Source organism: Chionomys nivalis, chromosome 23 (assembly GCF_950005125.1).
Source record: "Chionomys nivalis chromosome 23, mChiNiv1.1, whole genome shotgun sequence".
Classification (NCBI taxonomy): Eukaryota; Metazoa; Chordata; class Mammalia; order Rodentia; family Cricetidae; genus Chionomys; species Chionomys nivalis.
Genome location: NC_080108.1, coordinates 2113466 through 2256393, shown reverse-complemented (window position 1 = coordinate 2256393; position 142928 = coordinate 2113466). Strand labels below are relative to the sequence as shown.

Here is a 142928-nt window from a genome sequence, read left to right as displayed (position 1 = left end):
TGAGGAGGTTCATCTCTGGTATTGTCTGTTTGGTGTTCCAAATTCTTCCTTTACACAAATATTTTCTGCCATGATTTTGATGAAGATGCTCCATCTGCTTTGAGCAGAGAAGTGCCCTTCTTTATGTCCACGTTCACAAATTTGATTTTCTCCTAATGTCCCATGCATGCTCTGTTGTAGTCTTTGTCTTTGTCACTGTCTGGACGCTCCAATTGGGCTTCATTGTCTTCAAGCTCTGATGTTCTACTTTCTGTTTTACCACTGTGGAGGCGGGCAGCCTCCAGCAGCACAAGGCTTTGAAAGGAATCCATGGCTAAGACTTTTTCTATCCCTTGATGGATACCTTCTTTATATTTGTATATTCTTTTAGGCCTCTCTGTCAGCAAAAAGGTCCAGCTTCTTCTGATGGACTAAACTGGACCCGCCTGGGCTTGCACTGGGCTGGACCCAGAACAGCTGTACAAAAGTGTATTTATTGATTGTTACACAAAGCATTTCCTCATTCCAAGGTTCCTAACCTTAATTTACATGCCTTACCGAAGGGGACCATCACATGCCTCCATACCCCGGTCCTTCATTATGTATTGTGTGCAATGCACAATCATACAGTGCACACACATGGGCCAGAGCGAGACCCCAGACACCTTCTACCCCTTTACTGCTTTAGAACGGGATCTCTTACTGAGCTCGGAGCTCACTCTTTTTGGTTAGGTCCCCGTCGATGCTGTCGTTACAAGCACACGCAGCCATGCCCAGCTTTTTACACAGTGCTGAAGCTTCACACTCGGGTCCCCAGGCTCTGTTTGCCGAGCCTGCTTTTCCTGACTGTGCCAATCCCCAGGCCCATATGGAGCTGTTGTTCAGCTAGTGGGTTTCTCACTCCCTTTACTGCAGCTTTGCTTCTCATCAGTGTTCCTATATCTCGGTTGGGTTCCATTTCCACGTCCTATGTTGAATTTCTTACTTCATTCACTTGTTCATGTTCTTTAGGAATTCATTCAGAAATCTGTGTCTTCTTTGTTTTCTTTAGATATACTTACAATCATTCTTTTGAATTATCTGGGATTTTGTCTAATTCACTCTCACTGGAGGCCATTGCTTTGTGAATTGTTCATTTTGGAGGAGTTGCACTTGTAGGGTGAAAAGCACCAAGGAAAAACACCCTGCCCCTGACTAGACCCCAGGACCAGGGTTTGAAAACCCACCAATCCCCGAGTTTGCTCCAGAGTCAGACCACAAAAGGCCAACCTAGAACGCTCCACTCCCAAGGAACCCTGTTCAGTTTGCTGCTGCTCCTCACCCTCCTGGATTCTTCCTTCCCAACAAATCCCTTGAGTAAGGTCTGCAGTGCAGCGTGACGTTTTGCCAGCGAGGAGCCCGGCTGTAACAGTTTTCCCTGGAGCCGAGCCGAGCAGAACTGTAGAACACTTTGGCTGGGGAAGTTTCCGCCAGCAGAGCGGAGCTGTAACAACTTGCCTGGGAAACCCTCCCCGCCTGGGCAGAGTTGTTACCTTGGGGAAACCTTTCCCGGCTAAGCCTACAGTGACTTTGTGGCATTCCTTGTCTTCCGACTGCCAGGACACCTTTGCATCTGAGCTGCAATGTTCACAGCATTGTTTTGGGGGTGTTGTATTTCTTTGTTTTTGCATTGGGACTGATGCATCTAGGGTCAGGTGGTTGGTTGGGTTGCTTTTAATCATCCTCATTCTTTCAGGGAAAGTTATCAGTATTCAGCTGTAGACTGGGGAGTTGAACACGTTCTTCTAAATCCTTTTTATCTGCGTAATTTTGGGAGGCTACCTAAATTCTCTTTCTTGGTGCTTTGACCTCATCACTCTATACATATTATAAATGAGTTATTAATAATACTTTCTTTGTTTTCCCTCTCTTGGGTATTCTTTATTATCACTGACTATTTTCCAATGTTTGAAAACTGTTATTTTAATTTTCCTTAGCTTTTAGTCAGTTAAGCTGGAAGGGTCACTGTAATTCTTGCTACTCTCTTTTGATCAAGTTAAAAGATCAGACTAGGGATTTTGCTTGTTTGTCTGTTTTGTTTATAAAGGTTTATTCGTGTGTGTGTGTGTGTTCCAGCACACATGCATGTGCGTAGGTACCCACAGAAACCGGAAGAGGATGTCAGGTCTCCTGGAGTTGTAGGTGTAGGTAGTTGTGAGCCTTCCCTGTGTGGATTCTTCCCCTGAAAGAGCTGCAAGCAGTCTTAATCACCAAGACATTGCCAGACCCCTAGATATTCTTCAGTACAGGCACAGAGCGATATTCATAAAACCAAACGGAACACGGCTGGAACTTTTCAGGAGTCGAGGGTGTTGCCTAGCAGCAGATCTTTTATGACTTTATAACATTTCTAATATTATTATATCATATTATCTGTTTTCCTCATGACTGTTCTTGTTTGTTTTTAAATATTTGTGTTGTTTCCTCCCACCCCAGTTGAATTTGGTGTTTCTTGAAAGTTCTTTGGTATGAGAACAACGTTCCTTAACTTTTAAAAATACATTTTATTTGTATTGTGTGTGTATGCAGTGTGCCACAGCACAGGAGTGGCAGGAGAAATGTGTGGAGTTGGCGTTCTCCTATCATGTGGACACTGGGGGTCAAACTCAGGTCGTTAGGCTTGGTGGCAGCTGCCTTTACCTGCTGAGCCACGATGCAGCCCAAGAACAGCACTCTAAATCTTACTACCCTGAGAAAATTTAGTAACTATTTCCTCAGTATCTGCCTGCTCCCCTTTTTACCGTCTCTAAGAATCTTTAAAGGAAGGCTGCATTCGCTCCTTTGTTCTTCTGTTTTCTGCTAGTTGGAATTTGAGGTGGAAGTTATAGCTTGAGTAGCCATTTTAGCAGAGAAGGCAGCTCCGTACTGAGAAAGGTGAACAGCAAAGTGGAAAGAGCCTAGCTTCTCAGTGCCATTGTGAAGCCACAGTGCCTCCCTCCCTCCCTTCTTCCCTCCCTCCCTCCCTCCCTCCCTCCCTCCCTCCCTCCCTCCCTCCCTCCCTCCCTCCCTCCCTTCCTTCCTCCCTCCCTCATTCTCTCCCGGTTTCTCTCTCTTCAAATTCATTTTTTGTGACATGATCTGAATATGCCGTCCACATCAACTTCAAACTTGCAACCAACCCTTCTTTCTGCTCAACCTAGAAGATGCTGGGTTACAGGTGTGCATCACCATGGTGTATAATCTGTTGTTGTTGGCAAAAAGAAAAAAAAATGTGTATTTTTGCCGGGCGATGGTGGCACACGCCTTTAATCCCAGCACTTGGGAGGCAGAGGCAGGCGGATCTCTGTGAGTTCGAGACCAGCCTGGTCTACAGAGCTAGTTCCAGGACAGGCTCCAAAGCCACAGAGAAACCCTGTCTCGAAAAACAAAAAAAAACAAAACAAAAAAATGTGTATTTTTCAGCTGGGCAGTGGTAGCATATGCCTTTAGTCCCAGACTCGGGAGGCAGAGGCAGGTAAATCTCTGAGTTTGAGGCCGGTCTGGTGTACAGAGTGAGTTCCAGAACAGCCACGGTTGCACAGAGAAACCATGTCTCAATAAAACAAGTCAGAAAACAAAGGTGTATTTTTTCAACTGTTGCTGATTTTCTACCATGCATAGCTGACTGTGACTGACCCACACAGAGAGTGTGCTGTATAGTTTTATGTCAAGTTAACACAAGCTAAAGTCATCTGGCTGTAGGCAAACCTGTAGGGCATTTTCTTAATTAATGGTTCATGGGGGAGGGCCCAGTCCATTGTGGGTGGTGCCATCCCAGTGCTGGTGGTCCTGGGTTCTATAAGAAAGCAGGCTGAGCAAGCCATGAAAGCAGAGCTTCTCCATGGCCTCTGCATCAGCTCCTGCCTCAGTCTCCTGTCTCCTGCCTCACTGCGGGAGCTACCACTTCCTCTCCAAGCTGCTTTTGGTCGTGGTGTCTGTCACAGCCCTAGTGACTCCACCGAAGACAGAGTAAGGAGGGAAGGGGCAGGGGCTGGGTCTGGATCACACACTGGTCGAGGATGGCATTTTTCATACATTCACCATGCCTTTGGCATCTGGGTTATCTCAGAGAATATTGCACCTTTGAGTTGACTAGAATAGAATGTGGTCCCGCTTCAGAAGCGAGAGAACTGTGTCTAGGAAGGCACAATGGCTGGGGGAAAGCACTCCAGCAGGCCAGTCAGAGAGCTTGGCTGCAGCTTCTGTTCCTCTGCCCCGAACCCACACTCTGCCCCTGGTTGTGAATGGCTTCTCTTCTCTGTTGCTGATAGACTGTCTGTAGAGGGCAGGCTAGTGTAAATGCACCGGAGCTGCACTAGGTTCTGATTGTTTCATTTGTCCTTCCAGCAAAGGGTGAATCATGAATAAGGACACCCTAACTGAGTCTAGGAGCAAGACGACAGGAAAGTCAGATGAGCACCCCAATCTGTGGATAGAGCGCTTCTTCAACCGGAGATGCTGCATCACCTTCCTGACTGGCTGCTACAGCTGCCACTGGCAATACAGAGAGTGGGAGAAAACTGAACTTGGATCCTGTTGCTGCGCCTGGGTATAGAGATGGGAAGGAGCTGGATTCACTTCCTTAGCTGTGGGTGTGGGGTCCCTAACCACTGCAGTGCTCACCGGGATCTCCAAGGTCTTCCTGTCAAAGTACTGCGGCAAGCCTAGAACCAGAGTTAAACATACATGCTGTCTTCCTCTTCCTCCCGTCCTCTTCCTCATCCTCCCTTTTCCTTCTTCCTTCAGACTTAGGATCTCCTGCATGCTAAGCAAGAGCTGTACTGCTGCGCTACACCCAAAGCCCCTTCGTTTGTTTGTTTCTTGTTGCTGTCTTCCCTGCTCCCCAGTGTTTTAAAGCAGGATCTCTTATTGCCCATACTGACCTTGAACTTGCTATATAAATGAGCCAAACCTTGAACTCCTGATCCTTCTGTCTCGACCTCTGAGTTCTGGGATTACAGCCATGTGTCATTCATTTGTTCATTTTTCATCCACTTTTATATTTATTCATTGAATTTGAAGACTTGGATGCAATTAGATGTTCATATGAGATTACAAGAATGCTCAAATCTTTTTTTCATGTATGTATCATATATATATATATATATATATATATATACATATATATATATATCTTTTTTTTAAACATACCAATCCCAGTTCCCCCTCCCTCCTCTCCTCTTGCTCCTCCCTTACCCCCACCCCACCGCCCATCCACTCCTCAGAAAGGATAAGGCCTCCCCTGGTAATTCAGCTGAGTCTGTCCCATCACCTGGTTGAGGCAGGACCAAGGCCTTTCCCACCCTCACCCCCACCCCCCAGTCCTGTGCCAAGGCTGAGCAAGTAGAGAATGGGCTCCACAGAGTCGGTTCATGCATTAGAGTTGGATTCTGGTCCCACTGCCATTGGCCCCGTGTACTGCCCATGCCCACCATTGTCCTCTGTACTCAGGGGCCTAGTTTGGTCCTATGCAGGTTCCCCAGCTGTCAGTCCAGAGTCAGTGATATGCCCAAGAGTGTTATTGTTGGGTCTTGAGGTAGGTTGATTCCCAATTTTCTTAGAAATCTCCATACTGATTCCCACAGTGACTGTATAAGTTTGCACTCCCACCAATAATGGAGGAGTGTTCCCCTTACTCCACATCCTCTCTAGCATAAGTTGTCATCAGTGTTTTTGATCTTGGCCATTCTTACAGGTATAAGATGGTATCTCAGAGTTGTTTTGATTTGCATTTCCCTGATGACTAAGGATGTTGAACATTTCCTTAAAGTGTCTTTCAGCCATTTTAGAGTCCTCTGTTGAGAGTTCTCTGTTTAGGTCTCTACTCCATTTTTTTTTAATTGGGTTATTTGTTCTTTTGGTGACCAATTTCTTGAGTTCTTTGTATATTTTGGAGAAGATCTTTTCCCATTCTGTAGGCTGTCGTTTTGTCTTGTTGACTGTGTACTTTGCTTTACAGAGGGTTTTCAGTTTCAGGAGGTCCCATTTATTAATCGTTTCTCACAGTGTCTGTGCTGCTGGGGTTATATTTAGAAATTATTCTCAAGGTATTTCCCACTTTCTCTTTTCAGGTCATCAGACACCCTTACCCACTAAGTCATCTTACCAGCTTCCTAAATCTTTATTTTTTCTATTCTCTGTCAGTTTCCAAGGAGAAAGCATGTTCCGTGGTGGTGGTAGCGGGAGGATGGGGAACCCGATAAGTGGAAAACACCATGTTCTTCACTCCTGGCTAAGCATGACCTAACGAAGGCCTCTTTGTTTCTCTGAGCAGTAAGAGGGAGCCCTCTGGTGCGTTATGCAGTGTGATAGGTCCATGGAAGAGGAACAAGTCTGCACCTTCACTCGACTGAGGTCTAAGCGTCTCACTAATTAGCTCTCTAACTTCCTGTTCTTGTAGCTTATTTTATATGTATGTATCTATCTGCCTAACTGTCTGTCTTTGGGATTTCGATGATTGTGAGTCTAAGGCCTTGCACACACTTGGCATTAGCCTACCTTCAAGCTCCATACATTTCCAGCCCTGGATCTCTCATTTCTTCTGTCTGGTTTGAGTAGCTATTCAGGAAAAAATGTAGCTAACCGGTGGCTTCCCTGGAGCAATCAAGAACGTTCTGTGCCTGTACTTTTCACGCCCAGACATTTAGCTTTCCTGCAGTCGCAGGTGCTGCTCTCCAAGAACTGTTGTACTGGGGGGAAGCGGCACACCCTCGCAGCCTAGCGCGGCAGCAGTGTGTGGTGCGCACCCTCGCAGCCTAGCCAGCAGCAGTGTGTGGTGCGCACCCTCGCAGCCTAGCCAGCAGCAGTGTGTGGTGCGCACCCTCGCAGCCTAGCGCAGCAGCAGTGTGTGGTGCGCACCCTCGCAGCCTAGCCAGCAGCAGTGTGTGGTGCGCACCCTCGCAGCCTAGCCAGCAGCAGTGTGTGGTGCGCACCCTCGCAGCCTAGCGCAGCAGCAGTGTGTGGTGCGCACCCTCGCAGCCTAGCGCAGCAGCAGTGTGTGGTGCGCACCCTCGCAGCCTAGCGCAGCAGCAGTGTGTGGTGCGCACCCTCGCAGCCTAGCGCAGCAGCAGTGTATGGTGCGCGCACACACACACTGTTTAGGAGGGTGGGAGGTGGTGGTATGAGAAATGGTATCACAGGAGTCAGAGCACAGGGAGTTGGGGTTGCTGGGGTAGGCGGCGCAGAAGGGAACAGAGGAGTCACTGAGAAACCAAGGCAAGAGGAACAGGTCAGGTAGCGTGGTTTTAAAGCTTACCCAGTATACAGGAGGTAAAGAGTACCTGAAGAGGGCTGGACTGTGACTCAGTGGTGGAGCACACGCTTAGCGCGTGTGCAGCCCTGGATTTGATCTCCATCACCAGAGGGGGAATACTTTGATTCTATGACCTGGGCTGTGTTTGGAATGGTTATTTGAGTGGTGGAGGACGCATCAGAAGGGCCAGTACAGGAAAGGGAAGACAATGCAGTGCTCCAAATAGGGGGTGTGGTGGCAGGGATGGGAGCAGGAGAGGCCGATATGGGGAGAGACGGGCAGGTTTGACAGATTCGTTACTACTCGGGGATGAGATATGCATTACTTGAGATCTGTGAAGGATCTGGAGTAAAAACACTGGACCAGAACTTTGGAGTATGTATGGGCTGAAATTATAGCTATAACTTGGGCTGGTTATGTGATATACCAGCATCTCTCTGTAGATAGAGAATCCAGTTAGATAAAGGCCCTGAATAATTTTCAAGTATCCTTTCTACTCAGATGGAGTAAAACACAAAGGGGAAGACCACCAGATTCAGTTAACGGCTTTGCTACTGACCAGCCCTGAGTTAGTGACCCATTGTTGTAAGGGTTTAGGCAAGGCTCTTAGCATCTCTGTGAGTCAGCACCCTTGTTAGAATAAGGCAGACATTAACAACAAAGCCCATGGCAGGAGCTGCTGTGGGAAAGAAGAGATCTCTGTAGGAAGCACTTTGCACAGAGCATAATAAAACTGATGTTATTACTGCAGGGTTCTTAGGGTCTCTGCTTTGGGAAGCGATGAAGGGAAATGCGTAGAGGAGGGTTCGGAGTGTATGTGTGTGAGTGTGTGTGCGTGAATGTGTGTGAGTGAATGTGTGTGAGTCAGTGTATGTGTGTGTGAGTGTGTGTGTGAGTGTGTGTGTGAGTGAATGTGCGTGTGAGTGAGTGTGCGTGTGAGTTGTTAGTGTGAGTGAATGTGTGTGTGAGTGAGTGAGTGTGCATGTGTGAGTGTGTGTATGTGTGTGGGGTGTGTGTGAGTGAGTGTGTGTGTATGTGTGTGTGTGTGTATGTGAAATTAACCAAAAAAATCCAAAGATAGAAAAGCGCAATGCTGTGGTTAAGGAGAGTTTGATTTCCAGTGCTGAATTTAAGGACATTTGAAGGAATAAATAATAAGTAGGATTAGAAAACAAAGTTTAGATAAAATTATAACATCTTTACATTAGGCTAAAAAAATGAGCTTTATTCTATCAACAGAGAGGAACCCTTGAAAATTTCAAGCAGTTAAAAGAATAGAAACAGATTTTTTTTTATCAGAAAGTTATTAAGCTTATCAGATATGAATGCCACAGTAGCCAAGACAGCTGAAGCCTTCCTCTGGCCTCTAGCAGCTTAAATTACTGTGGGATATGTTATGTAGTAAATAATAAAAGGAAAAGTGCTTTCAAATAGTAGTAAGGTCTTTGAAGATAAAGTAGAAGTGTATATTAGAAATTGGAGCGGGGGAGTGGTTAGAGACCTATGGAAACTCCTTTGGTCCATCTGCAAATGAAGAGATGGACTCAGCCTTGCGCTGGGGCAAATGCGTTCCAGGCAGACGTGCTGAGCACCTGGCTTCGGAGTAGGGATGGCATTTGATGTGTTACAGAAGCAGCTAGTGTGGGAGTCAATGGGGATGTGTGAGGCTAATCCTAGACAACCCTGTGGGCTTGAAAGGCTCTTTGGATGGCGATGGTGTTGTAGCACAGGGAGCTCTGGGAGGGTTGAGCAGTGCAGCGACATTATTTGGTAACATGCTTATTATTTGTTATTTTTTATAATTTTTATTTTATGAATGAGTGCTCTGCATGCACACCTGCTCGCCAGAAGAGGGCATCATTATGGATGCTTGTGAGCCACCATGTGGGTGCTGGAAATTGAACCCGGGACCTCTGGAAGAGTAGCCAGTGCTCTTAGCCGCTGAGCCACCCCTCCAGCCTGGTAATATGCTTTTCAAAGGTGTGTGTAAGACTGAGCCAACGCCTGTGCCCATCACCCAGCTACACTCCTGGTAGTGGTTTGCTGCCCCAGTGCCCATCAGTACTCCTCAGCTTGTCGGGATGCCCTTTCTGTGCACGTCTGCAATCTTTTAAACCTCAGATTATTCTGGCCTAGGGAGGGTAATGGCCAACACCAGAACTATCCTGACGTTTGTGCACAAGAATCACTGAGGTAACATAGACAATGGTGCTAAGTTAGGCTTCTTTGTCTTTTCAGAAAGAACAGTTTTTTTATATGTGCCTGGTAGTTGCATTTGTCCTGTCTGTGATTTTCCTGTTCGTGTGGGTTGAAACCTCTAACGAGTACAACGGCTTTGACTGGTGAGTTCATTTCTGTACTTTCCTTGGTATACGGGCTCCTTCACTGGACAGCCACTTGGGTTCTCCCAGGCCGAAAGATCTGGTGGTTTAGCAGGTGGACAAACGTGAGTTTTGCACAGCTGGGGCACTGAGCAAACGTTCAGCACCCAAACTTGCACCTCCCTTCCACACTGCAGACCACACGGTGCTCCCGACACCCCAGCCCTCAGGTAAGGATTCTGTTCTCTTTACTCTCAAGTCCCTTTGCTTGATGACTGATGCCCGTACTCTTGTTCCTCACGGTTTATGTCCCACACTCCTGCAGCCTTTGCATCTTTCCTTTGTCTTTAGGGTCCCTTGGAACTCTGGGCAGAGGGACACATGTTCCTTCTCAGCTCCCTTTCATGGCTAAGCGACTCCCTGACCACTCTCAGACATCTCAGCTTTTCTGGCCTGATACCTCTAGCATCGCTGTAAGCCTTACCTCCTACTTAGTGTTTACGGGAGAAGGCGTGTGTAGGTGTGAGGCTCCTTTCTTTTCCTTAATGAAATGCAGTTTATTTTTCTCTGTATAAAAGTTAAATCTAGTTGGTTATCTTAAATGTAGAAAAAAAGGAGAAATTAGGGCTGGAGCGATGCTCAGAGGGTAAAGGAGGTGCTGGAGGGATGCTCAGAGGGTAAAGGAGGTGCTGGAGCGATGCTCAGAGGGTAAAGGAGATGCTGGAGGGGTGCTCAGAGGGTAAAGGAGATGCTGGAGCGATGCTCAGAGGGTAAAGGAGATGCAGGAAGGATGCTCAGAGGGTAAAGGAGATGCTGGAGCGATGCTCAGAGGGTAAAGGAGGTGCTGGAGGGGTGCTCAGTGGGTAAAGGAGATGCTGGAGGGATGCTCAGAGGGTAAAGGAGATGCTGGAGGGATGCTCAGTGGGTAAAGGAGATGCTGGAGAGATGCTCAGAGGGTAAAGGCGTTTCTCATAGAGCCTGTCGATCTGAGTACAATCCCTGGGACTCACATGATGGAGGCAGAGGACTGACTCCTGCGAGCTGTCCTCTACCCTCATCCCCCGTGGGTACGTGTCTGTACAATGCACAGACAGAAATAATTTTTAAATGCAGAAAATTGGAAAATATATGGTCACCATTTCAAATGACAGTCACAACCCAGCTTTCTGCTGTGCTTATATTATTATGTTTATACTATTTTTTATTTTTATTTTTTGGTTGTTCAAGACAGGGTTTCTCTATAGCTTTGGAGCCTGTCCTGGAACTAGCTCTGTAGACCAGGCAGGCCTTGAACTCACAGAGATCTGCCTGCCTCAGCTTCCCGAGTGCTGAGATTAAAGATGTGCGCCACCACCACCCGGCTAAAATGGCTGTATTTCATCTTTATCCTTGAAGGGGATCTTAGACACGCTTAGCACTCTAATTTGCAGTTTTTCTTTGAGCCCCGTAATTCACTTGCTCTGCTGTCTCCTCGCTTGGTTTATGTCGAGAAGCGTGCTGTGTGCCCATGACCTTCTTGGTTTATGTCGAGAAGCGTGCTGTGTGCCCATGACTTTCTTGGTTTATGTCGAGAAGCGTGCTTTGTTCTTGGTTTATGTCGAGAAGCGTGCTTTGTGCCCATGACTTTCTTGGTTTATGTCGAGAAGCGTGCTGTGTGCCCATGACCTTCTTGGTTTATGTCGAGAAGCGTGCTGTGTGCCCATGATTTTCTGAACCTAATCTGCCCTTGAAAAATCTGCCTACTTTTAGGAGTTTCCCCTTTCTTTGGTTTCCATAGTTTTCCGATGGCGTGCATGTATGGTTTTCTTTCTGCTTTAAGCTTGTTTTGCTTCTTTCCTTTGCAGTTTGATATCGGTAGAGACTTTCTTTTGTCAACTTGTTTAAGCTGAACCTTAGTTTCTTCACTGTACAGTTTCAGTTTCAAGAGAAATTGATACATGGTTTGGAAGGCAGAGGTGAGGCAACACCTGTTTCTCTACTTGGAAGGTTGAAGTCTCTAATATGCACTGACCTGCATACCTTGTTGACGTGCGCAACACTGAGATCTGCAACTCCCTTCCCTTTGACCATACTTTCTGCAGCTTGTCTGAGTAGTGTATGAGGTTTTCTACAACTTGTGGTGAAGATTCTTTGGGTTGCTCATGCTATCAAAGCTCGAGGTTGTAAATCAGCCATGGCTTTGAGTTTGTTCTTATGGGTTCCAGTACATCTGTGGAAGTTCAGTTTGTTCTAAGTTCTAGTTTCTTCCTGACTGCCCATCTGACTAACAGTGACTTAAGTGAGGCCTGACACAAAATACAGGGGCAGAGACCCCTCATGCAGATGCTCCATGTTCCCAGAAGTATGAAGTACGACCCCTATGATAAATTTTACTCTGTACCACTCATTGTGGTTCTGTTTCTTTAAAGAAAACTTTACACAGAACATATCCACAGCAGTTCTAGAAGATACAATCTTTTACTTTAAAAAGATGTATTTTTTAAAACTCTATGTATGTGTTTGTATATGTATGTGGGGTATGTGTTCTTGAGGACAAGATTTAAGATGAAAGGCTGGCATTTGATGAGGCTGCATATAAAATGCTGTTCAGGTTAATTAAGAAGACTCGTACTGGGGCAGGCAAGATGGCTCAACAGGGCTGACAACATAGATTTGATCCCTGAATCCTACACAACATAAGGAGAGGAGCGACTCACAAGGTTACCTTCTGACTGCCACAGACATGCTGTGCCCCCCCACTCTCACAAAATGAAGGAAGACAAAGAATATTTTAGAAAGACTAGGACCTCTGCGGGACCAGGCCCGAGCCAGCGACCTCCCCTGGAGCAGGTAGACTGAGCAACTTCTGAGAGAGCAGACCCAAGTGAGCAACCTCCTTGGGAGCGTGCCCGAATGACCTCTGGGATTGCAGGTCAACTTCCGGGAGCACCAAACTACCTCCGGGAATGCTGAGGATGCAGAGCGATCTCCTGGGTGATTGGAACCCTTGCCCTGACCCCACTAGGAGAACATCCGTCTGAGCCTTGGATCCACTGGCACCAGAGACACTGCCCCAACTACACCAGTCAGAGGAAAGGACAGGTGGACAACAAGGTAAGAGCACACTCGGCACCACAAAGAGCACACATCACCACCAAAAACTAGTGGCTCTGTGACAGCAACACCCCAATACAGACGAAGCAGAAGAGAACGATCTAAAAAATAACTTTAGGAGAGTGTTTGAGGCCATTAAAGAGGAAATGAAAAGTCCCCTCAAAGAAATGGAGAAAAAGACAAACAAAAAATTGGAAGAAATCAACAAATCCCTTAAAGAAAACCAAGAAAAAACAAACAGGTGAAAGAAACGGTTCAAGATTGAAAACTAAAACAGATACATTAAAAAAAAACTTTCCTGATTGTTCTACTAATTGTGTTTTGTTGGGCACAATTTCATCTATTTTGGAAGCTTAATTGGGTCCCCTTTTGACTTCCACCCAACCTCTGAGGGTGTCTATCAGACCTGGGGCTCATATGCTAGACAGTGTTAGCACTGCGCTCCACCCCACCCTCCTTCCAGGGCTCCCTTTCCCAGAGTGCCCTTCCCTCGCAGGCTCTTCACTGAGGACTGCCTGCCCGGTCCTTCGTGGTGTGTCATATAAACCATACAAAAGTGTCATTTTCTTTATTATTTTGAAGTCCTCTTTTAAGATTTATGTATTTTATTCATCAGATCCCACTATAGATGGTTGTGAGCCACCACCTGGTTGCTTGGAGTTGAACTCAGGACCTATAGAAAGAACAATTAGTACTCTTAGCCCAATAAGCCATCTCTCCAGCCCCTCCTTTATTATTTTTAATGTGGTTATAGTCTTTGTCTCCCCTCACAAGTCTTTAGTAGTTTTCCCACAGATGGTACTTTCAGAGCGGACTGATTGGGACGTAGCTCTCATACAGATGAGAGCAATTTATATGGTGGTTATGAGTGCAGTTATGTAAGAATGTATACGTAGTGGCATTTCATTCGTATTTTAATAAATAAAGCTTGCCTGAAGATCAGAGAATAAAACAGCCGCACTGGCCAGCCTTACAGACCAGGCAGTGGTGGCCCACACCTTTAATCCCAGTAGCCATGCTAGTTTGCCATAGTGCATGCCTTTTAATCCCAGTGGTGCACGACTTTAATCCCAGCCCTAGAGAGGAAGATAAAATGGGAGGAGACAGCTCACAGTCACAATCTCATTCTGAGGTTTCCTGGAGGCAGCATCACCATTTTCAGACTGAGGCTGAGGTAAGAACCAGTGGCTGGCTGTTTTGCTTCTCTGGTCTTCAGGTTGAGCCCCAATATCTGTCTCTTGCGTTTTTGTTAATCATGCTACAGGTATACATGTACCTGGACAGGGAACTTGGAAGGGAGAAATGACTGGTCATGTTGATGTAATTAATTCAGGGGGTGATTTCCTTTCTTCAGATAGTGTAGAATTTCTACATCACATTGTTTATTGAAGATGATATAAATTTGGATATATGTTATATATAACTTTTTAACATCTCTCCACTTATAGAGGCTACATTAACACTGTTGGTTGCCTAGTGTACAAAATTAAAAAAAAAACAAAAAAAAAAAACAAAACCTATCCCCAAAGCACTCATAAGATCTGCTCACAGAGCGCTCCTCCTCTCGTCCCCCCATTTTTTATGCCCCATTTAGTCTACTCTTGTCTCTACCCTTAATGTAGATGCTATTACTGATCCCCGCTATATTTTAAGGATTGAAACGTATTTTTCAGGGTTGTTTATCTAGGGGCAAAACGCTGGTTCTTGTGGTCCATTTTTATGTTGAGTATAGCCGGTATCCTGACTGCCTACACGTCCTTGCTTTTGGTGAGTGATGCTTCTCGTTTTTCACTTTTGAGCAGTCTCATAGGTTGCTCCTTCCTGTGCTATTGTATCTATCTGGAGTCTTCAATATTAGTAGAGCTGGGAGTTTACATCGGCCGCTTCAGTTTTATGCACAAGGGATGGCTGAAAGATTTATGCTGTTTAGAGGATTTGTCTGATCAATTTGGTCCTTTGAGAGGGTGACAGAGCACCTCTTTTTATTCCATTTCGTACTCTATCCATGAGCTCACTAACATTATCATTTAAACACCTAGTGCTTTCCTCCACAGTCTGGGCCTTATGCTCTGCAAACGCTAGTCTCCTAGCTCAGCTGCAGGTTGTTCGCATATGACCCTGTCGCTATCGCGTGACCTGCTGGAGTCATGGTGCCTGAAGACAGATACCACGCAAGAGAATCCATGGGAATGGAGACTAACAGAAAGATAGCTCTAACTGGACACTGGCTGCTTACCTTGATTTCATAATCCCATATGCCCACTGACCTCTCTGGCATACAAGAGTCCAACCCTTGAGTATGTTGTCAATTGCAATATTTTTCTTCTAAAAATGTGATCATTATTGTGAAAATATTGTAATGAGTACTGATTATGTAGAAATCAATAAAATGAAAGTGTGTAGTTTCTGTCTTGATGTAGAGCTCTTGATAGAGATAACGTGCTCATTCCGTTTCTTATCACTGGGACAGATGCAACCTGAGAGGATGCAGTCTTCTGTGGTAGAGGAGGAACAGTGGGAAGAGGCGGGTGTATGAGGCCTCTGGTCACATCAAATCACAGTCAGGAAGCCAAGAGAGATGGCTTACCCTCTGCTCATTTTGTCCTTTTTATTCAGTCTGGGGCCTCAGCCCATGGGATGCTGTTGGCCACATTCAGAGAGTCTTCCCTCCTAAGTTAGACCTTTCTGTAGAAATTCTTATAAACGCATGCAGAAGTGTTTCCATGGAGATCTTAAATCAAATCAAAATGACCATGAAAAGTAGTCATCACAGACTGGTGTGAGATAGAGCTGCGATTGTTTCTTCATCCAGGGTTTGGAATCACAGACACAGTCACTACTGCACATGGAACTTGGTAATTATCATTATAGATGCCCGAATGCAGCTTGCCAGGGCCTCTAAGAGGGAAGAGCTCCCTGCCAGCAAAGATCATCAAATAAAACTTCTTAGAAGGAGCAGTGCTGGAGGGCTGGGGGACAGTTTAGTCAGGGCAGTGTCTGCCGTGTAAATATCAGTTTAGGTCTCCAGAGTCAAACCAGTGCTGCAGAGGTTCAGCACAGAGACAGGTACTACCTGAAGCTCCAGACCAGGTAGCTTAGCTGAAGCCATAAGCTTCTGGTTCAGTGAGAGACCTTTTATCCCAAGATAAAAGTGGTCCATGAACATGTGTGCGTACTTGGTGCAGATGTGTGCACATGTGGTCATTTGTGCTCATGTGTATGCACATACCCACACAGACACACACACACACACACAGTAGCAACACTGGAGTGGACTCTTGAATAGACAGTGGATTTGGATGTGGGGGCGGAAGTGTGAGGCACATTGTGGGCTGAGGGAACCCACTGTGAGAGAGGAGTGAGAGAGAAGCGTATTTGATGCTTTGTCAGGAAGGGAGCGATGTAGTGATGGGAGGCATACCTGTGACGGCTTTTGAAAGTGAAGTAAGATAACGTGGTAAACATGAGTTTCCATTTTAGGGAAAATGACCCCAGAAGCTGTGATGTGAAGGTAGAGAGACCAGCTGAGAATCTCCCCTTTCAGTGTGGAGGATGCAGGCGTAGTGTGTGCTCAGGGCTAAATTCTGGGCTACTGATTTGTACGGCGTTTGTGCACAATCAGTGAGAAACGGGATTGTTAGCTTCCAGTGTGAAAATGTTAGCGTCCAGCGGAGTCATGGCCTTAGCAGACTCTATAGCCTTCCTCTTTTGGACACCAGTGGAGACGGAGCGAGGCCTGGCGTCAGTTCTGGAGTGCTTACACGGTAATCTTGGTCAAGTCACATAGCTCTTCTAAGCCTTGACTGCTTTTTAATTTCCAAATGATAATGATAGTATTTAATAAAATGTACTTTTATATGGCTAAATAAAATATACACAAAATTATTGTAGTAAAAGGTAAGTGCTTTGTACATTAATATGTTAGCAGCTGAGGACGTGAGCTTTCTGTGTCTGTGCTCATACCGACTTGATGACTGGCTGGGTTTAGCCTTAGATTTGAAATGTATTGAGCACATACAATGTTAATGACAATCACAACATCAGCACCAGTTCTGGAAAGAGCTTTTAAGTGGCCCTTGGGAGAGTTGACTCTTAAACTCTTTTGTCTTATAAGTGACTCTAAGTAATGCCAGGCTTGAGGTCCGTCACAGGGAAGGATAGATGTGCCGGAAGGAAGCAGCAGTGGTAATGGCTGTGAGCTCCCAGAGGAGAGGCAATGAATTCCTCCTAGGGTGCTGGTGGACGCTACAGAGCGGAAATGACATTTAAACTGGCTTCAAGGGTCAGTGGCATGGGGAAAAAGAGCCTTAAAGAGATGAGAAATAGCATGGCAAGAGAAAATAAAAAGTAGCCTCAGCAGTGCAAGGGGTGCCCATCGTGAAGGCCCTGAGCTACAGACTGCTGGGGTAGGACCTAGTCAGTTAAAGATAACATAACCGCCTTGCCTTCTTTGCTTTGCAGTTACTCAGCTTTTTTTTACTCTGGGAAAGGATTGAACTATATCTGCATACGTGTCATAAGGTAAGCGTTCAGTCCTCACGGGAGGCCCTACACCCTGACTGCTCTTGGGGCTGGAGAGGGAGGAGAAGAGGAAGGGGGGAGGGGGAGAGGGGCGGGAGGAGGGGGAGGGAAATGGGAGGCGGGGAGGAGGCGGAAAATTTTTTTTTCAATAAAAAAAAAAACCAGAGCCGCAGGGGTTCCCACCTCTCAGTCCTCATGGGAGGCCCTACACAGAGTGGCAGGGGTTCCCACCGTTCAGTCCTCATGGGAGGCCCTACACAGAATGGCAGGGGTTCCCACCTCTCAGTCCTCATGGGAGGCCCTACACAGAGTGGCAGGGGTTCCCACCGCTCAGTCCTCATGGGAGGCCCTACACAGAGTGGCAGGGGTTCCCACCGCTCAGTCCTGATGGGAGGCCCTACACAGAATGGCAGGGGTTCCCACCGCTCAGTCCTGATGGGAGGCCCTACACAGAATGGCAGGGGTTCCCACCACTCAGTGCTATATGTGTAGCTGGCCCTCTTTCACTGCTCCCTGACAGACCTGCTTGTGCAGTTTTAACTGAGATAAGTAAATTCCTGCCTTCTCTCACCCCTTCCCTATTCTCCCTTTCCCTATGACATCTCCTGCAGATGTCTTACTCTGCCTTCCCTTCTCATCACAGCAGCGTTCCGGTTCAGCCATTGAACTGTGCTCTCTGCCCTCCATAGTAACCCCGCCTCCGATCTCACAGATCCAAGCGTTCTGCTTCCTCTATTTGGGCCTCGCTTGCCTATGCCTGCCATGGTGGAGAGGTAATGGCTCTTTCCTGATGACATGTTTCTTGGGTCAGTGCCTACTTTCTCATGATCCCGTGAAACTTCTCCTTTAAGATCTGATTGACCTTTCCTTGGTTTGAATCCATTTTCAAATGATACTACCAAGGCTTCTCTCAGAAAGCTCATTACTGGTTCCCTTATTCCACTCTGTGTGGACCAACAGCATCCTTGCACCATGGAGTCTCTGACTTTGTCCTGCCGTGGGCTGGACCAGGTCCAGTGGCACACTCCTCTTTATAGACTCCCTCGAGTATGGTGCCAACATCGTGCTAGTGTTTCTCCAGGACTGTGAGCATGGCAAGTCTTTCCAGTGGCCTCCTTAAGTCTCCTCTTACTCAAATGGAAGTGTAAACTTAAGTACTATTAAAATAAATGGGAATTGAAAATCATGAGCTCGTTCATGGAAAGAATGTATATAAAAAGGGGGAAAGGCCTATTGCTAGTGCTGTCCATTTTAGATGCTGGACACTCTCATAAATTAATCAGCAGAAGATGAAAATAACTTATTATTCCATCAGCCCCTTCTCACTAAATCTTTGACAAAGAAATTGTTGGCATCCCACTTTCATTAAGGACAACTGACATCTTTAGTCAGAAACAGAGGAGGCTTAAACTCTCAGCTAAATCCTAGCCACAGATTTATCCTAGCTGCCTTTCCATACGCAGTCAGCAGAACGTCATTTTGTTAGCCTCTAAGTAAGAATGCTCGTGTCCAGTTAAGTCCTAGGTTTCAGTGAGCTTTTTATTCTACCTACCTCTTTTGATTACATATAGTGACTGTTGAGCCAGTTTCAGACAACAAAACGTTGTTTAAAATTAGATTCTGGTATTCTGAAATTAAAATCTCTGATATATGTTTCATATCACTGGAGTAAGACTGGGCTTTTTGTTTGTTTGCTTGTTTCTGCTTTTTTTTTTTTTTGGTTTTTCGAGACAGGGTTTCTCTGTAGCTTTGGAGCCTGTCCTGGAACTCACTCTTGTAGACCAGGCTGGCCTCGAACTCACAGAGATCCGCCTGCCTTTGCCTCTGCCTCCTGAGTGCTGGGGTTAGAGGCGTGTACCACCGCCGCCCGGCTAAATTAGATTGGTTTAAAATTATGCTTCCTTCTTGTCTAGCATCATCCTTAAACTTAATTCCGAGACATCTTCAGTGGGACTTTTTTTGTTCATTCAAATAATAAACTCTTGCCATTTTTCTCAACTTTCTTGTTCTGAACTATTTTGGGATCTAATTGCAGTATGAATCTGTGGACAATGAAAAGAGATGAAGGGGATTATGACAGGAAGTGACCTTCCTTGGAAGGTAGTTACTTTGGTTAGGCCTTCAAATCAGCGCAAACAAGGCCTATGGAGTCTGTTTCTATTGGCAAGGGGGATTCTTGGGGGCTTGGAGGTTTACTCTTACCCTTTTTTCAGAATAAGCCAGAAGGGGTAGGATTGGCAGCAGGTCTAGAATCTCTTAATCACCCAGGGATACCCAGAGAGCACTTTATCTTGCAGTGATGAGTCAAAACTCCTCATATAAATGCTTATAACTTGACTTCCTTATTTAAAAAACAAACCCTAAGGTAACAGTGAGCTAACAATAATGGGATGTCTCTGTGAAATTTTCTAGCAAGCTAGACTTAATGTACCTTGGGTGTTTTTACTTTAAATCAGCCTGGAACACACAGGTCTCACGGCAGCAGAAGGACTCCCTGGAGTTGTACAGTGGGTGGAGTGACGGATAAGGACACGCCACGCACAACAGGGCTCCTTCTGTGAAGCAGCATTTCTATACACTCGTCTCAAAACACACCTCACAGCCTAAGCTCAAAATTAGAGGGCCTGGAAGAAAGACCTTTTATGAGTAGCTGTGTTTACGTGACTAGATTTTCCCAAGGGAAATAATTTATTTGTACCTTATGATTGCTTGTGCCCTTTTAAATCATTTGTAAAGTTTGGGTTTGGATAAGAAGTAAATTCAGCAGTCCAACTGTTGTGATTCATTTGGCTTTCTGATAGACCAGTAATTTTGCATTCGTGTATTTGAGATCTTGGCTTGTACTTCCTTTAAAAAAAAGTCAGAGGAGGTAAAGGTTGGTAATGACTGCTGCTGAAAATGGATGGCCAGCTAAGGATGAAAATAACTGAAAAGGCAGGGGTGGAGATGCTAGATTGGTGGTTGCATCAAGCCACACAATCGTGTGATTCCTTCCAGCCATGCTACACAGCAAACACTTGGGAACAATGAAGGCGACTTGATTGGAGCCACCCTCATTGAGGTGGCCTAAATAATGGCATGCAATGCCCAGGACAGTTGTGATCCACATTTGGCACCTTTGTTTCCCCAGGTCTTCATTTTCCTGGTGATCCTGCTGTGCTCCTTCTTACTGTATGTTCTGAACCATTACTGGACGGACAAGTGGCTGATAGCTGGGCTGTCACTGCAGGTGAGCACCAGCCTGGACTGCTCATCACGGTGTCCAGATGTGTCGAGTCTGACTCTTGGCTTTTCCCCAGATCTTTGCTCCCTTTCTGCACCTGAGCCTCATAACTGTGATGATTCTTCTTTCCTGGCCCCTAGCCATCTGTGTGGCCCACTTGGAATCGGAAGGTATGTCGTGTGAAGTGGAACCTTGCCTGATCTCCCCAGCTTGTATCCTCCACTCAGAGACAGAGCTGTGCCTCTTTGAAAGTTCTTTATTGTGTTATGTAGGCAGGCTCTTGATGGTCTCACTTTCCGACTCCTGTGGCCTACCATAGTATTTGTAGGCCTAAGCCATCCTTCTTCTGAGAAAGAGTCTCCCAGGAAAGCATCATTTCCCCTTTGTTGGTGCACGCCATTTATCTGGGACAGAGGGGACAGCAGAGGACATGTCGATTTTGCCTTGACCTAAGTGCTTCTGTAAGACTTAGCCTGTTCATACACAGACATCACGAATTTCAGTTAATACTATGCCCAGTGATCTTTGGTTACATCAGGTAACTCAGAGAGATCCCACGTGACCCCTGCCACACCTAGGAACTTAAAGAAGCAGGAGTGACTGCCTCTGAAGCTGGTGTGCTCCCTGTTCTTTTGCAGTGTTGTGGAAACAAGACAGTAAGCTCGGTGTGCTGAACTGCTTTGTGAGTGAAAGCTGTGGGGTCTGCTTTCCACATCTCTCTTCCACCACTGTCAAATGAAAGGCACTTGCTTCCTGGCTTGTATGCAGGCTAGTGAAGGGCTGGTTTCATAGTGGTGCTGGTGTGTGCGCGCGCATGTGTGTGTGTGTGTGTGTGTGTGCGCGCGCGTGTGTGTGCATGCATGTGTATATAGTAAATTTTAGAATATATTCCTCGGATAGGAGCTTAAAGGGAACATTAATAAACTACTTTCTTTGTTTTAGTTAGAATAAGAAGATACAGAATGGCAGGTTACGAGCACGAAGTCCTGGAGACATGTAATATATTCACAAGGTTAAAAGGTTAGACCTGGAGGTCTCAATTTGCTGATGCACATAGGTAGTACAAGTGGGTGGGATCCCCAGCGGTCTAAAACAGAAGGTGTTGGGACGGAATCAAGGATGGACTGTGGTGTGGGAGGTGGTTGTGGGCGAGGTCTGTAGGTGAAGACGAGAAAGAAGGGATAAAAACAAAGCTAGTGTTTGTCGGTGTGTATGAGTGAGCACTGTCGTCACAGCGCTGTGAGGTTAACTCAGCTGCCAGACAGACCTAATTTACAGAAAGAGGATGAAGACTCAGGGAGATTACATCACACGTCCTCGGTTACAATCAGAAGTGATGGAGCTCAGCCTTGAACTCACATTTCTGTCAGCACCTTTTCACCTGTACTGCTCTGCCCTGAGCTAGAGGGTCTCTCAGGATGGTCTTCAGTCTCAGAACCAGCCAAGCTCCTGCTCCCAGAGGCTCTTCTTGTATCTCTTTCCCTCCCTTCCTCCACCCACCTCTGTACAGTTTTTCCGTTTTTATTTCCAAGTTACAGCAATATCGCCCTAATAGTGTCTTGTTCTGAAGTGCAGGTTAGTGGTTGAGTACTTGTACACATGGGGTCTGAATTCCATACCCAGCGCTGAAAAAAATCGTGTATCTGAACAATTCTGGGTATTTATATCTAAGCCCCGAAAGGGAGGGCACGCCAGAAACAGAAGGTGAACCAGCTGCTGCTGTGGGGTAGCTAGCTGTCTGGAACGGGTCTCCACCCCTCCTTTCGTTTTTACCCATGTTTCTCCCCTCAACCTTTTCAGCTCTACAGATAGCTGCTGGACTTTCCTTCCTTATCATTCTTTTGTGTCTTTACTTGATGCCGCTGGGGATTTATTCTCCCTGCATTCTGAAGAAGGAGAATTTAGGGCCTAAGCCTACCTTCTTTGGACACAGAGGCGCACCCATGGTAGGTCTGAGCAAAGTGAGCACGAGTGGGTGCAGGTGTGGGGGGCATGGGATGAAGAAGGGAGCCTCGGAAGCATCAGAGACCCGGGGAGGAAGGAGGGTCTTGACATGACGAGAATGCGGGCTTAGTTGTGTCCATTTATCTCCTGTCACCTTCCCTTCACTGCGCCCAGTGTGTGACCGGGTATAGGGCAATGGTCAGGCCTCTTTGAAGAGACAGCTCCGGGAGCCAAGACCGGGTATAGGGGAACGGTCAGCCTCTTTGAAGAGACAGCTCCAGGAGCCAGTCTGCTTCTAAAGCCCTTCCATCCCCAAGCTCTATGTCTGCCATAAGAGAAATGTTGGGAGGAGAGACTCTAAGGCACAAGGCTTGATATTCATTTCCTCCATAGCTGGCACCAGAGAATACCATGATGTCCTTTGAGAAGGCCGTGGAACATGGTGCCTCCGGCCTAGAGACTGATGTATACTTAAGGTAGGAGAGTAGGGACTGGGATCGGGGGCAAGAGGGGACTTGTCCGGTGTTACGGGAAGGACGAGCTAGGCCCAAGGGGTAAAGAGAACAAGCCTTGAAGACTTTTTCTTCCATGTCTGCCACATATATGAGCCCCGTCTCCACTTACATCCCTGTTCTTCACCACAGGCTCACAAAGCACACGAGTCACATCTGTCTCCATTGCAAACCGTGCTTGTCCCTTGACCCCGTGCACTAGCTTAGGAACTTGCTTACTAGCGATCCCCAGACGTCTGCCTAGATACCTGGGATATTTTAGGCTACCTTCTGAGTGTTCAGCAGACACCACCGAGTGAGATAGTCGTGCTTCCTTCCCAGCCAGTATAGGAGGTGTGGCACAGTCGCAGGTGACAGAGTAAGGCCAGGAGTCTCCGTGCAGGGGCAGGATGCCTCCTATTCTGTGAAAGACAAAATCTGTGTGTACTCAATGTTACGTTTGGGCCAACCTTAAAGGAAAATATTTTACTGACCAGAGATGGGGGCACTCCAGGCAAAGGTATCTGAATGAGCAAACACAAACCACAGAGCTCCCTGAATGTGTCATGGACAGCCAGGATAGGTGTCAGAGGCTGGAGGGCCTGTGATTTTGTTGTTGTTGATTTGTTTCTTTGTATTTGTTTTCTAATTTTATTATAGTATTGCTTACTTGTACATGGGTGCCATGCTGTGTGTATAGAAATCAGAGAATGGAGTTGGTTCTTTCCTTCCGTCATGTGGGTCCCAGAGAGCAGACTTGGGCTATCACATTTGGTGACAGGTCCCACTGGCTACTGAGCCATCTCACCAGCTCGGTACTTGGTTTTTACTTTATTTTGTTTGCTTTTGTTTTGAGAAGTCAGATCTTGTGTAGATGGCTTTGTACTCACTGTGTAGCTGAGGATGATGTAAACTTCTGCCCCTTCTGCCCCTTCTGCCCCTACCTCCTTAGTGCTGCGCATACAGGTGTGTACCCTATGTCCGGCTTGGTTTGTAAAAAAAATAATTTATCTAACTTTATTTTATGTGTATTGGTATGACGGTATCTTGGAACTGAAGTAACACACAGTTGTGAGCTGGAAATTGAACGGGGCTTCTCTGGAAGAGCAGCCAGTGCTCTTAACTGCTGAGCCCTCTCTCCAGCCCCCAGCTTGGTTTATTTTTCTTTTTATAATAATGGGGATCAAACTCAGGGCTCATGCATGCCAGGAAAGCACTTTACCACTGAGCCACACCCCAGTCCATTGTTGCTTTTTTTCTTTTAATACGCTTTGGAAAGAATTATTAAGGTGTTGGGTAGCAGGGTGTAGTAATGGTTCAAAGAACAAAGGGATGCTTGGATCAGAGCGGGTCCAGGAACAGCGAGGTGTGTGTGTGGGGTGCATCACTGTAGAATTTATATATCTAGGCAACTTAGGAAGTAGGAAGGCTTCGTTTTTACTGTGAATGTATTCAGTGAGGCAAACAGAAAATTGAGCATTCAGTTTAACAGAGGAGTAGCCTGGGCTTAAAGAAGGGAAATGTAGCTCTGGTCATGAGGCTGAGAATGAGCATGGTGAGGTAGATATTAACACTGGCCTGCAAGACTCCCAAACTGGGATTTTTGGCATAATTCACTGAAACTGAGTGTTGTGATGGAGCTCTCTGTGTCATCTCTGGAAGCACCCAGCGGCCATGGGCTTCCTGTTAAAGGTTCTGGTTCAGCAAACCCTTCAAATCTGGTCTTTATTCTTCGCTGATTTTAACTCGGATCCGGGTCATCCTTCCAGCCTCTTACTGCTCGGCTTGCTGACATCTCTTCCTGAAGAGCATCTCTTCCAAATGCCTCCCCCACCTTAGCGTCACACCAAGCTTCATTACTGCCCCAGATTGCACGTCATCCGGGGCCCACATAGGGCATGAACCTGTCAGGAATTTTAACAGGGAAAATACAATGTAAAGAACTACTAGACACTAAAGAGGAGGACTCTAAGGATCATAAGATCAGAATGCTTTACAGCATAATTTTAGTGCTTATATAAAAAAAGCATAAAAATAGGTTTTATAGAAAAACCTAATGTTTCCTTATTAATATCTGATTTGAATAATTGTGACTCCTCTTTCTTTTGGTTACTTTGTCTAAGGGTCTATCAATCACATATATATTTAAAACACCCAGATCTTAGATTCATTGTTTTTCTTCTACTTTATTCCTTTCTTCCCTGGTTTTTATTATTTCTTTCTGTCTAGTGGATTTGGGTTTGGTTTGCTCTTGTTTTGCCAAACTCTTGAGTTGCATCAGTGAGTGGTTCGTTCATGCTCCTTTTGATTTTTTTTAATGTAGGCCCAGGAAAGATAATTTTTCCTCATAAATTTTGGTGTGTTGTGTTTTCATTTTCATTTATTTCAAGAAAACTTATTTTCATCTTGAATTTTTTACCCATTCATCATTCAGTAGTGTGTTGTTTAATTTCTATGAGTTTATATAATTCTAGAGATTCTTTTGCTGTTGATTTCAAGCTTTATTACACTGTGGTCAGATAGGATGCATGTAATTATTTCAAGTTTTCTATATTTGTTGAGATTTTTTGTGTCGCAGCATGTGGCCTGTTTTAGAGAAAGTTCTGTGGGCTCCTGAGTAGAAGGTATAGTCTTTGGTGGACTGTACTGTAGACATCTGTGAGGTCCGTTTGCTGTACGATGTCGCCCAGTTCCTGTGTTTCTCTGTTTGTCTCTTGTCCTGATGACCAGTATGTTGGAGGAAGTAAGTGTGCTGTTACTGACTGAGGGTTAATCTGTGTCTTGAGGTCCAATACTGTGCTTTTGAAGAGATGGAGTGCGTGAGGGTTTGGTGCATACGTGTTTAGGATTATAATATCTTCTTGGTTAATTGTTCCCCTGATCAGAATAAAGTGTTCTTCTTTAGTTCTTTGAATTTATTTTGGCTAAAAGTCTATTTTGTCACATATTAGGGTAGTGATGCTTGTTTCCTGGCTACCCCAACCCCAACCTTTCACTCTAATGTGATACCTATCCTTAAAGGCAAAAGGAGTTCTATAGATAACAGAAATATGGATTTTTGTTTCTCATTCTGTTCATCTAACGTTTATCTTTTGATTAGAGGATTAAGGCCATTAATATTCAAAGGTTATTATTGAAAAGTGTGTGCTGATAACTATTATTTTGTTGCCTTTTTGCTGTTTGTGTTGCTTGTCTTGTTTCATATTTCAATAATTATAACTTCATTTGTTTTCTTTCTGTAGTCTTTTGGTGCCACCCCTAGATGAAGCTCTACAGGCAATCAATGGTTACTGGAGCAGGAGAATCAGTTCTCTCCAGGGACAAGCCTCTTGATAGGTTATCCTATCCCAAGTGGTCCTTAAACACATGTACATATGAACAATGCCACAAAGACTCAGTATATTTATGTATATAAATATCAATAATAATTATGGAAGACAATGCCATGAGTTCAAGAGGAAGGGCATATAAAGAGAGTTGGAGCAGGGAGAAAAGCAGTGGAACTCATGTGAACATGGCACTCATGTGTGAAATCCTAAAGAAAATTAAATAAGAGTAAAAAGGAAAAACATTTCAAGAGTGCCAGGTATTATTAAAAAATAAAAGAACCAGTTAGAAAATGAGCAAAAGGCCTTTATAGGTGTTTCATAAGAAAATAATACAGGTAAAAATTCATATTGGAAAGATTTTCAACTTCATTAGACATTTGGAACACACAGGTGGTACTAACATTGGTCCTCTATTGGAATGTCACAGGAGCTAGAGCAAGATGACAGCTGAGTCAAATCCTCTAATGAGGATATTACCATAGACATACCCCCTTTGAATAGCTGTTCACTTACAGGAGCTAAGAAGGCCAGGTAAGAGACCATACACCTGGCTTTAGTAGCATGATCAGGAAGGATGCAGTGAAGAAGCGGAATAAAAGAGTTGCCCTCCTTCAACTCCAAGGAGCATGAAGAGAGTAAGGACTTAGACTTCAAATCTACTGCCAAGCCTGCCAGGGGGAATCCAGTGCCAAGCAGAATCCCATCAGCCCCGTCCCCAGGCCAGCATTCATGACCGAGTCACTGGAACTGGGTTAACTGGCTGAAGGAGTGCCTCTGCCATCGCTCTCCCAGTGTTGGGTAACAGAGAAGAAAGCAAGATTCTCCTGTCTGGGGCAGAGCACAAAAGCTGCCACGGGATGTCTCCTCCTCTGGAGAAGACCCGTGTCAGGCAGAAACTAAACCCCTTCAGCCCAGATCTTAAATGGAGTCTCTCGGCCTGCTTGAGCATCAGGAAGGAGACCCGAGAGTCAGTAGCACGGACTCAAGTACGTCAGCCTTGGCAACCACGAGATTTTCTTTAATACCTATTTGGGCAGCACAGGTATACCTGGCTAGTGCTCACAGATGGAGCCTTTAGAATTTCCCTACATCTGTACCCCAATGGGACAGGTTTGTCTTTTAGTTCGATTCCCCAGCAGCTATAATGCGGGCCTGTATACACCCCTGAAGCTTTGCGGGTCCTTATGGAAGACTCAGCCGTGACTTAGACAGCATCACGGGTGGCAGGCCGATGTCGAGGGTCCATCTCGAGTACTGGGACAGAGGTAGCTATACTGCCAGAGGTGAGCCACCAAGGCTGCGTCACAGTTGGGAATGAGTACATTAGCACTATCCCAGCCTTGGGTAGCAAGAGTATGCTGGCGGAGAGACTGGGGGAATAAGCATAGGACTTTGCCTTGGAGGTCAGTCCTGGGTGTATGGAACCTAACTTGGGCAGAGCCTAACAGCTCCTGTCCGCAGGCCTGCCTGAACAGCCCTGGTTTATGGTCTTCTGCCCAGTGTCACCGTGGATGGCTGCAGCAGTCTCCAGCCATGAGCTGGCTGTAGACAGTCGACAACAATGTGGCCTCAGTTCTTGGTGTCTTCCAGCAGCCAAGTGTGACAGTGTCGCAGCTTTGGTGACTCTACATAGGGACAGCATAGAAGCTGGGGTCTGGCCCATCTACGGTGCTTCTAGCCAGAGTGGGCAGAGCCCTGCAGTGTCTGAGTATCTGCTGGTGACCGTGGGTGAGGTCTGGGGACTGTTAGAGCTCGAGGCGGGGTTTGGGAGGACGGACTGGCCTTTATAGCTACTTCTCTAGTTCATGATTTGAACAGATGACCATTTGGGGATTTGAGGTGAGTAAGCTTGGGCGTGGATCGCCCTCTAGTGCTGGAGTAGTGGCAGTACTCTAGCGTGGTCCCAGCACACATGATTGCAGAAGTTAGTGTAGACTCAGATAGAATGCACAGCATCCTTAGAATTCTTAGAAAAAGAAGTACAAAGCCAGACGGCGAAAACTGAGGCAAATACATCATATGCTCATAGGCATCAAGAACAGTCATTGAACCGTAACCTCACCCGGAAGCTGAAACAAGGTACAGGAGATGAATACGTGTGTTAACTAGCGTGGTCGTTGATGGTGGATTTAAGACATTTTAAAGAAACTCAGTGAGCTTCAAAAGAAAACAGAATGATTTAGTACTCAGAGAAACTTGACAGAGATGGAAACTTTTTTTTTTTTAAATAAAGCTTAGTTGAGCTGGAAAAAAAAAACAACACAGTGAGTCATCATATTAAAATATAGAAGGTAGCAGAGACCAAATACAGGGAAGAAGTGGTGAACTCAGAAATAAGAGGCCAGGCTAGACCACCGGGAGGAGAAGCATGAGCAGCAGCGTGCCGACGTGACAACAACAGTGACCTCCAGATCACCTGACCACCGGAGCCTCAGCCTCAGGTCCGCCAACACCAGGAAGAATGGCCATCCGAGCCTTGGGCCTGTAGGCACCAGGAGGAACGATCATTGAAGGCTCTCCTCTGCCTACACCTGAGGGAGCAATCAATAGAGCCACAGCCCCCAGCTACACCAGTTGGAGGAAAAGCATGTGATGTTTGTATAAAATATATACACAGTGTAATATTTAAATCAAGGTAAGCATATCTGTAGCAAAATTCACTTTTTTTACAGTGGAAACATTCAGTGGTCTACAAAGCAAGTTCCAGGACAGCCAGGGCTACATAGAATGACCCTGTCTTGAGAAACAAAACAACAATAAAACCCCCCAAGAGCCAGGAAATATGCTAATATAGAGCCAGCTCTGAGTCCCAGTTACTGGAGCTGAAGAATCAACCACCCTCTTGGCTGGGCCAGAGCTCCTGGGCTCCATGCTTTGTTCTGTTGCTGCACCTTGGCATCCAGTGCTCTTCGGAGATCTGTCTTACACACGCGTGTGGTAGTGGCACAAGTGTCCACCCGTGTGCCATGCATGGAGAGCAGAAGGTGACACCGGCATGTCCTCCTCCTCCCTTTCTACATTCCTGCCTTGTACGGGCTTTCTTGCGGAACCTGAATTTCATTGTCTAGATCAGACTGGATGGCTAGGGAACCCCCAGGGTCTGCCTGTTTCCACCTCCTAGTGCGAGAGTTACGCATGTGTGCTGAGCCAGGGATTTATGTGGGTGCCAGGGACCTTAACTCAGATTCTCAGGCTCACACAGCAAGTGCTTCACCAACTGAGCCACTCCCTAGCCTCAGTTGTCAATTTCATCCAGCAGACTTTTCACTTGTTATTATAGTTTTAATCATCAGAACCTCCATTTCTTCCTTATATCCTACACACACATACTCACACACACATGCGTGCACGCACACATATGTGCACACATACATGTATATGCACACACACGCACACACACACACACACACACCAAACGCTGTTGTCTGTAGGCAAGGTTGGCCTTAAACTTGGCATCTCCTGCCTCAACCTCCTGATCTCCCTGATTGTCATGCCATCAGAGTTGGCTCTACGTTCATGTTTTATATTCGTGTTTCCTTTGCATGTTTTTCAGAATTTATAATGTTATTCTGTATTATTTAACACCTTTGTCTGATCCTGTCACCTTTCATTCTGTGTTTGCCTCTGTTACGGGATTTCACGTTTTCTTGCGTCTTTACATCTCCAGTGTGGTTTTAATGTATGCTAGACTCTGCATTTTCACATGGATGGGGGCTATGCTTTCCTGGATTCCTTTGAAGAATGTTGGACTTTTTCCTAGCAGGTCCATGAACTGTTTCTAACTAGTCTGATCCTTTGGAGGCAGTCATAAGCTCTCTTCTGGAGGCACTTTAGCGACTGTCCATTGTTCTAGCTCTAAGTCATCTTCATCTCTAAGGCATGACCTTCTGGAGTCTCTAAAGGATACCCATGCACTTGCTGAGGTCTCTCCTCTCTTGCTGGACGGAATTGACTAAGTCACACCTCACGTGAGTTCTGAAACTTGTGAGATTCTGATAATTTTCCTTTTCTTGAAAGTTTTTTCCTTAAATTTTTTATTGCATTTATTTACTTGCGTGTTTATATATGTATATGAATGGACACACACATGCCACAGCACATGTGTGGGGGTCAGAGGACAGCTAGTGGGAATTGGTTTTCTCCTTCCTCCAAGTAGGTTGTGGGGATTGAACTCAGACTGGGCAGTGAATGCCCTTACCACCGAGCCGCATCACCCGCTCAAAAGTTGTTTTTGTTCAGCTCCCTGGAGTGTCATGTGTGTAAATTGACACTTAGTTGTAGACTCCGAATGCAATGGAACTGTTTTGTTTGCCTTTGCATAGCTCCGTCCTCCATGGGACTCTATCCAATAACCTGAACGCTTCTTTACCTAATCTGATCTCTTTCTCCCCATTGCAGCAGATAGTTCGGTCCCTTTGGGTTCTCCCTTCTTGTATAAACTCTACTACTCACTCAGGGAAGGAAGCTCGTGTAATGGTATAGATGAATTAATTCTATGCCATTTTCTCAGAGCTATAGTACTGTGATCTCAACTGTCCTTTGACTAAATAGTTACTCCCCTTATTTTGTCCAGTTTTATAGTTATGACAAATTACCAGCCCTTATTACCTCGTGACCATTGTAGATATTCTCTCGATGGTTATTTTAATGAGAAAGGAGGAGAGAGTCATAAAGTTGGGGCTTCCACAAAGCAACTGGCAAGTAGGGGAATCAGGAATTGGCTTTATGATAATATCCGATGTAGAGTGTCTAGAGAGGCAGCTGCCATCCTGGAAAAAAACATCCAGAGAAACCCAGGAAGCGTATATGGAGGCGTGCTTCATGGCCCCAAGGACCCTGCCTTACCCCCACTCCTGTCCACCTTGTACCTTCTGCTTTCCTGGTATCAGGGATCTTATGGGTAAGGAAGCTGCTCTTTCAGTACCACCAATATGAACACATACACATGACAGAGTCATTCGGGGTGGGGAAATGCTGACATCTGCATAGATGCTGGCACTTAGACACCTGCTGATATCTGAGAGAGCTTTGGGGATCCATTCGTGCCATGGTGTCTGGGTTTATCTTCTGCACCTCTTCTCCTCTCCCCTTCTGTCCACAGCTATGACGAGGTACCTTTTCTCATGCACGACTATGACCTGAGCAGAACAACCAACATCAGAGAGGTCCTGCCCTCGGCCGCTTTCAACCACACTGCCACCTTCAACTGGACTTTCCTGTCGACTCTGAATGCCGGCCAGTGGTTTATAAAGGTAGGACTCGTATCCTCTGGCTCTGTGGACTTATGTGCAGCCTCCCCTGTTCAGGTTCCTCTGCTGCTCCTGGAGTATCCACTTTCCCTGCTAGTCCAGGAGCAGGGCTCACACTCTCTGGGGGGATGCAGTGGGTCAGACCATGCTGTCAGCCTTTACTAGGAAGGCTGATGATAAACTTGTAAACTCAGCCTTTACTGTTTAATCTTCCCCGGGCATTTCATAGTCTTTGATAGTGTGTTTGCAATGCACATAGCATTTCCCTAGCTATTTTGAATATCTCACAGTCTTCATGAAGCAGACTAGGAAACATTTACTCTTCAATTCTTGCTATTCAACAAAAATATGTGCTAAGTTTCTACTGGGTACATCTCCACTTTATCTGAGACAAGGTTTCTAATGAGAAACCTGGAAGTGGCCAGCGAGCTGCAGGGAGCCCCCTGTCAGCGCCTCCCAAGCACTAGGATTAGAGGCGGGCACGCTGCGCCCGGCCTCTACAGAGGCCTGGGATCTGAATTCAGACCCTCAGGCTTGTGCAGCAAGCTCTTCATTGGCAAAGCCAACCCCCCACCCCCACCCCCAGTTCCTGCGATGAAAACCTGCTAATGAAGTAGGGGTAGAAGATAACTTCAGAAAACCTTCAGCAAACACCACTTCCCCATTGTGAGCGTGAATGATGACCTCCAAATGGCAACAAGCAAAAGTACCCCCCTCCCCACTCCCAGCAGCTGCACCCTGGGAAGTCTGGGCAGTGCATTTGATTAATAAAGCAAACTATTTACATACAACCCCATTTCCTGTGTCAGGGTTCAAAATAATACATTTTAGAAAGTTCCCAGAACGAATCAGCTTACTAAGGCCATGGGATGTAAAAATCTATAGGCAAGCATCATTTGCGTTGCTATAATCCTGTAATGGAGAATTGGGATTTCAAGTTAATGAAATACTAGCAGTATACTGGCACTGAAAATCCATTGTTTGTGTGTAGATATAAAAAAGCCACGTGTGCATGTGTTCATTCATGGATAAATACAAAAGAAAGAATCCAAAGGTGTAGATCAGTGGGAGACACATTGTGTTCGTGTATCTAAAGACTCAGTATTGCTAAGGTGTTGTTTCCAGTTTGACTGATAGCCTCAGTATAATCCCAGTTTCAAATGCCAAGCAAACCTGTACTTGGCTTTTTCTTTTTCACCACCAACCAGCTCCCAAATCATGACGTGGAGACTTCTTATTATGAATGCTCGGCCTGGCTTGGGTTCGTTTCTGGCTAGCTCTCCTAAGTTAGATTAACCTGTTTCTCTTTATCTGCCTTTTGCGTCCAGGCCTTTTCTTTCCTTCTATTTGTCTTTCTTTCATTGCTTCTGATGTCTGACTGGTTTCTTGCCCCAGGTGTGTTCCTCTTTTTCTCCCTGGTTCTCTTCTCCTTCTTCCTTCTCTCTCCTGTTTATTCTCTCTGCCCACCAGCCCCACCTATCTTTTCTCTGCCTAGCTATTAGCCATTCAGCTCTTTATTAAACTAATCAGATGCCTTGGGCAGGCCAGATGAAACAAATGCACCACATCTTTTCATAATTAAAAATGCATCCTTACGTTGTTAAACAAATGCACCATAAACAAATGTAACACATCTTTGTCCTGTTAAAGCAATATTCCGCAACACAAACCTGTTGTTATTATTGACTTTTTAGCTGACAAAGAGCACATATTAAAAAATGAGCTGGGGAGATAGCTCAGTCTGTACAGTTCTAAGAGTGCAAGCATGGGGACCTGAATTTGTACATCCAGCATCAGGTAAAAAGCCAAGCATGGTGGCGAATGCCTGCAGTCCCAGTACTGGGGAGGCAGACATGAGAGGATCCCTGAGGCTTGTTGTCCAGGCAGTCTAGCCAAGTCAACACAATCCAGGTTCCGTGAGAGATCCTGCCTCAAAAACCAAGGTGGAAAGAGATTGGAGGAAGATGCCCAGCATCAATCAACCTCTGGTCTCCACATGCACACACACACACGCTCATCTACACCTGCACACTTGTCCACACAGCTAAAAATATCCACACATACACTAAAACTAAAAATGAATTGTGCATACTTATGATGTATATGTTTTTGTTTGCTTGCTTGTTTTGTTGAAGATTAACGCTAGGGCCTTATGTATGCTAGACATGTCCTCTACCACTGAGCTACGTGCCCAGTCCCAACAGGCTGCCTTGAAATATGTCTGCATATGTAGGGGATAGATCAAACTAATTAATCAGTGTCTTACTACACATGCTATTTTGCGTGTGATGAGAATGCTTAAATTATATTCTAGCATTATTATTTCAAGAATTAGTAAGTTTTTAAGCTATAGTCAGCACACAGAAAAGGTCTTGAAGTTATTCTGTCTAGATGGAACTGTGTGCGCTTTGACTAACATCTCCCCATCACTCCACTACCCACCACCAGTTCCGTAGCAGCTGCTACCTTATTTTCTGCCTTTATCAGTAAAGCCTTCTTAGATTCCATACATAAACGAAGCTAGCCTCTGTCACTCAGTACCAGGCTTATTTGACTGAGCACAATGTCCTGCAAGATGGTATCTCAGATGACGTAATTTCTTTACCTGTTCAGACCAAACAGTGTTCCAGCCATTGATGAATGTCAGTTGATTTCATGTTTTTCTACCCCATATAATACTCCTAATAACATGGGGATGTAGATACATTTACCTTTCTTGGTGATAGCCCCTCATCCTTGGATGTTATGTTTTGATAGGCTTCAGTCTTTGGTGCCTCTTGGTTGTGGAAGTTTATCTCATTCAACCCTCAAGTGCATAGATTCTTTTTCAGTATATCCAGTATGCTAGTAAGTCTATTAGATACATGCTTAACCTTCAAAATATCCTAAGGCCTGGTTGTGGTATCACAGAGCTATAATCTTAGCAGCCAGGGGACTGAGGCAGGAGTATTATATGTTTGAAGTCAGTCTAAACTACATAGCAAGATCTTGGCTCAAAAAAACAGTCCTAAGAAGCACATCAATTACTACATCACTTTCCTGTTTTACAGCAAACTGTAGCCCAAAGGCTACTAAAAGTCAAGAATATTGAACAAGGGTAGTATTGTTTGTTAACTGGACAAAATATATAATTACCTAAAATAAACTTCCTGGCCTGTCTATGAGGATCATCTGAAGTTAGCCTGTATTAAGTTAGCTTGGGCATACCTGTGAGGGATTATCTAGATTAGATTAATTGATTTGGAAATAACTACATTAACTGTGAGCAGCACCATTCCACGGGCTAGGGGATCCTGGACTGAATAAAAAGGAGGAAGCCAGCTAAGCACTGGCATTCATGCCCTCTGCTTCCTGACTGCAGACACAGTGTGACCAGCTGCCTCAAGGTTCTGCTGCCGTGACTTTCCTGCAGTGACGGACTGTGTTCCCTCAAACTGTGAGCCAAAATAAACCCTTCCTCATTCCCATGGCTTATTGCTAGATATTTTGTATAACAATGAGAAAAGTAATACAGAAGGTTGGTACTGAAAAGTGAGGTCCATTGCTGTGACTGGAACTGGCTTGCAGGATTGTGGGAAATTTTAGTTTAGCCTAGAAAAGCCTTTGAACGCTGCAAACAGAGCTTAATGGGTGATTCTGGTAGGAGCTTGGAAGACAAGAATGAGAAGAGAAAGATGGGCAGTGGAAGCCAACTCCTGAGGTTTCAGGGAGAAATGAGGACTTTATCCAGAGCTTGGCTAGAGCCCATTTATGTGCTACACTGGCAAAGAACTGACTACGTAATGCCAGCATCCTGAAAACTCAAGTAAGGTTGACTGCAAAGATAATGAGCAGCAAGAAGCATACCGAGTGAGGATTTAAACTGTGGTCTAAGTTGTGTGTGAATACATCAAGTCAGAACACGACATACATTGATAGACGCACAATAACGGGCCATCGGAACTTCCTGCTCTCAACGTCCCTTAGTTCAGGAATATTTTAGAAAAGCTTCATGAAGGTGGAAACTTTTGGACAGGCAGAGAGCAGGATTTTAGCAGGTTGACATGGTAAACAAATGAGGGGTATAGCTAGGATTAAATCCCTTGAACCCTGAAACCAAAGCACATGTTGTTTCCCTTACACATAGCTGTGACAGCAAGAGCCAATGTGGAAAGGCGGTATGGTCAGAAGGGGTGGATACTGAGAGTTACGGAAGACTAGAAAGGAAAGCTAAGAACATGGAGAATATCAGTACATGTGTAAGAAGACTAGAGTATCAAAGAAATCATTCCAAACCCTACGATCACCAATGGAGATGTCCTATTTCCCTTATATCTCAGAGTTTGTGTGTCAGAGGACATAGTGGGTGAGGTGGTAGTGGAGCAATATGGAGCAGAACCACAGACCAGCAAACCTGGGGGTGTTTTTGACCAAAGCCAATGTTTTGTTTTGTTTTGTTTTGTTTTGATACATTTATTCTTAGCATAAGCCATTTTTTGGCATGAAACCTTTATCAGAGGCTGATAAAAGAAGAGCAAGCAACCAATCAATTCCATCGCTGGCTGAGTTATTAGAACTTGCAAAAAATGAAAAAAAGTTTGTAATATTTGATCTTTTCGGCCCTCCACCGAAGCATCCTCTCAGAAACACATTCGTTCGAAGAGTGGTCAAGGTCATCCTTGATTCCAACATCGAGCAGCGTCTGGTATGTCTTTCTCCCCATCCGTGGTCGGGCTTGGGAGGAGGGCAGCCTGTCTGGAGCATAGCAGCTGAATTCAACCTGCCATGCAGTTCTTCTCTGGGATCTGCAAGGGATTGTGCATCCTTTGGAAACAGAGATAATTGTCCGTACGGCAACGGGGGCAATCGGAGAGTGACCCAGTTAAAATTACCCAGTGGGGGAAAGCATTGAGACTGTTTGCTATTCTGAACCAAACAGAGGATAGTACATTGTTAAAGAATGGCACAGGAGTTGAGGAGATGGCTCAGTGCACGACACACTTGGCCCACAAGCATGGAGGCGGAAGTTCGGATCTTCAGGACCCAGGTAAAAGTTGTCCAGTCCTGGCAGCCACCAGAGAGTTCCAGCCCTCAGGAGGCAGAGGCAGGGCAGGGCAAGCTTGTTATCTAGACCAGCTGGAACTGATGAGCACCAGGTCCAGTGAGAGATCCTGTCTCAAAACATTAAGTGGAAAACAGTGGGAGAAGATACCTAGTGTCAACTTTTGGCCCCTACATGTATGCACACAAATGTGCATGTGCACACATGTCCATCCACATACTTGTGAACATTCGTACATGCATGTTACATATGCATACATGTGCAGGAAAAAAGAATAATGTGTTTAAACCAGACCCAGCCATACAGCACTATAATTACAACTGCTCAGATGTTGAGGAAGGAGGACTGCAAGTTTAAAGCTTGCATGGACTAGAGAATAAATTCAAAACCAACCATACAACTTAGCAAGACCTTGCCTCAAAATTGAAAAATTTTTTTTTAAAGATTTATTTATTTATTTATTATGTATACAGTGTTCTGCCTGTGTGCATACCTGCACCCCAGAAGAGGGCACCAGATCTCATTACAGATGGTTGTGAGCCACCATGTGGTTGCTGGGAATTGAACTCAGGACCTCTGGAAGAACAGTCCATGTTCTTAACCGCTGAGCCATCTCTCCAGCCCTCAAAATTGAAAATTTAAAAAGAGGGCTGGGATTATAACTTACCACCAGAGCCCTTGCCTCGCATGCGCGAGACCCTCACACCACACAAAAAATAATAGTGTATATAGTAATTCTGGTGTGACTGCCCCGTGGTCACGTCAGACCTATGAGGCTTCGTGTTAATACAACTCTGAGGACTCTATCTTTAAAGAATGGTCTAGAAAGACCAGTCGTTCTTAGTTGAGTAGAGATTTGCTCCTTGTTTGTTTTTTTTCTTTTAGAATCAGTCTTTTTAATTGCAAAGTTATTATTATTATTATTATTTTTGATTTTCAAGACAGGGTTTCTCCGTAGCTTTTTTGGTTCCTATCCTGGAACTAGCTCTTGTAGACCAGGCTGGCCTCGAATTCACAGAGATCCACCTGCCTCTGCCTCCCGAGTGCTGGGATTAAAGGCGTGCACCACCACCGCCTGCCAAAGTTATTTCTTTTTAATCCCTTAACTTCTCAGAATACAGCAGTGCTCTGAATTAAACAGTCATGTGTCTCTGCAAATGGAGCCCTTTCCACAGATGAGCCGCAGCTGCCCTGGTCCCAGGAAACCTAAGGAGCTCCTTTCGAGGATGGCTTTGACATCAGCAACTGGGGAGGGCTCTTCAGTGTTCATCTCTACCAACATTTTTTCTCTGTAAAGGATCTAACCCATGGTCTTGCACATGCTATGAAGGCGCCCTACCACTGAGCTCCATTCCTAGTCATCCATGTTTTTGTATGAATCTCTCTGCATGTTTGGGGCCTTGACCTTAACTGGAGGATGGGAAGGTCCTGGGAAAACTCAATTCCACAGCAGCCGTCCCCATTTTTAAGAGTTCATTAGACAATATAACTAATTCGATTGCTTTACCAAGGGCTAGAATCCTTCTCTGCTTCCTGTAGACTGCTCCCCGTGCTGGAGTGGCGCTTCGCCCATTCTCCCTGGGCCGTTTGTGCTGGGACAGTTGACTGGCTGTTTCTCCTTGCAGATATTTTGGTTGCCAGGTTACGACAGAGACTATGTCAGGTTCAAGGCTCCTGGTTTCCAGCACGTGGGCCGTTTAAGAACCCTCGAGGAGCTTGCTAAAGAGAACATGACAATAGTAAATGTTGACTACAAGAGGCTGTTCTACCGGCGGATGGTGAGGTAAGTGTTTGACCACTCTGACATTTACAGAATATCGCTTCTACCCAAGTTACTTGTAGTTGTAATAGTAGATATTTTTTCTATTTCGACTCTTTAGGGGGGCCCACCACCCAGCTCCCAAATGAATCACCCAGAGGCTTGCTTATTCTTACTTACAAATGCCCAGCCTTAGCTTGGCTTGTTGCCAGCTTTTACTTAACTTCAATTATCCCATCTACCCTTTGCCTCTGGGATTTTCCTGTTCTCTTACTTCTGCAAATCTTAGTCTTACTCCATGGACTGCTGTGTAGCTGGATGGCTGGCCCCTGATGTCCTCCTCCTTCTCGGGCCGTTTCTTTCTCCTCCCAGATTTCTCCTACTGTATCTTCTCTCTTCTGCCAGCCACGCCTATCCTCTCTCCTGCCTTACTACTGGCTGTTCAAATCTTCATTAGACCCTCTGGTGTTCTAGACAGGCAGAGTATCAGAACTTCACAGAGTTAAACCAATGCAACATAAACAGGAATAACACACTTTAACATAATCTTCCGAACAGTTACTTAAAGTCCTCTTTTTGCCATAAGATTCCTTTCTTTGCAGCACTTGGGAGGCAGAGGCAGGCGGATCTCTGTGAGTTCGAGACCAGCCTGGTCTACAAGAGCTAGTTCCAGGACAGGCTCCAAAACCACAGAGAAACCCTGTCTCGAAAAACCAAAAAAAAAAAAAAAAAAAAAGATTCCTTTCTTTGGTTACCATCTTTGGATCTTCTGCTCTCTCATTGTTGCTTCTCCCTCCCTTCTTTTGCCAACAAACATTTACCGCACACTCCTTCTTTGTACTCTCATTTCTCAGCACTTAATACATATTTTAAAGATCTGTTTTATTTTATGTGTGTGTCCCTGTGTATATGTATGTGTATCACATATGTATAGTACTCACAGAGTCCAGAAGAGGGCATAAGATCCTCTCAAACTGGGGTTGCAGGTGTTGTGATCCTCCATGTGGGTACTGGATTTGAACCAGGGTCCTGTGGAAGAGCAGGCCATGCTCTTACCAGCTGAGCCATCTTTCCAGCCTCTCCACATATATTGTTATACATTTCACTCTGCCCTTTGGTAAGGTTGACTGAGATTCCATATTTAAGTGAGATCATACAATATTTGTCTTTCTACCCCTGGCTTATTTTATGCAATATAGTGTTTTCCAGGTTCATCTATATTGGGGCAGATAAAAGAATTTCTTTTTTTCAAAAGTTGAGTAGTATTCCATTTTAGGTCAGCACTTTATTCATCTGTTGGTGGCCATGTTCCCTATTGTGGACACTGAATAATGCCGTGGTGGAGACGGGAATGTCAGCACAAGGCTCTTGCTTCCGTCCTCCACAGCCACACTCTGTCCTTCCACCCTTCCCTCCCTTCCCTAATGTCCTAACCCAGCAAACTGTCTATAGTGCTGTTCCTTCAGGAATGAACAAACTCATATTGTATGTGACCTTTGGGATTGCTTTCATTTTTCACCAATCATAATTCTCTTGTGTTTCATTTATCCATAATTTGATTTTTGTTGTTGTTGCCAAATAGTGTTCATGGTGTGTGTGCCTAAGTTTGTCTAGTCAGTTACTACCAGAAGACACCGGGTTATCTCCACCTGTTTGCATTTGGGCTTTTATGCAAATATAAATCTTTATTTCTCAGGGATAACTACCCAAGATTTCAAATTCTGGGGTATAATGATTGAATGTTGTATAAGAAGCAGCCAGACTTTTGCAGGAAGACTGTGCCATTTTACATTTTTTGCTAACAGCACGATCCAGAGTGTCTACATCCCTTTTTAAATCTTATCTACTCTGACAAGCATGTAGGCAAATCAGTCTGTTTAAAAGTATATTCTCTGGGGCTGGAGAGATGGCTCAGAGGCTAAGAGCATTGCCTGCTCTTCCAAAGGTCCTGAGTTCAATTCCCAGCAACCACATGGTGGCTCACAACCATCTGTAATGGGGTCTGGTGCCCTCTTCTGGCCTGCAGGCATACACACAGACAGAATGTTGTATACATAATAAATAAATAAGTATTTTTTTAAAAAAGTATATTCTCTGAAGGCTAATGATATTGCATTTATTTGCTTATAGGTCTCTTCATTTAAATTCTTGCTCTTTATTATTGAATCTTGAGGATTCTTTTCACCCTTTGTTGCATAGGGTTTGGAAATGTTTTCCTGGGACTGGAGAGAGGCTCCGGGGGTGAGAGTGTGTGTGTACTGCTGCCCTTCCAGAAGGCCCAGGGCTTCCAGCGCCTATGCTGGGAGCTCAGAACCACCCAGAAGTGGAGCTTCCAGAGATTTGACACCCTTTCCAGGACTCCGTGAGCCCCTGCACACACATACACAAATGATTAGATAAAAATAAGTCTTTATGAAAGGGAACACATTCTCCTAGTCTGTGACTTATTTGTGGCATCTTCTTAACAGGGGCACAAGGTCTCCACAAGACAAGAGCAGTGTTTCTATTTTGACAAGACTGGCTTCTGAGTTTTCCCATTGAGGAAGTAAGCGTTTAGCTCTGTTCCCACTCTTTGCTCAGCTCGAGACCTGACCAGATTCTGTTCTTCTATGTTTTCCGTAAGGTTTATATTTTTACATTATGTGCACAAGGTTGCAGGTCATCCTGAGTTAACTTTTATACATAGTCCGAGGTTTGGTTGAGAATTTAATGTCCTTTGGGGCACTGGCAGGAAGTCCACTCTTCTGCTCACTGACAGCTTTGGCACAGGTTATTTGAGCAAATTTGCATAGGTCTGTTCCTGGGTTTCTGTTTAGGACACTGACTTACGTGTCTGTTCTTACTCTGGCACCATGCTGTCTTGACTGCATGGTTATGTGCAGCTTCGTTATCGGGTGAAGCATGTTCTTTTCCTTACTCTTCTCCAGACTGAAGTGTGTCTTATTTAGCATATGGGAGACTGAGAACTGGCAGGGCCCACCTGGACTACACAGTGAGTTTGAGACCATCCTTCAAAGCTGTCAGGATGGCCGAGCAGTCTAAGGCGCTGCGTTGAGAGACCATCCTTCACCGTAGAGTGAGACTCTGTCACACCTCCTATACCGCCTCAAAGACTTAACTTTCCTAGAGTTGCGTCTTTGCATACGCGTTAGGATCAGCTGACCTAATGGCACAGACAAACCTTTGCTGGCCTGCTGCAGGACTCAGGCTGACGTTACGGATGAGCTGGGAATGGCTGGCAGCTCTGCTCCAGTGATGCGTCACCCTGTGCCTCGTCTTCCTCACTTCCATCCGCGTTTCATGGCTGTCAGGATTATATCCTTAGTGCTTCTTACATTCATCCCCGAAAAGCTCGTTTTCTTTAAAGTAATTATTAAGGATGTTATGTTTTAAACTGTAGTTTCTATATCCCTTGTTCATATTTAGAAACACTGAATTTCAAGTCGCAGTTTCAAATAGTACAGAGAAGTAACTTTTTACTGTTTTTTCCATTAATTTCTTTCTAAAGTTCTAGGCGACCTGTGGAACTTCCTCAGAGGCAGGAACCTGGCCGCACATCCTGCCGATAGGCATAGTTACTGTCTTAAGTCTCTGTTCTGAAGCACAGAGCTTGCCACGCTAGGGTATGGCAGACTTGTACTTTCCAATGTGACTTCTGGATCAGGGCTTAAAAGGACTTGGGGATGTACTTACCCTTGATCTTAGCAGCACCAGGAAGGTGCGTGGTGTGTTTTCTGAGAACTCAAATCCCAGGAGACAGCTGGCCTTACTTTGCTAATCTGTCCTTCATGTACTCCATTTCTTCTCCCTGGGTCAGGCAGAAGGTCCATCTGTAGCTCGGCTCTAGTGTGGTATTTGCAGATTTGTAACGCTGAGAAGGGTCTCCTATTTTCTTTGTTTTTTTACATCCCACCAAGTGCTCTGCTACAATTGGTGAAGGCCAGCCCACCCCTGAGCCCATTCTGTCACAGTGAATCCTAGGCTGTCCTTGGACCAGCTGTTGTCCGGTGATTTTTCACAAACATGGTTGTTCCCCTCTCGTTATTGAGAGTACAGCTGAGCTGAAATCCTCTGTGGGGTGTTTTGTTCCAGACAGTACCAGGCAGCTAAAATCCACATCAATATGTACATTGTCAACGAGCCTTGGCTCTTCTCATTGGCCTGGTGCAACCGGATCGACTCTGTGACCACAGACAACATCCAGGTCCTGAACCAGCTCAGTCACCCACTCTTCTTCATGGTGAGCTGCGTGTCTGGATCCCTCTAAATCTGGTGTGATTGTGATGTGATTCCCCCAGCCCTTGTAGCCTCCCTTGGCAGTTCCCTGTTGAGCTACTTCAGAATAGAGATGTCTCTGAAGGACGGAGATGTGCCTTCTCCCTTCTTCACCCAAAGTCTCCTGGGTTCTTTGTTAACTGAATCTTCCCAATGCACTTTGCATGCAATTTAAGCTCTTGAATTTAACACTATTGTTATTAGACCCATGAGGGCACTGAAACTCAAAGGTGTCTTGGTCCATGTTCTCATGATGTGAGAGTCCTGGTGAGGTGTAGGCTTGAGCATGTACAAGCACATTCACACATACACATGCACACGCATACACGCACACACGCAGACACACACACTCACACGGCAAAAACAACAGTCACAGGGATATTATGGGAAGAAGGCAGGACCCCTTTGACTACATAGGGAAAACTGTGTCTCAGGTACAACGGTAAATAGGTAAGCCAGCATCCAGCTGCCCCACCCTGGCCTCCTGGTGGCGCTTGGTGGTTCTGAAGACCTGGTTTGCAGCCACAGCTGAATCCAACCACTTAATGCCTGTGGGGGGAGCTGTGGCTAGCCCATTACTGCAACAGAGCCTGGCTTTCTTGTCTTCATTGAGTCATTTGACTGCATGAGACTCAGCAGCATGCGACAGAAAACAGGCTGTTGTAAGGGAGTCTCGGTGTGCCACTCATGCTATCCTTAAGCCAGTCTCCTGCCTCAGTTTCCCCAGGAGCTGGGACTATGGAGGCATTCTACCATTGCCCACTGGAAAACCAACAGTCTAGGATCTGGAGAGATGGGTCAGTGTTAAGAGAGCTTGCTGCTCTTCAAAGGACCTAAGTTTAGTTCCCAGCACCAATGCCAGGCAGCTCACAACTGCCCTGAAGTCCAGTTCCAGGGGGATTCAATGTCCCCTCTGGATTCTGCAAATACCTGTATGTATACACGTGCATGTGTATGAATAAAATAAATCTTTTTTAAAAGAAAAGTTTAATTTTGCTCCTTTGAAAGTTAAGCATTAGGTTTAAGAAAGGCTAAGAAGCACCAGCTTCCATAGCATCAGGTAACACTGTACGGGAACAATGAGGAGAGGAAGCACCAAACAGGGGAGAAGGAAATTCATGTGAGTCAGTGCGGGAGACAGAGCCCCTAGAGTGCGCGGGCAAAGAGCTGGGCTTGGCAGAGTCTGGAGAGGCAGGTATGTGCATCAGAGGGAGTTACATATAATCCAGCATTCTGTGAAGGATGTTGAGGCAGAACAGCGGTGCCCAGATGCTGGCTCATAGACTAGTTGCTTCCCTATCACCTGGGGGTGCAGAACCTGGTGCTTCTGATCCCTTAGATCTGTTGTTAGCTTTAGAAAACTGCATTACTAAGCCGGACGGTGGTGGCGCACGCCTTTAATCCCAGCACTTGGGAGGCAGAGGCAGGCGGATCTCTGTGAGTTCGAGGCCAGCCTGGTCTACAAGAGCTAGTTCCAGGACAGGCTCCAAAGCTACGGAGAAACCCTGTCTCGAAAAATCAAAAAAAAAAAAAAAAAAAAAAAAAAGAAAGAAAGAAAGAAAGAAAGAAAACTGCATTACTGAAGGCTTCCCAAACATTATGGATGTGAGCTAGATTCTGGAGACAGTGTTACAGAAACAGAACCCAGGATGTCAGATAACATGGACCGGAGTCCTGGGTCCAGAACAGACTTGGTGTATGTATGACTTCTCTGTGACTTCTATAGATGTCTGCCTTGAGAATCAAGGAAGATGAAGAGCTTGGCACATCCTAGTCCTTGCACATCCCCAGCATGTGTGCGTGTGGCTGTTGGAATAGCTGGAGGTCATCTCCTCTGTCCCCACTTCCTCTAGGCCCTCAACCCAAGCAGATGAGCAAGGGACTGAAAACCTTTCAACCATCAAGTTCTTGAGCTTGGTTTTGTCCATGTTTTGCAGACACCAGGATTCTATACGTTCATATGGCTTTTCATGGTCATTGCTTCTGCAATTATCATTGGCATTGTATTTTATTATCACTGGTAAGTATATTTTTCATAATTCTAAATAAGAAAGCCCTCTAAATAAAAGTAACAGATGGGTTCTACAGAAAACTGATAAAAGGTTATTTTCTTCTGACACCTTCCATGGCAAGGAGGGTTTATAAGCCGAGCCTCTCATTTCACCCTGCCTGCGGCACCCTCCCTCCCTCCCTGGAGCTCAGTCAGCATTCACTATGAATTCAGTGTGATCTGTTGAGAAAGAACAGGTATTGGAACTGTCCAGAACAAGGGCCTCTACCCCGCCCCCCGTAGGAACTCACAGAGAAGGGCACAGGGCACTGGGCTGTAGCCCTGGCTTCACATCTTAGTTGTGGGAGGACCTTGAGAAAAATTGCTTTTTCTTTCTGGATCATTCTCCTTTTTATGTCTGCCCTGAAAATGACATTAAGAATCCTTGCAGGACAAATGATACAGGGTTTGGTTTAGTTTGTTTTTTAATAGTTTACTGTTTGTGCGTGTGTGCCTCATACCCACAGAAGCCAGAAGACGGCGTCAGGTTCCCTGGAACTGTAGTTACAGATGGGTTGCAAGCCACCAAGTAGGCACTGATAATCAGACTGGGTCCTCTGGAAAAGCAGCCAGTGCTAAGAGCTGAGCCCTGAGTCACCTCTGCAGCCCAGGGTTGTGCTTTTAAGATGCATGAGAGAATTAACAGCCCCGAAGAAAGATGTAACTTAGGTAGACCATGGCTCTTTAGATCCATCATTCTGATTAGCAGCTCACCTTTTAAAGGGGAAGAAGCACAGGCACTCGCTCAAGAGTGAGTCTGGAGGGGTAAAGTGTCTCTTCTGGGCACTGCCTCGATGATGCTCTCTGAAAGAGGCCTGTGAGCTGATGCGTGGTCTGCTTCCTTCTAGGGTGAAAGAACTTAAGAAAGAGAGGTGGCTCAAAGACGCTACCAGCGCATCTGCAGGTAAAGTCATAAGCCTTGCTCATTCCTTCCTTTGTCCCCACGGCCTCAACAAGACAGGTCCTGTTCTTCATCTCTGCCCTGATGAGAGCAGAGGGCGGGGGTGAGGGGTACTGAGGGTTGGGGACCAGGGAAAAGCAGGGAAATGTAGTCAGGCCCCTTGTCCTTGAGTTCCCATCTGCAGACTCAGCCAAGCACCAGTGGGAACAAAGTGAAGTTGTTGCTGGTGTGAATGATGTAGTCAGGCTGTAAGGTGTGCTGGTGTGAATGATGTAGTCAGGCTGTAAGGTGTGCTGGTGTGAATGATGTAGTCAGGCTGTAAGGTGTGCTGGTTACTGATGTAGTCGGGCTGTAGGGCATGCTGGTGTGAATGATGTAGTCAGACTGTAGGGTGTGCTGGTGTGAATGATGTAGTCAGGCTGTAGGGTGTGCCGGTTACTGATGTAGTCGGGGTGTAGGGTGTGCTGGTTACTGATGTAGTCAAGCTGTAAGGAGTGTTGGTTATTGAGTGCACAGCTTTGTTCCTGTCCTCGGTGCTCATCACTTCAGCATGGGGTGCTTTCCAGAAAGAGCTTGCTTAGCTTATTTTTATCAATATGCAAATATCTTAGGGTGCATTTAATAACAACCTCGTGTGTGTGTGTGTGTGTGTGTGTTAGAGTATTGCTCCTGGGCCATGATGAATGAAACAGGGTGATATTGAATAAATCACATGAAAATGATGTAGGTCGTCTAGAGACTTGACAACATGAGATTTAGCTGCCTGGTTTAGGTAGCATGTGAAAATAACAATAAAATACATAAACATAACAATGCAGTCATGTGTTATCATGGCCACAAATTTCCAACTGTACCTGTTATATAGCTGGCATCCCCATAAACGTGTACTGGCTACATGATGCTCTAACTCAAGATGGCATCAGCGTCACTAAACAAGAATTTTCAGTTCTGTTGTGACTTTGTGTGACTAGTATCGTGTGTTCAGTTCATGATGACTGAAATGTCCCTATAGAGCACATGACTGCACTTCCTCAACAACACAGTGTAGCTGTTTACACAGCATTCACATCATCTGGGCACTTCGGATAATCTAAAGATGATGTAAAGTATATGGAAGGTGTGTGTGGGTTCATATGCGTCTTACGGAAGAGATGTGGGTTTCCTAAGGATCCCGGTGCTGGTCCCCTGCAGACGCCAGGGCAGAACCACATAGCCTGGAACAGGTCCTGGAGGGCTCTTCACTGCAGACTGCAGACGTCCAAGCACCTGTCCCTGGGAGTTCCCAGAAGAGGTGTTTACGCGCATGTCTTTGTACATTCATGAGTTCCATTACTGGGTACATACTTTGTGCCAGGAAAACCACGAGCAGTTGAAGAGAACTTGATGGGTAATTGTTCTTGTCGATTGGACTGGATTTTAGGATCACCCAGGAAGCACACCCAGTGTCTGCCTATCAGGAATGGATACATTTCCAGACAGGTTTAAGTGAAGAGGGAAAACCCACCCTAAGCGTGGGCGAGGTGGCCAGCTGGAATAGAAGGAAGGAAAGGATCAGGAAGGTCAGGTGGCCGTCAGCAACCATCCTGTTCCTCTTCCTCCCTGTGGTCTCGGTGTGCCTCACTCTCTTCTCCTCTCCTCCCAGCAGTGATGGGCTGTCTCACGCAAACCATGAACCAAAGCAAGCCTTTCCTTCCTTGCCTTCCTCTGACCAGATATTTGAGCTATTACAAACAACAACTACTTTAGATTGATTTTCCACTCACTTTATTTTCTTATCAGCTTTTCAATGTGATAGGCTCAAGTTAAACTTGGCAATTTTTCTAAGGCATTATTGCAACCTCTGCCATCCAGATCTACACAGTTCTTAAAATAGTTCATAGTTGCCTTATACAGAAACTAATTTTGCCTGATCTAAACAGAAAGTAAATGGAATAAAAGGCCATATTGGAACTCCAAGACATATCCATAGGATATAGGACCAAATTTAAAGTCAGAGAAGGAACAAAGACTGAGCACAGTCAGGACACTGGCAAAACCACAGCCCAGATCCTTCTGGAATGAGTGTCACATCCTTCTTAGACAGGTCTCACTCTGTAGCCCAGGATAGCCTCCACGTCCTGATACTCTCGACCCTGCCTTCTGAACGCTGCAATCCCTGATGTGAGTCACCAACCAGGGGCCCACACCTTACATCACAGTCACCTGACAGATGCCCCCGCCCCGCCCTCAGAGAGCACCTGCTACCTCTGTCTTCGGTTCCATGATATCTCTTAAGAAAACTGCTCCGGGTTTTGGTCCTCTGTGACATGCCTTTTTTTTTTTTTTTTTTTTTTTTGTCTAACTGGTTTTTGAAATTGTTCCTCCTGTGATTGATTTTTGAAAATTAGACTATAATTAATCTGTGTGTGGAGGACACACATGCAAATACAGATTTGTATCTTACTTAGGGTTTGCTGAAAATTTTATAACTATCAGTACAGTTTTTATCAAATTGGGCAGATTTTCAGTCTTTATATTTTCTTCAAAAACCTGTTTCCCCTCCTCTTCACAGGTTCTGATTCCAGTTACATAGCTTTTTAGAGACTGTTAATTTTTAACCTATTTAAATTTGTTTTATTCAGGATAAATTCCATGCTATATGCATTAATTTCTTTCTTTTCTTTTCTTTTTTTCTCTTGATCTTTTGAGACAGGGTTTCTCTGTGTAGCCTTCTTCTTGGTTGCCCTGGAACTCGCTCTGCAGACCAGGCTGGCCTCAAACTCCTCCTGCCTCTGCCTCCTGAGTGCTTGGATTAAAGGTGTGCGCCACCGCTGCCCTGGCACGTAAAAAGTTACCTCAAATCTTAAAACAGTGTACATATTTAGTTGCTAACAGTTACAGGACTCCAGTCATCTTGCGTCTGATATCCTGGAGGCCACATTCATGTAGGTTCTAGCTTCATGACCCATGAGCTTACTTCCTTACACACGAGAGAATTCTCTTCAGGCTGTGTATTCAGAGGAGCGATCCCCTTCTGCCTTTACATACACAGAATCAAGGGGGTGTCCTATTGTGTACTTACAGGCCTCGTGACACTCGAATGTTGGGAAACTTGGAAGCTATTGTAGAATTCCATCTCAAGCTCTACTGGAGCTCTGCCCTGACATTCTTGTTACTTGTAATATCTTACTAGGGAATCCTAACCACTGAAGTTTCCAAATGCGTGTTTGATATCCACACTTTCTATTTTGGTGGTGGCAAGCCATGGCACATAGGAGACGCTCACTAGACTCGTGTTTCTTCTGTGTCCTTAGACTCACACTCAGGTCATCAGGCTTGAAAGCAGGTGGCTTTACCTCCTGAGCCCTCTTGGTGGCATGTGTGTGTATGCATATGCATGCATATGTGTATATATTCCCCTTTCCTCCCTTCTTCATGTACTTTCATTTATATCTGAACACGGCCAGCAGTAGTGGTGAACACCTGCAATCCCAGCACTTGGGAGGAGGAGGCAGAATCAGGCCTTTAAGGTCACCCTCAGCTACATAGTGAATTCAGTGTCAGTTTGGGTATGTGAGACACCATCTCAAAACAACAGCAACAACGAAATATGAGCACAATTGTTATTGTTTTATTCTCTTTTTTGCTGGCTCTCTCACCTGTGAACTCTGCATCCTTTTCTATTACCTGATGCTTCCGGATGCCGATCATGTTTTCCCATTTCCTAGTGTATCTATTGTTATTTACCATATTGTAAATATAAAGTGTTTACAGATTTCAGACTAATTTGAAAGATTTTTGTGATGCATCAGCTTTTGAAAAAGCATGTGGAGAGGAATGTAGCTGTGTTCTACATATCTCAAAATCTCAGCATCTAGAAAATGACAAAAATTCTCACGTCTGTTTCTGAATTCTCTGTCTCTTGCCTCACCTGTGGTGTGGTCTCTGGGAATGCCTCTGGACACAAGGCAGATGTAGAAAGATGACAGACAGCAGTAGTGTTATTATGAAAGATGGTTTAAGAGCCCCCCCCCCTTATAAAAGTCCCCATGGCTTCCAAAAACCCCTAGATGACAGTTTGAGAACTGCTGGCCAAATGTCTCACACTCCCGGCCTTCCTCGTTCTGGATTAGTGCGGAGGTCTCTTCTCCCTAATAGTTTCACGTCGCGCCCCACTGATAAACTCTTGATGAGTTTCACTTTTAGAGTATAATGTTATTAGCATTTTGTGAAATGCATAATGTAAGTATCTCAGAGGCTCGAAAACAGCACCGACGTGTGCTGTTGTTCTCTCCAGACTGAATATGGGCAGGCAGAAATCCCATCCAAGCCCTGGGCTTCCTGTCTTGCAAACTCATCTTCTGGGTGTTGGCACCATCATTCCCACAGGGTGAACGCCTTGATTTGGACACGGTCTCATGCTCTTACAGATTGTCTAGACTCCCTGTTTCTCCCCGGTGGCCTTAGTCTCAATCTCCTCGCTCCTTTATTATAAGTCTCTACTGCCTGTGTTATTTTTCTGGCACTTACTTTGGTGACACACTTTGGTGACACACACTTTGGGGACACACACTTTGGGGACACACACTTTGGTGATGTACACTTTGGTGACGTACACTTTGGTGACACACTCTTTGGTGACACACACTTTGGGGACACACACTTTGGTGATGTACACTTTGGTGACGTACACTTTGAAGCACGTTGCAGGTAATGGCAAGCCAGAGCCCTGTCGCTGAAAAGCTTATATGTGTGTCCTCAAAATTTTTTGGATTTATGTATATGCTTTGCATGCATGTATTTTCAATACAGCATGTGGGTCAGAAGAGGGTGTTGGATCTGCTCTGTGCGTGATAGCAATCCAACCCAGGTCCTCTATAAGCAAAACTAGAGCTCATAAACACCAAACTGTCTCTCCAGCTCTTAATGTTTATGTTTTTAATACTATGTTACATACAACACAGAAAATTGTATCATGAGATAAATTTTCACATAAAATGCCAAATTTTAGCCAAAAAAGGAATCACCAAATAATTAAAAAAAAAAAAGCTTCTCTTATAGCAAGCATGATGGCTCACACCTGTAATCCCTATACTTGAGCAATGAGGTAGGAGGATTGCCGTAAATTCAAGACCAGCCTAGGTTACACAAAGAATTCCAAGCCTGCCTGGGCTACAAAGTGAGACTTGGTCTTAAACAAACAAACAAACAAACAAATGAGTTGTGATTCTAATGGAGGATGTATTTATTTTTAATTTAAATAGATTTATAACTAAAGGTTATGAGACACGAGCCCTGAGCAAAAGCTCGTCCTCCCCTTCTGTGGCCCTCCATGGTAAGCTAGAGACTTAACAAAGCCCCTCCCTCACGCTGAGCTGTAGGATCATAACGAACTCCGTACAGTCTAGAGGGAGAGGAGCTAGCACTGAGCCATGGCTCGGATGCCATATAGTTCTGGTAGGGATTTGAGAGAAGTGACCTTTGAGGAATCCGTATTTGTGTCTTTTCTATCCCACAGATGTTGTGAGCAAAAACCTCCCAAAAGGAGAATCTGAGATTCAAGGAGCTTTACAGTTACCTAAAAAGCCTCCAGCCCGAGTAGTAAGAAGCCCGTGGACCCCAGAAGTCCACTATGAAAGCTCAGCCAGGAGTGGGAAGAACCCCCCAGGCACTTCCCATTCTGCCCAGGCCCCCAACGAGAGACCAGTGCCATTCAAGAACACAGTTAAACCACTAATGCTCACTGAGAACTTTCAGCACACCCAAACACCCATCAGGGAGCCTTCCTCAGAAACCACACTGCCCACCTTGAAGGAGGACGAACTGGGAGGAGCCTTCACGGAGGAATCCCATGCCAAAACTGACCAAAAGACTCCTGTGTCGGACTCCTCTGCAGGGAGCTATGAACCACTAGATGGCACCATCCCCACTATCTCCGATAATATGTCTTTAAAGCAGGAATAGCCGTGTCCTCTTCTTCCCTTCCTGTCTGTGTTCGAGTGTGGGGATGGTAGGGTGTGGTCAAGAAGGCGCACACAGGGACACTGAGGTTCTCAGGAGCTGCACTCTGGCCCAGACTCTGTAGGGACTGCTCCTCAGGAGACAGGCCAGGGCAGATAGTCATGCCTGATCACGGACCCGGGCGGCTGCTCTCTGGGTTCGCGGGACTGTCTTGTCTTTTCTGTTATGTTACCTGCTGAGGAGTGCCTGACTGCTCACGTCAGCTTGTAATAAAGGCACCTCTCATGAAGCCAGTGTGTTGTGTGCCCCCCTCTGTGGTCAGGCTAATGAAGACTGTGAATCAGTGCAGAAGTGACATTTTCCTCAGTCAGGGACGGAGAGGTGGCGTGGACATGAGCCAGGGGCAAAGCCCTCATCCCACCCTCATTTTCTGATGTGTGCACAGTGGGTGCTTCCTAACGCCTGAGGTTCACTAATTCTCCAGTGGACATAAGCAGTGGTCCTCGGCCTTGGATCCCTGCCATCATAGAGAGAGGCTGAAACAAGGCAGGCCCAGGCTCCAGGGAGCACAAGGATTTAAAGATAAACCACTGAAAGATACACCATTAATCAGACCTGGGCATGAGCCCTAGAGCCTGTCCCTCAGAACAGGGTGTGGCCATCCTCGGATGAGAGTCAGTCTGTAACAAGACCCCAAATAAATGGAAGTATTTGTAACTGTAGATATGTAATTCTTCAGGGCTGAAGGCAGAATATGATGAATCAAGTAAACTTACCCAGACAGTAATGGTTCTTGGGGTCCAGGAAAGAACATTTTGGAACCTAAAGCTCTAACACGGTGGGAGAACACTGATTAGCATCTGTGGGAGGCCCTGGGGTCACTCCTCCTGCCTGAGAAGGAAGAGGAGAAAGAAGAAATAATAACTATCCGTGAAAGACAGGTTTTGTTCTGTTTGTTTATTTGAATTTTAAGACAGGATTTTGCTAAATTGTCCAGATTGGCCTCACTTGTAATCCTCCTGCCTCAGTTTCCTGGGCATTTGGGATTATAGGACTGTACTGACATTCCTGGCTATAACAGTCTTAAATATAATATTTACTATGTGGTGTGTGTGTGTGTGTGTGTACACGAGTGCATGAGCTTGCATGCACATGCTTGTAGAGGCCAGAAGATAAGATTGGGGATTGGTCTTCAAACTGTCTCCTTCTCTCTCAATGGCCAGGAGCTCACCCATTAGGTAGGCCAGCTGGCCAGCAAGCTCAGGAATCCCTGCCTCCCCAGGGCTATGAGGGCTTGAACCACCGCTCACCACACCTGGCTTCTATTCCTTCCTTCCTTTTCTTAAAAAATAAGATTTCTATTGTTTTTAATTGTGTGTGTGTGTTGCAGGGTAGTGGATGTGAATGCAGGTGTCAGCCAGAAGCATTAGGTCCCTTGGAGCTAGAGTCTGAGGTAGTTGTCAGCTGCCTGATATGTGTGCTGGGAACTGAACGCCTGCCCTCTGCAAGAGTATTGTGTGAGCTTAGCTAATGGACCATCTTCAGGTCAACACACCAGGGGTTTTTGTTTGTTTGTTTGCTGCTGTTCTTGTTTTTTAAGTGAATTCTGGGGATAGAACTCAGGTCTGCATGTTTGCCAAAGCAAGTACTTTGCCAACTGAACCGTTTATTCAACCCTTACATTGACTTATCACTTAAAATAATGTTAGATAACCAGACAGATGATGCACGACTGAAATTCCAGCTCTACAGACTCAGAAGCAGGAGGACTGCAGATTGGAAGACAGCCTGGGCTACATATTGAGTCTCTGTCTCAAAAACAAAAAAATGAAAATTGTAATAAAATACACATAACAAAGTTTACTATTTTAACCATTTTTAGGTATAGCACTGGAACATTAAATACATTTGCATAGGAAATTATCCCAGTTCCTATCCAAAACTTTCTAACTCGCACAGCAAACTGAATGGGCTCCACACAGAGACCACAAAACACCCGGGAGAGCGTGTGGGGGAACGGTCTTTGAGCTCTGTCTGGGCAATGACCTTTTAGCTATGGCTCCAGGAAGATGACTAACAAAGCCAAGAATAAATAAGAGGTTCTGTGCCCCTGTGAGACAGACTTTCAGCTCAGGGATGGCAGGGAGGCATGCAGTCCCCAACCAATCACAACTGACTTCTTCATCCGAGGGCGTAAAACTTGATTCTCTGCGGCCAGCAAAGAAGGGAAGCACACACACACACACACACACACACACACCTTTAACACATCAGGGGTCTCTCTTTTTTTTTCCCCTTACCTCTTTCCTGGTGTGTAACATGAATAATAAAACCCCAGAGACAGATATTAGGGTTCAAGCTGAAGATCAGAAAAGCAAAACAGTCAGCCACTAGAGAAGTCTTACCTCTACCAAATCTTCAGTCTGAAAGAGCCAGATCCTGTCTCCACGAATCCTCAGATTCCACACTCAGTGGATTCCTGTCTCCGCCCAGCTAGAATCACTCCTGTCTCCCTAGTGCTGGGATTAAAGGCAGGTGACTCCCAAACACTGGGATTCAAGGTGTGAACCACCACTGGCAAATGTCTGAAGGAAGTTACATCAGCACAGAGAGGATCGGTCTACATTCTCCTGTCCAGAGCAGCGGTGGTCACAGTAGCCAGGACACAGAGTAACCTAAGTTGCCTGCCCATGGACCACCGAGTAACAGATGAGAGAATGTTCACACGGTGGAAGGTCATTCAGCCGTAAAGAAGGGATAATCTCGAGGATGGTACACTAGGTGTAAACCAGATCCAGAGAGGCATTGCACAACCTTATGTGTAAAACCTAAAGTAAACGCACGAGCAGAGAGTAGAATGGTGACTGCTGGTGTCTGGGGGTGGGGGATGCCAAAGAGACAAAGTTACACTAAAGTTGTCATAGACAGCAGTGTGACTCTAGTTTAGCAACATTGTAGACTTGAAATTTGCTGGGAGAGTATGTCTTAAGAGTTCTCATTTCTGTCTCTGTCTCTGTCTCTGTCTCTGTCTCTGTCTCTGTCTCTCTCTCTCTCTCTCTCTCTCTCTCGTACACATGCACACACACACACACATACACACAGTACCAGAGGCTTGGTTTACTTGTTGGTTTATTGACCTCTGACCCGCTAGGTAGCTAATCCCCCAGGCTCCTCCTCCCAGGTATTTGGGGGATTTTACAGGTGTGCACCACCGCTCCTGGCTGCTATATGCTAATTGTCTTAATTGTGGTGATTGTGCCATGTTGTGCAGAAAGGTAGCAAGTGAGAAGTGAGTTTGTACATTTTCTAGCACTGTCTTCTCTCATGGAAATTGCTATTCTTTCTTTCTCCAATGAATTTGATTAGTTGTTTGTTTGTTTGCTTTTACATCCTGACTACACTTTCCTCTCCCTCATCTCCTCCAAACTCCCCCTCCCCCCACTTTCACTTCTGTTTCTCCTCAGAAAAGGGCAGCCTCCCATGGGTATCAGCCAGCCATGTGTGTCAAGTTGCAGTAGGACTAGACACCTCTCTCCTGTTAAGGCTGGATTACACAACCCTCTAGGAAGAAAGGGTCTCAAAAGCAGGTAACAGAGTCAGACAGCCCCTGCTCCCACTCTTCAGAGCCCCACAAGAAGATCAAGCGACGCAACTGTAATATATGTGCTTAGGTCAGTCCCATGCAGGCTCCCTGATTGTCGGTTCAGTCTCTGTGAGCCCCTGTGAGCCCAGGTGAGTTGATTCTGTGGGTTTTCTTATGGTGTCCTTGACCCCTCTGGGTCCTACAATCCTTCCTCCCTCCTCTTTCCCAGGATTCCTTGGGCACCACCAAGTGTTTGGATGTGGGTCTCTGCATCTGTTTCCATCAGCTGCTGGGTTAAAACTCTCTGATGACTGTTGGGCAAGAGAACAAGATATCATTAGAAATCATTTCATTGACTTCATTTTTTGCCAGTCATAGTTGGTTCTATTTAGGTCTCTGGGCTATCCCTCCTGTGGGTCCTGGCCCTCAGAGGTAAGCTTCCTCTCGTGGTCTGAGTCTCTAGCTGGGCCAGGCATTGGTTGATCTCTCCTGCAATTTCTGCACCACCTTTATCCCAGCACATCTTGTAGGCAGGACAAACTGTAGGTCAAAAGTTTTGCGGCTGGGTTGGTGTCCAAATCCCTCCACTTGAAATCTTGTCTGGTTCCATCTCCCCCATTCCTAGGAGTCTCAGCCAGGGTCGCCCTCAGAGATTGCTGGGAGTTTGCACTGTACTCCGTTTCTAGCTTGTCTCAGAGATGCCCCCAGATTCTAGTTGTTTCTCCCAGTACTCTCTTCCTCCATCCTCTCCCTACCTCATCCCTCCTGTTCTCATCCCAACCCCATATTCAGACCCTCCCACCCCACCCCCACCCAGTGGCGATGTCTATTCTGTTTTCCCTGCACAGTGAGATTCATGGGCTCCCTGCTTGAGCCCTCGTTACATAGCGTCTCTGGGTCTGGGGATTGCAGCATGGTTATCCTTTGGTTTATGACTAACACCCACTTATGAGTGTTGCAGGAGCTCCTTCCGCTCCTTCAGCCAATAGCCACTGAGTTACCAGCCCATTGGGGCGTGGTCTCTCTCCCTCTAAAAAAGGGGCCACTTCCCTCCGCTAGCTCATTCTGGCTTCCGGCTCCGCTTCCAGCAACTAGGCTCCTTTCCTGATTGCACAGAAGGCTGTTGTCTGGGACGGTGATCTGTAAGTTTTTCCTCCTTAAATAAATAACCATTCTATTAATCATAATTCCAAACTGCTGTGGAATTGTTTGTGACTTACGCCTTCGTCTGGTGCCCAAACGTTTGGTTTTAGGACCCCCTCCTGCCGGGCTGCCTGCGGCCAGCTGGGTTTGGCACGAGCCCTCCCTCAGCTGCAGCCCCTATTGTTCTGGCTATGACAAATAAAGCCGCTATGAACGTGGTTGAGCAGGTGCTCTTATGGTGTGGTGCAGTGTCCTTTGGGTGAACGCCTAAGAGTGGTTTAGCTGGATTTTGAGGTACATCAATTCCCAATTTTCTGAGAAACTACCATATTGATTTCCAAAGTGGCTGTCTTAGGGTTTTTGTTGCTGTGAAGAGACAACATGACCATGGCAGGTTTTTTTTTTTTAAATTGATTTTATTGAGCTCTACATTTTTCTCTGCTCTGCTCCCTGCCTCTCCCCTCCCCTTCAGCCCTCTCCCATGGTCCCTACGCTCCCAGTTTACTCCGGAGATCTTGTCTTTTCTACTTTCCATGTAGATTAGATCCATGTGTGTCTCTTAGGGTCCTCCTTGTCTAGGTTCTCTGGGATTGTGAATTGTAGATTGGTTTTCTTTGCTTTTTGTTTAAAAACCACTTATGAGTGATTACATGTGATAATTGTCTTTCTATGTCTGGGTTACCTCACTCAATATGATGTTTTCTAGATCCATCCATTTGCCTGCAAATTTTAATTTTTTTCTGCTGTGTAGTACTCCATTGTGTAAATGTGCCACATTTTCCTTATTCATTCTTCGGTCGAGGGGCATTTAGGTTGTTTCCAGGTTCTGGCTATAACAAACAATGCTGCTATGAACATAACTGAGCACACGTCCTTGTGGCATGATTGGGCATCCTTTGGATATATATCCAAAAGTGGTATTACTGGGTCTTGAGAAAGGTTGTTTCCTAATTTTCTGAGAAATTGCCACACTAACGTCCAGAGGGGCTGTACCAGCTTGCACTCCCACCAGCAGTGCAGGAGTGTTCCCTTTACCCCACAGCCTCTCCAGCATAAGTTGTCATCAGTGTTTTTGATCTTGGCCATTCTTACAGGTGTAAGATGGAATCCCAGAGTCATTTTGATGTTGAACATTTCTTTAAGTGATTCTTGGCTATTTGAGATTCCTCTGTTGAGAATTATTTGTTTAGATCTGTACCCCATTTTTACTTGGATTATTTGAGTTTTTTAATGTCTAGTTTCTTGAGTTCTTTATATATTTTGGAGATCAGTCAGATGTGAGGTTGGTGAAAATCCTTTCCCATTCTGTAGGCCGCCATTTTGTCCTTTGCCTCACAGAAGTTTTCCAGTTTCACCAGGTCCCAATTGTTCATTGTCAGTGTTGGTGCCTGTGTGCCTGGTGTTCCGTTCAGGAAGTCATCTCCTGTAATAGTCCACCTGGAGGCATCACCATCCCTGATTTCAAGCTCTGCTACAGAGCAATAATAGTAACTGTTACGAGCAGTGGTGGCGCACGGATTTAATCCCAGCTTTCGGGAGGCAGAGGCAGGTGGATCTCTGTGAGTTCAAGACCAGCCTGGTCTACAGAGTGAGTTCCAGGATAGCCAAGGCTGCCTGTCTCGAAAATCCAAAAATCAAAACAAACATGCAAGGAAACAAAAAATGCATGGTATTAGTATAAAAACAGACAGATTTATCAATGGAATTGAGTCACAGACCCAGAAGTAAAGCCACACCTATAGACACTTGATTTTTGTCACAATAGGCCAAAATTATACAGTGGAGAAAGGAAGTATCTTCAAGTGTTGCCGTCACAACTGGCTGTAAGCGTGCAGAAGACCATAACTCCATCCATGTCTATCGACCTGCACAAACCCAAGTCCAAGTGCATTAAAGCAGCCAGATAACCTGAACTTGGCAGAAGGGAAGGTGGAGAATAGCCTTGAGTGAGTCTGGTGACTTTTGAGTCGAGCGTATTAAAGGATCTAGTAGCTTTTCCTTGTGCTTGTTTTACTGAGCACAAGACCTACAAGTTTGTAAGGAGGAAGTTGCCTCCTCCTTACAGCTGAATAGTGTTTTGTTGTATTTGTGCGGTGCCTGTGTCTGCCTGGTTACCCATGTAGATAATTATGGACACGTGGGCTGTTTCAGCCTCCTGGCTTACCAACATTATTTTTAATGGCACTGAAGCAGCTGTACCATCAGTGCATACAAATGTCCTTTCCCATCCCTGCTCTCTCGTCTTTGGGTAAATTACCAGAAATGAAGCTGATGTGCAGTCCGGTAATTTGAGTCTTAATATTTTGGGAACCTCCATTTTTCACACTCGCGCCCAGAGCACACCCAGTCTGGGTTCCCCACATCTCTGCGAATCCTTGCTATTTTCCTTGACTCTGCGCTGGCCGTCATCAAGGAAAGTAACAGTCTTAAGTCACGCGCTCTTTGTTTGGTGAGTTTGTAAGAATAGCTTCACTATTCAGCATTGCCTGGCACTGCAAAAGGAATTTCAGCTCTGCCTGCCTAAAAAGAAAAAGAGCCACGTGGTGGTGCATGCCTTTAATCCCAGCACTCGGGAGGCAGAGGCACATGGACCTCGTGGACCTCTGTGAGTTTGAGGCTAGCCTGGTCTACAAAGTAAGTTCCAGGACAACCAGGGCAACACAGAGAAACTTTGTCTTGAAAACTCATAAGAACATACATGCATCAATCGATCAATAGTCTAATGACATAATTGAAAATGACGTGGAGGACTGGGGAGGTGGCTCAGTTGGTAAAGTGTTTGCTGAATAAGGACCTGAGTTTGATCCCTAGCACCCACATAAAAAGCATGGCGTCATGGCGTATATCTGTAGCACTAGCACAGAGACTGGAGGATGGCTGGGGTTTGCGGGGAGCCGCAGGTCCTCTGAGAGACTCCGTCTCAGTTGATACGGTGGAGGATGGCTTGGAAGATGCTCGGTGGCAGAGCACCTGCCTAGTGTGTGAGGTCGTAGGTTCATTTCCGGCACTGAGAAAGAAAGCAGCTGCCAGGGAAGAGCACCTGACATGGGCCTCCGCGCCCCGTACACGTGTGCACACACGGATAGTTTACAGGCAACTAGGTGGCCATATTACTTTGTTTTCTTTCCCTGGTCTTGGTGCAGCTTTTTATGGATTTCCATTTAGATGTCTAATAGAAAACTCCAATAACTCAAGTCCAACCGGTGACGCATCTTTCCTGACAATGGCCAGTCTATCCCCAGATCTTAAACCATCCCTGATTCCTCACTCGTGCGTACCCCGCACATCCTGTCCACTAGTGAATTCTGATGCTCATGCCTGTAATGATAGCTGTGTCCAGCTGTTTCTCATCTCACTCACTGCCTCCATGGACCAGGTGTTATTACTGTCACATGGGTCTTTACCCACCAGGTGTTATTACTATCACCTGGGTCTTTACCGTCCCCTTCCACCCTTGCGCCTCCCTTCCCTCCGCCCACCAAGCTCAATCTCGGCATAGCAGCCACAGGGATCCGACCCAGTTAAAGTCCATCCAGGATCGCAGCTGCCAGCCTTCCACATTGCACGTGATCCGTGCTCCTCCTTCGGCTCCAGCCACGTTCCCTCGCTTCCCCCAGCATCTCCAGCGCTCCTTCCCCAGTCGGTCTTCACTTGCTATCCTGAGACTGGACTCTTCCGCTCCCTTAAGTTGTTATCTTGGCTCAGATAACATCCGAGAAAGGTATATTCTGTGAGTCTTACTTAAAACCTCTGCACGCTGAGTTTTACTGTCCTGATCAATCATTTTCAGCAGTCCTTAGCGCACCCTAACATTCTGTTACTAGTCTTCTTTAATTTTTTATTATTGTGTGTTGCGCATGATGAAGGCAGAAGGGAGCATGCACACACCGTGGCGTCTAAGTCAGGTAACAGCTCTGTGGAGCCCCCCTCTCCTTCCACCTTCACAGCGTGTGCTGGTTTGAATGAGAATGGCCCCCATAGTCGTGTGTTTGAGTACTTGAGCCCCACTGGGTGGGAAGGATTAGGTGGTGTGGCCTCATGGTTGGAGGCGTGTCACCGAGGGTGGACTTGAGATTTCAAAAGATTTGTACCATTCCCAGTGTGCCTTTCTGCCTCCGGCTTGCGGTTTGAGATATGAGGTCTTAGCTAGCTGTACCCACCACCATGCCTTTGCTCCACCATCATGGTCTCTAGCTCAATTAAATGCTTCCTTCTGTAAGTTACCTTGGCTGTGGCGTTTTGTAACCACAATAGAAACCCAGCTAAGACATAAGGGGTCTAGGACCCGACTGAGTGCAGCAGGCGTGGTCCTTACCTGCAGAGCATCTCGTCAACCCACCGTTGCAAGTCTCCCCCTCCTATGGGGACGTAAGCTCCATAACAGAAGAGGTTTTTATTGCTGTTTCCTTGTGTGCTTTCAGCACCCACAGCAATGCCTTGTATATAGATGAAACTAAAAAGGATTTTTGAAATGGTCTTAATATATTCCACAGGCTGGCCTTGAACTTGCTGTGCAGCCCAAGTTGTCAAACTCACTGCTCTCCTGCCTTAGCCTCCGCATGCTCAGACTATAGGGGTATTCCTATTTAGGTGGAAGCTCTGCTCTGGCCCCACCTCTCACTCTCTCTCCCTACCCTGCCCCTGAGAAAGACTACCAGGTGGTGGCTCCTCCCCCTGAGAGGCACAAGATCATGCTTACAGGGTATTTAAGACCTGGCCCATAGACTTGCTGCATGATTTCTTCTCCCCTCCCCCACCCCACCCCGATCACCTGGGAGTGGCTTTGCTCTGATTAAACCTGGTCTCATTAATTCAGCCTGATCTGATTTATTGCATTGGTGGAGAGACTTAATATTGGGATACAGAAACCTTTCAATACCACTATATCCAGGTTCAATAAATATTTTAAACAAACTGTAAGAAAGGTATTTAAAAACAAAACAAAACCCCCACTTTCCTGAAGAATAATAGCCGTACAGTAAACTGTAGCTATTTGAGATGTAGCAATGAGTTTTGAGCTAGGTATGCACTTATAAAACCTCTACCACAGCCAGGAAAATTAGTCTGTCGCCATCATGTCTTCCTGTGTCTGACGCCTGTCAGTCTAGCATTGGAGGGCCGAGGTGAGAGAATTGCTGCAAGTTTGAGGCCACACAGGCCAGTATAGCAAGACTCTCTCTCAAAGAACAAACCAGACGAGGTGGCCATCTCTGTAATCCCAGCCATGGGAAGAAGGGGTGTGGGGACTGACACTTATGGCCGCCTTCAGCTGCGAGGCGAGTTCAGCACCAGCCAGAGCTACACTGAGACCCTGTCCCCCCAAAACCAAGAGCAGTCTCCTCATATGTCTCTGTGATGACCTCCTGCCTTCTGAGCAAGCGTCGCGCCCAGCACTGACCCGCTTCCATCTCACAGCTTACGTTCTCCAGAAATCCGTAAATAGAACCCGTATCCCACGGTCGTTCTCATCCAGCTCCGTCCTTTCGGTCCGAGTGTCTCAGATGTTCCCTGTTGTCCCTGTTGACCGTGCCAGTGGCTTCTCCTTTCCTGAACCGTGATGTGGTTTGGATGTAGTTACCATAGTGATTCTCATTCTATTGGGGTTAGGAGACAATGGAGCCTTTAAGAAAGAGGAGCCTGGCAGCAGATGGTTGAATCACTGGGGTGCTCTTTGTTTGTTTGTATGCAGGACTAGTCATGTGTATTGTGTTATAACAGCAGAAACCAAAATTTAGTTATCTGGCCACACATTAACAGACACTTGAGTTGTTTCCAATTTGGGGCTATAAACAAAATGGCCATGAATATTTATATACAATGTTTATCATTGCCAGACATAAGCCCTTCTGAAAAGATCAGAGAACTTACAGGAATCGATTCTTTATTTCCACCATGTGAGTCTTGGGATTGAATTTAAGTTGTCAGACTTGGCAGCAAGCAGCTTTACTAAAACACTTTGCCTTTTTGTTGGCCTACCAACTTCTATCATTATTATTGTACATGTACACACATACACGCAATAATATATATGTGTGTATAAATGTATATACATATGTGTGTATATATAAATGTATATACATATATATGTGTGTGTGTGTATTGTTTTGTTTTTGAGACAGGGTTTCTCTGTAGCTTTGGAGCCTGTCCTGGAACTCACGTTGTAGACCAGGCTGGCCTCGAACTCAGAGATTCACCTGCCTCTGCCTCCCAAGTGCTGGGATTAAAGGCACACACTACCACCGCCCGGCTAATAAATATATATATTTTAATATTTATTTATTATTTATTATGTATACAATAGTCTATCTGTGTGTATGCTGAAGGCCAGAAGAGGGCACCAGACCTCATTACAGATGGTTGTGAGCCACCATGTGGTTGCTGGGAATTGAACTCAGGACCTTTGGAAGAGCAGGCAATGCTCTTAACCACTGAACCATCTCTCCAGCCCCCTAATATATATATTTTTAAAGATTTATTTATTTATTATGCATACAACATTCTGCCTCGATGTATACCCACACGCCAGAGGAGGGCGCCAGATCTCAGTACAGATGGTTGTGAGCCACCCTGTGGTTACTGGGAATTGAACTCAGGACCTCTGGAAGAGCAGGCAGTGCCCTTAACCTCTGAGCCATCTCTCCAGCCCATAGATATATTTTTAAAGGCATTCTTGGGTTTTATCTGTAATTGTGTCAAGATGTACATCATCTTAGGGAAACATGGTAGCTTGATTCTGTTTATTCTCACAGTGCATGAATATAACACAGTTGTGGTATCTGTAAATAACTAAAAAAATACTAAACTCCATGGGCGCGCCAGTCTCGTGGACGATGTCTCAGTGTCTCCAGTAGCCCTCACACCCCTCACACCCCGCGCTCCTTCTGTCATCTCTGCATTACTTGTAACACCGAAGGGTAAATGGTGTGCTGTGTTGTTTATGGACAAAGGGGGGAAGCCTGTACGTGTTCAGCACAGGCACGATGTTTCTAATGCAGGTGTCTAGTCTTGTGGATGTAGCGGCGCGGGTGCGGGTTCATGCGAAGGCTCAGAGACACTTTAAGAATGGACTTAGCCGCCGGGCGGTGGTGGCGCACGCCTTTAATCCCAGCACTCGGGAGGCTGAGGCAGGTGAATCTCTGTGAGTTCGAGACCAGCCTGGTCTACAAGAGCTAGTTCCAGGACAGGCTCCAAAGCCACAGAGAAACCCTGTCTCGAAAAACCAAAAAAAAAAAAAAAAAAAATGGACTTAGCCTTTTGTGGCTGTGGGAGCTCCGGTCTCAACGGACTGAAATGCTTTCTTTTCGCCCAGGGAATCTCTATTTTTTTCCATATTTACAATTAAGCTATTTGATTCCCATTTGCTCAAAACAACCTGAACGAAGCTTCTAAAAAAAATGCAATGCCAAGTTCCAATTCTCCACTCATCAGGTAACCACAGTTTGCCAGGCTTCCTGAACCAAATAGGCATAGGCTTTGTGTCCTTGGGAGCTCAGACAAGATTCACACAGGGCAACAAAAGGTATCTGCTAAGCAAAAGATGGATTGGAGCTGGGTGCTCATTTCCGAGCAAGACCAGGTGGGAATGCGGCCACAGTCTGGTAGTCTAGCCAGTGCAGTTGTCGAGCTGAAAGTGCATCTGTCCAGTGCAAAGATGATGAAGCTGAACACGCATCTCTTCCTGTGCTTAGACGCTCTGAAATCCTTTTCTACTTTTTTTTTTAAAAAAAATCTATTATGTATACAATATTCTGTCTGTGTGTATGCCTGCAGGCCAGAAGAGGGCACTAGACCCCATTACAGATGGTTGTGAGCCACCATGTGGTTGCTGGGAATTGAACTCATGACCTTTGGAAGAGCAGACAATGCTCTTAACCTCTGAGCCATCTCTCCAGCCCTCTGAAATCCTTTTCAGCAAGACTTTGTGATGTACCCCTTACATAACTATAGAATTTAGCTCTAAAACATTACATTTTATGCTACTAAAGATGGTATTTTATAATTGTAATCTCCAATTTATTGTGGAATATCTAGAAGTGCATTTGATTTGCATATATTGGCCTCATATCCTGAAATCTTATGACGTTAACTTACGAGTTCCAGTGAGTTTTAGGGTCTAGTTTCCAACACATGTGGCCATGCCTTCTGTAAAATTTTCCTTCTTCCTCTCTGGGCGCCTTTGATTTCCTTTTCTTGTCTTATCATATCGGCTAGACCTGCAAGTAATGTGTGAGTGGCGAGACTGGATGTCCATGCCAATAGAAAAACATTTGGCACGATATTACCTGAAGTTCTTCCGTAAATACCCCTTATCGGGATGCAAAAACTGCTTTCCTGTGACTGATGTCTCGAAAAAACATTTAAGAACGCACTTTGTATTCTTCACTGCCTCTTCTGAAGCTACTGCCACGATTGTGAGGGTTTCCTTTTTAAATGCTTTCTCTTTTAGTGACTTGCATTGATTTTCCAATGTTGAAATGGCCTGTGTCTTTGGAACAGACTGCACCTGGTGTCTGTGGATTTTCATTTGATAGAATTTCTCTAAGGTTTTGTGTCTGTTTTCATGAGCAGTATACTTTTGTGTTTCTCCTGTAGTTTCTTTGTTTTCATAGCATAGCAGTGTCGGCTGCTTAGAATGCCCTCTCCTCCCTCCCGTGAAGTCATCCGTACCTGGCCTTTTGTTCGTAGGAAGTAGTTGGATTATCTCTTTCAAGGACATTTTAAAAGTCTATTCCAAAAACTCAGATTTATTAGCATAGTATGTTTTAGTCTCCTTTTTTTATATTTACATTTTCTGAGTTCTTTTATTTTTAAATTAGTTTAATTTTTGACACAGGGCCTCACTATGTAGCCCAAGATGGGCTCAAACTCACTATCCTCCTGTCTTTGCTTCCTGAGTGCTGGGGTTACAGTAATTTGCCACTGTGCTCAGTTCTTATTTGTTGAAATAACCAGGGTATCTAAGGATAAAACAATTATATTTTATTTATTATAAGAGGAAAACTCACAAAACAGGAAATGAGAAATCCAAGCACAGCAATGTCCCGTGGGAAAAGGCGCAGGGAGAGAGAGCACCTGGAGGTGTACAGGTTTTACCCTGGGCCCCACCTCTCAAAGGTGATTGGCTAACAAGGTTCCCCGCCACTTATTCTCTTTTAATATCTGTTCTATCTATTCTGATTTCCACCAACTTATTCCCAATGTAGTATGTTATACCTTTTTGGTTTTGTTTATTCTTATCAGCCTAGTTAGAATTTAGTTTGGTTTTTGGGTCCTGTCAAAGGCTTGGCTTTGGGTTTTGGTTTTTCTCTTATCCTCACAATTTCCTTTCTCCTCCTTTCAGTTTGATCGGCTCTTCCTTTTCTAACTTTTCTAAGGTGGTGGCTGAAGTTGTCGACTGGAGACTTCTTTTCCTACAGTCTTTTAAAATACTGTTTCCATGGTCCCCACAGTCCCATCCTGTGGTTGCTAGAGTCTGAGTGTGAGCAACACTTTAAAACTGGTGTGTCGGAACTTACACACAGGTGGTCGTGTTCAGAAGCCAGCACTTGGGGAAGAGGTTAAACATGAGCCCTTCACCCTCATGGGAGGCTCTGATGCTCTTAGAAAGGAAGCCAAAGCCGGGCGATGGTGGCGCACGCCTTTAATCCCAGCACTCGGGAGGCAGAGGCAGGCAGGCGGATCTCTGTGAGTTCGAGACCAGCCTGGTCTACAGAGCTAGTTCCAGGACAGGCTCCAAAGCCACAGAGAAACCCTGTCTCGAAAAACCAAAAAAAAAAAAGAAGCCAAATGCCCTCATATTTTTTTTTTCTTTCTGTTCCCCCCACCCCTGCAAATACAGACTTATTTCATTTGGAGCACGTAACAGAAGGTACCAGCTTTGAAACACAGGTCTCTCCCCAGAAGCCAGATGTGCCACTCACCCCTGCCAGCGTAGCCCCTAAAGCTAAGAAAGGTAAGCCTCTGTTGTATATGAACTTCTAGCTAGCAATGTTCTTTTGCGGCACTGGGTAGAGTCGGATACCACTGCGGGTTCATTTTTTCATTCATTGCAATGTCTTTCCTAATTTCCCTTTCTTAAAGTCTAAAAATTCATTGCATTTTACCTTATTTATTATATGTGTTGCCTGTGAGCATGCATGCCCCAAAACATGCAAAAGACAGCCCACAGGAGCGGTTCTTGTTTTCCGTCATGTGTGTCCTAGGGCTGACCTGAGGCCGTTGACTTGGCTAAGGTAATCAGGTGACCCGCACAAGCTCTCATCCATGCTCCAGACACCGAAAGTACTCAGTTCTGCAGAACCCTGCGGCCTCATCAGGTCTTGTGCCCACTGGGGAGCTACCAGGGGTTCACGCTGCCGTGTTTCCCCAGACTGCGCCATGCTTTCCTCCCACCCAAGACCTTGGCCTTGCAGACCCATGCAGCATCCACGCAGCTGCAGCACAGCTCCACCCACAGCCACAGCAGGTGTTTGCCCCCCCCATAGAAACCCTCAGCAGATAGTCACATAGTACCCTCTGCTGTCCTGAAAGCACCCAAATGGCCCTGTTCACCAGAGACCCCGGAAGGTAACCAAGAAGACCTTCCTGAGTGGCGTGTCTAACACTCCAGCCCCTTGCAGTTTTTGAGAAGCAGTTGAACATCCAGTTCTCAACTTAGCCTCCTGTTGCCTGAGCAGGTTAGCATGGAAGAACCTTTAAGTCAACTTGTGTAGCCCTTGGATACCAATATTCCTGCCTAAAGGAGCCGCATCTAGCTAGGGTTACAATCCCAGGCAGAGATAGCCGATGTCTCTGCAAATGTAGATTACAGGCAATGAAGCTACAAGGCACTCCGCCAAAGCATCCACAGTGGAGCAGTCCACAAAGCTGCTTCCCAAGACGACTAAAACCCACAGGCGGTCATCCTTACTAGACTAGCCTTACAGCAGAAGCGGAAGAATAGCAACCATCACAGGCGAGTACAGAACTCACAGTGGGAGTAAATGCGCAGAGAGGCTCCTACTGGAGCACAGAGATAGACAAGAAAGGGACAACAGATATACAGAAAAATTAACAGAGCAACAGAAATGTTTATCAGTGATGACCTTGAATGAGAATTGATTAATATCCCCAATTACAATAGACAGACTGGCTAAATAGATTTTTTTTAATTTTTATTTTTTGAGTACGGATGTTTTGCTTGCATGTAGGCAAGTGTACTACATGCATGCCTGTTGCCTGTGGGAGCCAGAGAGGACACGAGATCCCTGGAACTGGAGTTACCGATGGTTGTGAATCATGGTGTGAACCACACCATTCGGGTGCTGGGACTCAAACAAGGTGCTCTGGAAGGCCAGCTGGTACTCTTAGCCACAGAGCAGTCTCTCCGGCCCCTGGAAAAATATTTTTTTTTTTAAACCATACCAAATGATACACTGCCTATGAGAATTCTCTTTACTAAAGAGATACATAGGCTGAAGGAGAAGGGATGGAAAAAGACTTACCATGAAAATGGAACCAAAAGGAGAGCGATTATGTATGTATTATATATATATGTATATATTATGTAGTATATAACACAGACTACTTAAACTAACTGAAAAGAGAGTCACGTTTAACAGCTAATGGATCAATTCAAGAAGAGGAGGTGTAATAATAAATGTATATGTACCCAGTGCTGGAGCAATGAATTACGAAAAGCAGACCTTAGTTATAAAAGAGGACAGATGGCAATACAACACCCCTGTAATAGACCAGACAGACCTAGGGGTTGCAGATCATCATACCAACAGCTACTGGATATACCTTCACATCCACACACGGGACATTTACATATATGCATATACATATACATCCACACAGAACATTTATATAATTTATATATATATACACATATATATCTACACACAGAACATTTATATAATTTATATACATATACATCCACACACAGGACATTTACATATATGCATATACGTATACATATACACCCACACACAGAACATTTATATACATATATGTAGACATATACATCCACACACAGAATATATAGTTTATATACATACATACACACATACATCCACACACAGAACGTTTTCCAGGATGGCTGGCTCATACAAGTTAGATCAAAACAGGTCTTAACAAAATTTTAAAATTGAATTCATAATTCACAGATTCCTTGACATCAATAGACTAAGACTAGTAATTAGCAAGAGGAATTTTAGAAATTGTACAAATACAAGTCATGGACACTAAGCAGCGTGCCCCTGAGTGCATGAGTTATTGAAGAAACCAGAGGAGGAAAGTTAAGAAGCAAAAATAAAAACAAAACCCACAAGTGTAGCAAAGGCAGTACTAAGAGAATTTAATAGGAAGAAATGCCACATTAAAAAAATAGAATAAAAACCTACTAGTTGAAACTTAACACATTAGAAAAGCATTAACAAAGCAAACATAAAATTAGAAGACAAGAAATAAAAAGACCAGAGCAGAACAGAGACTAAAATACACAAATAATCAATAAGCTCAAATTAGCTTCTTGAAAAGATAAAAGACCCAATTTCAGCAATGAATGTTGAGACATCTAAGAATGGCCAAGATCAAAAACACTGATGACAACTTATGCTGGAGAGGTTGTGGGGAAAAGGGAACACTTCTGCATTGCTGATGGGAATGCAAGCTGGTACAGCCCCTCTGGATGTCAGTGTGGCGATTTCTCAGAAAATTAGGAGAAAAACCTTCCTAAAGATCCAGCAATACCACTTTTGGGTATATATCCAAAAGATGCTCAATCGTGCCACAAGGACGTGTGCTCAATTATGTTCATAGCAGCATTGTTTGTCATAGCCAGAACCTGGAAAGAACCTAAATGCCCCTCGACTAAAGAATGGATAAGGAAAACGTGGTACATTTATACAATGGAGTACCTCACAGCAAAAAAAAAAAAAAAAAAAAAAAAAAACATCTTGAGTTTTGCAGATAAATGGATAGAAAACATTTTGAGGTAACCCAGACCCAGAGAGACAATTATCACATGTACTCACTCATAAGTGGTTTTAAAACATAAAGCAAAATAAATAAATAAATAAATAAATAAAAAAGCCCACAAATCACAATCCCAGAGAACCTAGACAACAATGAGGACCCTGAGAGAAACATACATAGATCTAATCTACATGGTAGTAGAAAAAGATAATATCTCCTGAGTAAATTGGGAGCATGGGGACCTTGGGAGAGGGTTAAAAGGGAGGGGAGAGGCAGGGAAGGGAGCAGAGAAAAATATAGAGCTCAACAAAAAACAAAAAAAGAAAATTGAGGCAGTATAACTTAGCATCACAGAGTGAAAGGGACCACTGGGGCAATAACGAGCAATTTCAGGCTACAAATTGGAGAGCCTAGAAGAAACGGCTGGACTTCTGGACACAGGCAGCCACCAAAACTGAACCATGAAGACATGGAAACTCCAAACCAAGAGTGAGTAATGAGACTGAATTGGAAATGTAAGTCTCTCATGTGATGCTCTAGCTGCTGTGACCAAGCAAAAACCTCTGATGGCTCAGGTGACACGGTCCACGTGGGCAGGAAAGGTACGGTGGAATTTAGGGCAGCTGGTCCCGTTGCCTTCCCAATCAGGAAGCAGTGAAGAATTCCAGTGTTCAGCTGGCTTTCTCCTGGATGCAGTCTGAGCCCTCAGCCCATGGCATGGCACCACCCACATTTTTATCACTAGACCAGTGCCACCCTCAGCCTGGGGCAGAGAAGTTCCTGTATCTGGAGGGCAACAGTTGACGCAAAGAAGCAGAACTGGCCGAAGTGCTGGACATTTATCTCCATCCCTCAAGACTCAAACATGAGCAAAGAGGATGGGGAGGGAGGAGTGCTGTGAAGTCCTGTCTGCTGGACTACTGTAGTCAAGAACTCACAGTAGCCATGGCTACCTTGTACAAGACCTACCCAAGATGAAGCCAGTCAGTAGACATTCCAGTATACATAGGGGAGGGACTTAGGGGGCCCCCCCACAGCTGAGGAGCTGTTGACAGCTGATGGCTAATAGGGAAGGAGCTGTGACTTCAGGGAGGATGCCCCACACCCTGGCACATGCAGGCGAGACTAGCTGGGCTCAATGGGCTGTTTATAAAAAGAAGAGGACGTTGAGAGGAAGTGTTGGGGAGGGTCTGGGAGAGTCTTGGGGGAAATTTGGGTTGCATGTGATTAAGACACTTTATATATGTGGATAGGTGGTTCCTATGACCCGGTCATCACACACATGTATTGAAATGCTACTCTATCCCCCATATGTACTATTTTGATGTGTCAAAAACTGAGGTTGCTTGTTCCAAACATTAGAGGGTTTTCCAGCTGTATTTGGGGGAGTTCTTAGTGGACGCTGGGGCTGGAGCTCAGGGTTTTTTCCTGCTAAGCCCACATTCTAGTCCTGAGCTATACCCTCAGCTCCAACTTCTCCAGACATGTTGCTATTGTTTTCTAATTTAATTTTATATTTCCAGAGAATATATGGAATGATTTTCGTCCCTTTCTATTTATTATGACTATTTTTAATATAGCCTATCTTGATTTTTTTTTTGCCTATATGAAAGTAATGCATTCTATAATTGAACAGGTACTTTGAACACTAATTGAATCAATAATAAAACAACTTTCATTATTTTGGATAATAGTAGTATTCTGAAATGTACCTGGTGTGATATTAATAGAAACCCTGACTTTTCATTAGTGTCAGTATGACCTATCTTTTAGACACATTTGTCTTTATTTGTGTTATTAATATCTAATGAGTGTCTTGCAGGATGCATACAGTTGGAAATAAGCTTCCCTCGAGTTATTACATTCTTCTTTATTTAGGTTCCACAATTCCTCACTTTGTTGTTAACTATTAAATAACTTTAACAAGTATTTTTATATTTACCCCACTTTTAATGCTTTTTTTTCTGCATAAAGGTAGTAGATCTGAATTTTAGGTCCCCACCACTAGTTTTTCCATCAACAAAGTTATAGAATATATTTAGCCTCTAGTACATGATATTTTTCTGGGTATTGGGAACATGATGGCAAGCAAGTCAAAGTTCCTCCAAGATACTCCCATTCTGGTGGGGGAGCGTGTTCATAGGCTAAAACAGGGCTTTACTCTGTAGCCCAGGCTGGCCTCAAACTTGTAATCCTCCTATGTTAGCCTCTTAAGTTCTGGGAGTTCAGGGGTGTGACATCCTAGCTGGTCACAGGAAGCCAATGTCAGTCCCTGCCTTCTGAGCACTACCTTGGATCATACAATCACTTTTCCGTGTCTAGATGAACAGGAGTGTACAGGCACTGGAAGTTTAGAATGAGTCCGCGTAGGCTCAGAGCAGCTCTAACACACAAGTAGTGACTGCGCTCACATATAGCAAACAAAACCTGGAGCATGACAGTGGAGAAATCTCTACCTTTTCTCTCGCCCACAGGCCATAAGGAAGCAGGGAAAGCACCAGGAAAGTCATAGGAAAACTCTGGCCACCTTCCAACCATCATGGATCAAAAACCAAACAGTCTACTTCACAGCAGTCTGCAAAGACCAGACCTCTTCCTCCAACGAGAGCACTGATCCCTTAGGACTCACCAAGAAAACGTAAGGGTCACACCACCAGTAACCCCTAAGGGTATACCGTACTTCAAGGGCCCCCCAAAGAGGACACTGCTCTATCAGGGCTCCCCAAAAGAACCATAGACCACAAAGTCCCCTAAAAGGGATGTGAAATCACTAATGCTCCCCACAAAAGGACTGAGGAGAATATCAAACAACCAGTGATATAGAGGGCTTTAAAACCCCCAGGCTCCCATCTAGGGGATCTGAACTGCACGGTGGCCTCTATCTAGCTAACGCCTCTCTCAGGAGTCTGTTTATGTGGTGTTTCCTCTTCTGTCGCGTCTTCTTTCTCCACCGTGCCCCTCCTTCCCTTCCTGTCTGTGTCCGAGTGTGGGGATGGTAGGGTGCGGCCAAGAAGGCGCACACAGGGGCACTGAGGTTCTCAGGAGCCAGGCCAGGGCAGATCGTCATGCGTGGTCACGGACCCAGGTGGCTGCTCTCTGGGTTCGCAGGACTGTCTTGTCTTTTCTGTTATGTTACCTGCTGAGGAGTGCCTGACTGCTCACGTCAGCTTGTAATAAAGGCACCTCTCATGAAGCCAGTGTGTTGTGTGCCCCCCTCTGTGGTCAGGCTAATGAAGACTGTGGATCAGTGCAGAAGTGACATTTTCCTCAGTCAGGGATGGAGAGGTGGCGTGGACATGAGCCAGGGGCAAAGCCCTCATCCCACCCTCATTTTCTGATGTGTGCACAGTGGGTGCTTCCTAACGCCTGAGGTTCACAATTGATGGCCCCATGCTCACTCAATAAACACCCTTGGCCTTATCAGGAAAAGAGCTCAGAACAATCATCTGAAGTCCCTTCTGCCTGGGAGCCTGGGGGTAGCAATAGTGAGCTGAGTTCCGTGATGTGACCTTCACCAGGGTTAGCAATAGTGAGATGCGACCTTCACCAGGGGTAGCAATAGTGAGCTGAGTTCCCTGATGTGACCTTCACCCTTTCATTCTCACCCTGGTGGACGGTGAAACAGTGTAGATGTTGGAGGAGCAATCGTCCTGGTGGTGTTTGGGCACACACACGTGTCTGGCCTGGCATGCTTAATGTGATGTCTCAGGGAGACAAAGGGGTTCTCACGGTTACATCTGTAGCTGCTGACTCCAGCCGCTGCCCCGTCTGAAGCCTCTTCCCAGCCCAGATGCACACAGTCCCCTCCAGACTTCACTGTCTCACTGGCGTAAGCATTTCACCGGAGGAAGTAGTAGTATTCTTGGGTGTGTCTCGATAAAACAAGGAGAGAGCCATTCTACCTCCATTGACCCTGGTTAAGAGCCAGGAAGAGATCCCTTCCCCAGACTCTACCCTCTGCACACACGCATGGACACACATGCACACTGCCCTCTACACACAAACACACATGTACACGCGCGGATGTGCGCGCACACATACATACACACACACACAGCAGCTTGGCCATGCAGGTGGAAGAAGAAGCTCTTGCGGCCACTCCCCTACAGGTCTGTATCCTGACCCCACATTTACTTCCACAGCAAAAACCATCACAAGACCAGAGGCTAAGACACGCTTTATGCCCTTAGGTGGTCAGGGAGATTTTCACAGGGACCCAGCATGCAGCTGTCACACAGAGAAGTGACCCCGGTAGAACCAGGAGCCTTTGTCCAGACCTAGGAGGGGCTTCCTGGAACAGGTAACACTGAAGGAGTCTTCCAGGCAGGCCCCAGTGGTAGCGCTCACGGCAGGGGCCATTGCTCAGGCCCCGGGGTTTCAAAGCGTCAGTTCAGTGCACACACGGTTAGGTTGTTCCCAGCTCCCATCAGTACACAGAAAGTCACAGACCGCTTGATGGAGCGGGTCTGGATCAGGAGAGGTGTGCAGGGAACAGAGGGTCGTACACCAGGAGGCACAGCAGAGCAGGGTGAAGCGAGCCCAGGCACCAGAGGAGGGTGGGTGCAGGGAGGTTCTGACCTCCTGGCAGATGGGCCAGAGCCCAGTAGATGCGGTCAGATGGCCAGGGCCGGGCCGGCGCCTCCTCTGCTGTTCACCTGCCGCTCCTGGAGCTCCTCTGTTTGCTCATGGCTGTGAGCATCTGGCTGATGTAGGAAGTCAGAAGATCATCCATTTTGTAGCCCTGGAACCAGGGGTGAGAAAGTAAGCGAGGCCCCCACACACACGACTCTCGGGACAGAAACAAAGCAAGTCCTGTCCCCATCTACACGCTCGAGGGCCTGGGCTCATCCTGCCATCTTGAGCCCCAGACCTGTGGTCCCAGCAGTTCTGGAGGCCTCCCTCCAGGGTGACTGCGGACCCTACCAGTCAAGCTGCATCTTGGAAGCCTGGTCTCATCGCTGATGGCTCTTCTGTTTAGACCTGGGCTGAAGGCCTACAGCCACCAGCTCAATCTCCCGATACTAAGACAGCAGTTGAAGGAGGGATTTGTACCTCTACCCTGGACTGTGAACACTTTACCCCAGATGAAGCTCCAGACCCAACCCTGAGCGGCACCAGGAAGTGCTCTCACCAGCGACGTCTCACAGAGCAGTTTGCTCCCCCGGACCAGGTTCCCAATGGTGATGTGGAAGTAGGTGTTGCCGCTGCTCCAGTTGGAGATCTTGGTGAAGGGGTGAGTAGTCAGAATGTCCTGGGAGAGAGGGAGGCACACGGCTGCACAGTGTGACCCCGCACATCCCTCCTCACAGAAGCCTGAGCCCTCATAGGAGGAAAGGAACAAGAGGGAGGAGCCAGCTCTGTGTGGGGCTGACATGGAGCTTCCCCTCCACGCCTTGCCTTAGACACCCAAGGAATCCCTGGAGGCTGTGGGGTGCTTAGAGCCAAATATAGAAACTTAAGGGGCCTGAGAGCATTGGCAGCTGTTGGTTTGAGAGATAGCCTGGGTGAATTTAGGGAGAAACTGGGGCCTGGGAAAGACACAGTGTACTTGGGATGTGTAGAAGCACAGAAACGTCTGCGAAAGAAAGATGAAGACAGAGCCCCTGCAGCAAGTGGAAGGTGATGGTCGTTAGTGATTTCACCAATATTCAGGAGCACAGCGTCTGGGGATGTAGTGGACTGGCCTTCCTGGCGCACAAGTGTAGGGTGCTACCAGCTACCAACCTGACCAGACGGGCAGAGCGTTTTGGAAAGAGGCGGCAGTCTGTGGCATGCAGTGACACTGGGAAGCTGAGCATTAAACAGACTTTGCAGGATTGGGCAGCAAGGGTCTGACGGTAAAGCTGAAGGTTACCGTTCTGGTGGCGCAAATGAGTAAGCCAATGGAGCAGGCACAGGCAGCCTTTCAAGATGGACACACGGGGCCTTGCTGTGGGGATGGTGGCTGTCTGGGACTTCGGTTGGTCCTCTCCCAACCTGCTCACCTTGGTTCTGGGATCGATGAGGCTGACCCCGTACTTGTTGATGGCAATTAAGAGAATCTCAGGGAAGTTTGGTTCTGTAGTTTGCTGGCAGAGAAAAGAGAGACACCATCAGAGCAAGACCAGGGTTCGGAGACAGGCGTGAAGCCAGCCTAGCCAGGACAAAATCAACCTGGTCTGCTGCCTACGTGGAGCCAGAGATACAGAAGCCCTGCCGGCCCTGCTGTGGCCTCCTGGTTTCCCCCTCTGCCTGCAGCCTCGTGGGTCCCCAGCAGAGGTTCTATTCTTTCCCTCTTGCTTCCCTAGGGGGTTTGCTATGTCTTCTCTCAATCCAAAGGTTTCCCAGTGGCCAAAGCCGACATAGGGTGCTCTTGTTCCAGTCCCAAACCTCCAGGGCTTTATTATCCCCTGAGGAGACCCTGACCCTCACCTGTTTGCCACCCTGCTTCTCACTACCTCAGTCACACTTGACCTTCACTTCCTGCCCAGACCTGAGCCCTCAGGCTTGTGGGCTCTGTCTATACAGGGCCCTCGGCAGAGGATTTCCTGGAAACCCCAACATCACCTGCTCCAGGAAGCCACCCTAGACTACCTCCTTGCCCCGGGCACAGCCTCCTCCTTGCCCCGGGCACAGCCTCCACCTCATCAGGGCACAGCCTCCTCCTCACCAGGGCACAGCCGCCTCCTCCCTGCCTCAGGCACAGCCTCCTGTCTGCTACCTCACGAGGGCACAGCCTCCTGATCTGCTACCTCACGAGGACCCACTATTACAGTACAAGCCACCCTCCATCACTCTGGCCTACATGTGTGACCATCTTTCTCGGCAGGCCAAGCTTCTGGTCCCTCTTAGTGCATCAAAGTTAAGGCAGCTCCTCCTTTGTCACTAGCCTAAATTCAAGGCCATCACCGCCACCTTCATGCAAATATCTGCCGTCTCACCCCACCCTTTGCCACCCTGCCTGCCCTCTTAAGATCTCTCAAAGACATACCTTCACCTCGAAGAAGGCTGAGCCGAAGGTGGGCCACTTGAAGATGAGCTTCAGGAAAGCCAGCTTGGCCTCCTCTTTGGACTTCCCTGCGTGCTTGTTGAAGTAGGCGACAATGGACTGTGGGGACATCGGTCAGGGCAAGTGACTCACCGCTCCAGCTCTACTCCTGCCTGTCCACACCGACAGACCCAGGCAGGGGACAGACAGTGCTGCCGACTACCACGGTCCCCACTTACCCCAGCCAACTGCCTTCCGACCCACCCCAACCCATGCAGAAAAGTAAATTCAGGTCTCCTAGACAACCAGGATGGAACAAACTAATGTCATAGGGTCACTAGGTCCTTTGGGTGGGGATTAGAGAGTGAAGCAGAGATGGACTAAAGGGTGCCCTTGTCACCCAGGAGAGGCATTCCCCTTAGCTACTGGCCAGTATCTGCTGCCCCAACTCCTGGGACGCCCCCATTCCCACTGTGCCTCCGTGTTTACCCGCTTCCAGTCATCCGGTGAGACCTGCCGGATCAGGTCCTGGGGCACCAGCTCCCTTAGCAACTTAGGGATGCTAGGGAAGTAGGACTTGTCTTCCTCAAACTTGACCCTGTAGATGAGGGCACCCAGCTGCAGCACCTCCTCCCGAGTGCACTTGTGGTAGCCTCGGAGATACTTGGGCAATTCCTGCCAGAAACAGAGCAGATGGTAGCACGGGCAAACTGGAAGAGGGGCTCCCCGTACTCCCCCTACAATTGGGCCCAGCACTTCCTCAGCTCATCCTGCTTCCTCGAGGGAGATGCACGGGACAGGAAAGGTGTGGTACGGTCCTAGCACCTGGAAGAGCCAGGCTGGAGCATTGTCCACTGCCCTTCTACAGCCAGTGAGGGGGACTGGTGGATGAGCCTGAGGCAATTCCACATCCCTCCTCTCCTGAACTAGGTACCCCAGGCTTGAATGAGGGCAGGCCCTGCTCCCAGGCACCACAGCAGCCTCCCAGGAATCCTGGTTTGTTCCTCACTCAAGGCTAAGCAGGCTGCAGCCCAGGGTAGAACACTGAGCAACAGTCACGAAGCCTGGGAGCCCAGTCCCCCCAGCTGTGCGACCTGAAGCACTTGAACTCTCCATGTCTGTTCGCTCCGCCAAAGTAGGAAGATGCCGATTGCAAGGGGTTAAATGGAAGGTCAGAGGGAATCAAAAGCAGACACAGCAGGCTCTGCCTGTGAGCTCCCCCAGGTTTCCTGTCTGACAGTGCCTACAGAACCAGAGGGCTTGGATGGACTCAGCCACACCAGCAAACACCTGCGTCCAGAGGACTCGGAGCAAGGAGCAGCCGGAGCTAGCAAGGACAAGGACCTCAGAAGAAGAATCAGTCAAGCCTCCAGGACCGGGAGGTGACGAGACAAAGGTCTGAGTTCCTACAACTGTCTGGAGACTCAGCAGTCTCCACAGGAGGCTACCAGCCGTGGTGGTCAAAGGTAGCACTCTCTGGCCTCACCGCGAAGCCACCAGATGGGTGGCCCGAGAAACAGAGGGAGCAGAGGTGCAGCTCACCTGGTAATAGTGGAAGATGGAGTCGGCCATGGGGTCCTTGCCCGGCACTGTGGTGGTCCACAGCTTCTTCATGAAGAACACCTGGTAGGTGAGCGAGGGCACGATTCCTGTGGCCCGGGACAGCTGGTCACACGGAGGCTCCGCAGAGAAGGTTCCCTGACTCTGCCAGCCTGGCACGGAGCCAGCGTGTCCCTGTCTCCATGCCTCTAGCAAGCCAGAGCCCAGCCCCTTACCATCCTTGATGGGCCGTGCTTTCTTTATCCAGTCTGTTAGGTGTCGGACGAAGTCAAAGAAGAAGTCGTTGTCAGGGACACTGATGACCTAGGGAGGTAAGCCTCAGTTCTGATTGGTCCACAATCATTCCTTTAACCTGCTTCTATGGAAAGACTCCACCCGCAGCCAGAGGGGTTCCGCGTGCCAGCCCTGCCCACACCACCTGTGTCAGCATCTCTGGAACACCGGCCTCCTGCTTGGGATGGCTTCATCCCACCCAGTGCCTGGCACGCTAAAAACTGCGCAGGCCCAAGGCAACATGGCCGAGAACAAGATCTAGTCTCAGCCTCAAGTGTCTCTGGCATCTGTGTCCAGCTCCACCCACAGGCTCTGACCCAGATTCTCTGGGCCCAGTGACCGGCACAAAGTGAGACAGATGCACACAGAGCTGTCGGCGGCCAGTAGGAGGGGCCATCCCATTCTCCCCTCAGGATGCTCCAGGAAGCCTGCCTTTGAGTGGGCATGACAGCTGACCTTTAGGGAAGGCACACCAGAATCTGGGTCCTCTGTGCAGTCTTGGACAAGTTACCTAACCTCTCTTATGCAGCAGTAATAAGCATTCTTATTTCAAGGGTGAATCTGCTGAGGGCACCGAGTCAGTGAGCCCTGTGAATCCTGGGCACAGGCTCCTGGGCACGCGACTCAGAAAAGTTTTGCGGTGCCTCAGAGGGCAGGGCTTGAGGGGCAGCTGGGCCAGAAGGAGGTGGACAGCCAGATACTCCATGCAGGTGTCTCCCTCCTTTCCTCCATGCCCTGTAGTTTCCCAGGGCCCCCGACAAGTCTCCAAAAGTCGGGCGGACCCACCTTGTCTGCGATCTTGACAAACAGGCTGAATCCCTCGGAAGACTTGAGGAGCAGCCGGCTGGCGATGTTCTGGCAAAAGTCCTTGGCCTTGGTGCTGGACTCCACCTCAAAAGCCTAGGGGTAGCACCCACTTGACTTCTGCAGGGCCCTTCCCCATCTCTGCTCTCCTCCAAGACCCCTGCCCTATCGGGTTGTCTTGTTGGATCCAGAGCTGCCTTTGAAGAAAGTAAAAAGCCACTCCCACCTGGACCTTCCCAAATCTCTGGCTGTCCGAACAGGACCAGACCAGGCCTGGATAGTGAGAAAAGAGGCGGGGTCTCACAGGCAGTTTGCGGGGGAAGCAACCAAGGGAGTGGACAGGGAAAAGTACCCAGACTGAGCAGGGGTGGAGTACAGGGGGGCAGGATGCCAGGAAAGTTCTGAGTTTGCCACAGAACCCTGTTGTGGGGGCATCGGCTCTGAGTCTCCAGGTTCCCAGTTAAGATGTCGCACTCATGACAGAAAGCCTGACTGCGGGGGCTATCTGTACTCTTCTGATCAAGTCTGACTCTACCCAAGGGTGAGAAAATGAGGTGTCAGGGTGCTAGGTGGTGTTAGAGACACCCTGTGCAGCCTGAGGGAGCTTGGCCCTGTTCGGGGGGCGGGGGTCGGACCCACGCGCGGGGCCCTCACCTCATCAGTGTCATCGGGGAAGTAGACCTTGTGGAAAATCTGGGTCGTCTTGTGCTGGATGGCCTCCACCTCCACCAGATGTGGAGGGTACTTCCGGGACCCATTCCTGAGATACGGAGAGAGGGGAAGGGTGATCCTCTAGGGAGTAGAGGAAACGAGACTGGCCCCAGCCTGAGCCCCATCTTCACGCCCAACGATGGGTTCAGTTATATGACCTCCCTGAGCCGTGAGTTCCTGTCCCAGTAGGTGGGACGCTGGCTGGAGGAGGGGGTGGAACCAGGGCAAAGGGTGTGAGTCCACAGTGGGCTCCAGGGGCCGCCTTCCCTGTCTCCCAGAAGGTTTAGTCTAGCAGCCGGACTCCCCAGTTGTGGCCGGCATGGACTGCAACTTCTGCCACTGTAAGGCCCCACACTGGGTGCTCTTGCCCTCACCCCTGAGGGTTTGTCCTACAGCTGGGTGCGGACCCTGCCCCTGAGGCTCCCGTACCTCAGCGCTTTCTGCAGCCGCTGCAGGCAGTCGATGGCAAGCGGGCAGTGCTTGCGGGATTGCAGGAAACGCTGCACATGGGGCAGGAGGATGTTGCTGGGGGGGAAGAGGCCCGTGCACAGCCATAGCAGCTCCCAGCCCCGTTCTTCACTGTACCTGTGGGAGGAGGACCAGAAGGAATCACAGGAACCCTGCACCCGGGAGCTACACCTCTGTCCAAGGACGAACAGACACACATGCATGACAGCCAGAACCAAGCAGTGCTACTCATTGCGGCCATGCAGTCACTGGTCACGAATGAATGCCCGTAGCTGCTCAGCACTCTGTCTGGGTCAGCTGAGATGTTATCCTCAAAGTCACACATTCCCAGAGACATGGAATTTAGTGCACCATATGCGCCGGCTGGCTCGTCTACACCATTAAGTCAGATCCCCTGTACTCTCAGGCACCCCTTGGTTCTTTGGCCTGATGGAGCAAGAAGGCTTAGAGGAAGGGGTACAAAGCGGTGTTAACGTAGGCTTTGAGGAGCAAGACCAATCCAGACACGCAGAGATGAGAGGTGACCCTGTGCAGGGCATGGCCTGGCGGTGTGAAGAGCGCCAGGTTTGCTTCCAGGGTGTAGCTTACAAACAAGGCAGAGCGCAAAGACGGGAGAGTGTGTACACCGTTCTGATACAGGTGGATATGCCAGGTGATTCTAGTCCCAGAACTAGGCTGTCACCTTGGGGCAGGCTGGACTTAGGTCAAGGACTCTGCTGCCTCCGAGGGGGAGCAAGGACAGTCTCTCAGAAAGTAGATCACACCAAGTCCCAGCTGCGATCTGTCTCTGTGCGTCCTAGCCCCATTGCAGAATATTTAACGTGCAGGTCAGACCATCTAGAGACAGACCCTAGTGACACACAGTGTTTTACACGGACAGCAAGGCCCATAAAGAAACAGCATACAGAACTACAGAAACTACAGAACTCAGTTCTCAACAGAATGACGAGGTGCCCAGCTGAGGTGCCCAGCTGCCTGTCCAATGAGAGCCGAGACACAGGTGTCTCACAGGGGAGGGCCATGACTTTCCTTTTCCCCTGTCCCCCAGCTGGGAGTCCTTTGGGAACTCAGCCACCATCACCTAGAAGTTTGTTTCTGTAAACTTCCCTTTGCTTATTCTGTCTTGGTAAATTCTTTTATCCGCCTGCATCACTGGCTTCCTGATGCCACCTTACATGGCATTTTGGTGGCCTATACAGGGGCGGGAGGGCTGGGGAGAAGGCTCTGTCCCTCTCACCCAACTCCCCCCGCCTCTCCAGATCCTTTCTCTTCACCCAGATGCATTTTCTCCCTCACCACCCTTCAGCAACTCCATACACGGAACTCAGAGCAACTAAAGCCACCTCCTCTGCCTCAGCATCTCTTTCCTTCACAGGGTGGCTAACAGGGACCTCCACATCACCTTGGTAAATATCCCCACTGTCCCAATTACCATCTAACCTGGAGCCATTGACTCAAAGTCCTTTACCTTCCTTACGGAAACCGAAGGGTCCACCGTGGCTCTGACCTAGCCTGGCAAACATTTATCACCCTAACAACCGCTTGCTGTGAGTTATCTACCTTAGCATTGCCTGGCTGGGCTGATGAGGCCCAGGTGCTTAACTCAGTCACAACCAGATCAGCTTCCACCATGGTACCTGATACAGAATTGAACGGGTCAAATCAGGCCACCACTGTAAAAGACAAGGAGAAGGACCTGCTGGACTGTATATTTACCTGTCTAGTAGGACGATGGCAAAGTTAAGTTCAAGTATCTTAACCTTGACAAGATGCAGGCGGTAACAAGAGATCATCCTGGAACCTCACCACGTTCATCTTAATCTAGCAGAGACCATGTGCGAGTATCCCAGTCCGGACCCCACGGACGGCAACCATCTATTGAAAACTAGACCAGAGACCCAAGACTGCTCTTCCCTTCTTCACCAGATACACCCTTCAAATATTTCATGACCAAAGAGGGGCCTTGAGAGCCAGAAAGGCCAAACTGGATCATGAAAGGTACAAATGTCAGACTCAAAACAGCTGCAGCAATTGCTTATGCCCACCTCAAAAAACTTTGAGAGCTCCATTTAGAACCCATGCCTACCTATTATCAATGTATAGGGACTTAGTATGAATGCTCCTTTATGGTATCATCATTGTGGCCAAGCAGGACATTTCAGTCATTGTACCCAAAGCCATAGGGCTATAAGCCGTCCCTAGGGCTGTCTCTAAACTGCAGATTGGGGACCCTGCAGAAGCAATAGCATTCCTCTCTCTCTTGAGAAAGGGGATAATTTATCCTCTAAGGACCCACACCCAGGACAAATGGCTTTGATTTTACTCCTAGACTTGAGGGACCCAGTGAAGCAGCAGGGACCCAAATGACAATCATTACAGGTAGGGAGCAACTTTCCCTGCCCCGAACACCCTCCATCTCAAATCCTCACGGTCTTAATGGCAAGCCCCAGTCTTCCTTGCTGCCCCATTTCCTTCCTAGCTAGGGGTTTCGTGTTTAAACTCTACACCCATCTAAGACTTTTTGAGACCCTTATCCTAAAAGTCCCTTGTCTGGTTACGTCCCTAAAGACCGTCCCTATAATCTCTACAACAGTCTCATAGCCGAAAAAGTTCCCCACAGTCTAGGATGTCTCCACTCCTGGGCACTAATGGCCACCTCTGTCACAATAGCATTTATGGACTCTTAATGACTTTCACTAAAGGAAAATCCCAGTAGCCTTAAAAGCCTGATGTGCAAAAAAGGCTCTCATTGATGCAATGCTCCTCTCTTGGCATTTAAAAAGTCAGGTGGATCCTGCAGAATGCTCCCCAGTCTTACCTAGGAGTGGAGCCAAATATGAGGCTGTGGTCCCCATCCTTACACCCCCTGAGACAGACAGCCTGCAGCCCTCCTGGGTGGCAGTGCCAGGCCCTAAGGATCACCCCTTTCGCATCCCATTCACCCGGATCCTCCATTCTGATTTGCTTTCAAATGGCAGGACCCCTTTCAAATGCCTGGCCTGCCTTACCTCGGAGGTCTGGGACAGTCCCAGCCTTTTTCGGATAAGCTTTAACCGAAAGACCTGCTGTCCACTCCTTAAATCCATCCCGTGGGAGCAGCCGCCTTACTTACACTGACGTTTATTAGACTGTAGCCCGTGCAAACTCGCAACAGATCAAAACACCGTCCTGATTCTTCAAAAGCTAGGTTTGTGTGGCTGTGAGGCTTCTTCAAAGACCAGATCTCCTTACAACCTCCTGAGCCTTACCAGAACCCCAGGCTCAGGGGCCTTTCCTATCAGCACTAGGATCTCGTTTTGACAGAACTCTGACCACAAAACAATAACTAAGGACCTTCCTATAGAATCTACAGAAAACAGCCTTGTAAGCTAAACCTCACTGAGGCCTTGAGGGGACCAGAGAGGGGGCTGCTCAATTCGACTCTTGAGATGGCATGAGCCCTGACCCTCCAAAAATCGGCACTTACCTCTGTTCCAGCCTTTGTGCTTCCTAATCTTACCAACCCCTTTTATTAATCATAAGTGTGTGGGCAAAAGGGACTCTCACTAGGAGTTTTATCTCAGGCACCGGGGTTTTCCCAGTGCCATTGTTCATCTTTCCTGACCTGGCGGCAGGAGGCTGGCCCCTTTGCCGTAAGACGCTGGCAATTGTGACTCTCGTGGTTGAAAGGCCTCTGTATCAACCCCGGGACAGAGTGTGATGGTTTTTCATGGGACGTGATCCCTCTGGGAAGTCTCCCCCACTTTCTCTACCTGTGCCACAGGCCCCTACACACTATGTCACGCAGTAGAAGATGGAGCTGGGCTGAGGAGCCAGGCAGAGCTCTCCATAATCTTTGCGGTGAGCTTGGGTTTGACTTCCCACTCCTGCCTCACAGCCTGGCCCAGCAAGGGCGTGAAGGAGGGATATCCTGTAGGCACATTCTCCCAGCCCAGGAGCCTCTGCAGATGGACCATGGGCTGACAGCCACCTCAGCCTGAGTCAGGACAGACGCCAGGAATGGCCACTGGCAGGGCTAGGCTGCAGACTAGAGCACTGCCCCTTCTTGGCTCTTGACAGATTGACCCTGGGCCCCAGGCCAGGCTGATGAGGACAGCTTACCGCAGACGAGGCCTCAACCGCCTCAGGAGCTCCCTGCCCACATCTGCTCACCTGATGTGGTTGTCAGTCAGCTGCTTCAGGATCTGCACGTAGGCCTCGTCTTTGAGAGGTTCAGCCTTCAGTGCCCCCTCAAAGATCTGGTCAGTGAGTTCATTGACAGAACGCATCCTCTTGGAGGGGTAGTCACCCATGTACTTGAGTACAGGTGGGGGCCGTTAAGGAAGTTCTTGCGGCTGAAGGGGATACGCTGGCCTAGGAAGTAGGGGACCTGGAACTCAAGTCTCTGAGTTGCATAGTGGATGTGGCCTGCTCGCCACCCATCCTCAAGCCCTGACCCTACATCCAAGTGTTCAAGGCAACAGAAAATGTGATCCAGTCACCGATCTAGCCGTACCTCCCCCTGCCCAGAAGCTCCCTGTTCATGGAACACAGACTAATCTGGGTCTCTCTCTGTCCTCTCCCTCTTTCTGTGTGTGTCTGTGTGTGTGTCCATGTGTGTGCATCTGTGTGTGCCTCTATGTGTGTGTCTGTGTGTTTGTTTCTGTGTCTGCGTGAGTGTGTGTATGTGTGTGTTGCTGGGGATTGACCCTGAGCCTTGGCCCACTATGCGAGCGCTACCCCACCCGGTTACACCTCCAGCAGCCGTAGCTCAGCAGGGCCTGGGAGCCTTTCCACAGCAGACATCCACCCTCTATATATGTTGAATTATTTTGTACCCTTGAAACAGCCCTGCTAATTTGCCTCAGGACCTTGATGTATGCCACCCGCCTGAGGAAAACCTCCCTATAGACTGGGTCACTTCCTGGGCCAGTACCATGACCGTGGATTCTGGCCAGCATGGCCTCCTTATGAGGCAGGGGGCTAGCTCTGGCCACAGCTTTGTCTCTGTGCCCAGTCTAAGACAAAAGGCTCATATTTTAAGAGAATGGCAAGACCAGAGGAGGTGACGGATGAGGCCAACCCTTGCATAGTGTGAGGTGCCAGGGACTCGGTCAGGGTCTTCCATCTGTCCCCAGGACCCAGCCCACTCTGGAGAAAAGTCTTGCTGTGCTTTTCTAGGTACCCTCCCCACCCCGCCCCCCGCCCTTGTGGCGGATATCTATGAAGGCCATGCAGGCTTCCTGGGATAGCTCCTCGCTGCCCAGGATCTTCTTGAGCAGGGCCTGCTTGAGCGGCTCTCGCGTGTGACTCCACAGCCGGTCCTTACCGCGGGCCTTGGACACCATGACCCGACTCAGCGTGTGCTTGGGTGGGGGTCTGTCAGGTGCAGAGATGGTCAGACCCACCCCACCATGAGAAGCTGGATAGAGAGCCCCGGCTGGTGAGCGCCCCCTTCCCACTGGCTCTTCTACCTTCCCATGCCACCTCCCTGGGAGCCTCTGCACTGCTCCCAGACATCCCCAGAGCTGAGCACCCAAACCCACCACATCCATCTTCCTGCCCAGCCCCCTCTCCCGGGCAGGGAACCTACTTGGGTGGCCAGGAACCACCTAGAGGAAGAATGAGACCACAGGAGGGGCTCATTCTGGACGACAGAATCTGTCTCTGCTGCCCCGACCTGGCCCTGCTCTCAGGTGGGGGCATCTCGAAGTGGGCCGTTCTTGTCCTAGACCTGGTACCCAGAATCACCTGAAGTAATCGTAGGAGAACTCCTCCAGCGTGTAGGGCTTGGCGCGCACCTCTGGCTCTGCGGAGCGCAGCTGCAAGAGCCGGACCATATCCTGCCTCTGGTCTGGGGTCATGGTGACCAGGGCCTAGGAGCCAAGGGACAGGGAGTGCCTGTCAGTTGTTCCGCGAGGACCACTGGGATGTGGCAAAGCCGGAGCTTCCAGGATGGGGCGGAGGGACTTGGTCTCCATGGGGGTAGACACCAAGCCTTCCTCCCCATGCCTACAGTTCTTGTGCCGCAAGCAGGCTGCACTTAGAACAGCCCCGTCTCCCGGACTTGCACAGGAGCGGCCCGGAGAGCCGTGCTGAATCCCTGAGCTGTGGTCCAGGAAAAGGACCCTCACCCAGCTGTGGCCCCATTTCCCTTCAGACATTGTGACGACCATCCCCCATCCCTACCCCTAGGCCCTCCTCAACTGACAAGTCTGGAAGAGACCCATACATTATGTCTGCGGTCCCCAGACCCCAGGGCCATCTACACAGAAGACGCAGAAGGTTACACTCCAATCACCAGGTGTGAGAAGGAGAGAGAGGGAGGGGCCGGGGGAGGATCCCAGTGCGGGCCACATACCACAATCTCCCGCGGCGGCAGGGTGACAGTGGGCATGACGTATACACAGTCAGTGGGGAAGTCCCCACGCTGCTTGGTCCTCTCGTTGATGCCGTTGGCCCAGCCCGAGTTCATGACCTGCTCTCCGGTGTCATGATCGAGGATGATGAGGTCTCCCTTGGCAAAGCTGAGGAAGCCGGACTCCTCGCCGGCTTGGAAGCAGGGCGAGCAGGTCCACATAGGGGCAGAAAATGGGGCTCGGTTGGAACATCTTCATATGGGCTGGTGATATAACCGGCCGCTCCTCACAGAAGCGCCGAGGCTCTATCCTTTCTGCACTAGGCAAACCCCACCCCCAGATTAAGCCACCAGCATGGGTCACCCTCCTTCCTCCTCACTCCTGGTCTTCCTTTTCAGTCAGGCCAATGCAATTGCAGTTTTGGATACACAGGCTTTCTCCTGCCTCTCCTCACTTATGACCAAGCTGAGTAGAGAATCTGACCTCCAAGTTCCCACAATCCTCTGGGCTTCCATTATCACTGTGTGATCACCACCATTTCCCACTTCCCTCCACACTGCCCAGAAGGGGCGCCATTGTCTCAGCAGGTAGGGAGGACCCCACATAACTTGGAGCCAGTGGTAGGAGGCAGGTTACAGCCCTGGAAGGACGGGGTGTTCCATGGACTGAGTGGAGAGGTAGTTCTGCCCTGGGCCCCGTGTCTAGACAAGGTAACACTAAGGCTCCAGCCACCCTGCTGGATGGAGGGTGTTGGGCCAGTTCTACAGTCTGCCTGCCTCCTCTGAGCACCTGCGTTAGCGGTCACTCACCAGGGTTAGGGTTGTCCTGCAATGCCACCACATACTTGGACCTCTTCCGCAGCCCCTCCAGAAAGGTGACCACCAGGTCACGGATGTCCTCGGCATTGGTAGACGTGAAGGTGTACTCGTCCCCTTTGATGGTGGCCAGTGTAAAGCTGGGGGCCATCATTTTCGCTCCCCTACAGGACCAACACGAAGAACAGGGTCCAGCCGGGGTCAGCCCTGCCCAGCCTGGGTGACAAGTAGCACAGCCCAGGTCAGAGCAGCCCAGTGAGAGCGAGATGCGGCACTCCCTGAAGGGGACCAAGGCCAGCCTGTCAGAGTGGCCCAGACAACCATGGGGAGGTACCCATGTCCCCTCTGAGGCAGACATAACATGGTACAGCCAGGTCTGGCTTGAATGTAGCCCACTCTAGCCCAATGCCTTCCTCATTGCCCATCTATGTCCTTACTCCCCCTTTTAGGCTTAGTCTGGATGCCTTTTCCATCAGGAAGCGCCCCCCCCCCCCCCCCATCATATCTGAGCTGCTTTCCTCCTGGCCTGAGACAGATGCCCTGGGCTTCACTGTACTGTAGAAAGTAGCTATTCCAGGACCACCCCACCCCGGGTGCTTCTCAGCTGACAAAGAGCTCCCCGTGGATAACACTGACTGCATCCCCAGTCCCAGGCGCTGTGCCCTCTCTCCCATCCCTCGGTGCCCTGGTGGCCATCCCCACCTACTGCTGGACACAGCCATGATCTCTGGGAAGGACAGCTCCAGAAGCACCTGCTCCTGCTCGTCCACGAAGTAGACGCCCGTCCAGTTCACAGCCACGATGACGTCACTCTTGGGGAGGGGAGGGCCTGGGACAGTGACAGAGGCTCTGGAAGGGGGCGGCCTCCCTGATCTGCGGCCCTGCTCCTCCCTAATCCTCATAACTACAAGGAGGCGTCTTCGGCAGGAGGGTACTGATTCCCGGCTTATAAATAGGGGGAGTGAGGATAGCCTCTGGTCCCTGCCCTGAGCCAAGGGCAGACAACTGAACCTGAACCCCAGGGTTGCTGGTGGCTCTGACACCTGACAATTCTGGGAAGCCGAGAATCAGCTCAGGGCTGACCCGGAGCGCATGCCCAGCGATGACCGCAAAGGCAAGCAGAGGTGATGGACCATGTGGGCCGGCAACAGCCAGTCGCTTCCCCTCAGCCGCAACCACTCACCCTTTGTGGGAAACAGCCCAATAGAACAACCCATCTATAACCTGGCTACCCTCTTCTATGCAGAGTGGGGGCTTCAACCCCATGGGCCATGAGCCCCACCTGCTGGTCACCATTGACTGCTTGTCCCCATAGCCCCTCAGCAGTAGGACCTGAGAAGACCACGCACCTACCGACAGATAACCACCCTCCCTCTGCATGGCTGGGGTCACAGCCAGGGCTGAGAGATGGGCAGATACCTGAGAATTTGTAGGCTTCATAAAACCTGGAGAAAAGCAAAGGCCACTTGAAGCGGGCATAATTGACCACATCTTCTTTGACCTTCTGGGCATCCGTTCTCCTCTGGGTATAAATTCCCTGTGGAAGACGGAGTGGGATAAAGACCACAGCAATGGCCAGGTTCTAGAAACCAGCTAGCCCAGTTAGGGGCTTCCGCTCCCATCAGCCCATGGGCAGCCCCGCTGCACCGCTTCCTCCTATGCAGCCAGCACTGGGGCTCTGGCAAGTCTGTGTCTGTGCAGGTCCCAGGAAGAAAGGGAACACATAGCTGCGACCCCCAGGGAGTTCCCAATGAGACCCTGGGAGGCCAGGGCCAGGTTCGGTGGGAGGGACATGCTGTGGAGGGGGGGGGGCATGCGAGCAGAGAGAGGATGTGGCATCGTGGCACAGAAAGCCGGGTCCTAAGAGTAGGCTTCTCCAAGGCTGGATAGGCGAGCCGCGGAGTGAGCAGGATCAGTGAGGAGAGAGATGGGCCTAGAGGTCAGGCCCAGCAAGAGCTGTTGAGATGCTCCTGCCCAGGAGCAAGGCATCAACGTTCTGTTGCCTGGGAAGGACCCCATGGTCCTGGAGCAGTCTCGAGGGATCAAAACAAACACATGGCCTGGACAATACATAGACCCATCCCCAGATAAAAATGCTCATGCCGACCACAGAGAGGGCCAGTGTGATCCCAGGCCAGGGACAAGGGACAATAAGCAGTAGCTGAGGGGTTGATGTGACCGGCTTAATCTCAGTGTCCAGAAAATAACCATGTGTATGTGTGTGGAGAAAAGCTACGAAGCAGAAGGTGAGTAGCCACCAGCGAGACCAGGGGACGTGAACATGGCACACATGCATGCCTTGCTGGAATTCAGGGGTAGCCGGGAAGGCAGAGAGCTGGGAGCTGACGCTGTCTGGGCGGGAAAGCGGACAGGCTTCAGTAACTTGCCAGGGGAGCAGGAAAAGATGGCCAAGGAGACGGGGTGTTTCCCTTGGGAGATGGAGGGGTGCAGGAGGGAGGCAAGGGAGGGCCAGGCCTGGAGGAAACCCATGGATGGGCATTCAGGACCAGGTAGGCCTAAAGGGAGCTGAGGAGAGAAAAGGAGAGGATGGGTGGAAGGAACCGCAGGACACCAGGGTAAGGGAGAGGCTTATCTGAGGGTATGAGAGACTGTATCCATGGAGACCCCAATAACGTAGGCTAGGCCTACTCTGCTCTGACAATGCGGCGCCTTGGAGGAGATAGGCACTCGGATGCATCACCACAGCCCAGTTATTGCTTCTGCTCCACGCATGGCCCCTTAGCTCCAGCGGGAACTTCCCATATTTGGACATGACCTGGGACTTCCAGCAAGGAGTATGGCAGGAGCCTGCTCCCAGAGTTCCCAAGCAGGAAGGTACTGTAGTTTTGAGAGGAAAGGGGGGTACAATTCCTAGACAACCCCAATTTTCAGTCCCATGTGAGCAACTGGGACGCTCCACAGCATGGTGAGCAACTGGAGAGGTCACCATCAGAACCCATGATCCTGAGGCTCTCGCAAGAGGCCGCAGGACCAACTTTGAGCCTTCTGTGTCCCAGGTACCCAGCCCAGAGGAAGTGACAGAGGACACTTATGGATGATGTCTGTGGTGAGGGGTGAGGGTAAGAGGCCCTGGCCCATAGCAACCTGCCAGGCAGAAGGCTTAGATACCAACTGTGATGACTTGGATGCTCAGCGCTACTCCTCCTCCGAGCCCCTCCCTCTTCCTACCTTCTTGTGGGCAGCAATGGCCAGCTGTGCCCACTTCTCGAGAGTCTTCAGGGACGTGATCTCACGGTCAGGGATATAAGTGGGTACCAGGCTCAGCAGACGCTCCAGAATCATCTCAGAACCGTAGTCCACAAAGTACTGCTGGGAGGCCAGCTCAGCCAGGTCATCTTCCTGAGGAGGGGGCCTCCGTCAGAACCCTAGGGATGCCCTGGGACCCCTGGCCCTCAGGACCCTGTGTTCTCCCTGCCTCAATGTCATGCTTCTCTGCACAGGGCAACTATGGGATCCCTAAGCCCAGTCATACTCGCCCCATCCTGGTCCCCTTGGCACCAGCACAGAGCTGGCTGGCTTCTGTCCAGAGGCACATAGACCAAGCAAAAGAGAGCAGACAGCCTGTCGGTGAGACGGTTGGATGCTACAGCTCAGCCCTGCAAAGACACTCAGGCTGAAAGTCTAGAAGAAAAGAGATGCCCGTCTTGGGGAGCAGGACCCCGGAGATGGTCTGAGAGGGGCACACCACTGTCACCATCTCCATCACCGTCACTATCTCCCTGGGAAGACTCAGCATGGTAACAACATGGCTCGACTTCAGAGAACAAGGTGAGAATCTGTATGGGTGGGGCCCTTCTCTGCCTAGGTTGGTGCCCAGCAGCTGGGTAGTACTTCCTTGTGACTCCTGGGGTTTCTGTATAGGAGCAGGGGTGATAGAGGAGGCTCTCAGGGGCCTTGTAGGCAACTTCTATTTCCCAACGAGTGGAGAGTTTAGCAGCCAGTGAGGTGGCTTTAAAAATACTCTGAATATTAACTCATCAGTGGGCACACCATCGCCACCCCTGCCACTGTTATCGCCAACGTCACCTTTGCCACCAACACGAATAAACACCATCACCAGCATCAGCACTACCGTCATCACCAATCACGAGCCCTCTCAACATCAACACTATACATCCATCTTCATCCTGCCGTCACCAACAGAGCCACAGGTACCGGCAGCGCCACCATTAGCTTCAAAACCCAGACTCCATTCTGCCCCAAGAAGGGAATAAACTGATGCACTCCTACAAGCCTCGGTCTACAGGACTGGACCTTGTCCCTCAGAGCAGCTCCTGGACTAAGGACCACATGGCTAGCTTGTCCATCAGCGAGTACAAGTGTCACGACACACGCTGCGGACTGCATGGACCCCTTCCACTGGGGAGTCAGGACAGCCTTCTGGGTACCCACTCCACAAAGCTCACGTGAGATCAAGTAGCATTGAATCCCAAAGGAACCTGGGAAATATCCAGCTGTCGTCAGACTATTCTCAGCACCGATGGAGAGTTAGCCCTTAGCTAATAGCGCACAGGTGGCTGTGGTTTCCTGTAGCGCATGCGCTTCCCCTTCTCACCTTCTCACATCGGTACTCCCCGAACTTGACTCCTCGCACCACCTGCTGGTAGATGAGATTGGTGGCCACGTTGTCCTCCGAGGGGTTGTGCCAGGGTGTGAAGACCTCTTTCCTAAAGAAGAGCCTCCACGGCGCGTTACGCTCCTGCGCGCCCTGCTCCTTGGCATACTGCTCACACTGGGAGATCGCATCCATGACATGGTCACTGCCGCTGCCCAGGGAGGACACCTGAGAGCCATGAGAGAAGGCACGGGGGGGGGGGGGGAGTAGGCAACAGGTGGGCACGGGATCAGAGACTTCAAAGGTCCATCCTCCGTGTGAACTGCATGAGGAGGTAGGGATGTGTCCTAGGTCCCCTGGGAGGCTGACCCCAGGTATAGTCGTCAGCTGGCATGTGGCATGCACCGTGACTCAGTATCAAGCCTGTGTATGTGGGAGTCCTTTTTTCCCTCTCAGAGCAAAGGATGCTGTCAAGCAAACCATCACTGGAGGAGCTGATTGGTGAGGAAAACCTCCAGGCAAACTAAGCCCAAGCACAAGGTCCTGTCCCTGGGTATGCCCGGTGACAGAGGAAACTCCAAAGCCCCAGGCTTAGCTCAGTAGAAAAGACTGCGCACCCAAGCTGGAGGAACTCACACGGCTGGGAAAATGTGGAGAAAGGACCAGTGGCTGAGAAGACCCTGCACACATCTCAGCCGTGGAAGTGACCCTGGGTAATGCAGTGACTGCTCTCTAACCCCTCTTTCTCCTCCCCCTGGGCACCTGTGGTTGGAGTGAGCCCTGGACCTATGGCCACGGGGTACTCAGAAGCCCAAGAGCTTTACACCCATAAATCCCCATAAATCTGGCAACGCTGGTTCCCGCGACCCACATGTGAACACCACTCTGGGCTTGGTCCGCCATACCTTGTCAAACAGGGCAATGTAGAGGGAGAACCCAAAGCGGTCCTTGAGTGAGATCTTGTCAGCCAGAGCATTGCACAGCTCCTTGGCAGTGGTTGCGGAATCCGTCAGCAGAGTCTTAGTGGTCCCGTCCATGAAGGTCACAGGCAACATGATGGGCTTCTTGGACTTGGTGGCCTGAGGATGACCAAGGGAATGTGGCTCCGTCACTCTCTCTATGCTCCAGCCGCCTATGGGGCCGGAGCTGACCCCCACACTCTCTGCATCAACTGGGACACGACCTGGATCTGTCACAGGTATCTACCTGAGGGGACATTTGGATGTCTTGAGCCAGGGACCCAAGACCAGGAGGAAAGAAATGTAGGAGCATGGCCTTGACTGAGTTCCATGGACATAAGACAGAGTCAATGACCTTTCGGGGATTCTGGGGATTTGTATTCTGGGGATCCTTGTATCCTCAAGGAACCCCAGAATTCTGCATGAAGGGTGTTTCTAGGGCACCGGAGGACATGTGCCCACATGCACGCCATGTTGACATGCTGGGTCTCGCCCACCTGCAGCTCCAGCCAGCTGGGTGGCTGTGTCCGAGTTCCATTGACAAAGGTCCTCCTCAGGCGCTCCTCACAGTACGGGGCGTAGCCAGGTGGGCCCCCATGGATGAAGTTCCGTAGGTACTGCAGACAGGGGACTCAATGAGGCAGACTCCACCCTAGCCGCCGCGGCAGCCTGCAGCCCAACCAGGCACTCCTGGGACCCGCAGGCTCACCTACAGCCATCTTTGCCAGGCTGCTCCTGTCACCCTTGGAGCCCAGTACACGCCCGACAGCTTGGTGGCAAGGGCAGACGGTCGATCTCTCCTGCCTCACCCCTCATTCTCTGTACTATTGCCACTGCTGACCTCCTCCAGGGCTCCTCCCCCACCTCCCCTCCACCCTCATGGAGCCCAGCTAGCACCCAGAGCCTGGCCCAGAGTGATATTGAAGTGCCCGTCCCTAGATACGTGTTCAGGGTGCTCAGGACACATCCCTGTCATACTTGACCTCTGGAGAGTGGGACCGGCAGAGCCAAGTGCTCATCACCTGGCAGAGGGGAACTGGGAGGAAGGGGCTGGGCAGGGGGTGCGGGACCTTCAGGGACCTGGGAAGGGCTCTGTCCTCACAGAGGGATTTCCTAGTCTGAGAGGTATGGAATTTCAGAACTGGACAAGTCCCGGAATCCCACGTGAGGGATATTTGTGGGGCACTATACAGCCCATGCCACATACATGCTCTGCCCCAGCATAGAGCAGCCCTGCGCCCTTCCCGCCCCACACCACCCCCTACCTTAACAAACTTCTCGGAGGGGGCGAAGCAGCCCACGCAGAGAGACACGAGGATCCAGCCCCTGGCGTAGCTGCTCTTGGATGGGTTGTGTGTGAGCTGCTTGCTGATCTGGCAGTAAATCTCATCCCTGGGAGGGGACAAGGCCTCAGAGTGACACCCAGTCACCCCCCACAGCAGAGCTGTTCTGCCCAGCCAGTCCAAGGCTTGCCAGGAGACAGCAAAGGGCCAGGTGAGGAGACCGAGCACAGGTTCTTTAGATTTGTGGTTCAAAAGACACGGCCCAGATTTAGCAAAAGCTCCGGATGGGATCCACCATCCACAAAAGTGACCTGTATCCCATACAGGTTCAAGGGTCACAGCCCCTAATGTTCACAAATAAGAATAATCAACCTGGTCCTGCCTAGACCCCGCCACTGAGGTGGCCTGAGCAAGGGACTCCACAGGCTGACACAGCAGAAACAAGCTGGGCCAGTGTGTCAGGGATCACATTGTGCTGAGCTGAAAACGTCTGCTCTTAGCAGCTCTTCTGTCCTGACTCATATACACATGCACACACATATACACACACTCATATATGCACATGCACACAGACACACACAGTGCACAATGCACACACATATACACACACTCACATATCCACACACACACGCACTCACATATCCACATGCACACAGACACACACACACATGCACTTTTTCTGTCCTGGGAGGTCGGAGCTGCAAAAGGGCTTACTCAGGGCACACAGACACACATATGCACATGCACGCAGACACACGCACATGCAAACACACATGCGCGCACACACACATCACATATCCACATGCACACAAATGCAAATGCACACACACACTCACATATTCACATGCACACAGACACACCTACAAACACATACATATACTTACATATCCACATGCACACACACTCACATGCACACACTCATATATGCACATGCACACAGACATGCACAATGCACACATATATACACACATATTCAGATATCTATATGCACACAGACACAGGCACACACACACACACACACGTACTCACATATCCACATCACACAGACACATTCACACGCACACATATGCACACACAAACACATACATACACTCACATATGCACACAGACACACACATGTACACACATACACATACATATCCACATACACACAGAGATACACGCATACACACACACACTGATGTGGTGACCCCCAGGGCATCCATTGCTCCTCTTCTATGCGGGTAGTGCAGGTACGAAGCAGGATTGTCTAACTTAGTAGCTTCCTAATTTTGAGAGTTCAAGAACCAACAACATTCCAAGTTGCCATCTCTATCATGACAACATAACGCACGCATGTGCAAACATTCTGCCTAAATCATTTCCTAAAAAAAGGACCACTTAAAACATCTAAAGTAGACAGCCGTCAGACCAATGATCAGGACTGTAAGTGAAGTTGGCTTGGCTCACTGAGGTCCCATCCTGCCACAGACCAGTGTGGAGTCTCTGGCCTGATTCCACTCATCAACAGACCAGAGACAGGCTTCCCACAGTAACCTTGACCTTGGTCTGGGCCAGCTGAAGGTGAGCCAGCAGCAACAGGGTTAAAACAGAAAGCTGGGGGTGGGGGGCACAGTAACCATAGCTACCAACGGACTGCTATTCTGGTCACTGCCTTCTCTCAGGTCCCTTATCCCACCTTTACAGATAAGGCACAGAAAGATGGCGGAGTTAGGGTCACATGGCTAGCCAGTAACAGCTAGATGCAAGCCTTTCTGCTTGTCAGTGGCTAAAGTGATGGAGCCACTACCAGCTCTGACCGCCCCCGCCCCCAGGCCCTGCCTAGAGGTGCCCAGCCATAGCCACCATTGCCCCGTGGGCACTGACCGCAGTGCAGGCCGCAGGATGCCATTGCCAATGATGAAATGCAGCTTCTCCAGGTTTGAGGTGGGCCGGTCCTCTAGCATGCTGTTGCCCTGCACTGTGGATTCCCCGTCATGCAGTCTCTTGGTCACCTGCGCCGCGGAGACAGGCTTGAGTAGAACAGGTGAGGCTGGGGTGTTACCCCTAGCAGGTACCCCACGGGGAGCAGGCAGACACAGGTGAGGTACTGTCCCTGCCAACCACTGCACAGGGAGCAAGCAGATGGGAGGATGCCTACTGAGTTTGTCCTTAGACCCCATGCTGGGAGAGCCAGGTTGATGCCACCTGCTACGAGGGTAAATTCTCCTCTGTGCCTCCACTGCCCCATGCACCTCAGTTCCCACCCTAGAGACATCCTGTTTTCAGACAGGATATGGCCCATTCCTGACACTGAGAGGAACCATCATCCAACAGCGTTGGCATCAAGTACACCCTGGTTTACAACCACCTGGTTACCAGGGCCCCTGGGCTTGACATGGCCAGCCTCATATCTGGTTCTCAGTACATGTGTGTCTCTCCTGGCCCCACACAGTCCCAGAAGCTGCCCCAGATTGCACTCAGATGCCATGAGAGAACCTCCGTCATAGACAGAGGGCCTGCCAGGTCCTCGTATCTACTGGGCCCATGTCTGTCTGTTCTAGACCTGCCCCCTGCCCAGTCTAGACAGCCCTGGGGGGAAGGCCTTGGTGGCCTCAGAAGGAGAGGGGTGGACTGATGGGTTGCAGTACAGAAAACCAAGGAGACCACCACAGGAATTTGCTCCCAGGCTGACAGGTCCTGGGAAGGACTCTATGGTGTGTCCTTAGCGAGCAGCAGCCTCCTGTTCATGGGTGTGCATGGGTGTGCACAGCCCCCCTCCTCACTCTTTCCCCTGCCCTGGGAAGCCCCCACCCCAAATGCTTCCATGCATTCCTGTCCAGTGATTTCTCCAATGCTGTATTGTGCAGAAGGGAGGCATCAACCACCCCTGCTCCTCCCACGCCCACGCCCAGTCTAGTTACTCTGCGGTCCAGCTACCCAAGGAACCCCGAAGTGATACGAGGCCCTGAGGTCTCTTCTTACCTCTTCTGTGAGTTTGGACTTCTTCTTCAGGGTCAAGTGTACCAATTTGTGTCTCACGCTGGTCTTCTTCTGCCCCTCGGGGAGCTGGGCCATGTAACAGAAAGCAAGGATATGATATCAGGACAGAGGGGCTACTGGAAGTGTGTGTGCGCATGTGCGTATGCGCATGTGTGTGTGCCTGAGTACGTGAGTGTGCGTGTGCACGAGTGTTTCATTTCCACCAGGTGCAGGCCATGAGGCCACTCTCTACCCTCACCCCCTGCTGAGACTCGGGCACTGTCTGAGGCCTCCCAATAAGTTGTCACTAACACAGCAAAGTCTGTCCGCTCTGCAGTGTGGCTGCTCAGTAAGGATGAGCACTTTACAGTTGGCAAACGATCACTCATTATTCGCATGAGTAGACAGAGGAGGGCCGGGCACTGGGGCAGGTGGAGACAGCTAGATCCTAGGACGCTTTCTGCTGATTCCCCGAGGCTGCCATGCTGACATCATCCCCAAACAGTTGTCAGCTGGGGGCACCTTGGCCTCACCTCGCCCTCGCCCTGCAGGGCCTGCAGCTCCCTCTTGTACGTCTTCTTGCCCAAGGTCTCATAGATCTTAGTCATCACCGGGATCTTCTCGCTGCCGTTGCTCATGGCTGTGTGGTATTTGGGCTCCGGCAGGTCCCCCATGAACCGGAGGATGGTGATCCAGACAGCCAGCGCAGCCTGAGGATGGAGTACAGGCGTCAGAAAGCCAAGGAGGGCAGAAAGGACCTGGGCTTGGAGAGGAAGCTGGAGACACAGCCACCTGCAGTGTGGACTGACCTAGACTGGGTGCTGGGCTGTCAGACCTTGGCCACCGCCAAGGGTAGTGTCTATCCCCCTCACCCCAGCCCCATCAGCAGTGACCCAGCTGCAGGCAGCCTCACCAGCTGGTCACCCTCATCATCATGGAAGAGCAGTGGCTGCTTGAGGGGCCTCCGGGTGTAGGAGTGTGTGGTCGTGCCCTGGAAGTACGTGGCAGCAAATTTGGCGAATTTGTACTCAGAGAGGTCCTCCTCATCCTCGTCAGGCAGGGGTAGGGCTGCATCCACGTCCTCCTCCACCATCTCCCTCCGCCCTCGCTCCAGGTCCTGGGGGGTTGTGTCCCAAATGTTAGCCAGCAGGGCCGGAGCAGAGGCAGCTAGGCTGCTGTCTCCACTCCTCTTCAGACCAGCATTACATGTCAGGAAATCCTGCCCCGAAGTCCTAGTACCTCAAAGCCGCTAGGTGCTTGGCCCTCCTGGCCTGGCAGGCCACTTGAAGTCCCCAGGAAGCCAAACATCTTGTCCACCATATCTGAGTGGCTGATGGGCTCATGGCGGGCCTTCTCCATCTGTTCCAGTAGCTCCTTCTTCCTCCGGGCCTCCTCCTTCTCCTTCAGCTCCCGCTCCGCATCCTCACGGGCTAGCTGGGCCAATCGCTCCTGAAGGCGGGGTGATGCAGAGGAAGTAAATCAAGCACCCAGCAACATGGCCTCAGAGAACAGCTGTCCTCAGGGAGCCGGAGAGACCAGCAGGAGCAACCCTGACTCCACCAGGATCCTGACACGGGGTGGCTGACTATGCTCACAGCCCCCATCTGGACCAGAGAGATGTCCAGCACCCCTGAACCACAGAGGACACCTCCTTTAGCTTTCTCCTTTCCATGCCCACCCTGCCTCCGTGCCAGAAGTCCTGGGCCATGGGGCTGGGAACTGTACTAGAACTGACCAAAAGGTTAATATAAGCCATGTTTAAAAAGCAAAATAATAATGATGATGATGTTTTAAAAACTAATATTAATAATGTTTTAATGATTTGGGTCATATTTCCCAAATATCAACTTCGAATATAATCAAATATAAAAATCACATGGGTACCTTACATCCTCCCCTCTTCAGCTAAGTCATCATTGTGTGCACCTCCCAATTTTAGCCATGGCCTTTAGACAAGCCACACTTCAGTGTTCGGTGGCACTTGTGACTGGCAGCCTGAGTGGGGCTCCATGACCCTGGTCACTCTCCTGGCAGACTTTTGCTCTGGGTGCCACCCCTAACCAGGAAGGCGCTGTGGGCACAGCCCTCTGATTCCAGCTCCATGCCACACCCCACGTGAGAGTTCAGCAGCTGTGGGCTGATGGAACCAGGGAGGAAGACAGCAGGGACAAGCTGGAGTCAGACTGTAGAGTAGCAACCCAGGACAGCTCCGAGGTTTGAGCTCACCTGATGCTTGCGCTCCGCCTCCTCCTTGGCTTTCTTGGCGCTCATCTCCTTCCGGAGCTTCTCCTCCTCTGCCAGCCGCATCTTTTCTGCCTCCAGGCGCCGCCGGTACTGAGGAAAGGGGCAGCCGCGTGAACATAGAAACATGTGCAGCCCTTGTCACAGCCCGGCCTTACCCCACTCCCGGCACCCCTAGGCTGAGTTGGTCCCCAGGTCGCACATGTGTGGGGCCCTGTGGATCCCAGAGCCAGGTCTCTGGTCCATCCTAAGATCAGGCAGAGTGGAAAGTCTCCCTTTTGTCTCTGGCATCCTCCACCAGCACCAGGGCAGGGGTGGGGAGACACCTGTGTGGGGCGGCACACACCAACAAGCCGCCCGCTCTTGGGTCTCGGGAAACCCCTCACCTCGGCCCGGAGGCGCCTGTGTAGCCGGCGGGCGATCATGCCTCGGGCATAAGCCTGCACGGTGAGCACGGCCCAGAGGCGGTGCCGGAAGGCCTTGCGCACCAGGTAGGCTCGGCAGCGGGCCTGGAACTTGATGATGCGCTGTCTGGCCAAGCGGTACTGCTGGTGCAGCTTCCGGGAGTGGTGCAGGGCCTGCAGCCGCAGGAAGCCAAGCCGCATCTGCAAGGACAGCAAGTCATGCTCAGACTGAGCTCCAGCCCAGATGGACGAGGCTAGCAGCAACATTCAGAGCACAGTCCTCCATCAGACTGGACCTACCAAACTACCTGGGTCCCACAGTGAGGCCTGACTCCTTCCAGGAACTCCAGCCTTAACTAACCAGTGTTCTTTTTGTCCACTCCCTATACCAAGTGCAGGCTGCAGCCCGATATTCCAGAGTTGCAAGTGACCAGGTCTCTCCTGGATCTCCCCAAGGTCTCAGCCTCACTGTGTTTTAACCCACCAAAACATTCCAAAATCCCACGAGGACAGTCACTAGAGCTAGACTGGAGATTTGACTGAAGGAAAGGTAGGGCTGGCTGGGGCATCCCTGGATTCAGGTTAAGTCCTGTAACCAAGGCAACACAGCTGTTCCATGGCCAGGCCAGTAGAATCCGGGAAGCGAGGCTTACCAGCTCATAGTTCCTTCTACAGTAGTGACCCCGCCAGTGCCTCTGGATCAGTGTGGCGGCACTCTTCAGTTTCAGGAAGTTGGACCTGAAAGGAGGGCAGTGATGGGTGAGCAGACAGTTGGTGGCCAGAGTCAGCCAGACAGCACTCTGAGCCCCCGTCCTGTGATCCCTAAGCTATGTGATCTCGGGCAAGGCGTGGAACCTCCGTACCACAGCGCCACCTCCTGGAAAAGATGAGGTGTAACGCCTATCCTTCCTGCCTGGCCTTTAAAGCAGAAATTCAGAATATGCTTGCTGAGAGAGTGGATGTGTGGCCAAGTCAATACTGAAATGACGTGAAAGAGAGGTCTTGAAGTTGTCTAACTCCCTCACTTTGTAGGTGAGCAATCAAGACCTAGGAGGCTGGAACCACAGCCCCATTGCTGACTGCCTCTGAAGAGCCTGGTACCGGTCTCCGCACATAGTAGGCTGCTCCTCAGATACCACAGTCACCTCTGATGGGGACAGAGGCCACAAAGCAACAGCAAGTGTTTGCTGGGAAACACAGGAGGGAAGGGTGGACAGACACGTCATGGCACCGGCCAGCGCTCCAGGGCCAGCATGCTCAGAGATGGTGGCGAGAACTGGAGGGAAGGCAGGGGAAGGGGACTGGGCTGGTAGAGAGGGAGGGAGGGAGGCAGACTGTGAGTTTCTGTGACACCTGCATCACACTCTAGAATTGGCCTTGCCCGTGTGTGGACCATCACAGATACACGCATGTTCTGAATGTAGAATACGAGCTAGCGACACCTTGTAACTTCTAAAATATCGGTGAATATACCTCTCGCCTCCACGTGTGCAGGAGGAACCAGCTAGTGTGTGGTCTGGTTTACATGACATGGTAGAGCTTTGCAATCCTTGGATGACCTTGTAATCGTGTGCGCGTGCTGGGCATGTGTGTGATGGCTTCTGTGTGTGTACCGCGGGCGAGCATATCTGTCCCTGTGTCCGTGTGGGAGCAGAGGTGATGCTAAGGGAGCAGAAGCTGTTGGCACAGACCTGTCCTTGAAGCCCCGGATGACCTTCTGAAGGAGGATGACTCTGTCTGTGATGGCCTTGTCCCTCTCAACCTCCAGCAGCATGTCATGGTGGTCCTGAAAGGCAGAGCTCCTGAGTACTGTCCCCCCCAAGACTGCCTGCTCAGTCCAGGTAGGACCCGTCTCCTTCTGCTGTAACTCCGGCTTAGGACTCTGTGTGTACCTCAGGCTCCTAACCCAGCTAGGGCCTGTGCGGTGACCTCCTTTGCTACCAGAGATTATGGCTGTGCCCTAGAGGTCTGAGGAGGGGACCAAAGGAGCCAGAGGTACCTCATTTCACTAGACTGAGGGAAGAGATTCAACAGTCACATCCCGGCTTCCCCTGTCACCATTTCACCCCTGGACCCTGTTACCTTTTCTCTTCAGGATCTTGGCAGCACACTCCTTACAAGGATGCTCCTGGTGTCTACCATTCCCCCTCTGAGCCTCTCCTTCATATGAGTCAGACAACCTTCCTCCGGTCTTCCAAACAAACCCCACAGCATATACCTCGTCCCGGCACTCAGGACCATGCCAGGCCCCACTGACACCTCCAGCCCTTCCCCAACTCTCTCACAAGCCCAGTCCCCCTGCTTCTTGGATGAAATTTGAAACTTCACTGGTCCATCAATCCATAGATGGATGGAATGGTCCATGGGTAGGCACAGTGCTGGGTGGTGTGGTGGAGCCTGGCCTTTGAGTCTCATGATAAACATCTGTCTAATAGTCACTAGACATGGGGTGAGACTCAGTCATGACCTTCTCAGTGCGTGGACAGATGGGTGGATGGGTGAACGGATGGCTGGGGCTGGGACATGCAGGCTCTTGAAGGATTGATTCCTAAAGAATGCAGGTGGGTAAGCATGGGGACAAGGGTGTTCCTCTGATTTTTAGATGCCATCGTGATTCTGTCTGTTCTCTCTGTCAACCCATGCCTGGCACTTGACCATCCCAGGTCAACAGCCCATTCCCTGCATCCCTCAGCCTGGCTTCAATCACTCGCTTCTCTCTGAACCTATGAGTTGAGCAAAAGAGTTCCTCTCCCATAGCACTAGCAGGACAGTGCCTGGCACTCAGAACTCACTCTCCAGCCGGCAATCAAGGAACAGAGGGGACGCAAACATATTTCCCAGTGCAGAAACAAGGACATGGGAGGTACAGGGGTTGACTCAAAGCCCTCACCAAGAGACAAGACCCCACTAAAGGCGGCTTCCTCCCCCTCCTTCTCCCAGCCGTCCTGCACTCAGCCCTGCCCCCACAGAGGAAGCGCCCTGCTCTGTCAGAGGAAATGGAAATAGGGAAGCCCACACTGTCCCTACAGCGGCTCTCCAGAGCCATGGCTGCTCAGGCCCAGGTCTTGCTCTCTCCCACCGTCTAGGAGGCTGTGAGAGCCAGAAACTGTAGCTCGCTGTCCCTGGTGCTAAGACAGAGCCGGGAAAGACAGTGCACAGCTGACCCTCCTGAACCCTGCCTGCCAAAAACCACAAGAAGGGACCTGAGGTCCACTCTAGGCCTCCCCAGGCCCAGCCTGTTACAGACACGAGAGTGGACAGAAATGCTGAAGAGCTTATCCTCAGCCCCCAGGCTGAGAGCCACAGGCCAGGGTTTGAGTCCCCGCTATGGGGTCTGACAGGTAACCCACATCTGGTCATCTGACTCTAACCTGGGTCAGCACCTGGCCCCATTATTTATCATAATTATTAATAATGAATCGTTATCTGTTAATTATTTTATTAATAATCAATAATGATTAAACATTATTTTATGAATAATTATAAATTATTATTATTTTTTTTTGATTTTTCAAGACAGGGTTTCTCTGTAGCTTTGGAGTCTGTCCTGGAACTAGCTCTTGTAGACCAGGCTGGCCTCGAACTCACAAAGATCAGCCTGCCTCTGCCTACAGAGTGCTGGGGTTAAAGGCATGTGCCACCACCGCCCAGCTATAAATTATTTCTAATGCTCACACAGCCATCAAGATACACCCCATATGAACACGGCTGCAGACATGGCAGAGCCATGGCCATCAGGACAGACCGCGCTCACCTTTAGAAAGATCTTGGTTTTGCCAATCTGCCAGTCATCATGGGTGCCCAGCACCGCCTCAGCCATGCGCTGACATGTCCCTCGGAGGTCACCCTGGGTGGAAGACAAGGGTACTGATGGTATAACCGACAGAAAGGCCCCCCAAGTGTCCTTCTCAGGACTGGGGTCAAGTCTGTCCCTGTCTGGCTGTGTGACAGACGCAGTCTGCCCCTGCCTTCCGTGAACATCTGTTTTCTCAAGCCCCCTCTTTGCAGCAGCACCTGATGTGACCAAGTAGATGCCAAGCTCCAGTCCCACGTAAACCTGGAGTTCTCTCCCTTGTGGCTGTGCCCAACCTTGTACCTGCTTGTATGCTGGCTTCACCCCAGGCAGCAGCACACGGTAGCGCTCCACAAACTCCACAAAGCTGTAGCGGATGGGGTAGCCCGCGCGCCGGATGCGGATAGTCTCCATCATGCCCGAATATCGCAGCTGCCGTACACACAGGTGCCGGTCGAAGAGCTGCCGGGCCAGAACCAAAAGCATCAGGGCGAGGACACTGTTGGGAAGCAAGGCCTGCCCTGCCGTTGACCAGCACAGACAGAAACATACAGAGGCTTCTGGGATTGTGGGGAGCAAAGCCAGGCAGGAGCCCAGGACTGTTGGTCAAACCCAAGTGGCAGCGTGACGTGAAGACCTGGGATTGGACAACCATGTGCTATAGGATCAGATCACAGAAAATGTCTGTGTCCTGATGCACGATTAATAAAAACTCAGAGGTAGAAATTGGGGTTCAACCTGAAGGTCAGAAAAGCAAAGCAGCCGGCCCCTGGCTCTTACCTCGACCTTAGTCCAAAAATGGCAGTCCTGCCTCCAGGAATCTATGACTGAGAGCTGTCTCCTCCCATCTTACATTCCTCTCTAGTTCTGGGATTAAAGTCGTGCACCACTGGGATTAAAGGCATGCATCACCTGGTTTCTATGGCAACTAGTGCGGCTACTGGGATTAAAGGCATGTGTCACCTCTGCCTGGTCTGTAAAGACTGACCAGTGGGGCTGTTTTATTCTCTGATCTTCAGACAAGCTTTATTTATTAAAATACAAATGAAATGTCACCACAGTGTCCCCTGGGAGACACAGGAGGCCTCATGGATACTGAGGGACAGATCTGGAGGCAGGTGAGCATGTGGGAAGGGACAGAATCTTAAAGTCCAAGGCCTGCTGTGGGGAATGTGTAAGGGGCAGTAGAGCCTGGGTCAGGGCACGGTTCAGGCTGCCAGGAGGTGGTACTCCACACAGCCCCAGGCCACCCTTCACGTGGCCCCCATTACAGATCCCTGGTTATTTAAGCAGCTCTCCAGGGGCTGGCTATAGCGCCTTAGGAAGAGCGTGTTCTTTGAATTGTCACATAGAAGCCAATGGATGGCTCAGGGCAGAATTATATCCCAAGTTCAGATGGAAAGAAAATGGGGAAAGTGGACCCAGGGGCTTTCTGGGATCAGGCTAGAGCAGGTAGGGCTACACACATGATGTCATTATCGGCATAGTGGCTGAAGGCAGCGGGAAGCAGCAGACAGAGAGGCAGGTAAGGAGGCCACTAAAAAGGTGGAGACCACAGACCCCAAAAGACCTGGGCTGGGAAAAGTCCCAGGGAGCCAGCCCAGCCTGCATGTCCTGCTCCAGAGGGGGACCCGAATTCCGAAGAGGACAGGACTCACCCACTCTGGGACATGATTTCCTGTGGGGACAGGGTGTGCGGAAGGACAGCTTCCGCGGTCATTTCCTCTCCCTCTGGGCCACTTTCCCCAGCTTTCCCTCCCTCCCTGCCTAAGCCCCACACCCAGCTTCCCCTGGCCCTTTCTCCCTCCTCTGGATAAACAACCCCTCAGGGTCTGCACTGGCCAGGAGCTAGGGCTAGGCAGTCCTTGGGATCTAGGCCCCTCAAAAATCCCTGAGCCCTGATGTGACAACCTCCACTTCCTCATAGGCAGCTTGCTGAAGGGGGCTATTCCCGGCCTGTGGAAGGGCTAACAAATGCTGTCACTCAAACAGAAGGACGAGTCCAGAGGGCCTTCCTGAAGGGGGTGGACACGAACTGACGGGAGGCGCCACGGCAATGAGCCACACTACTATTTACTAAGCACTTAATAGCACCCTGCAAACTTCAGGCAATGATCTCCGGGAAGAGGTGGTTGCTATGACTCCTGTTTTCTCTCTCAAGGAAACTGAGGCACGGGGCGGCAGCGTATGACATATGTACAGTCACTCAGCTGGGAGGTTGCCTTTTACAAGCCCTCTGATCTCCAGAAAGGACAAGACCTTGCACTGCCCACCTATTCCAAGTATGTTGCCCCCCACTTCCCCACCACCTCCCCTCCCCTAAGGCTCACCATGGGCTTCTTGAACTCATTGGGTTTGATGCAACGCACGAAGAAGGGCTGGCAGGCGCCCAGGGTGCGCATCAGCAGCTCCAGCGACCGCTTGAACTGGCTGCTGAGTGTGGGCGAGCGCTTCCTGGTCTCCGCACCCTGTGGCGGGGGACAGACAGTGATGGGAGGGGCCACAGCTTCCCCCTCCCAGCCTCCAGCAGCTAGCTGTTCAGGAGGGAGAAAAGGACCAGGCAAGGCTACCAAGGTCAGAGCCTGGGTATGTGGGTAGCTGGGGATTTCCTGGTCTGGGATGGAGCATGGACCTCAGACACCCACTCCAAGGCCAGCCACTAAAGGGTGCTGAGTCTCCACTGTTACCTAAGTAAAGCAACATTGCCATCTACCCCTCTGACAGGATCAGGGAGGGGGTTCAAGGGCAGTAAGCAACCACCTGGGGTGGTCACTACCCCCCGCTGGGAGCCTGGGGGGAGCCAGCACTGCTCCTGCCCTCCTCTGCTCTGCTGGTGGGATTAGCAGGCAGGCTGGAGGCAGTGTGGGTGACCTGGATAATCCTCCTGCAAAGGCAGGTTGTTGTTCTCCCAGCTGCTGTGCGGGTTCTGCACCCCGTTTATATGGTGCCTCTCAGAACATTGCAAAATAACAGGGAGAAGGGGGACTAGGGAAGACCCCGCAGTCAAGGGAGCAGGAAACGAAGCTTCTGGACCATGGCCAGACTCAGATGAGAGAGAGCATGGGACTACCACATGCTGTTCTCCTGGTCATTTTTGTATGATAATTCATTAGCTAACTTGATTTTATGTAAGATTTTATAGTCTTAGAGTTATAAGTCAATCATATCCTTTAGTATTCAGATCTCTGGGGTGCGGGTGGAGAGATTGCTCAGCAGATGAAAGTGCTCACTGCTCTTGCAAAGATCCCAGGGTCCCACCCAGTACCCACATGGTAGCTCACATCAACCTTTAATACCAGCTCTAGGGACCTGACAGCCTCTGCTGACTCCGAGGGCTCCTGCATACATGTGGTGTATTGACATACACTCTCTCTCTCACACACACACATACATATAAAATAAATACTTTAAGATTTGGGGTGCAGGGGCTGGAGAGATGGCTCAGAGGTTAAGAGCATTGCCTGCTCTTCCAGAGGTCCTGAGTTCAATTGCCAGCAACCACATGGTGGCTCACAACCATCCATAATGGGGTCTGGTGCCCTCTTCTGGCCTGCAGGCATACACACAGACAAAATATTGTATATATAATAAATATTTTAAAAAGATTTGAGGTGCAGAAACGCATGTATGAGGAATTTGGGGGTAACGGCACTTAGCTGGTACTAAATCCAGGTGACATACCGTAGCTTCTAATGAAGCCTGCAGGAAAGCAAATGTTTTGGGGTCTAAAACATGAAGTACTTTTCATCTTAAGTTTCATTGCAAAAATTGCAAAATTTTGTTCAGGGGATTTAGGGATATGGTGACATCTGCTCTGGACCAGCAGTTCTTGATTCAGCAACAGCACATGCCTACAGAGCTCACAGCTCATAAGACAGAGTACACACAATGCACACTATATGCAGATAGTACACACATACCAAGTACACACATCCCACAGTGCACACACACACTAACCATACACACGTGTACATCATACAGCATTATACACAGGGGCAACATCTGAGCATGCAGACCATACATAACACAAACACCCACATGCACACCTACAACATGCACCATATAGCAAACACGACTTGCTCACACCAAGCATGTATATACAACACAAATCACTCACAAATGCATACCCTACAGGACAGTGCAATTAATTCACACACAGCATTCATAACCATCCAGCATAAATGCATACGCATGGCACAAACATGCTAAGACTACAGCGCTCAGCACACTTGCTAGACATATGCCATAAAGCACACAAGGCAACATGTGACATGCATACTCTGAGCACACGTGCCCTCTACCCATCCCCCGCAGCACCTGCACACAGCAAGCACACTACGGCACGTATGCATATATATGACATGCATCCACTAAGAACACACGCCACACTTTCCTCACAGCACACGCCCTGCATGCACATGCATGACATGCACTGGCATGCTCACTCTGTGGCACATGTACACACAGGACATACATGCTGAGAACACATTTGATACTAAACGGGGCACACGTGCTCTTCATGATTCTGTCATCCTGAAGCTGTTTCCTTCTGTCTGTCCTCCTTGTTGGGACCCCATGACAACAGGCTGGGTCTGCCTTGCCTAGTACTATGTCACCAGGGCCTGGGCACACTCACTGCTGTGTGTGCACCGGGACACACGTCAACCCCTTGGCCACCTGTCTTCCACGGTGCATAAACTGTCACCTTTCCAAAGCTGTACAACCAAACCCTTAGGAACTCCCTCCTGCCCCTTCTCTCATATGGGACTAACATGCAGGTCCTTCCCAGGGTCAGATGTCACTCACATTTCCCAGCAGCCGGCTCCAGCCTCAACGTGGCTGGCTCATTTCCCACTTCAGCCTCCTGCCCTGTCACCATGTCCAGCACTAACCACTGATTCACAAAGCAGCGGAGTGGGGGCGAGGCTGGAAAACCAGCCCGCATCGCCCCTCCTCACTCCAAGGAAACCTAAAGGCCCTACAAGGATCCACGATAGCTCCAGGATCTGCTCCAGGAGCCTCTGGTCCCCACCATCTGTTGGCACTCTTTCTGGCACACTGGCCTCCTGGTTCTGCCCAAGGTACACTTGGGACTTTTGCGCATGTACGACCCTCTTCCTGCAAAGTCCCCCAGGGGGAGGGCAGCGCCTTCCCAATAAGGCCTGTCCTGAGCCTCATGAGTGATCCCAGGGCCTGCCACCGCCCCTGTCCTTATCTGTACACCCCCCCCACACACACACACACACAGCATGGCTGCTTTAATCATTTACCGATTCTCTCACTGCTCCCCCTCTGCTTTAATCGTTTACCGATTCTCTCACTGCTCCCCCTCTGCTAGAGCCCAAGACTGAGAACAGGGTTTAGTTTTGTGTCTCTGCATTCACCGCTATGCCCTGGACCTAGGCAATGTGTGGTATATGGAGACACTCAGGAAGCGTTTGTAGGTTGAACGAGTGTGTGCGTGCACGTGGGTGAATGGTGGGCAGTGGGTGAGGAGCGAGGGAGTGCGTGCACGTGGGTGAACAGGTGATTGAGGGTGTGGAGTCTGCTCCCCCAGCCTCGGCCACTGGGTTTTCATCTGGTTCTGTTTTATTCAGGGACAGCCTCCTTCCTGGTGATTCCCAGATCCTGGGATATCTGAGAGTGCTTGGGAGTGAGGTAAAGACTGAAGCCAAGAGTCCAAAGGCTGGCATGAAATGGGGACAAAATGGATCTGAGGGAAGATGAAGCCATCATGGTGTCAGGTGTCTGCCAGTGAGCAGGCACATGGCAGGCAGGAGTGAGCAGCAGTCCTGCAGATATGTCTGGGATGGGACATTCATCTGGTTATACCCCATATGTGGGAAGGTGGCCTTCCTCCCCTTCACTGGTCCCCGAGTCAATAGGTCAGGGCAGGTTGTGAAGCCCTGAATTGCCCTGAGGTAACAGACACAAGAATCCAAGGGTGAGAACTCAGGGACTGGGGACCTTTTCAAGCTTGAGGGATTAGGTTCCTGGAAGCAGACGCTATGGCATCCACCCTGACAGAAGAGCTATAGCTAAGATACTCTCCCGGGCCAATTCCCACAAGGCAGTAGCCAAGCTTCCAGTGCTTGCAGGATCTCTCTTGACCGGGGACATAGCTCACTTGGCACAGTTCCTGCCTTGCAAGCGTGGAGACCTGAGTTCATCCCCCCAAATCCACACACGAAAAGGTAAATTAGACGGAACACCCTTGTAATCCCAGTGCTGGGGAGACAAGACCGGCAAAACAGAACTGGGACTCACTGGTCTGCCTGCCTAACCTACTTGGTGAGTTCCAGGCCAGTGAGAAACCTTGTCTCAAAAAGCAAAATGTATGGCTTCTGAGGAACAATATCCAGGGTGGCCCTCTGATTTACACACACACACCACATGCATGCACGCACACATTCACAGACTCTTTTCTGATGCCTCATGGCAGCTCAGGGCCACATGATTCTAGATGACATAATTGTGTCACATAGGCAGTGGAACCTCTCTCAACACAGGGAAGGGACTTGTCAAAGGTCACAATCACTGCTAGAATGTCTGTTTGTATCATAGCCAGGATAAAACATGCTCGTGTGTGTGTGTGTGTGTGTGTGTGTGTGTGTGTGTGTGATGGGTGCAGGGACCAGTGTCACCCACAGGAGGGAAGATAGCCCCTATAAGACAGGCTTGGTACATAACCCTCCCCGTATCCCCAGGGTGTTGGATCTATCCCAAATAAGAGGTCATCCCTAGGCAGAGAGGAGAGAGGGAACTGGGAAGAGAGAAGCAAGGAGGAGGTGGGACAGTGTGGTAGCTGAGGCTTCTAACACCTTTGTGACTGGAAGCAGCATGGCAGCCAAGTCCGGAGGGGGCAGAGACCAAGGCAGCTATCCTAGCTGAACCCCCTCAAGATGTGTTATTAAGGTGAAGGAAGCCCCCTCCCCTCCTTGACCCCAGTCCTGAATCTGCAGAACAGAAGACCACCTGTGTCTACTGTTAAGTATGTCATCAGAGTCCCAGAGTCCCTAGGGCCCACAGACACAGGATATATAATAACAGACACGAGGCAGAAAAGGCTTAGGGAACCTTCTCCTACCTTCTTGTGGACCTCAGTTTCCCCCTTAAGAAACCGAGATTTCTGCAGCACACACAACTCAAAACCAAAGCCACTCAAAAAACCACTCCACACACACAAACACACACACAAAGCACATTCCCCAAAAGACAAAAAATCCAGCCCCCCTCCCTTGGAGTCAGCCCCATACGGCTGAGCTCTCCCATCACGGTCATCCTGGGCCCCGGGCTGGGGCTTTTACCTTTACGGAAGCCGCTGCCTGGCCGACCGTGCCGGGTGAATAACCACAGAGAAACTATAAGGGGAACCACAGGCAGGTGAGAGGCAGGAGGGGCGTGGGCGAGAGAGCCAGGATGGGGTGGGCCTGGCATAGAGGTCAAGGCTCTGGCCACCTCCCAATCAGCTCAGACTGCACAGGCACCGGAGAAAGGTGGCTCTGCCTTCCCTGCCAACCCCACCCCCACCCCGGGCCCTGGGAAGGAATGAAGGAAAAGCAGAAACTCCAAGTGACCTTTGCTGGACTTCACATAAGGGCAGAGTGGACAGTCCTCCGTATCAGCTCAGGGTTTGGGTGGCCAGCATGCCACACCTGTCCTGTGTCTCCCCTTACATCTAGCACAGGGACCTCCAGGGTAAAGCCAGCTCCAAGTCCCAAGTAACCTCCCACACAGCCCTTCCTTCTCTGAGCCTCATACCCCAGTCATATCCCGGGTCAGTAAAGCAAGACTAGACAGAAGCATTTTGCAGACCTTCCCTTCTGGATGCCCAGCTAAGCCCTGTCCCCTGTTCCTACTCTGAAGTTCAATGGGCTCCATGGATGGACAAGACTCAGGGTGGGGTCTGGATTTGAACCTGGCTCCCAAGGTGAACATCCAACAGCCTTACCATGGCAACGTCAGCCTGGAAAATCTGCTTTATGAACTTGTTCCGGGAAGAGTGGACCAACTGAATGATGTCCCCATGCAGGGTGTCCCGGTTCTTCTCCAGGAAGCCTGGAAGTGACAAAAAGTCATCATGGGGACACTGAGTCTGGAGGGGACATGGGCTTACCAATACCAGAGGAAATGGGGGAGCAATCAATCCCCCAAACACATAGCCCTGCCCACAGGTCTATGTCTCAGGGAGAGAGCAAGGCGACCTTCTGGTCATCCCTAAGCCACTGAGCTTTTAAAAATAAGATGCCAGAGTCCATGATCCCCTGAAAGAGACCACGTGTTGATGCTGTAAGTCACCAGCATGACAACTAAACACCACCACCTCTCGACTAGACAGGGCCGTGTATTTACAGTGTCAACCCTGCCTGTGTTCTGGGACAGGCTCTTACTATCTCCTCCATGTGACGAGGGAGAAAACTGATTTCAGTGAAGCCAGAACAGCAAGCCATGGCAAAGTTAACACTTGAACCCAGGACCCTGGTGCCAACCCAGGGAGGCTCCCCACACCCAGAGGGCAGCCATTCTCGGGGATAGAGAAGCTAGAATGGAGCAGAAGATGAGGTACCCACAGGCTAGAAATGCCTGAGGGGTAGAAAGATTGTCAGGTACAGGACTTGGGCCACCCCTGAGGGCAGATCTCGGGCCTGGTGTCATGGCGATGGAAGAGCAAGTTTTACAATGGCAGGATCTCTTATAGGAGCTATGCCCACCTCGTGTGACATGAAGGTCCCTTTCAAGATTTTGGTGTCCCTGTCTGGGAGGAGAAAGGTAGAACCACGTATATACCCACTGATTTCTGAACCAGTTCATAAGGGAGCCTGCCACATGGCCCTAGACTGCTTTGAATGTCAGGGGGCTTTGGGCCCTGGGTGGGACCCTTCAGGACAATGGGCAGGATGTCAGTATTACACCCACAGTGAATGCCAACTTGGGGCTGGCCTTTCACACCAGGCTGAAAGCAAGACTCTCTGCAGGAAAGCTTCAAAGCTGCAGAGATTGCAGGACTGCAGGTAGGGTGAGCTGGGTTTTCACCCCTACTTAATTTCCAGCCTCTCCCCCCCCCCCTCTCTCTCATACAGGGTTCCTCTGTATAGCCCTGGTTGTCCTAGAACTCACTCTGTAAACCAGGCTGGCCTCAAACTCACAGAGATCCACCTGCCTCCACCTCCCAAATGCAGGGATTAAAGGCGTGCAGCACCAATGCTCACGTCAGCATTTTTTAAAGATTTGCTTTTAAGACAGATTGTGGATCTGGCTAGTTCAGAACTCACAGAGATCCCTCTGTCTCTATTCTTTCTACTCTACTCCCTTCTGAGTTCAACACCACACCCAGCAAGATTTATCCTTCTGTATGTCTATGACATGTGAGGGTGGGTAGCACAGAGGGCATTGGATCCCTTAGAGCTGGAGCCACAGGCAATTGTGAACCACCTAACTTGAGCTCAGGTCCTCTGGAAGAGCACTTAACTACTGAGTCATCTCTCTGACTTTCAGCTTTAAGTGAGCCAGCTGCATGCCCTTGGGATGGGCTGGGAGGGGGAAGATGTCTAGCCGTCCCCTCCAGTGCTGTAGGCTATAGGATGGGGAAGATGTCTAGACGTCCCCTCCAGTGCTGCAGGCTATAGGATGGGGAAGATGTCTAGCCGTCCCCTCCAGTGCTGTAGGCTATAGGATGGGGAAGATGTCTAGATGTCCCCTCCAGTGCTGCAGGCTATAGGATGGGGAAGATGTCTAGACGTCCCCTCCAGTGCTGCAGGCTATAGGATGGGGAAGATGTCTAGCCGTCCCCTCCAGTGCTGTAGGCTATAGGATGGGGAAGATGTCTAGATGTCCCCTCCAGTGCTGCAGGCTATAGGATGGGGAAGATGTCTAGACATCCCCTCCAGTGCCATAGGCTATAGGATGGGGAAGATGTCTAGCCGTCCCCTCCAGTGCCATAGGCTATAGGATGGGGAAGATGTCTAGACGTCCCCTCCAGTGCTGTAGGCTATAGGATGGGGAAGATGTCTAGACGTCCCCTCCAGTTCTGTAGGCTATAGGATGGGGAAGATGTCTAGGCGTCCCCTCCAGTGCCATAGGCTATAGGATGGGGAAGATGTCTAGGCGTCCCCTCCAGTGCCATAGGCTATAGGATGGGGAAGATGTCTAGGCGTCCCCTCCAGTGCCATAGGCTATAGGATGGGGAAGATGTCTAGCCGTCCCCTCCAGTGCTGCAGGCTATATCAGGTCACAGAACAGCTTAGTTCCCTTCTGAGCTGGAGTTTCCCCATTACACAAAAGAGCACAGAATCCCTCCCGTGAGCAGGAACTCACATAGACCCCACACCCACAGCCTCATCCATGTTCCCATCGGCACATGAAGAAGAACACAGTATGGTATATCACGTGGCAGAATAGTAGTCAGCCATGAAAATGAAGGAAATTGACCCATGCCACAACGTGGATGAGCCCGGATGGAACTGTGGTCAGCCAGGTAAGCCAGACTCTAAGAGACAGATCATGTGACTCCACTTGCACGAGGTACCTAGGTGGCAAGGTCATAGCAACAGAAGGGAGAATGGAGGTGTTGGGCCAGGTGGTGAAGGATGGGGTTACTGATGGTGGACTGACCTCTGTGTGGAGTCATGGAAAGCTCCGGAAAGGGTGGTGGTGAAGACTCTCAGCGTTGTAAATGTGTGTCGTGGCACTGAATTAAAGTGTTAGGTGGTTATAGGGGTAAATTTGCATTGTGGATGCTTTTGCCGCAATTAAATGTGTGTGTAGTTTTTTTTAATTCAACATCTGAAGGACTGGGGATGTAGCTCAGGGGTGGAGTACTTGATTAGCGTAGTTTTGACCCCCAGTATCATAAGAAAACAAAAACAAGCCCAGAATTCAGGAGGCAGAGGCAAGTGGATCTCTGTGCTCCACATCAGCCTGGACTACATAGTGAGTTCCAGCTGGGGCTCCATAGTGAGATCTTGTCTTTTTTTTTTCTCTTTCCGAAATAAAGCAAAAAGCAAAGCCCTGGATGGCATGCTGCCTGTGGCCCCTTCTGTCCCCTCTGACCTCTGCGCCATGTGGTCTCACTCCTAGCCTAGGGAGAGGGACGGTTGGAGCACAGGCAGAAAGACGGACACACACACACACCCATACCTTGAGTCTCGTAATAGACAATTCCCGCAAAGTGGTTGATCCCAAACTGGGTGTCATGGCTGTTCTTGGGCGGCACGTAGTTGGCGTTGAGCCTGTGTTGCGAATTCAGCTTATGCAGCATGGTAGCATCCGTGCCCTGAGGAAGCAAAGGAGTCACTGCCAAGACGCTGCCGTCCAGTGGCTGCCTACCATCTTTCTCAGTAGCTGCCCCTGCCATCCCTCCCCCCCACACACACAGGCTCTCCCAGCCTCCATGCCCATCTGTGAAGTGGGTGAACTGGAACCGCTCATCACTGAATGCACATCCCAGTCTATACCAGCTAGTTCCCATGATGCAAATCCTTGGACAGCTAACGCTGGAGGACGTCGGGAACCCAGGAGTTCAAGGCCAGCATGGCCAACAGCAAGGCTCTAATCTCAATGTCTTTCCCCGAGGGCAATCCTATGTTCCCATCATAATCCATCATGAGCATCTATCCTGAACCAGCTGTGAAATTAGATCTCCACGGTTTGGCCCAGGGCCCAGTAGAACGCAGGCGACCCCTGCTCACCGCATCCACACCCTGGAACCAGCCCGAGGCACCTGAACAAGCTCTCGTTGCTTGTCCCGGGTTGCAGATGGGGAAACTGAGGGTTGGCGCACCCACCTTGGGGAACTTGCTCTCCTCATCAATGAGGGAGATGACGTTCATCGGCCGGTTGGCGATCATGTCGAGCGCATCCTGGTTGTCAGTGAACTCAATGTGCAGCCAGTCGATGCTCTCCAGGTCGTACTCTTCCTGCTCCAGCTTGAACACGTGCCGCACGAAGAACTGCTGCAGGTGCTCATTGGCAAAGTTAATGCAGAGCTGCTCAAAGCTACGAAGGGCAGAGGGCGTGGACATGTGGTCCCCCCATCACCCAGACCCGGCCCTGTCTCTACTGTGTGACCTCAGGCACAAAGCTCCCATTGGGTGGGCTGGGGTGGGCATGTCAAGTTCAACCCCCTATGCAGAAGACTCTGGGAACTGGCAAGGGCAAAGGACATTCCCGAGGTCACCGAGCATCAGAGGAGAGGTTGGCTAGAGCTAGGCCCAGGGCTCTTTCCTTGAGTGACCAGGACCCACCTAGGGCCCATCAATAAGGGGAAAGAGTCAGAACACTGGGAAGGTGGATCATAGGGAGATAACAGAATCAATGAGAGGCCAAGACTGGCAAGCCCTGATTTCAGCGCAACTGAGCGGCAGCCTCAACTCTCTTATTCAGTATGGCAGTCTGGGGGATGCTGTGACATCCTGCATTGCAAAAATTGAAGTGACTATGGCCAAAAGCTCAGAGACCAGAGACCACCTCCCAAGTACCCAGGACAGCGTAAGCATCTTCAGTATCCAGCTGGGCTAGCCTTAGCTGAGCTGGGGCTGGCTATGAACGGGATCTCCAGGATGACGAAAGGCAAGTTTCTCAAGCTTGGGGGTGCTCTTGGAGGCGGATGAATGAGCCTAAACAAAGAGGCATGGCATTTCCCAGGTGTGGGATCACCCGCACTACCTGTTCACAGCGAAGTTCTCAAACCCGAAGATGTCCAGGAGGCCGATGGACCGGCGAGAGTTCTTCACTTCCTGGGAGGGAGGTTTGTAGATGGCAGCATTGATCTTGTCCACAATCCACACGAAGAGCCGCCCATAGATGCCCTGAAAGATACCCATCAACCGTGGGGTAAGACAGACCCTTCCCCCATTTCTAGACCCTTTGGATCCTGGTTCCAGCCTTACCCACGCTATTAGTGCCCCCAAGTCTTCACTGGGCTGTCCCTGCTACCTCACATACACTCATGACTCAGGAACTCATTTGATCCCTTAAAGCTTCCCCGACCCTGAAGGGGGTCACTTTGGGGTCCAGTGACTTCACTTGTGTGTATGTATCCCCATCCTCTGAATACCTTGAAGGTCCAGAGTTTGGCACAGGGCTGGCATAGACTGGGAACTTTGTGATTGGCAAGCACATGGGTATAGCAATATGAGGGTTGGAATCCTCCACCCAGCCAGACCTCATGAGACCTAAGAGGTCTGGTCCTAGCTGAGGACAGCTGATCAAATCGAGTCCGGGGGCATCCCTGTGGAGCACAGAGCCAACTTCTGTGGAATGCCTGGCCTTTGGGCTCAGAAGACAACAGAGGGAACTTGGACACTAGAGAGTCAGAGACTCCAGCTGCGCAGGGGCTGCCGAAGCAAGGGCCAGCTTGGAAACACCTCAAACTCCTGAGGGGCAGAGAGAACAGAGACACACCACTCACCCACCTTGACAAAGGCGTCCCGCACATCCAGCGCCTGCTCCCTGCTGAGGGGGGTGGACACTGTCTCCCCACGGGTGATGAGGGTGCGGCTGGTGAGGCAGCTCATCAGGTCCGGGGGGTTCACCTAGAGCAAGCGCCCAGGTGTTGGCCCAGCCCCACCCTGACTGACTTTCATCCCAGTTGGCTCCCTTCCCCATCTCTTCCCAGGTATTGCAGGGCCCCGGCCCAGGCCACCCACTGTAGGGACAGAGGCCCAGGACCACACACAGCTGTCCCCTGACTGAACAGAACTTTCCTGTCCGAGGGTACCACAGCCGATTTCCACCTCAGTCCGACTGAGTCAGAAACTGACCTCAGAGAGAGAGAGAGAGAGAGAGAGAGAGAGAGAGAGAGAGAGAGAGAGAGAGAGAGAGAGAGAAGGCTAGCACTGACCTCGAGCAGAGAAGCAGCTGTGGCTAGTGACGGGGAAAAGAGGACCTCACAGGCATCCAAGTTTTCAAATGTCCGGGCTGCCAGCAGAAAGGGACACAGTGTCAGGAAGGGAGGAACAGGGGCAGGGAGACTCTGAGGAGGAGCAGGCGGCCATGTCTATTCCCTGGGACCTGCCCTGTCCACAGAGAGCACCATCAGCGTGGCCAATGTACATCTGATTAATATTCTCATGACACATTCTCATGGTGGGCATCCTGAGAGTAGTATTAGCCTGGGATTGTCTTAGTTGTGGGGACATTCATTCACTACATGAACTTCCCAGAGTCCTCTGCTCTGCCAGAACCCATGCCGGGCACCAGTGAGAAGGCAGAATGGAACCTGTGCCTTCTTCCAAATGACCACCTCCCACTCTAGGATACAGTGGTGCCAAATAAGTGCACATGCTCTGCTTTGTCTCATCCCTTACAGACTGCCGTTTGGTCATTCACACCACAGCATGAACCCAAAGATTTACCCTCTCTTGGGGACACCTCACCTTAAGAAACCAAATGGGGAAAGGATCTTAAAGGGTCCCAGTCAGCTCCGAACACCTTACCTCTGTGGTCAGACTGTCACACAGTGTACCACCCCTGAGGCTGACATCAGGTTGGCATCCCTCCCAGCCTGCATCTCAGATGATACCGCCATGGCAGATAGCGCTGCCAGCACCCAGAAGCCAGGCTACCTGAGTGGGGTGTGTCACTGTGGCGCAGGGCACCGTGGGGCCTCACCCTCATACTGCAGGTTGCCCATGTGTAGGATGGCAGCCAGAAGCTTCGATATCTCCCAATTCTCCGTGTCTGTGAACATGAGAACCTTCATGGCTGAGCGGATGTTGGCGTACTCCTGACTGTCCACCCGGCCCTCACAGGTGATGCAGTTACCCTGGGGGTGGGGCATAAAAGAGGAGGATGGGAGGATGTAGGGGAGGCCAGGCAGGCAATGCTGCCAGGATATCTAGGCCACTCCTGTGGGCTTCTCCAGGGCACCCTGCTGTGAGTAAACTGGGCACTGACACCAGGTCTGCTCCATTAGCCACTTCCATCACAGCTCTCAGTATCAATGCCTCACCAGGCTCCACACAGCCCCAGGGTGCCCGCTCTTCAGGGAGCTCCTATTAACTGTAACCATGTGTGAATCATAGAGAACTATAGACACAGCCTGCTCACTGGTATATATATATGTGTGTGTGTGTGTGTCAGAGTACGCCATTCAGCTAGTTACAGAAGTTTAGACTGTCTCACCCACAGCACCTCAACACCTTTAAATCCTGGGCAGACTCTCTCCAAGGAGGTAACGTAGAATTCTCAACCTCGCTGCTGTGTGCCCAGCCTCTAGAGTTCTCAACCTTCTTAATGCTGCGACACTTTAATACAGTTCCTTATGTTGTGATGACCCCCCCAACCATAAAATTATTTACGTAACTGTCCTTCATGTATGTAATTTTGCTACAGGGGTACAGGCCCCAGTAACCAGCTCCCACAATTTTAGAAGGCCCAGCCTAACAAGTGTGAGCAGGTCCATGCACTTAGATCTGTGGCTCCTGTGTGTTGTGTCCCCACGTCCCATGTTAACCACGAGAAAAGTGTCTGTGGTAAGAAGTCACTAGGGCCATGTGCCCAACTGAGGTGGGCACTTTAAAGCACAAATAAACTTTAAAGTGTCCCAAGGCTGGGACAGAATCACACTGGTGAATGTGGTCTTGTCTACTTGACAGACAGGTATTTAGCCCAGGTGTCACCTGGGACTCACCATGGCCAAGTAGTTGTAGTCAGCAGCCTGGCCTAGGCCCAGTTTCTTCTTCTGCTCCTCATTCATACCCTCCAGCATACAGTAGAACACGTGGTAGTTCCTCTCATCAGGGGCCTGGAGATGGACATGCGTATGGGGACCAGAGAACACACAAGGGCAGGAATTCCACAGGGGACCTTAGACACTTCGGGAAGCAGATAGGGCATCATGATAAAGGCTGACTCAGACCATGTAGACAGGGGTGCCCACCTACCCAAGGTAGGGACTACCCACCCTAGAAGCCAGGGCTCACCTGGCGGCAGACTCGTGATTTCTCCAGCAGGTACTGCTCGATTTTGGCGCCCTCGATGGCACCACGCTTGTTAAAGTGGATGTCAACGTACTTGCCAAAGCGGCTGGAGTTGTCGTTGCGGATGGTCTTGGCATTCCCAAACGCTGCAGAGCGATAGAGAGTATAGGTGAGACTGGAGGGACCCCAGTGCCAGTGCCGGACTCACCCTCAAAGCCTGGCCCTACCTTCCAGGATGGGAGTGGCCTCCAGCACCTGCTGCTCAATCCAGGAGTGCTGTCCGCTGATGGCCGCCAGGAACTGCAGGATCAGCTTTGTGCTCTCGGTCTTTCCTGCTCCTGACTCCCCACTGCAGAGGGTAAGGGCAGCAGGACAGGCCTCAGTCCTGGCTGTCCCTTTAGCTGCTGTGTCTCACTACAGGCTGATGGTCTGGTCCTCAGGGAGCACAGAGCTCTGCCCCATCCAACACCTACTGGTCCTAAACATGACCGGTGGGAACTGCTCAACTGATACTTTGGCCTCTTGTTTTGCCCAAGAGAAAACAGGAGACAGATTTCAACTGACTGTAGCTTTAACAGGAATCTTAGGAAACAATGTTGCCCTCAAAAGCTAACATCAGCCCATGTCCTGTTAAGCAAAAATGTAAGGGTGACTCTATACACCATGACACAGAAGGCACAACCAGCTCCTGAGGAGCATCGTGGCCTTCCAACCATGGAACAGTCTCTAGTGTAGTCACAGGAGGGCAGAGAGCTGGGGCTCATACCGGGAGTGGGGCTGTGCTGCCCACCTGATGATACAGCACTGGTCCCGGCTGTTGCGTTTCATGTTGAAGTAGCAGTTGTCGGCAATGGCGAAGATGTGGGGGGGCATCTCCCCTATCTTCTTGTTGGTGTACTGGCGGATGTGCTCTGGCGAGTAGATGGAGAGCAGCTGGTAGGGGTTCACAGCTACCAAGATGGAACCCGTGTATGTCTGCAAGCAGCAAGGGACAGGAGTTTACACTGTCAGGCGGCAGGGGTGGGAGGAGGGGGATCTCTACCCTGTGCGACTCTGGAGTCCACAGACATGGCAGGAATCAAGAGGGCCTCAGACTGGCTTTGGGTCTGGCTCAGAGACATTTGATGAAGGGAGGAGGGGCCAGCAGGAGATCCCTAAGCCTGGGTTGTATCATCCGATCTGTAAAAAGGATGAATCATAACTGTCTGTGTGAAGATGCATTAGATACTGTATTTTCAGATTCAAAGCACCGGGCAGGGACAACTCAAATACTGGCTCCATCCTTTGGCCCCAATCTTTGCACCTAAGACTTTTAAAGCAAAATTCAAAAGCATTGTTTGTAATAGCCAGAACCTGGAAACAACCTAGATGCCCTTCAATGGAAGAATGGATGAAGAAAGTATGGAATATATACATATTAGAGTACTACTCAGCAGTAAAAAACAATGACTTCTTGAATTTTGCATACAAATGGACGGAAATAGAAAACACTATCCTGAGTGAGGTAAGCCAGACCCAAAAAGAGGAACATGGGATGTACTCACTCATATTTGGTTTCTAGCCATAAATAAAGGACATTGAGCCTATAATTCGTGATCCTAGAGAAGCTAAATAAGAAGGTGAACCCAAAGAAAAACATATAGGCATCCTCCTGAATATTAGGCGATGAAAGGAGACAGAGACAGAGACCCACATTGGAGCACCGGACTGAAATCTCAAGGTCCAAATCAGGAGCAGAAAGAGAGAGGGCACGAGCAAGGAACTCAGGACTGTGAGGGGTGCACCCACACACTGAGACAATGGGGATGTTCTATTGGGAACTCACCAAGGCCAGCTGGCCTGGGTCTGAAAAAGCATGGGATAAAACTGGACTCGCTGAACGTAGCGGACAATGAGGACTACTGAGAACTCAAGAACAATGGCAATGGGTTTTTGATCCTACTGCACGTACTGGCTTTGTGGGAGCCTAGGCAGTTTGGATGCTCACCTTACTAGACCGGGATGGAGGTGGGTGGTCCCTTGGAACCCTGATTGCTCTTAGCTTTTAGGGCTGACGAGGGAGGGGGACTTGATTGGGGGAGGGGGAGGGAAATGGGAGGTGGTGGTGGGGAGGAGGCAGAAATCTTTAATAAATAAATTTAAACAAACAAACAAAAAAAAAAAAAACAAAAGCTGGACCCTGTTCAGAGAGGAGACCGGGGTGGTAAGGAGGCCACGAGCGGGGTCAAGGCACAAAGAGCAGAAGGGCCGGGGCCAGAATGTGGTGCAGAAGGGGCTGGGATTTGGGGCTTGGACTTTTTGGATTTGGGGCTTGGACAAGGACTTTTTCTTTAGTGCCCCCAGGGCAGAGAGGTAGCTGTGGCACCCATGGATGGAGCTTTGGGGACCAGAGGCTGTTTCCATTCCGTTATATGAGAGCATGGGCAGGACTTCCTGCTGTGTCCTGGGGTCCTGTCACACAGGGCAGGGTGGGGCAATGGGGGTGGAGTTACTCCTCCTACCTCCCACCCCACCCCACGCTAGAAATGTCAAGCCCTGCCTATTGTTGCTGTGTATGTGTTGATGTCTGGCGCCCAGACAGGCTGAAGACAGATGTGTCTACACAGGGGAGGTGACAGCCTCGCCCGTCTCTCCAACCTCTGCCACCTTTCCAGGACTCAGTGCACGACACAAGAGCAGCCACCATTCCCCAGTAGTTCTGTCCAGGCAGGGAAAGCGGCTGTGGTATCCAGCTCAGGCCGGGGTGTGTGTGTGTGCAGAGAAGTGCTGACCAAGCGGAGAGACCCCAGTTTCAGAAACTCCCCTCCCCTTAAGCCACCTCCTCCCAGCACCGCAGCCAAGAGCGCCCAAGATTCACTTTCACGGCTCAGCTCAGCGCCAGGAGCCCAAGTAGGCAAACAAAGGAAGCCAGGAGGCCAAGAGGAAGCGTCCAGCCCAGCCAGCAAGCCTCACACTCACCTGCTCTCCACAGTTGGTCTGTTACAACGTAACGAACAGATAGAGACAATTCCTCAATGCTGAAGAAGCCACAGAGATGTCTTCAGGAGCCCAGGCAGGACCCAGTGGCGGTCATCCCACAGCCCCATCCCACACAGCTGTGCAATATAGCTGACTCCTGTCTCCAGATGGGGAACCCATCCACGCCTGAGAGTCAGCCTCAAGGAACATCACTGTGGCCCAGCCTCAGTATGCTCTTCTGTGAAAGGGGATGGCTTGCTACCCACTTCCAGGGTTGCTGCAGAGACTAAAGAACTAAGGCACCGTTCTTGCTGGGTACCAGGGGGCATTGTGCCACCTTAATCTCTTCTTAATACTTGCACAAGGGTGTGACACCTGCCACCAACACACAGCAGGAGGCTGGCCCCCCAGAGTCACTCCACACCGTCACCATCTGAGCTCCGAGGAGCCCTGTGTTCTTCGGTGAGAGGCGGGAGCTGGTCAGCAGCAGATGCGGCCTAAAGGTCATGACATTTAGGGGCATCTGATGGAGAAAAGTCGTTCTGGAAACCACAGACGACAGATAGCATTTACCATTTCAGACCCAATGACCCAGACTATAGAGTCACCTTGAAAGGTTCATTGACAAGGGAAGTGACAGAAAGGAATGTAGAGATGTCACCATGTCCCCGGACTTCTGCAGCTGCAGACGGGGCCTGTTCTCCCACCACCGCTCCGGGTCCTTTCCATTCAGTTTGCAACCCAAGGGCCTCATGGGCTCAAGAGTCTTCAGTGTCCCTCCTGGAGGTCACCATGCGATGGGTTCCCAAGCCAGTACCCCTCCAACCCTGCTCTCAGCCGGCCCAACTCAGCCTCCACTGCCATCATGCCCTTCGCCCAGGTGGACCCTCTACTCGTCCCTGTCACCAGCCCACAGTCCTTGCTGTGCTCCCTGGCCCAGGCTACCAGATCCTTACTTGTCCCCTCTGGCATTTCCCCACCTGGCTCTGGTCCCCACATTGCTCCATCTCCTCCACTTGCAGCCTACATCGGGCTCCACCAGGTTGGAAGCAGGTTGTTCTCTGCTGGGACCCATCCTACAAGCTCAGGACATGGTACGTATCTCTCTGATACTCTTCATTTGGCAGATGAGGAAGCCCTCCACTGAACCTGTGACCCAAAGCCCCTCATTGTCCTGCTGAACCAAGCTGGAGCACTCGGCCCCATGCCTTTGACCATTGCACCCCACATGTTCCCTACAACACATTTTACTGAATGCTTGGTGGCTCTGGTTCAAGGTCTTTATCTCCCCACTGCCTAATAGAATATAGGACACACTCAGCAGTGTCTGTTAAGTGATGATGTGATTAGTTTGAGTGGTCAGCATCAGTGATTATCTCCAGGGACTAGTACAGAAAGGAGCTAGGGACCACGACAGCCACGTTACCAAAAATAAGACCTGGTGGGAAAGACAGACTACTGTGAATAGACACACTACTGTCTGTGGAGAAGAGAACAAAAGTTTACATGTAGGTGTGCACACACGTGAAGGTATATGCACATGTGTGCACATATATATGCCTGTCCCACATATAATGAATATGCAAGTACTCATGGTCAAACACATGTGTGCTTGTGTGTACACATGCATACGTGGGCACACACGTACACCATTTGAGTACATATAGGCACACAGTCTTTCCACTGTGGGAACACTGAGATACGTAGCATCGTAATCAGTTAGAAGGAACACTGATTTATAGCACACACATCTGGTTGAGCCTGTACCATAATGGCCAGTGAGATTGTTCAGGAGTTAAAAGCGCTCTCTGTGCAAGCCTGCTGACCCGAGTTTGAGCAGCAGAACCCATGTGAAAAGTTGAACGCAGCGACACGCCTCTATAGTCCCCGCACTCCCACAGGAGAATGGGCTGGACACTCACAAGCCAGCTAGCCTTGCTGTATGCAGCAAGCAGAGCAACATGAGAACCCCTGCCTCAAAACAAAGAGGAAGGAGAGAACCATCCCCCCAAAGTCATTCCACACTTCCACATACGGCGACCGTGGCACACGTGCACACATACAATAAAAGCTCATGTTAAAATACTCAAAACCAGACCCCTTTCTTCAGTGGGGAGGGTGTTCCCAGAAGGAGGGCAATGCTAAGGTCCTTGGGAGGCACAAGTCTTCACAGCTCCAGATGTGAGGTATAGGTATGGCCACTTTGCTTTCTAGATAGTCCTAGCTCTTCATCTTTTTTTTTTTGGTTTTTTTTTTTTTTGGTTTTTTGAAACAGGGTTTCTCTCCTGGAACTAGCTCTTTTAAACCAGGCTGGCTTTGAACTCACGTAGGTCCCCTTGCCTCTGCCTCCCAAGTGCTGGGATTAAAGATGTGCTCCACTACTGCCCAGCTAGCTAGCCTGGCATTTTTAATAATAAATATCTTAAACTTTGTTTTAATTTCTAATCCCATAAATATCATTATATGACCCGAATAAACGAGTCTTTGGCTCCCTCAGCAATTGTAAAGGCTTTGGGTTCTGATGAAACCATGAGAGTTTCTATTCACCAAGTGTCTCTAGGGCAAGTGTCCTGCCTGTGGAAATTGCCTCTGGGACCCCAAATTTCTTCCTTTCTCTGTGGAATCACTTCTCTCTGCATTCCACTAAGAACCGGTAATGTTTCCACAGGGAGGGGTGAACTGGACGGTTCTAACAAGGGTCTTTGGTCCTTCTTTTCCCTTCTTAAGGACACATGCTACTTAGGCAACCCCATCTTGAGGATTCAGGACCAGCCCCCACCTGACACCAAAACACAGCAGGCAGCAACCCCTGGGCTCCCCAACTGGCAAGATGCTAAGCCTGTCCCTGAGCAACCCTGGCCTCTAGCTTCCAAGCTCACAAAGCCTGTGAACCTGTATATAACAGCTCCTGCCCCGAACCCATTCCTAGAGCCCCCAGACCTGTGCCCAGGAAGAGGAGCCTGGGCCTCTGGATCTCAGCACAGCAGCAATGGGTGGTACTCACATAGATGAGGTGCTCCCTGTAGCGGATGAGCAGGTTGCGTAGAATGCCCGCCTCATTGAGATCCCCTAGGCGGATCATGTCCTCCACTCCATGCACCGAGGTGGGGTGCATCGGCTTGATGTGTGTGGCATTTTGAGGGGAGATCCAATGCTCCTGCAGGCAACAGAGTCTTTCATATCAGCTGCCGCTCCCGGCCTGGGCTGTGCAGAGGGATGGGGGCCCCAGGCTCGAGTCTGGGGACTTTACTGGTCTCTACCCACCAAGGCAACTCTTCTCCTCTTAAAGAATCTGGCTACAGGCATATAAGGAGGGCAAGGCAGAAACTGTATTGCTCCCACCTGAGGTTATCATTAAGGATATCAGGTCCCCCAGTTAACACTGAAGACTGGAGTAAAAGCATAGAAACTGGATTTAAGGGGCTTGACTTCAAAGCCAGGCTCCGGTCAACAAATGCATAAAAATAAGCTTAGAGAGTTCATGGAGAGTTCAGCAGGGCTATTGCGGCCGAGGCGCTGAGGTCACCTCTCCAGAAAGGTAGCATTCAAGCCGAGAACAGACAGGCGGGCCAGTCAAACCAGCCCTTCCCAGGCCTTGTGGGCGTGGCCTGCGAAAGGTGCGCACGGGTAATGGTTCCACCAGGGTGTCTTTCCTGGCTGCAGGAGTGGAGATTTTCCAGACCTAAGAGCTGAGTTTCTCTCTTCCTACCCCCAGCCTCCTTTTGCCTGCACTATTCCCTGCAGCCACCAGATGGCAGATGAGGACATTCTAGGAGACTTGGATTCTTTGCTCTGGTCAATAGAGTCTTGGTTTTGTGGGGTTGCTGGATTCAGAACCTTCTCACAACCCGGTGAGGGGGTGCACACCTTTAATCCTAGCACGCAGGAGGCAGAGACAGGTAGATTTCTGAGTTTGAGACCAGTCTGGTCTACAGAACGAGTTCCAGGACAGGTAGGGCTACACAGAAAAGCCCTGTCTCGAAACACACACACAGACACACACACCAAAACCAACCAACCAAACAACAAACCTCACATCCCCAGACTCTGACCTGAGCTTGACCTGAGCACTCTCCAGCACCTTGAGCCGGGAAGAAACACAGTTTCTGGGGGTGGGAGGAACATCTCTGCTACCAGCCCCCAGAGCCCGTAAGTGTGCTAATAGATGTAACACCCCCTTCAGGACCCCGCTCACGTGCCCCTCTCCTCCAGCTGTTCTTAGCTATCATCAGCGTCACGGGAGACCGGAGCACGAGCACGGATCTAGCTTCAGTCCCCAGCTGCCCCTGACAGATTTGATCACGTGATCTCGCCCCTCAGGCTCTCCAGTGGCTGCCATGGTAGCAGCCACGCCCTGGTCCTCCCGTTGTGTTTTCTCTCCTCTGGCAGCTCAGGCCCTGCCTCTAGGAGTGAAGAGGTAGCTAGGTCCCTCTGCTGCTCAGAGGGGCGAGGGCAGGGCCAGCCAGAGGCCTTCTCCAGCTTCCCTAACATTCCATGGTACTCCAGCAGGAAAACTTCATCCAATCCAGGCTCTCCCACAGCCGTTCCCAACGCACACGGGGCCCACCACTGACGTCAAGGGCCTGTCTATACTTTCAGCACCGCGCGCGCGGAACATTCCTCTCTTCCAAACACTTGGAGAAAAGCTGATCCGTTTGGAAATTTCCCTTTGCCTGGCCCCTGAGTGGGGCCAGAGGGACCTGGGCCTCTGGGCAACTCTGTCTGTGTCATTCACCCCACACTTTGGTCCACAACTCCTTCCAAAATAGGACAGTTAGACAGTTCAACACGGCTACTGTCTGAGCAAGGTGCTGAGGCCCACTTTATCAAGGAGGTGGCATTCAAGCTGAGACCTGAAGGAAAAGAGAGTTTCTGGGAGATGTGAGCAGGGAAGACCAAGGGACCTGCCAAACTAGCTCTTCCCAGGCCGTGTGGGTCTGGCACATGAGGGTCCCAGCAGGGGCAACCGGGCCAATGGGCATCGCCCCACCGGGGTGTCTTTCACAGGCCTGGCTGGTGACCTAGATGGAGTTGGGGAAGGTGAGACAGGACTGAGCCCATGCAGCCTCTACAACCTTAGGGAAGGTTTCTCACATCACCTTACGGCTCCTTGTCACAACCCCCAACAGAGACGTGGGGCCTGGGACCCAACAACAGAATCAGAGTAAAAGGGCTAGCCAGGTGAAGAAGCTGAACAATTAATTCCACCTCCTGTGTGGGAGAATGCCCTGCTGAGGGCAGTAGCTTTCTGGTCAAGGTCCACAGCCCACAGCAGGGGCCAAAGTGTAAGAAGGTTAGGGGTGGAGACCTGGCTTTGAAGGGGGGAGCAACAGAGACGGAGGAAAAGATAGTGTCTGAGAACTGACGGACGGAAAAAGACACAAAAAAGACAGAGAAGGGAGGGAGGGAGAGACAGGTTGGGGTGGGCACAGAGAAACACTGTGGGCAATTCTGAACATGAGACACACCTGGGAAAGAACTGGCTGGGACTAAGCTAAGACAGGTGTTCTCCTGTGTGAGGTGGGGCCCCCACAAGCACAGGAGAGGATTTCACAGAGGCCAGGAGGCCAGAGCTTCCATGTTCTGCAAGTGTTCTCCAGAGAGCCTGCTCTGAACACCTTGTTGAGCTCTATACAAGTCATGTGACTGGCCTGGTCCCTACTCTCAGCTACTGGGTCTATGAGAAGACAGAGGTGGAGGACGATGGCCTAGCGTGTTAGGGGAAGGAAGCAGGAAAGAGGGTCCCAAGGCTTCAGTTTCCCTAACCTGTCTCCATCCTATGTTCCTAACCAGTCACCACCCCCTACCCCACCCCACTCCCATCCAGCAGTCCCTACCCTTAGGGCCATGGCGGGTGTGATGGGGGGTGTGCAGGATGGGAGGGGACCTTCAGGATCCAGTGACACGGAGTTACAGGATACCAACTGACATGCAACCTGACCTGGGTGAAACTCTACCCTCGGGTAGAGTCCCTGTCTCCATCCTCAGAGCTGGAGGGCATCGCCAGCCTGACTGGTGCACGTCCACCCCTCACACACCTCCCTGGACTCAGCGTCAGAGCGGGTTCCCGGAGCCTCAGAAGGGAGGAAGGGCATTCTGGCCTCAAAGCTGGGGCGCAGCCTCTCTCCCCCAACCCAAGTCCTATAACTGCGGCTGAGACGCTGGTGGCTGGCACACATGGAGAAGTAGAGATCTTTCATTCTAATCCCAGGCCACTGGTTGTGAACTTGGTGACTCATGGCCACCTGATGGGGTCACAGTTATTGTCTGGCCTTTCACGGGTGCCGTGAGAATCCAAGGACAGAACTTAGGCCAGGAGCTCTGAGGGGTGGCCCTGTGGGGTCCCAGGAACATCAATGGTTCCTTGCCCTTGGCTCACAGTTCCTCTTGTCCCAGCAGGACCTTCTTCAAGTCACGATTCCCTCTTGGCTCTCCCCAGATTAGGACACTAAGACAGGAATCCAGGCTAGGCTATCCCCAGAGCCAGTCATAGCACTGGATACAATTCTGATTAGGGCAAGGAAGTTTCCCAGGTCCTTAATGTCTCCACTATACCACATTCATGGGATCTGCCCTGCATCTACATGTCCCCAATGCACACACACGTGAACACACATAGAGACAAACATGTGCATACATGCAACACATGTGCACACTCATGCACACGCACTCACATGCAAAGGTACACACACATATTCCGGACTTACTCTCCAAGAGCCCACGGCTGCCTTCTGGGCCCTCACATAGACCACTTCCCTTCCTTGCAGCCCTTTCCTTCCTCAAGCCTGAATTGTTACCAGTCTGCACTTCCGAGGCCCCTTCCAGGAGACGTGAAGGGCTGATAGGTTAGACTTACTTCCTAAGGGCAACGTGGGTGGTGAATCCCACAAACCAACAGAGCAAAGCCCAGTGTTTCTAGATGGATGTCAGCTGTACTGAGGTGCTTGCACGTGGAGGCCCGCATGTGGGTCTCATTAAAGAGGGAGAAAGAAGCCGGGCGGTGGTGGCGCACGCCTTTAATCCCAGCACTCGGGAGGCAGAGGCAGGTGAATCTCTGTGAGTTCGAGACCAGCCTGGTCTACAGAGCTAGTTCCAGGACAGGCTCCAAACCACAGAGAAACCCTGTCTCGAATAACCAAAAAAAAAAAAAAAAAAAAAAAAAAAAGAGGGAGAAAGAAGAAGAAACTGAAGCGTGAAAGGGAGGACCTTGACCCAAAGGCCCACGGAGCCATGCCAAGGAGCTCCCTCAACACAGCACATACAGCCTTCACACCATGTCCCAGAATGGCCAGAAGGCTTCAGAAACCTGCAAACAGGAAGCAAAAGATACTCTCGCTGGAGCAGAGGAGGAAGGGTTGTGTGGGGGGAGGCGTCTGTCACTGTAGCCTTCCCAGGCAGGGCTGGGGGAAGGAGGGTCACTCACGTTGCCTTCGTCATCCACCACCTGGATCTGCCCAGAGTCGCAGAGTTTCACCACGGCCCCGATGGGCACATCAAACTCCTGGCCTGACTGCAGGTCCATCCACACGTAGTCTCCCTGTAGGCAGGAGATCCTGCTGTTGAGTCCCGAGAGCCAGCGGCCACAAGCTCAGCAGCCCTCTGGCCCACTGCCACTGAGCCAGAGGAGAGGGAGGGGGAGCCCTGGTTTTCTGGGAACCTCGGGTGGTGACTTTAGGGCTCACAGTGTCCTCTGTGTCTCTTCTGTAAGCCAGGGTCCTCTCAGGTGGATGGACTGAGATCTGGGAAGAGGAGGAACAGCCTCCTGTGGGCAACCTCAGCCCAAGCCCATGACTTATGGACTTACAGACACTTGACAGACTAGAGACAGAGGCAGGAACACCAAGTCACGGCCATCCCACCCTAAAAGAGTCAGGACACGGGAACCACCAGGTTGTAACAAGCATTGCAGGCTCCATCAAATCATCCAAGTGATGGCATCTACCATTTCTGCTGAGCCTGGGGCAAGAGGCCACATCGATCCCTGACTTGTGAGGAGAGCCCAGACCTTGGAGGTGGTAGGGGAGGGGTTCTATTTCCGTTCTCGGCAGCATCGGGTCCAAAGCCTGGCTCTTTAACTCAGGTAGCTGAATCAAAACCCAGATTCAGAGATCTGAGCTGAGACCAACTATATTCCAAGCTGGTGTATTCGACAATCACCTACTAAGGGCACCTACTGAGGACAAAGTCCTGGTTGATTTAGACGAGGCCGTGACCAATATAGAGTTTCTATTCTAGTTAAAGAAATTAGAATGGCAACAGTTGAGCAAGGCTCTTCCCAGGATCCCTATGGACCCTGGTAAGTGCAGTAGAAGGAAAAAACTTGCAAGCAATGGCAGGAGAGTGGCCATGCCAACTTGGCAGTCAAGGACTACTCCAGGGAGGAAACCAGTACACTGGGATCTGAAGGGGAAAATGTAGCCCTGCGGAGAGAACAGCAGGAACGCACATGCAAAGGTCCTGAGGCAGGAGGGGGCGGGAAGGAGAGAAGTGGGTGGAGTCAAGGACAGAAAAGTCCTTGGAGAACCTGGAGGTAAAACATACCTGCTCTAATCTAATAAAATGTGTTCCCTTGGGGGAAGGGTTCCCAAGCTCTCCTGGAGGGAGGGAGAACTTGGTATCTCTACCAGCATATAATCTCAGCAAGCGTGGTTGGAAATGCAATGGCCTGGTAAACTGGGTCACTGCAGACCCATGGGCCTGGCCTGGCCAGAACAGTTCAGGGCCTGGACTCAGGATCCTTCTCACTGACCCCTGGACCTCAGTTTCCTTGTTCTTCAGGAAAGGGGAGGGCTTAGATGTTATTTCCACTTCCCTCTCCCGTCAGAGCTACAATGGGCCCTGGCTTGCTTGTGTGAGTGGACTTAGTACATGCCAGAGACAAGCCGTCAGTCCCAGGACCTGCTTGATGCCAGGAAAATGATTGGGCCCAGAAGTCAGGAGAGGTCATGTGCACTGAGCATCCCTAGGGAAACGGGGACTCCCCACTGCCTCCCAGCGCCTGCCTTTTCAACACTTACAACTGCCAGACACCTCATCTCAGCCCTGGGACCCCTGTGCCCGTCCACACCTCTGCAAAAGGGCTTTTCCTAGGCTTCCTCAGCCCTGCTGGGCCGCACTGATTCTGCACTCTGCCATGGCTGTATGTGTACACTGCCGGTCCTCTGGGGACAAAGCAGATAAGGACTGTAAGGTGCTGTCCAAGGAGGAGCAAGCCAGGCTACCCTGAGATGAGTTATGACAGGAACAGGCACCAGGTCCACAGGGACATGGAGCCACACACACCCAGACAATGGCACCGTTACCACTTTCTTTCTTGAGACAGGGTCTCCTGTAGCCCAGGCTGGCCTCAAATGTGATACATGACCAAGGATGACCTCTCTGCCGTTAGAGGGCTGTCTGTCACACAATGCCTGGTTTATGCACTGGACTCGAACCCAGGGCATTGTGCATTCTAGACAAGCTCTTACCCCCTGAGCTGTCCCCCCTCCAGTCCCGGGGTTTCATTTTGACAGCTCTGCTCTAGCAGCTGTGTGGATAATGGAGTCACCTGCTGATCTCACAGCCCAGCACCACACTGTCTGAATCAGGATTGGGCCAGCCTCTCATCCATGGCTCCCCAGAGCCTGGCTCAGAAAATCCTGAGAGAGAAACCAGGGGAGTGTGAGGGGCCGTGGGCACAGGACTGTGTGTGAGGGTGTGGGGGAGGGGTAGAGAGAGTGAGCACAGAACAGAACCTTGAAGCACTGGTGTGGTTCAGAGGAGAGCACTCACCCAGAATGCAGAGGGTACAGGCTCTATCCCCACACTACAAAGGAAAAAGACAGGCAGAAGGAAGGGAGGAAGGAGGGAGGGAGGGAGGGATAGACAGAGGAATGAAGGGAAGAAGGAAGGAAAGAAGAAAGGGAAGAAGGGAAGAAAGAGGGAGGGAACATTCACGCCTGCTGACCCAGGTGCCAGATGACCACGCTATGGAAGTCCCAGAACCCTGCAGAAAGTTAAATGTTCCTCTGAAATTAACTGTTCCTTCTGCCTTCATGATACCCTCTTGTGATGAGTTCCATAGCTCTGTTTTCTCAAAAGAAGTTAAAATGCCCCTGTTGTCACCCAGCCAGAACCCTAGGAACTTTCCTGCCACACAGACTCAGCCATGGAGACTTTCCATGTCTCCAGCATACTCCCTCTCCCCGATTCCTCTCAGGAAACTGGCATTTAACTGCAGGGAACACAGCAGTCAAGAGAGGTGGGTTCCAATTTCAGCTCTGCCACCAGTGCTGTATGGCTTGGCCGTGGTGCTCAGCCGTGCCAGGCTTTGCTTTGGGAAGTGAAGTCTTGGGAAGGGAGGATACAGTGTCTCTGAAGACCAGAAGCCCACCTGTGCCTGCCGCCTGCCCTGCTACTGGGCTTGGGGTCAGAATCACATCAATGCTGACCTACATGTTCTCAGCCCCCCCTGCCTCTTCCCTCCTCTGGGGCAGGGCTTAGGTCTCTGTGGAATGACAGGGGCCTGAATTAGAACATGGCCCCTCACTCATTTTTCTAACCTCCCTGGGACATTTCATAGGCAGTGGGGCGGGGGAGAACCAATATATTGCCACAGGCATTTAGAAGTGGGAACTGTAACAAGTTACCAACTTGTGGTGGAGGGGGGACTTTAGGATGCCCCTCTATGTGTCTGGGGGTGCTGCATGAGCTGAATACCAGTAAAAGTTGGGAATTCTATTCTTCACTTGGTCCAGCTAGCCTGCCCCTTCCCCACGACATCCTGGTTTTCCAAGGAGCAAAAACTCCAGACCCTGAGAGGTGTGGCTTCTGCCAAGTTGACACCAGAGTCCCGAATCCCAAGCAACATCCTAGGGATTCTGTCTCCCGTGCCCCTCTAGCTCCTGCAAACCACTTGGCTTCTGATCGACCCTGAAAATGAGGCCCAGGCCAGCGAGCCTTCCCCTCCCGGCCCGGGGCTCACCGGCATGACCGCAAAGGTCTTGAGAGCTTGGTTCAAGCTTCGCACCAGAGCCCATTTGCCTGGCGCCTGGGCGGGAGTCTCGCCCGGGTCAGCAGGGTTGCCGGGGGACTCCATGGTGCTGGTGCGCAGAGTCTGCTGGCCTGGCCGCAGGACGCGATGCGGACTCCTAATTCACCTAATCCCGCGCGACACCGGCTCGGGAACCCTAAACCCGGCCATCTGCCACGGGCCCATGGCAACGGCGGCTTAGGTGACGCCCGTGGGTCTGGTGGGGAGGGGGCACCGCGCTGCTGCGACCCCTCCCATGGAGCTACCTTGACACCCCCAGAATCCCGGGAGCTTCTCTGGGACCGTAGCCAGGAAAAGTGGCTCCAGGAATCTCATCTAGGCTGCAGTTTTGAAGAAAATTGGTCTGTTTTCTACAGAAGGAAAAGTCAGACAGCTATTGGGAATCACGTGCAAACTTCGAGACATTTTAGGACTACAGGGAGGGTCTCTCCCTGATTCAATTGCCGCCGCCGCTGGGGATCGAAAGCTGTTTGTTTTTGTTTTGTTTTGTTTTGTTTTTTTTTTTCGTTTTTAATCTTCCCAGGGAGCCATTTTAGGGTAACTGGACCCTGAAGAACTTGTATGATCCTCCTCCGCAGGACCCAGGGGTTAGCAGAGACATGGTGAACTCCCAAGGACCTGGAGCCACCATGATGGCTTAAGCTTGGCAGCGCTCCTGCGTCCCTGCATCCAAGCAAGACAGGCACCAGGCTCCAGTCAGGGCTGAGCCATGAGCGCGAGCAGGGAAGTGGGGGGTACAACTGTCCGTTCAGGATGCTCTCCAGCTTCTTGCCCCACTCTCGTCTGCTTCTCTGCCCTCCTCTCTTTTCTCTTCAAGTCCACCTGTCTCCATTGCAGACAAACCTCCTGGTCTGGAATCCCAGATGCTCACCTGTTGCTCCCTTAGCTAAACACCAGCAGGGAGCAGAGTCAGGGAGAGCCCAGAGGAGAGTCAGAAGCCACAGGCAGCTCAGGCCAGGCCTCCATTTACCCACAGGTCCCAGTCTCAGGCTCAGGGACCCAGGATTCCGTCTTCCTGTTGCCGGCTAACTCGTGCCTGCAGACACTAACCCTTTCTACCATCAGGAACCCTGATCATAAGAGCCCTTCTCCATCAAGCCCAGAGCCAGAGTACCTCTCCCTGTCTGCCTGCCCACTGGGAGCTAGTTGCAGACTGCAGAGAGGAGCTGATGTGGACTCTGGGCATTTCCCATCTTTCCATACAGAAACTTTTTCTGAGCACAAGCCCAGAGCTGGGCACAGAGGGCCCTGCTAACACAGCATATCTTTGAGTTCCCCTCCTGGTGGGGTACACACAGATAAGGAAGCACCAGGAGATAAGAGGTCAGCTCCGTGGACTCTGGAGTCAGACAGCTTAGGTCCAATCCCACCTGGCCACAAAGCTCCTTTACCTGGGTACCTATGTTTCCTCCTCTGCCTGTCACAGGGTGGCAGCTCCACAGGGGTCCTGTGGACTCATGGGCTGAGCCGGGGCCGGCACTCTGACTGGTGCTGCTAGCAATCACTGTGTGCCCCATGGCCGTTATTAAGGTAGGGCATCCCGAGAGCAGACACTGCTAAGGACACCATCTCCTGGACATCCCTGGGGGGAAGAGTGTCCCAGACAGAGGGATAGCACAAAGGGCTGCAAGGGATGGAGAGAGGGCAGACAGAGGGTCTGGTGGCTTGAGAAAGGCCCGGCAGGGGGCTGGGAGGTTGACTCAGCAGGTGGGCACAAAGGGCTGCAAGGGACCGGACTGGACTGGGGAGAGGGCAAACAGTAGGTCTGGTGGCTTGAGAAAGGCCCGGCAGGGGGCTGGGAGGTCAACTCTGCAGGTGGCACTGGAAAAACAGGTCCTCTCCAGAGCGGCAGAGACTGAGAGGGTCAGCAGCTGAGAGAGAGAGAGAGAGAGAGAGAGAGAGAGAGAGAGAGAGAGAGAGAGAGAGATGACTTTTTGTGTGCTAAGAATCTTTACTATGTGTGCAGCCAGGTTCTCTTCAGAAACCGTGGAGGCAGAAGGCAGGAGGAGGGTGTTCATCAAATGTCAAAAGAATCCAGCTGTGGTAGCTCACACCTGTAATCCCACAGATGCAGAGGCAAGGGGAGTGGACATTTGAGACCAGCCTACCCTGCATAGTGAGTTCAAGGCTGGCTTGGGAAACATAGCATGACTCTATGTTTAAAAGAAAAAATCGCTGGGCAGTGGTGGAGCATGTATTAATCCCAGCACTGGGGGGCAGAGGCAGGTGGATCTCTGTGAGTTTGAGGCCCTCTGGTCTATAGAGTGAGTTCCAGGACAGCCAGAGAAATCCTGTTTTGAAAAACCAGATAGATTGATAGATAGATGATAGATAGATAGATAGATAGATCCATGATAGAAAGATAGATGATAGATCGATGATAGAAAGATGGATGATAAATAGATTGATAGATGATAGATAGATAGATAGATAGAGGGTACAGATGAGAATCTTATGCCTGGCATCAGACAAGGGGACACCGAGGGCTGGAGAAGTGGTTTAATGGTTAGGAGAAGATGCTGTTCTTCCAGAGGAGCTGAGTTCAATTCCCAGCACCCACAAAGTGATTCCCAACCACTTATATCTGCAGCTTCAGGGGTTCAGCCTGTGGCATATAAACATAATGCAGGCAAAGCTCTCACAAACATAAAATACAATAAATAAATCTGAAAAAATTTTTTTTTGTTTTTTTGAGACAGGGTTTCTCTGTAGCTTTGGTGCCTGTCCTGGAACTAGCTCTGTCGATCAGGCTGGCCCCAAACTCAAGAGATCTACCTGTCTCTGCCTCCTGAGTGCTGGGATTAAAGGCATATGCCACCATCGGCTGGCTAAATCTGAAAAAAAAAAATTTAAAAACATAACTAATGACAGTAGCCAGCATTGTACTTAGGGTATGTAATTCTTCCTTTCCTCCTCCATGATCAGAAATGCACAAAGTACGCACGCCTTTAATCCCAGCACTTGGGAGGCAGAGGCAGGCGAATCTCTGTGAGTTCGAGATCAGCCTGGTCTACAAGAGCTAGTTCCAGGACAGGCTCCAAAGTCACAGAGAAACCCTGTCTCGAAAAACCAAAAAAAAAAAAAAGAAATGCACAAAGTAGTGGTAAACCTATGTTAATATGTTTGACACACAGTATGTAAAGATGTACGTTGTGGGAACAGAACAGAGCAGAGGCGGAGCTGTAGAGTCTCAGGTCTCATATACCAACAACGTTAATTCGGTCTCTGTATTGTTATCTATTTAAGATATTAGCTGCAAGCCTGTGAGAAAACATAAAGGAAAATAAACCTTTAAAAATTTTTCTTTAAACAATGTCTGTTTTTAAGAATTTATTTTTACTTATATCTGTGTGTGTGTCTGTGTGAATGTATGCTGAGTGTGTGAGTGCCCAGATTGGACTCCTGGTGCTAGAGTTACAAATTTTTGTGAGTCAGCTGTCTGGCATGGGCGCTAGGACCTGAATTCGAAGCACTCTTAACTGCAGAGCCATCTCTCCAGCACAGAGAGTTTTTTATAAACACAAAGAAGGGGAAAAATCATAAAGAGGAGGTGAGAAGGGAATCAAAATAGTAGATTGGAAAAGATCCCATCGATTAAACACAAAGGCGGCAGTGAGGAGGGAACGGGGAGAAGAAGCTACAAGTTGAGTTACAGAGAACAAAAACTGATCGCAAAGGGCCTAGGCAGGGGGCTGGGGATGGAGCTCAATCCGCCCAGGGCTTGCCTAGCACACATGAAGCCCAGCACGGCACAAAAGCAGTCATAGTGCCTGCCTGTAACCACAGCCCTGGGGAGGCAGGGACAGCAGGAGTGACAGGCAAGTCCCAGGTCATTCTTGGCTATCGGACAAGTTGGAGGCCGACCTGGGATCAAGGGGACTGGTCCTCAGCAGTAATTGCTTTAGAAAGAAGTGGATTAAATGCACCAATTGATAGGAAGAGCTCGACAGACTGGATAAGAACACAGGGTTCTACCAGGGGCTGCCTGCATGAGACTCGCTTTGGATCCAAGGACTTCAGGCAGATAGCATTCCAGACACAAAGTAACCAAGAGAGAGCTGAGTGTCTGAGTCAGTATCAGGCCCAACAGATTTGAAGGCATGCGTGGTAACAAGGGACAAAGAAGTCATTATGTTGTATTAAGTCTCAATCCAGCCATTAGCAGCCCAAAATTACGTTCAAATCTCCCTCTGCCTGCAAATCTGGGTCAAGTTCCAAAGGTTCCCACCCTAGCCTACCGCAGAGCAGAGAGGAAAGTCATGTATGATTGAAACAAACAAAACAAAACGAACTAACAAAAAAAAACAACAAAACAAAACAAAAAACCTCAAGGTCTTCACAGAAGCAGTGCCTGCACCAAAGGGGCCTGGGTTCTTGTTTGCATCCTGTCACCGAGGGCCTGGCCACTCTGGAGACGTCGTCCAGAGATGTTGGTTAGGGGGGACTCTTGTTATAGCTACACAGCTTTCCTATACTGACTACACTGATTCCCAGGCTTCCTCACGCCCTTCTGTCCCCCTGGGATCCGGCTGTCACACTTTTGCTTCCTTTGACACTCAATGGGCTGGGAACTGCTCCGGGAGTCAGGGAATGATGCTCATCCTTGCTGCTCAGTCTGGCATGGAGCTAGGCTCAGTGGAGCTCTGTGGGGGTGGGGGGGGGGCAAGTGGATGAGAACTGGCTGGGAGAGGGAGCCTCGGACACCCTAGGACTCCCTGGGGACCCTGTCTAATCCATAAGGCCATAAAAACAAGGGGTGTGCCCAGACTGGCCACAGGTTCCCAGGGAAAGGGACCTACCCTGCAAATGCCGTCCAGGCAGTGTGGCTTCCCTTCCCCTAGACCCCGTACGTGCTCTTATCTTACCCTGTGCCCTTCCCCAGGCCTCCACTTCTTGAGAACTGTCTCCTATTAGGGTCGTTCCTGATCATAACCAGGCCTACCCAGCTCATGTTTCAATGACCCTGTGTGAGCCTTTGTTTCTTCACACATGAAATGAGCTCAGAGCTTCCCCATCCCATAGCGTCACCGATCACTGAGGATGGTGGCCACACAGACCACTCCTGGAAAGCTAGACCCTTCATAAAGCAAAGGGTTTTCCAGGAGTGGCGGGCTTTGAGTAATTAGTTCACTGTCATGCAAGGGTCCTTCGTGCCTGGCTCCCTGTCACGGCTAGGTAGGAACGGAGGATACGCGAGTTGAATGTGTGATTCAGGAAGGCGGAAGCATACAGAGGAGGAGAGGAATTTGTTATTTGTTTCACTTGGGGGCAAACCTACACAGGGAAAGAGAACCATGGGACCCTTTGAGGTCTCCCGAGATCTCCTCATCCCAGATGACATAAGAACACAAAGCAGGGGACACATCACACCATTTTCAGCAGGTGTGCAGCAGCTGACCACCATGGAATTCTCTTTCAAGCCCTGGCTGGACATTTTATCCGCATGACATTATACTCAGACTTCCTGTAGGCTGGAGCTACCATCAGACCTTTGTCACAGAAGTTCAAAATGACAACAGCAATTAGTCTACAGTTCCATAACTGCAGAGTCAAGGAGTCAGGAATCCAACTCAGCCCCTGCATCCAAACTTTTAGCTCCGCACCGAACCCTACCTACCTCACAGTGGTCTGGTGCCCAGCTGGGAACCCAAGAAGCAAGAGGTGGCTGCCCTTGTTTTGAGGGCTCTCTGGAGGCACAGGAAGTCATAAAATACACGGACTCCAGGCTGACAGAAGCAAAGAGGCTCCCAAGAGAAATGAAGTCGGTACTGGGGCCTGAGAGGATGTAGTTAGACAGCAGCGTAGCCAAGGTCAGGGTGAGGCAGGTAGGAGTGGGAGGGTGAGGGAACAGAACAGGCAGCTCAGAGCTTACAGCCAAGGTCCTGGGGCAGAAGGAACCTGCATGCTCAGCCCAAGGGCCTCACAGTGTCATCAAAGACCAAGATGGAGTCTTAAGAGCTGGGCAGCGCCCAGAGCTGGGGCATTTGGGGGGACGAAAGAAGGAAAGATATATCCCGTTTAAAAGTGGGTAGAGCCACCTTAACCCACAAATCTGCTCCCAACAGGGTCCTGCAGGATGAGGCAGCCAGAGACACACAACCCTGGGGGAGGGGCATCTGGTCAGGTAGAGGCCTGCTTCAGAGGTCCCTGCGGAACACGCCTGAGGGATAGGGACTCCAGACCCTCCTTCTGGGGGTCTGTGTGAACCCCACTCACCAGCCCTCATTGCCTGGCTTTGGCATTCTCCAATGGGCCTGTGAGCAAGCTCCCAGCCCCTGAAGATCTTCCCAATCTACACCAGCAGCCTGCCTTTAACACACCGGCCCCGTGTGGTTTTGGGGCTTCCAGCCAAGCTGCTCCATCGGCCTCATAGTCTGGGACAAGGGGAAACTGGGGGATGAGCCCTCATAACCCCCAGCTTCACAGCCCTAAGGCCCAGTGCCAGTCCCACCTGGCCAACTGCCTACATTCCAGACTCCCGTTTCGGAGACCAAGGGCTCATTAGAGTCTCAGGCTGGTCACGGGGAAGGGCTGAGGGTCAAGAGATCAGAGTGGCTCTGGGAGGAGCAGTGGAAGACTCAGCTGACAGACGACAGCACTTTGCCTCTTCCCTAGGAAGCTGCAGCTTGGTCTCTGTCATCTCACTCCAGCCCAAAGACCTAAGCAAACTTGCTAACGGCCTCCCCAAAACCTTTCCACACTGGGACCTTCGCACAGGCCCTTCCTGTGCCTGGAATGCCAGGGACTCAGGTGGATGCGTCTTCCTCCGCCCAGAGACACGGTGTGAAAAGGAAGCCGCTGTGGCGTGCCAGAGGGGCAGACTGAGATTGGGCCTGGGGGAGGTGGGGAATCATTTACAGCAGGGTTCTGAAGGCTAAGTAGGAATTTTCCAAGAGGAAGACCAAGGGACACTTTGCACAGCTAGGAGAGAAGAGAGCGTGGAGGGTGGGAGACCCGTGTCACCCAGCATGACCCTCCCCAGCTCAGAGAGAGGAGATGATGCGCACACACTCACCTGCTGAAGAATAACCATGGCTCTATGTCAGCGCACCTCCCGGAGTGACCAGATTCTGTGGGAAGAGACCACACCGAGACCTGAGCCCTGGCAGCTCTGATCTGGCAAGGCCACCTGGGCTCCTCCCCAGCCCTACACTCCTCCCATCCTGATTTCCATTCCTCCCAGCACGGCTCAGACTCAGTTGTTGTTATCACCTCTACTGCCCACAGCTGCTAAGCCTCTGCCACCTTCTCAGCCTTTGACACCCAGACCCCCAAGCGACTCCTAGAAAGTCGCATATTTAGCCCCACACCAGACGTGTGGGCAAAGCTCAGAGAAGGATCGTCACTTGCCCGAGGACACATAGCAGAGCAGGGAAGACTCAGGACTAAGACTTGGGCTCTGGCACCGCAGTTCAGGTCTACTCCAGGAGTCAGAGGTCACGTGGTTGAGTAATTTATCACCTGTCCATGGCCCTCATCTCCTACCTCATTGAGCACAGGGCTAGCTAGGCCCAGAACCTGATTTGAGTAGAATTGGCTGCCCTGGGCATGGTCACTGGAAGCAGCTGCAGCCCCTAGGTCCTGGCATGAGGTCCCTTCTTCCCTGTCTGGCCTGCCCCCCAGAGTGAGCATTAAGTTTTCACAAGGGCCCATTCAGACGCACTGGGACATCTGATCCTCTGCCCACAACACTACCTGACACCTGAGCCCTGACCCCCAAGCCCTGGGTCTCCATGGGCACGTGGTTCTTCCAGAGACCTACACCAGCCCGGGTAACTGACAAGGAAATAATCGCACGGGCAGCGGGCAGGAGAGCTGCCCTCTGGAGAGGCCGCCTGGCTCTTGCCCCGTTCATGTTAGCACAAGACTGTCAAGACAGACCTGAACCTTGAACGGTGGCTCAGGGCAAAGCTGAAGCCCCAAGCGTCAGGGAAAGTCATGGGGCTCTTTTATCCTGCAAACGAGGCTCAGGACACCCTTATTTCCAAAACTAAGAACTAGCCCATGTATGAGTTTTTCAGACAGAGAACACAGAACCATTTTCTTTGTCCATGACTAAGTCTGATTTTACCTCGTCTCCTCAGCAACACAGATGGGAAATATAAGGCATTAGGCCACGAGGGGAAGCAACTTGTGTAAGAAAAGAAAGATGATTAGAGAGAGAGAGATGACCAAAAAGACCAGAAGGGAGAGAAAAGCACCCATATCCCACCCTCTCTCTTCCTCTCCTCTTCTCTCCTCTCCCCTCCCCTCCTCCTCTCCCCTCCCCTCCCCTCCTTTCCTCTCCTCTCTCATAGCCCTGGATGCCCCCACCCCATCCCAGCCCAGAGACAACTCCACAAGCCCCTTTCTCTTCAGCTCTTCCCTTCCCCAGGATACAAGCCTCCATGTACCCTACTGGGCACATCTTTTTCCCATGGCTATGGTGACAAGTCCCCTGTAGGTTCCGGGAAATCCAGTCCCAGGAACATGAGGCTGTGGGCAGGGGCTCCAGAAGAGGCCCCAGCCTATGGCTCCTCCCAGTCCAAAAATCCCAGGGCAACACATCCTTACCTGGATCTTATCCACACCCTCTGAGTTGCCACCTCCCAACCTGGGGTCAGGGGCCACAGGACAGGAGGACCCTGCAAGCTGGGGCTGGGCTGGAGTCTGCAAACACTGCCCCAGCCTGAGTCTTCCCCCGAGGTTGCTCTGGGGTCCCCTGGCCTCTTCTGTTTTTATGTCGTCTCCCTGGGTCACTCTGTTTCTTTCTGTTCAGGGCAGCTGTCCAGCCAGCACTGACACCCTCCCCTCCCACTCCAAAGCCTTCTCCCAGGAGGCGGAGCCCGAGGGGGCCTCCAAGGTCTGGACACGGTGATATCAGCACGAGGGGCGGGGCTGTGCTGGGGCTGAGAGGATTGTCCAGAGGCCGCCCAAGGCACTGTGGGAAGCACTGGCTAGCCAGCAGGGATCTAAGGTATGGAGGCCCCAGGGGGCCTGGCTGGCCAGGGTGGGACTCTGGTCTGGGGTCACCTATCTGGCTTCAGGGGACTCTTGCTGTTATGTGTGACACTGTCTGCCATCTCTGCATGGTTGGGACCCCTGATCTGGTCTCACCTTGGTCGTGATTTTGCTGGGTCTCAGTTCCCAGTGGCCTGCCTGCAGCGACGCTCCGCCACAACACTACAAGAGACCCTATCGATGGGCAGGCTTGGCAACACCTGGGCTCTCAGGGGACACAACATCCAGAACAGGACTCCCCAAGATGTGCCCCCACGAGGCTCTTCAACTCACTTCCACGGCTTGTTCTAGGGGTCTTGTGTGTGTCATTTCCTGATTGCCCAGACATTTCGCCAAGTCACCTGACCAGTAGCAACATTGGACAGGCGGAGATTCATCCAATGTGAAACAATACGTGTGATTTCAAAGGGGGTGGGAATGAACAGGATACAAAACACTCCTAGTAGGTGAGGAAGGTGAACCGACTGGAGGACTCCCTCCTGAGACCTGGCCCTTTCTCCCGCCCGCCCACTCTTGGCCAGCAAAGAAGCTGCCTACGGGGAATCTGGGGCGGGGAGGCTCGATGGCGCAATGACGCCACCTGCTGGACACAGTCAACTGCTACAAAACGAAGGTTGCAGCAATTAGGGAAAGCAGCCTCTGTAGGTCAGCTTCCTCGGGTCCCAGGGCGCCGCAGTGTATGGTAGCGCACATGCTAAAGGACACCCAAAGCAGTCCTCACCCATGGGGCTGCTGTTAAGGGGCCAGGCAAGTAGTGCGGGCCTACACAGAGCGGGGGAGATACAGGTAGGAG

At 49.8% G+C, this 142928-nt stretch overlaps 2 protein-coding genes across 2 annotated transcripts; one reads left to right on the top strand and one right to left on the bottom strand.

The window, feature by feature from the left end:
• The first annotated feature begins 4357 nt into the window (after positions 1 to 4357).
• Gdpd4 (glycerophosphodiester phosphodiesterase domain containing 4) lies at positions 4358 to 51389 on the top strand. Its single transcript, XM_057756639.1, has 16 exons — positions 4358 to 4546; positions 9488 to 9591; positions 14337 to 14430; positions 17125 to 17184; positions 20315 to 20413; positions 20484 to 20577; positions 21350 to 21427; positions 22208 to 22353; positions 22745 to 22827; positions 31273 to 31423; positions 35883 to 36104; positions 38087 to 38244; positions 42313 to 42460; positions 44433 to 44515; positions 45394 to 45449; positions 50944 to 51389. Exons 1-16 carry the CDS (start codon positions 4358 to 4360, stop codon positions 51387 to 51389), a joined length of 2211 nt encoding a protein of 736 aa, XP_057612622.1.
• Positions 51390 to 71550: 20161 nt separating this feature from the next.
• Myo7a (myosin VIIA) lies at positions 71551 to 133180 on the bottom strand. Its single transcript, XM_057756638.1, has 48 exons — positions 133067 to 133180; positions 129527 to 129640; positions 125108 to 125260; positions 119936 to 120120; positions 119373 to 119494; positions 119149 to 119291; positions 118857 to 118970; positions 117836 to 117989; positions 117066 to 117142; positions 116638 to 116757; positions 115889 to 116031; positions 115009 to 115219; positions 114362 to 114497; positions 111177 to 111283; positions 105556 to 105693; positions 103529 to 103687; positions 103187 to 103279; positions 101124 to 101218; positions 100086 to 100170; positions 99415 to 99633; positions 99014 to 99121; positions 98027 to 98236; positions 97701 to 97904; positions 97321 to 97497; positions 96791 to 96874; positions 95693 to 95820; positions 93809 to 93935; positions 93041 to 93160; positions 92490 to 92663; positions 91585 to 91812; positions 90198 to 90368; positions 88428 to 88545; positions 87711 to 87837; positions 87003 to 87172; positions 86196 to 86386; positions 85586 to 85710; positions 85056 to 85213; positions 84008 to 84161; positions 79817 to 79972; positions 79331 to 79436; positions 78659 to 78772; positions 77815 to 77902; positions 77582 to 77688; positions 76529 to 76714; positions 76043 to 76159; positions 75057 to 75140; positions 74204 to 74323; positions 71551 to 73813 (listed from the first exon to the last, which is right to left on the bottom strand). The coding sequence occupies exons 1-48, from the start codon at positions 133178 to 133180 to the stop codon at positions 73724 to 73726; spliced, it is 6624 nt and encodes a 2207-aa protein (XP_057612621.1). The 3' UTR covers positions 71551 to 73723.
• Between the last annotated feature and the right edge of the window lie 9748 nt (positions 133181 to 142928).

Excerpts from the sequence above, each read along its gene's own strand:
- Myo7a (XM_057756638.1), bottom strand. The coding sequence starts at position 133,180 with ATGGAGTCCCCCGGCAACCCTGCTGACCCGGGCGAGACTCCCGCCCAG. Across the intron at positions 129,641-133,066 it reads AGACCTTTGCGGTCATGCCG|GGAGACTACGTGTGGATGGA; the intron begins GTGAGCCCCGGG and ends TCCTGCCTACAG. Across the intron at positions 87,838-88,427 it reads TGAAGCCTACAAATTCTCAG|GCCCTCCCCTCCCCAAGAGT; the intron begins GTATCTGCCCAT and ends TCACTGTCCCAG.
- Gdpd4 (XM_057756639.1), top strand. The coding sequence starts at position 4,358 with ATGAATAAGGACACCCTAACTGAGTCTAGGAGCAAGACGACAGGAAAG. Across the intron at positions 9,592-14,336 it reads GAGTACAACGGCTTTGACTG|GGTTGTTTATCTAGGGGCAA; the intron begins GTGAGTTCATTT and ends CGTATTTTTCAG. Across the intron at positions 22,828-31,272 it reads GAGACTGATGTATACTTAAG|CTATGACGAGGTACCTTTTC; the intron begins GTAGGAGAGTAG and ends TTCTGTCCACAG.